Source organism: Elaeis guineensis, chromosome 3, assembly GCF_000442705.2.
Source record: "Elaeis guineensis isolate ETL-2024a chromosome 3, EG11, whole genome shotgun sequence".
Classification (NCBI taxonomy): domain Eukaryota; kingdom Viridiplantae; phylum Streptophyta; class Magnoliopsida; order Arecales; family Arecaceae; genus Elaeis; species Elaeis guineensis.
The window spans coordinates 50,233,763-50,377,941 of NC_025995.2; positions in this window are offsets into that span (position 1 = coordinate 50,233,763).

Sequence of the window (144,179 nt, forward strand, 5' to 3'; positions counted from 1 at the left end):
GATTAGTCCTTAAAAACTGTTCACGACCAAATGATAGGCTGTTAATAAGGACGACAGCTTCTATCGAGCATAGGTCGCTGTAGGCCATATGGGTTGGTTGTCCTCTTAACCAAAGAGTGTGGAGATACTGGTATGGCATACAGGTGAGATGTAAGGGTACATCGTCATTAAACGTGACCAACTCCAGAGCATTCTGCTGTCGAGAATGTCTCTGATGGGATATAGGTATAAGTGTCCCTTAGACTTGAGATCGCCTCAGTGACTTGCAAGCAACTCACTGTGCTTTGGTACTGGACTAACTGAATTTCTAATTTAGGAACGGAAGGCTTCTGGGCACAGTCAAGTACTTGCGAAGTCAGAGTGTGATCGAGATGGGATTGACCACTCCAAGAGTTGGAGAAGAATGAGTCGCTGTATTTCAATTTAGCAAAACCTTGGCTAGGGTAATCCATCAGATGGATTTGATATTTTAAAATACAATGTGGACAACCTGATCAGAGTTGACAGTTGAGCTCTGAGGTGTCCTATGATCATTTTGGTCAGGGGATGAATTATATGAAAACTATATCCGCATGGGTTCTAAGGATGTTGTTCTACACATTCGACCTATCCGGTCATCGGGTACCATTGCTAGATGGTCACTTCGATTGGTATAAGAATTTGTTCCTATGCTACCAGCTTAGGTTCGAACCTATGAGGTCACACACATTAGAGTTCATGATCCGATCGGATGGTTGATCAACGATTAAGAATCGTTCTAGGGTTAGATGATCAATACGATTGATATTTAACCCAATGCAAGTGTTGCAGAAGGATCGATTAGCAATTTGATTGCTAATTGACTTAATTTGATTAAGCCAATGGGCTGTGATTAAGTCTAATTAATTATGATTTAATTAGATTTAGTTTGGGCTTGATTGGATCAAGTCCAATTGGTTTATTGGATAAGCCAAGTGCAAGGAAAAACTAGTCCTAGTTCAACTAGGACTTGGGTCAATCTAATTTCTAATTTGATTAGAAAATTAAATCAGATTTAAATCTAATTTAATCTGATTAAATTAGGTTCTTAATTGGGTTAAGACCTATTTTAATTGAGTTGATCTAATTTTGATTTGATTTGGTTTGGGAAACCAAATTAAAATAAGTCATGAGACAGAATCCTAGTAGGACTAGGATTCCACCTTGCGCCACATAAACCTTCTCCACACTCTCTCTCTTATTCAATGCCAATCTCCACTTATTTTGTGCGACAAAAGCCCTCTCCCAGATCTCTCCCACGTTCACAAAAGGTCTCCTCTCTTCTTTCTTACATGGAAGGTGGTTTGGATCAAATCTAAAAGGAATAAGTTTGGATTTTGAATTCTATGAGATAGAGTTTTAGAAATCCAAAACTCTTTCAATTTTGCACCAAATTTATCCAAATTTTTTTTATAATTTTCGTAGCCTTTAGGGTTTACATTGTGAACCCTTTGCTGGTGATCCATGCACGAAAATATGGAGGAGGTGCTCAAGAGTTGGGCGTCCCTTAACTTGCCATGTTTGGATAAGCCTTGACTAGGTGTTTGACCTAGACAAATACTCTATCATATCTCTCTATATAAGATGAGTTTCTTCATAAAATTTTAAGGGGAGATAGATATTTGAGAGACCTTTCCGCCATCCAAAAATCAGAGAGAATTACCTTTGGGTCGTGGAGATATAAAAGATGCAAGTTTGGATGTTTAGAGAGAAAAACGTGAAGAAGAAGAGGGTCTTCTTCTAGGGTTTTTATTTTCATATCTTTCCTCCTTCCATCTTGAGTTTCCTGAGAGCGTCTCAGATCTAAAACTTCTCCTTATACTTTTTATCTTTGGAAGAGTCCAAATCAAGAAGAAGGAGGCACCTGATCAACCATCAAAGAAGGATCAGCGCAGTACTAGCATACTGTGCTGATTTCCTGAAGCAGGACTTCTGATCGAGATTCGTGGGCTCGTGTGGATGACTCATAGAGGCCAGATGCGTGTGCGGCTTGCAACATCATCCTTAAGCCCGGATCAGCGAGGTTAGAGCATCTAACTTGCAAGGTAATAGATCTGATCTATTGTTTAATACATACATTAGATGTGGTATAAAAACATGTTGATATGATCAACATGTAGTTCATGCTATATTTATATATTTTAATTTCTGATTTAATGCCATATAATAATCATGTAATAGGATCTTAGATCTAGGGATTCTCTGGTTTTAGAAAATAAATTTTGATTTATTTTAGTCTTCCACTGTATGATCTTGAAAAAGTTTCAAGATCTAACCCTGAAACCCTAGATCTGGTTCCTACAATTGGTATCAGAGCCTAGGTTCTTTATTACATGATTATTTATATATGCTTAGATTATTTTTTAGATTAGATCTAATTTATAATCTGATTATTAAATCTAAAATTAAAATTTTAGATCAATCACAAACTGCAAGGTTGTCCTGCTGTAAGGTTTACCCCTTACAGTGCAAAGGTTGTCCTAGTTTGTGTAGATCTATCTTTAATCATAAATTTGTTAGATATGATCTAGATTAAATTTATGATTTATTAGATTTAAAAGATATTTAAATCTGAAATAAAATCTCTTTGTTAATAATTTTTGTGCAAAGAAATTGTTTAAAGTTGAAATTGTTTCAATTACATGAACCTGTTTAGATTAGATCTAAAGTAGTTTCATGTTTATTTCACTTGCATCTTGATTATGAATCAAACATGCAATATGGTTGGTAGAATCATATTGTAAAATTATTTTACAAATATGAAAATTATTTTTTGAAAAGCCGAACCCAACCCTCAGCCCAAAACTTAATTAAGAATTAAGAAGTTGTTTGATTAGGTTCTAGGATTGTGAATTGAAGAACCTAAGACACAAATCATAACACATTGGGTTAATGGGTTAGTGAGAATTAGGTCCATTAATTGGGTTAGACCTATGGTTAGATTAAAGATGGACTTAATTAGAGAATTGACTAAATCTAATCAATTGTTGTCTTAGATTAGGTCAAGGATTCTCTAGATCAATTACAATAGTTGTAGTTGGTCAAGTCCATGTCTTTAACAAGAACCAAATGGACTTGATTCTTGGCTAAGCGGTCTAGCACGAACTGTTAGGTTGATCTAATCGAAACTAATTAAACCAGTTGGTGTCTAAGGTAAACCAGACCGGTGGTTTTTAATTGGGAGCCCGCTTACCTGGCCATTTCTGATGGTGTCTAAGGCAAGCTTTGGCAGACCCTCCCACTGATCGAACTTATCTGGCCTCTTGGTGAAATTATGTTTTGATCGGATCACTTGACTATTCGAGCTGACCCATGTCAGCTAGGTAAATCAGTGTGACTGATTTAGGTGCTCCTAGACCAGCCCTGGTCTCCCTTAAGCTGACTTGGTGAAGCCAGTGGGAGGATCATGATAAGCTGGTTCATCTGACCTCATCCTCTATATTATTTAAATCCTCTAAAATTATTAGGTCCTTAAAATGACAAAGTTATGGAGATAACTGAGTTATAGCCTCCCATTAAGGTGTTTGATAATGAGTCCATGAACTCAATAATCATTGCAGACCCAAAGGCCTGGTGCTTGTTGACTAATGGAATTATCACTCATCATATGACGACTTGGAAGTATCTCTCTAATGGTGGTTAGGTGAGCCAACCAAAGTTGGGCTTAATCATTCGTTGGTTAGATACACCAAGTATGATCATGTTAATGGTTGGACCTAACTGGATCCTTACAGTGGAGGCCAAAGCCTACTGATTAGGTTTCTGGGGCAAAATTAAAATTACTAAAAATTATTTAGAGAAAACAATTGGTTATGAACCTACCCTTAGATGTACATGGGTTGACCAACCAAAGTTGGGCTTGTGTGCAGTCTAAGTGGATTCTAGTACCCGCTAAGGAATTAGGATAATTCCTCGAGTTGGAGGTAGAGGCTACCAATTCGAATAAAATAGTGGGAGAAACCTTTTGATTAAAGTCCAAATCTTTAGGTTTAATGAATCAATTACTAATTAGGTTATGGTTCTCCTTTGTGCAAATATGGCCACTTCCCTATCGCTCCGATCATTGTTGGACAATGATAAGTTGGTGGGACCCAACTTCGGTAGCTGGTACCGAAAGTTGAAGATAGTCCTGGAGCATGAACGGATCCTATATGTGATAATAGATCCTGCACCTGAGGAGCCAGCTGTCAATGCACGTGAAACAATCAGAGACACTTACTAGAAGTGGCTCAGTGATCGGACCACGGTGCGCTGTATCATGCTGGCTATCATGAGCGACAAGTTCAGTCGCAGATTCGAGATGGCTCAGCCAAAGGACATGCTTCAAGTGTTGGAGGATGCCTTTGGCACACCCGATGACGTGGAGAGGCACAAGACTAGTTGTGCCATCTTCAACGCCAAAATGCGGGATGGTGCCTCTGTCACTGATCATGTATTGTACATGATCGAGTTGATAGAACGATTGAGCAAGCTCGGCTTTCCCTTACATGAGCAGCTTGGAAAAGATGCAATACTGAACTCGCTGCCCAAGTCTTATCTCCCATTCCTCACTCATTATAGAATGACAAAGCCTGAAGAGAACAACCACGGGTTACTGGGGTTGCTTCAGAACTTTGAGAAGGATCACCAACTTTACAAGGAGTCGGTGAACTTAGTGGGAGGTTCGTCTTCTGGTTCTTGACCTTTTGAGAAAAAGAAGAAGAATAAGAAGAAGAAAGTGAAGAAGGTGCAAGTTCAGGCTGGGACATCAGTGCAGAGCCAGACCAAAAAGATCAAGCCTGATAAGAGTCTATTCAACTGGCAAGCACCCTAGATTAGATAGTGTGTCAGATATCTACTTATGGCACTGTAGGCTAGGTCATATAAACAAGAACAGAATAAACAGGTTGACTCAAGAGGAAATCCTCGAAGTTAGTGATTGTGAATCACTTCCAACCTGTGAGTCCTGTCTTCTTGGTAAAATGACCAAGTCACCTTTCACTGGAAAAGGTGAGAGAGCTACTGAGCTCTTGGGCCTAGTACATACTGATGTATGCGGGCCCATAGCACCAGTGCTAGAGGTGGATATTTCTACTTCATAACTTTCACGGATGACCTATCCTGATATGGATATGTCTATCTGATGAAACATAAGTCAGATTCATTTGAAATGTTCAAACGATTCCGAAGTGAAGTTGAAAAATAAACTGGGAAGAGTATTAAAACTCTTCGATCTGATCGAGGAGGAGAATACCTTTCTAGTGAATTTTTCACATATCTAGGAGAGAATGGGATTCTCTCCCAATGGACTCCTCTAGGAACACCACAGCATAATGGTGTGTTTGAAAGGAGGAATCGGACTTTGTTAGACATGATCCGATCCATGATGGGTTTTTGCTAGCTTGCTGATATCCTTCTGGGGATATGCACTCGAATCGGCCTGTTATCTGTTAAATAGGATTCCAAGTAAGTCTGTAATTAAGACTCCATATGAGATATGGACAGGGCGTAAGCCAGTACTTTCATACCTTAGGGTCTGGGGGTGCCCGGCCTATGTCAAACGATTAGTCACAGACAAACTTGGACCTAGGACTGATAAATGCTCATTCATAGGGTACCCCAAAGAGATAAAAGGATATTTTTTCTACCATGCTGATGAACAAAAGGTGTTCGTCAGCCTTAAGGCAATCTTTTTAGAAAAGGAGTTCCTTGGTAAAGGAACCGTTGCCTCTAAGGTTGAACTTGATGAAGTTCAACAGGTAGAAGGACCGACACCAATAGCTGAACCTGAGTCAGATATGATTAGATCAGATCCGGAGCCCAATATACCTGCACCATTAAGGCGATCCGGTAGAGTATCGCGTCAGCCGGATAGATACTACGATTTCTTGGTCCGAGATGGTGATTCCTTCGAACTTGATGAGAATAATGAGGATCCGATCACCTATATGGATGCTATGCAGAGACCTGATTCCGAGAAATGGCTTGAAGCCATGAAATCCAAAATGGAGTCCATGAAGGTCAACGATGTATGGACATTGGTTGACCCACCTGAAGGGGTTAAACCCATTGGGTGTAAATGGGTCTTCAAAAGGAAGAGGGGCGCAGACGGAAAGGTGGAGACCTATAAAGCCCGTCTGGTTGCCAAGGGGTATCGTCAACGTTATGGTATTGACTATGACGAGATGTTTTCCCCTGTGGCAATGCTCAAATCTATTCGGATAATGCTTGCAATAGCTGCCCATCTGGATTATGAGATCTGACAGATGGATGTAAAGACAGCTTTCCTGAATGGAGAGCTGACTGAAGAGGTGTATATGATACAACCTGAAGGGTTTACATCCACAGATGAATCCAAGGTGTGCAAGCTTCAGAGATCCATTTATGGACTGAAGCAAGCTTCTCGGAGTTGGAACATGCGTTTTGATAAGGTGATCAAAATGTATGGCTTCATTAAGAATGGAGAAGAGCCCTGCATCTATAAATGGACAAATGGTCTAGTTGTGGTATTCCTTGTCTTGTACGTGGATGACATTCTCTTAATAGAGAATGACATCCCCGCACTACAGGGAATAAAAGTTTGGTTGTCATCACAGTTCTCCATGAAGGACTTGGGTGAAGCATCCTACATCCTAGGGTTGAAGATCTGTAGGGATAGATCTAAAAGGATGCTTGGGTTATCCCAGTCCATGTACATAGACACTGTGCTGAAGAGGTTCAGCATGGAGAATTCCAAGAAGGGCTATCTACCGATAGGCCATGGAATTTCTCTCTCTAAGAAGGATTGTCCAACAACTCCTGAAGAGAGAGAGCGTATGAGTAGAGTCCCATATGCTTCAGCCATGGGATCTATCATATACACCATGACATGTACAAGACCAGATGTGGTATACTCACTAGGAGTAGTGAGTAGATACCAATCTGATCCTGGAGAAAATCACTGGAAAGTGGTTAAAGCCATCCTTAAGTATTAGAGAAATACTAAGGACCAATGGTTGGTTTATGGCGAGTCAGATCTGAAACTTGTGGGGTTCACAGACTCCAGCTTCCAATCTGACCATGATGACAGCAGGAGCGTGTCGGGTTATATCTTTACTCTGAATGGTGGAGCCATCTGCTGGAAGAGTTCCAAGCAGCATACTGTGGCAGACTCTGTTTGTGAAGTGGAGTATATCGTAGCATCAGATGCCGCGAAGGAGGCTGTGTGGCTGAGGAAATTCATCAACGAGCTCGGAGTAGCACCCTCCCTCGATGGTCCAGTCTTGCTCTACTGCGACAGCACTGGTGCCATAGCTTAGGTGAAGAAATTCAAAGCACATCAGCGGACGAAGCACATCTTGCACCGCTTCCACCTGGTCCGGGAGATCGTGGATCGAGGTGACGTCGACCTTCAGAAGATCGACGGAAAGGAGAACCTAGCCGACCCCTTCACTAAAGCCCTTGCAATAAAGGAGTTCGACAATCACAAGTCGAAGATGGGTATTAGATACTGTGCCGAGTGGCTTTAGGACAAGTGAGAGTTGTTGGGAAATGTGTCCCAAAAAGCCAATCGTCCAGCTGTTGACGGTTGAGCAACCAAGTATTGTAATTGATTTGTTAATAAATAAAATATATTTGGCATCTTCATCATAAGCTTTCATCTTCTAATGAACTCCGTTGTTATGATGAAGTCCTTAGGACTATTTAGATTCGATAAAGAGAGGATTTATCGATTAGTCCTTAAAACTGTTCACGACCAAATGATAGGCTGTTAATAAAGACGACAGCTTCTATCGAGCATAGGTCGCTGTAGGCCATATGGATTGGTTGTCCTCTTAACCAAAGAGTGTGGAGACACTGGTATGGCATACAGGTGAGATGTAAGGGTACATCGTCATTGAACGTGACCAACTCCAGAGCATTCTGCTGTCGAGAATGTCTCTGATGGGATATAGGTATAAGTGTCCCTTAGACTTGAGATCGCCTCAGTGACGTGCAAGCAACTCACTGTGCTTTGGTACTGGACTAACTGAATTTCTAATTCAGGGATGGAAGGCTTCTGGGCACAGTCAAGTACTTGCGAAGTCAGAGTGTGATCGAGATGGGATTGACCACTCCAAGAGTTGGAGAATAATGAGTCGCTGTATTTCAATTTAGCAAAACCTTGGCCAGGGTAATCCATCAGATGGATTTGATATTTTGAAATACAATGTGGACAACCTGATCAGAGTTGGCAGTTGAGCTCTGGGGTGTCCTATGATCATTTTGGTCAAGGGGATGAATTATATGAAAACTATATCCGCATGGGTTCTAAGGATGTTGTTCTACACATTCGACCTATCCGGTCATCGGGTACCATTGCTAGATGGTCACTTCGATTGGTATAAAAATTTATTCCTATACTACCGGCTTAGGTTCGGACCTATGAGGTCACACACATTAGAGTTCATGATCCGATCGGATGGTTGATCAACGATTAAGAATCGTTCTAGGGTTAGATGATCAGTACGATTGATATTTAACCCAGTGCAAGTGTTGTAGGAGGATCGATTAGTAATTCGATTGCTAATTGACTTAATTTGATTAAGCCAATGGGCTGAGATTAAGTCTAATTAAATATGATTTAATTAGATTTATTTTGGGCTTGATTGGATCAAGTCCAATTGGTTTATTGGATAAGCCAAGTGCAAGGAAAAACTAGTCCTAGTTCAACTAGGACTTGGGTCAATCTAATTTCTAATTTGATTAGAAAATTAAATCAGATTTAAATCTAATTTAATCTGATTAAATTAGGTTTTTAATTGGGTTAAGACCTATTTTAATTGGGTTGATCTAATTTTGATTTGATTTGGTTTGGGAAACCAAATTAAAACAAGTCATGAGACAGAATCCTAGTAGGACTAGGATTCCACCTTGCGCCACATAAACCTTCTCCACACCCTCTCTCTTATTCAACGCCAATCTCCACTTATTTTGTGCAACAAAAGCCCTCTCCCAGATCTCTCCCACATTCACAAAAGGTCTCCTCTCTTCTTTCTTACATGGAAGGTGGTTTGGATCAAATCTAAAAGGAATAAGTTTGGATTTTGAATTCTATGAGATAGAGTTTTAGAAATCCAAAACTCTTTCAATTTTGCACCAAATTTATCCAAATTTTTTTTGGAATTTTCATGGCCTTTAGGGTTTACATTGTGAACCCTTTGCTGGTGATCTATGCACGAAAATATGGAGGAGGTGCTCAAGAGTTGGGCGTCCCTTAACTTGCCATGTTTGGATAAGCCTTGACTAGGTGTTTGACCTAGACAATGACTCTATCATATCTCTCAATATAAGATGAGTTTCTTCATGAACTTTTAAGGGGAGATAGATATTGGAGAGACCTTTCTGCCATCCAAAAATAAGAGAGAAATACCTTTAGGTCGTGGAGATATAAAAGATGCAAGTTTAGGTGTCTAGAGAGAAAAAAGTGAAGAAGAAGAGGGTCTTCTTCTAGGATTTTTATTTTCATATCTTTCCTCCTTCCATCTTGAGTTTCCTGAGAGCGTCTCAGATCTGAAACTTCTCCTTCTACTTTCCATCTTTGGAAGAGTCCAAATCAAGAAGAAGGAGGCACCTGATCAACCATCAAAGAAGGATCAGCGCAGTACTAGCATACTGTGCTGATTTCCTGAAGCAGGACTTCTGATTGAGATTCGTGGGCTCGTGTGGATGACTCATAGAGGCCGGACGTGTGTGCAGCTTGCAACATCATCCTTAAGCTCGGATCAGCAAGGTTAGAGCATCTAACTTGCAAGGTAATAGATCTGATCTATTGTTTAATACATACATTAGATGTGGTATAAAAACATGTTGATATGATCAACATGTAGTTCATGCTATATTTATATATTTTAATTTTTGATTTAATGCCATGTAATAATCATGTAATAGGATCTTAGATCTAGAGATTCTCTAGTTTTAAAAAATAAATTTTGATTTATTTTAGTCTTTCGCTGTATGATCTTGAAAAAGTTTCAAGATCTAACCCTGAAACCCTAGATCTGGTTCCTTCATTCAGATCCTGCACAACCTTCCTACTCTTGCATGCTATAAGTATGTCATCCACAAACAAGAGTAGAAATAACGTAGAACCATCCTCAAGAGACTGAACATAAACACAGGGATCAAACTCGCACCTGGAAAGTCCAATGCTATGCACATAGGAGTCGAACCGTTTATACCATTGCCTCGGTGACTGCTTCAACCCGTACAGCGACTTCTGCAACAGACAAACTTTTCCCTCTGATCCTGGATCCCTGAAACTGGGTGACTGCTCCATGTAAATCCTCTCCTCCAAATGCCCATGGAGGAATGCCATCTTTACATCCATCTGCTCTAGCTCTAAATCCTGAGCTGCTACAATGCTCAGCAATACTCTGATGGAAGTATGTCTGACGACGGGAGAGAAGACCTTGCTGAAGTCGATGCCTTCCTTCTGGGAGTATCCCTTGGCCACTAACCTCACCTTGAATCTGATACCTTCCTGCTCTGAAGGCCCTTCCTTGTGACTATAGACCCATTTGCAGCCAATGGGCCTCTTCCCCTGTGGCAACTGCACCAATCTTCACGTCTGGTTCTTGTGGAGAGACTGCATCTCCTCGGACATCGCCTGGACCCACCGCTCTCTGTCCTGGCTCTCAATAGCCTCCTGATACGTATATGGGTCTCCATTTGCTGTCACCAGGGCATATGACAGCATCTCCTCGAAGCCATATCGGTTCGGTTGCTTGATGTTTCTCTTGGGCTTGTGTAGGGCAACACCGATATCAGTCCTCGATCCAGCTCACTCCTGTTGGACCTCTCCGCCTCGATCATCCGTCAGAGTCCTCTCCACCTGTGGAGACACCTTAGCTAGGTGCTCCATCAGAATGTCATGTCCTCCAGTAGTACTTGCAAGAGGCAAAATCAAAGAGGTTAGCTGTCCAGCAGCGCCCTGCTGGATCTCCTCCTGCTCCTGCTGCTCCTCCATGCCTGCTCGCCTCCATAGGACTGACTCCTCATCAAAAGTCACATCCCGACTAATGATGACCTTCTTTTCTAAGAGATCCCACAGCCTGTATCCCTTGACTCCTCACGGATAGCCTAGAAACACCGCCTTGTGTGATCTGGCATCTAGCTTGCTCTGCTCACCAGCTCCAATGTGCACATAGGCCGTGCACCCAAATACCCGTAGATGGCCCAGCCCAACTGTCCTCCCAGACAACACCTCCTCTGGAAGCCTGCCATCCAACCTGGTGTGAGGTGACCGATTGACCAAGTAACCCGCTGCGTCAACTGTGTCAACCCATAACTCCTTTGGAAGCCCTGCCTGCAGCCTCATGCATCGTGCCTTTTCCAAAAGTGTTCTGTGCATCCTCTTGGCCACCCCATTCTACTGTGGAGTCCACTTAATTGAGAAGTATCTCCTGATCCCACACTCCTCACAGTAGTCCTGGAACTCTCTGCTGGTGTACTCCCCACCATTGTCTGACCTCAGACACTTCACGCTCCTCCCCTGCTCCTTCTCCACCTCAGCTTTTCAGATCTTGAACTTGGTGAAGACCTCTGACTTCTCTCTCATGAAGTAAATCCAGAGTTTTCTTGAGAAATCATCAATCAGGGTCATGAAGTATCTGGCTCCATTCCTAGCTAAAACTGGGGCTGGTCCCCACACATCCGTGTGTACTAACTCCAGAGGGGTGGCACTGCGGGCTGTACTAATGTTGAACTGAACTCTCCTCTGCTTTCCCATCTGGCAAGGCTCACAGATCTCCCCTATAGCACCATCCTCCAGATTAGATATGAGTCCTCTCCTGCTCAACTCCCTCAGCCCCTTGTCACCCATGTGGCCTAGGCGGTAGTGCCACATCCTGTAAGCCCCCTACTGGTCCTGTGCTACAGCTGCTGCATCAGACTCTCCGATCACCACAGATCCCTCCATGCAATAGAGGTTATTGTCCAACCTCCTGCCTCTCATCACTACCATAGCTCCATTGGAGATGTTCAGTACTCCGCTTCTAGCCCTACTGCTGAAGCTGTATCCATTACGCTCCAAGTAGCCTAGTGACACCAGATTCTTTTCCAGCTCCGGGACATGCTTTACATTTGTCAATGTCCTCACAATCCCATCAAACATCCTCACCCTGACTGTCCCTATCCCAGCCACCTTGCAAGGATGATTGTCGCCTAGAGTCACTGATCCCTCATCTGTCTTGATTTATGTCGCAAACCAAGAACTGTGTGGTGTGTAGTGATGTGAGCACGTAGAGTCTAGTGTTCACTCCTCTGTGTAATGCCTGTGACCATCTGATACCACAAGTAGATCATCCTCCACCTGCTGCCCAGCAACTGCACTCACTGATTCTGAGCCACTTCTTTCTCCCTTCTTGCTCTTCCATAGTGGACATTCTCGCTTGAAGTGCCCGAACTCATTGCACTTGAAGCATTTCATCTCTTTCTTTCCCTTCCTGGACTTGGACCGTCCCCTGGACTTGCTTCTACCTCTGCGTCTACCTGTCCTCTCCCCTACTGCCAAACCCTCCTGGGGAACCCAATCTCTAGTTAACTTTTCTCTTTGCTCATTAGACCTCAGCATCGAGACCATGTCCTCATATTCCAGAGTCTCCTTGCCGTAGAGCAGTGTAGTCACCAAAGAGTCATATGATCCTGGCAGCGAACACAAAAGCAACAGAGACTTGTCCTCCTCATCCAGCTTCACCCCGATATTCATCAACTTCGTGCACAACTGGTCAAACCTCTGAATGTGGCCAATCACATCAGATCCCTCCTACATCCGAAGACTGTACAACGTCTTCTTCAGCATCAGCTTGTTGCACATATTCTTCCCCATATACATGGTGTGCAACTTCGACCAAAGACCCTTCGGGGTCTTTTCTTCCAACGCCGAATACAATGCCGCATCCACCAAACATCCTCTGATCATCGAGCATGCTGTCTTCTCCAACGATGCCCACTGTCTATCTGTCATTCCCTCAGGCTTCTCATCCAAAGCCTGATCCAGATCTGCTTGCACCAGAAGATCCTCCACCCAGATTTTTCACATGAAAAAATTCTCCTTGCCATCAAACTTCTCAAACTCGACCTTCATATTGCTGCCCATGACTGGATCCAAGCCAAACAAGCAAAATAAAATCAAGAAGTGTAGAATATACCTTGATGGTACCTTGCTAAAAATTTTCAGCACTTGGGATCTTCAACTTCTCACACTTGGAACCGCTTCCTCACCATCGTGGCTCTGATACCAACTATTGGAGCACAATCCCGGCTCCTCCCACAGACCTTGGGTGCAGTGGAACCAGCAACGAACAAATCTGAAGACTACTGGACTCGATCTAAGGCCCTTGACGAAATCAGCTTGGTTGCTGTCTTCTTCGTCAGCCTTTCGTTCCAGATGAAGAATGCCTCTGAAATCATCTCTGAAAAATTCAAGATCTGGTACCCAACTAGATCAGGCCTGAGCCGAGGTCTTCCAATTCATAGATCTCAAATTGGAGCATTCTAAACAGGAAGAAGGTAGATGGAGACAGACCTTGCAGATCTATCCTGCTGCAGCCTTTCCTGTAGATCTGTTGATGGAGATCTCACCTGTGCCTCAAACGACCTCAGATCAACTCCAGATCTGAGAGGGACTTGTATCAACCTCTTCTCAAGAGATTTTAGGTCCTAGACCTGATGCTTGGGTGGCTGCAAGAGAGGGAGAGAAGAAAATGGCTGGCGGCTGCAAGGGGGAAGGGGCTAGTGCCTCCTTGCTTTTCTTTCCTTTTATGGACCTGGCGGCAAGAAACCCTAGGGTTTCTTTCTCCTGGGGTGTGGAGAATGGCTTGAGAGAGAGGGAGAAGAGAGAGGGAGACTTGGGAGAAAGAGTTCTGTATTTTCTTGGCTTCATCAAACCTATACAGTGCATGTATATATAAACACAGGGTCAAGTGACCCAAACCCAAAACTCCCTTGACCAACTCTATGGAAGATTAGGTTAACCCAAGCCCATGTACACCCATGACTCAACCTAATCTCACCTATCCTGGGTCCATACCAGGCCCATGAAGAGTTGGTCCCTTGAGGCCCACATAACCTAGACCTCAAGAACCCAAAAGGCCCACAGCCTTTCAACCTAGGGCCCAACTAGCCCTAGAGCCTCCATGAAGCCCTCATGAATGATGGACCTTGGCCTTAGCCTTGGTCTCCTGGGCCTTGGGTACACCACCTGGATCACAACATAGATGGCCCAGCCCAACTGTCCTCCCAGACCACACCTCCTCTGGAAGCCTGCCATCCAACCTGGTGTGAGGTGATCGATTGACCAAGTAACCTGCTGCGTCAACTGTGTCAACCCAAAATGTCTTTGGAAGCCCTGCCAGCAGCCTCATGCATCGTGCCTTTTCCAGAAGTGTTCTGTTCATCCTCTCGGCCACCCCATTCTGCTGTGGAGTCCCCTTAACTAAGAAGTGTCTCCTGATCCCACACTCCTCACAGTAGTCCTGGAACTCTCTGCTAGTGTACTCCCCACCATTGTCTGACCTCAGACACTTCACGCTCCTCCCCTGCTCCTTCTCCACCTCAGCTCTCCAGATCTTGAACTTGGTGAAGATCTCTAATTTTTCTCTCATGAAGTAAATCCAGAGTTTCCTTGAGAAATCATCAATCAGGGTCATGAAGTATCTAACCCCATACCTAGCTGAAACTGGGGCTGGTCCCCACACATCCGTGTGTACTAACTCTAGAGGGGCTGCACTGCGGGTTGTACTGATGTTGAACTGAACTCTTCTCTGCTTTCCCGTCTGGCAAGGCTCACAGATCTCTCCTGTAGCACCATCCTCCAGATCAGAGATGAGTCCTCTCCTGCTCAACTCCCTCAGCCCCTTATCACCCATATGGCCTAGGCGGTAGTGCCACATCCTGTAAGCCCCCTGCTGGTCCTGTGCTGCAGCTGCTGCATCAGACTCTCCGGTCATCACAGATCCCTCCATGCGATAGAGGTTATTGTCCAACCTCCTGCCTCTCATCACCACCATAGCTCCATTGGAGATGTTCAGTACTCCGCTTCTAGCCCTACTGCTGAAGCTGTATCCACTGCACTCCAAGTAGCCTAGTGATACCAGATTCTTTTCCAGCTCCGAGATGTGCTTTACATTTGTCAATGTCCTCACAATCCCATCAAACATCCTCACCCTGACTGTCCCTATCCCAGTCACCTTGCAAGGATGATTATCGCCTAGAGTCACTGATCCCTCATCTATCTTGGTGTATGTCGCAAACCAAGACCTGTGTGGTGTGTAGTGATGTGAGCACGCAGAGTCTAGTGTCCACTCCTCTATGTAATGCCTGTGACCATCTGATACCACAAGTAGATCATCCTCCACCTACTGCCCAGCAACTGCACTCACTGATTCTGAGCCACTTCTTTCTCCCTTCTTGCTCTTCCATAGTGGACATTCTCGCTTGAAGTGCCCGAACTCGTTGCACTTGAAGTATTTCATCTCTTTCTTTCCCTCCCTGGACTTGGACCGCCCTTGGACTTGCTTCTGCCTCTGCCTCTACCTGTCTTCTCTCCTACTGCCAAACCCTCCTGGGGAGCCCGATCTCTGGTCAACTTTTTTCTTTGCTCATTAGACCTCAGCACCGAGATCATATCCTCATATTCTAGAGTCTCCTTGCCATAGAGCAGTGTAGTCACCAAAGAGTCATATGATCCTGGCAGCGAACACAAAAGCAATAGGGACTTGTCCTCCTCATCCAACTTCACCCCGATATTCATTAACTCTATGCACAACTGGTCAAACCTCTGAATGTGGCCAATCACATCAGATCCCTCCTGCATTCGAAGACTGTACAACCTCTTCTTCAGCATTAGCTTGTTGCACATATTCTTCCCCATATATATTGTGTGCAACTTCGACCAAAGGCCCTTCGGGGTCTTTTCTTCCAGCACCGAATACAACATCGCATCCGCCAAACATCCTCTGATCACCGAGCATGCTTTCTTCTCCAACAATGCCCACTGTCTATCTGTCATTCCCTCAGGCTTCTCATCCAAAGCCTGATATAGATCTGCTTGCACCAGAAGATCCTCCACCCGGATTTTCCACATGAAAAAATTTTTCTTACCATCTAACTTTCGAGATCGACCTTCATATTGCTGCCCATGACTGGATCCAAGCCAAACAAGTAATATAAAATCAAGAAGTGTAGAATATACTTTGATGGTACCTTGCTAAAAATTTTCAGCACTTGGGATCTTCAACTTCTCGTGCTTGGAACTGCTTTCTCACCATCGTGGCTCTGATACCAACTATTGGAGCATGATCCTGACTCCTCCCATAGACCTTGGGTGCAGCAAAATCAGCAACGAACAAATCTGGAGACTTCTGGACTCGATCGAAGGCCCTTGATGAAATCAGCCTGGTTGCTGTCTTCTTCATTAGCCTTTCATTCCAGATGCAGAATGCCTCTAAGATCACCTCTAAAAAATCCAAGATCTGGTACCCAACCAGATCAGTCTTGAATAGAGGTCTTCCAATTTGTAGATCTTAAATTGGGATATTCTAGATAGGGAAAAAGATAGATAGAATCAGACCTTGCAGATCTATCCTGCTGTAGCCTTTCCTGTAGATCTGTTGATGGAGATCTCACCCGTGCCTCAAACGACCTCAAATCAACTCCAGATCTGAGAGAAACTTGTACCAACCTTATAGCAAGAGATTTCAAGTCTTAGACCTGATGTTTGGGTGGCTGCAAGAGAGGGAGAGGCTAAAGGGTTGGCGGCACAAAGGGGGAGGGGCTAGCGCCTCCCCTGCTTTTCCTGCCTTCTATGGACCTGGTGGCAAGAAACCCTAGGGTTTCTTGCTCCTGGGGCATGGAGAATAGCTGGAGAGAGAGGGAGAAGAGAGAGAGATACTTGGGAGAAAGAGTTTTCGTATTCCTTGGCTTAATCAAACCTATACAGTGCATGTATATATAAACACAGGGTCAAGTGACCCAAACTCAAAACTCCCTTGACCAACTCTATGGAAGATTAGGTTAACCCAAGCCCATGTACACCCATGACTTGATCTAATCTCACCTATTCTGACCCAGACCTGACCCATTAAGAGTTGGTCCCTTGAGGCCCACATAATCTAGACCTCAAGAACCCGAAAGGCCCACAGCCTTTCAACCTAGGGCCCAACTAGCCCTAGAGCCTCCATGAAGCCCTCATGAATGATGGACCTTGGCCTTAGCCTTGGTCCTCTAGGCCTTGGGCACACCACCTGGGTCACAACAAGATTGTCCATCATTCCTGATAGTTCGTGGTTGCAAAGACAGCTGATACGGTCCATGAAGAACTATTATTTTCCAAAAGCGCAATGACTACACGCTGATCATAATTATGAAAGACATCCACATCCGCCCCTTCATTCCTCTAGGTCACAACAATACCTACAAATAGCCCACGAGATTCAATTTTGTAGAATCTCCAGATTCTCAATAGCCTGTGCCTAGCACAGATAAGGCCTCTACCCGATAAATGGGTGTCAAACAACACACATAGCTCAGGATTATGGAGATACATCAGATGATGAAAAGAAGACATAAAGGAGGGCTTACCTGCCCCCCAGGTATTCCATAGGAGCAACTTCATGTAGAGCATCACTGGTGAGATGCCAAGTTCCCTCCCCCCGTTGTATAGCAGTCCACATCCACATCTCACCCGTACTCAATAAGGCCCCTGGATCCAACCTTAATAATACCCAAGACTACCTTCAGCCTAGCCACAGTCGCCCCTTGTTCCAATTGCATCGCATGGGCCGACCCAATTCCCTCCACAGCCTTTTATTCCACCTCCTTCCCCTTCTTCTGGATAATCAACTGCATAGTCTCCCCTTTTAGGTCCCCAGTAGTCGGGCCTTTTCTTGGAGTAGACAACCCAAACACTCCAACCTCCTTGATCATCGAGCCGGATGGCCCCCCATCATCACTGATGGTGACCCCAGTGATCAGCTCAGCCCACTTCACCTCCACATCAACAAACACAGTGCTCGCCAGTCGGTTGGCATAAGATGCCACTACCATCACAGCATCTCTCTTTGTCTAGTCACCGTCAACCATCTATTTCATTGGTCTGACCAAGATCAGATCTTTTTTTAGCACCACCGTCAGGCCCCCATACCCTCACTCGACAAAGGAGCCTCATCTCATCGGGCTTCTAGTTCCAAGCCCGGGCTACACCCTTCCCACTCACCTAATAGGCCTTCATTGGGCTATAGGCCTGCTTCATTCTAAAGGAGCCTAGCCCAATCATTTGAATATCATGCGAGCTTGGGCTGCCATCATAGCCCAGCACAGTCCCCTCGCCAAAATTCTAATCTAATTTCCTTCTCAAACTTGGATGAGCTCACTCACCTAAATTCATCTCTGCCTCCTCCAAGCTTGGGGATCCATGTCGAGCCACCTTAGTGGGTTTCTGCCATCCGTCCGAGTCTAGTGGAGACTAAGTCGAACCTGATGCCTCCTATGGTGAACTCGATTGGAATGAAGATGAGTTAGGGCTTGATAACTCGATCCCCTTCCTTGGCTTCAGCACAGCCTTGAGAGCCTACGGCTGTCAGATCCTAGTGGTAACGATCCAAGGACCCAACCATGGCCAACCATTGATCCCCGACATAGTGACCCCACTGTATTCTGCAACCTCCATGGCCTCCTTCTCCTTTGCCATTGGCTCTACCACTAACTTTCATCTTGGACCCTTAGACACCACAAAAAGTTGAAGCGAACAATCAGTTCCGTCAGAGCTCGGCTTAGGCTGAGGAAAACCACAACTATTGTCAGTGTGCCCAAGCTGGCCACACAAGTAATACACTGCCAAAATATTTTTGTAAACAAAGGCCTGCCAGAAGGCCCCATTTTGTCCCCTGATGAAGACTCCAGGCTTCAACGACACAGTAGCGTCGAGGGCAATCCACACCCAGGCATAACCTATCTTCCAGAGCTAGCCAATGAAGTCATCGATGGCCATTGATTTTCTGGCTTCCAAAGCAATACCTAAGATCTGCTTCTCCTTCCAATACTCTAAAGGTAACTCTAATTACCTAAGCCACACCACCGTGTGGCTCACCGCCCTAGTCCCAAGCATAAAGTTGGCCACTCAGGGCTCCATTGCTAGTTGCTGGTCCACAATGAACCATGGGCTATTGGAGAGAGCTACCTCACAGTCACTGACCAACCAAAACCGCAACAAGTGGTGGTCTCCTGCCAAGGCTTTACATCATAAACCTCACAACTGAAACCTCTACATCATAATCCAGTTTCCCCTTCTCCTTAATCTCCTTTACCACCCACTCCAACAGAACCCTCCACTCGAGACTCCGGGTAGTGACGGCGAGACCCTTTCATTCCTTCCTTGAGGCCTCCATTTCCTCCTCCAGGAACCCTAGGATTTTTGTGAACTACCATTGCAAACTTTTCAACTCATCCTTTGATATCTTATGCAATGTCCACAATGGTTGTATTGGACCATCTTGCACCACCCTCGACCAGGTCCTATTCCCTTCATTGGAACCAATGGATGACCAGCCATCTTCCCCACCACTCATGCCCTTTCCTTCCATCACTACACTGCCTCCTACTTGTTTGATGAAATGCCACATAGCGTGCACAGTTTCCCAATAGAGCCTCACAATTGCTCAAGCGATCTCAACACCAGACAAGTTAGTTTGTGTGCAGGTTACCCTCATAATGTCACTTTAAGATGGAACCTTTTCACCAATCAAACAAGTATCATTGTCTTTATTTTATTCTTATCTTCCCATTACTTTCATTAATCTTAGTTATCCCTATTTCGTAGTCCTTAGTCTAGCTCCATAGTCCCCCTCCCATTCTCTAAGAAGGTAGACCTTAGTAGCGAGAGTCCTTGAAGTTCAAGCAAGTAGAATCTACTACCATTCAAGCTCTTTCCAATTCAAACATTGGTGGGACACCTGTAATCATCCTACCCAATCATAGGCTTGGGTTCTACCCCTTTATCCCACTCAAGAGAAGAAGGCATGAAGAGCTGTGTAGTGTATATTACGTATCTTTCATTTATTGACTGATCATACATTTGACTATCAATAGTTTTTAGCCTGCATGACCTCCGTGGATGAAATTGATGGATAACATAGGGTCCTTCTCAATTTGAAGACCATTTTGCAAATCTTGGGTCTTTTAAACCTATAGCAAGGATAATCTTCCATACTAATTCACTAGCTCCAAAAGGCCCAAACTAGACCTTGCCATAAGACTATGAAACCTTGAGCTTTGGAGCATGCAATCAATCTAATGCTACTCAATTCAAGTCATCTAAGTGCCCAAATTTAGGCATCATGGCTTGAGAATAATCTTGACTAACTAACTTGGACTAATGAATTACTCAATGTGATAGAGACGTTCTCTCCATTGGCAAAATTACCTTATGGCTTGCTAGATTTTTCAATAATATAAGTTTTAGTATTTTGTTTCACATCTCAAACTTTTGGTCAACATTTTTCAGGTAGATTTTGAATTTTAAAAATTCAAATAAATGATTTAAAATTTGAAAATATTTTTTTTTATTATTTTTATCATATTTCCTCATGAAAAGAAGTGTCTGATTACTATTTTTAAGAAAGGACATATCTATTAGAGAGAAAGAAGCACACTTATAAAGAAAATGCATATTCTCATGTCTCTTCATAAAAGATGCAACTATCCTAATGGATACAGACTTCTCTATAAATAGTCCATTGATTTTTCAAGATAATAACAAGCAATCCCACTCTGTTAGATCAATGTGATTATAAACACTGATGAAGGCTCATTGATTTGACCTGTTAGTGTAGAATATGATCAAATATTAGGTTTCATTGTATCTTAAAGGCTTATCACATATTCTCCTTGCATACTTGATTGGTGGGGGTGAATAAGCCTTAAAAAAAGTGGCAGTGCTACATGCCTTGAAGCCATCTTAATTTTCAAACTTCTCATCTCTCTTCCCTTTGGTTTCAATAATCTTAAGGCTTTATTCCATTTTACAACAAATGGCGTTCACAATAATTTGAGAGATGACTACATATTTTATCAAATTAGAGCATTTCGAAGGAGGAAATTTTTTGAGATGACAAAAGAAGATACATTTCCTCCTTACAACTCTCAAAGTTGTCTATGTCATCCTCAATACACCTAGACTAGAAGAGAACAATGATGAAACTATGGCAGAAGCTCGTACTTGACAAAAGTGGGATAATGATAACTATATATATATAGAGGACATATTCTGAATGGGATGTCAGATGTGCTCTTGATACCTATCAGAATGTGGCTATTGCAAAAGAATTATGGGAGAAACTTGAAGGAAGATATGTGTCAGAGGATGCAACCAGTAAGAAGTTCCTTGTTAGCAAATTTAGTAATTATAAGATAATTGATGATAGATCTATTATGGAGCATTGCATGAGATAGAGCATATTCTTAATAGTTATAAGTTGCACAACATGCATATAGATGAAACTATAATTGTGTCCTCCATTATTGATAAACTTCCTCCATCATGGAAAGGCTTTAAAAGAAGTATAAAGCATAAAAAAGAGGATATCTTTTTGGAGGGCTTAGCTAACCATCTCCATATTAAGGAGGAAGATCACAAGCAAGATGAAAATAAGAAGCAAAAATTCTCATCTTACCAAAGTCCATGTGGTAGAGGAAAGTCAGATTAGAAAACCCACAAAGAAGAGAGCCTATCAATCTACCATTACTCAGGAAAATAAAAAGAAGAAAAAAGGTGCATGCTTTCATTATAAAAAATCTACACACCATAAGATAGAATGTCGCCTGGCCTTCTTAAAAAGAAGGGTGCACCAGCAACAAAAGAAAGTTTTGTTGCAATGATATCGAAAATTAATATTCTTGAAGGTGATGAAGCTTGGTGAATTGATTCCGATGTAACTAGACATGTATGCAAGAACAAGAATCTATTCAAGAAGTATGAACTAGTAAAGATGGAACATCCTCTACATGAAATACTTGTCCAATGCAGAAGTTAAGGAGAAGGAAATTATAGAACTTGAATTTACTTCTGGAAAGGCACTTACTCTTAATAGTGTATATTATATACTAGAAGTTAGAAAAAATCTTATTTTTGGTAGTCTCCTTAACAAATTTGAATTCAAATTAGTGTTTGTAGCAAACAAATGTATTCTAAGGGTGGAATCATTGTGGGAAAAGGCTACATATATGAGGGCATGTTTAAGCTTAATATTAGTAAGAGAAAAATTTCTTGTGCTTATATTATTGATTCTTCTTATTTATTGTATAATCGTTTAGGTCATGTAAATTTTAGAAGAATGCATCATATGGTTAAACTTGACTGAATTTCATACTTTGATGAACATGGTGATAAATGTAAAATATGCATACTTACTAAGATAACTAGAAACCCTTTTTCTAAGGTAGAAAGATGTACAAATTTGCTTGAATTAGTATATAATGATGTGTGTGATTTGAATAATATACCAACTATAGGAGGAAAGAAATACTTTGTAACTTTTATAGATGATTATTCTAAATATTATTATATTTATTTATTGTATTCTAAATATGAAGTATTTGAAAAGTTTAAAATTTATAAATCTAAAGTAGAATTTCATTGTGAAACTTTCACTAAAAATTTTAGAACTGATAGAGGAGATGAATATTATAATCCTAGTTATTTTGAATCTATTGAAATTGTTCCTAAAACTTTTGCTCCTTATACATCACAATAGAATGGTATGGCAAAATGAAAAAATAGGAAATTGTTGATGCTATGCTTTCTAATTATGGTTTAAATCAAGACTTTTGGCATGAAGCTTTAATTATATCTTGTCATATATTAAATAGAGTTCCTAATAAAAGGAGCAATACAACCTCATATGAACTCTGAAAGAAAAGAAAGCCTAATCTAAACTATTTAAGAGTTTAGGGATGTAGGGCTATTGTAAGGGTTCCTGAACTCAAAAAGAGAACATTAGGAGAAAGAGGAATTGAATGCGTATTTCTAGGATATGCACAAAATAGTAAGGCATATAGGTTCATCGTAATAGAACCTACTGACTCACTAGCAGTCAACACTGTAATTGAGTCAAGAGATGCTTTACTTGATGAAACTAGATTTAATTCAATTCTTAGACCTAAAGAATATGTTCATCTTCTAGAAAAAAATGACAAAGAAGAAAACCTTAAAACTAGAAGAAGTAAAAGAGTTAGAAAAGCAAGATCCTTTAGATTGGATTTCTTTATGTTCCTAGTGGAAGGGACTAGAGAATCATTTAGTAAGCATATACCATATTGTTTTAATACAGAAGCAGACTTTATTACTTATAAAGAGGCAATGAAATCTCAAGATGCTGCTTTCTAGAAAGAAGCTATTAATGAAGAAATGGATTCTATTATGGATAATAATACAAGAAAATTAGTTGACCTTCTGTCAGATTTTAAGGCAATTGATTGCAAATAGATTTTTAAGAAGAAAATAAAAGTAGATGGAACTATTGATAAATTCAAAGCTAGAAATTAATTATTTTGATACATATGCACTAGTAGCAAGGATTGTAACTATTAGATTATTAATTTCTTTTACATTTATTTATAAGTTGGTTATTCATCAAATAGATATAAAAACTATATTTTTAAATGATGAATTAGATGAAGAAGTATATGTAGAACAACCTAAGGAGTTTGTAGTTACCGGACAAGAATATAAAGTATACAAACTTATTAATTCTTTATATGGGTTAAAACAAGCTCCTAAAAAATGGCGTCAAAAATTTGATCAAATTGTGCTTGTTAATGGCTATAAAATAAATGAATCTAATAGATGTGTATATAGTAACTTTAGTAATGGAAAAGGTGTTATTATTTGTTTGTATGTAGATGATATGTTAATTTTTGGTACTGATTTAGAATAAGTTGACATTACTAAAAGATTTTTATCCTGTAATTTTGTTATACAAGATATGGGTATAGATGATATTATACTAGGAATAAGAATTCTTAAAGATAATAATAATTTAATTTTATCTCAATCTCATTATATACAAAAAGTACTAAAAAAATTTAATTATTTAGATTGTGCTTTTGCATCAACACCTTTTGATCCTAATCTTAAATTAGTTCAAATACTGCTAAGCCTATTGCGTAGTTAGAATATGCAAAAGTTATTGGACGCTTAATGTATGCTATAACTTATACTAGACCTGACATTGCTTTTGCTGTTAGAAAGTTAAATAGATATGCAAGTAATCTAAGTAATTTACATCAGCATGCTATATGTAGAGTTCTAAAGTACTTAAAGAAAACTATAAATTATGGTATTCTTTATAGTAGATATTCTTCTATTTTAGAAGAATATATGGATACCAATTAGATTACAAATAAAGAAGATCATGCTTCAACAAGTGGATGGATCTTCATACTTGGTTGGAGTGTAATTTCTTAGGGATCCAAGAAGCAAACATATATAGCAGACTCCACCATGATAGCAAAGTTTATTGCTCTAGCTTCAGGAAACAAAAAGGCTAAATGGCTAAGAAATCTCTTATATGAGATTTCTTTATGGCCTAAACCATTGCCACCTATATCTATATATTGAGATAGTGAAGCCATACTATCAAGAGCATATAATGAAGTATATAATGGAAAGTCTAGATATGTTGGACTAAGGCATAGTTATGTAAGAAAGTTAATTACAAATGGAGTAATAACTATTAACTTTATAAGATCAGGTCAAAATTTGATCGTTCCATTAACAAAGGGACTTGTCAGGGATTTGGTGTTTAAAATATCAAAAGGATGGGACTCAAGCCCATATTTTAAGATCACTTATGATAAAATCTTAACTCAACACTGGATACAAATCAAGTTTTGAGTTCAATGAGATGAAGTACATCATAAGAGTGATTGCAAGCACTATAATTTTAATCTCATCCCAAGGTGAAAGTGCTTGGTACCCATAATGTACAAAGAGAAGGTGAGCTAAATGCTCTTAATAGACTTATAATAGAATTCTTTGAAGTGCTTTAGTTAAGAAGGCACTTTTGATAGTCTATTCATGTGCTTGTGAAGTGAGGCCATTTCTTGGAGCTAAGGATTTGGCTCTTAAAGCACTCATGAAAAGGATACAGACATAAGGCCATAAAAGTGTCAACTAATGTTGAGCATTCATTAGTGCAAGTATTTTAGGTATAAATATATGTTTAGCTAGTCAAAATAGAATCACTGGTTTAAAGATCAGTCTGCCATACCTTTCTGATAAGCTTTAACTTATCATCACTGAGTGAAGATTCAAATCGTAAGATATCTTCATTTATGCATAAAATTTTAGAATTATTATTGATATAATAAAATTAACTTATTTTGAATATTGTGGGGAAATATTAGATATTTTTAATAATATAAGTTTTAGTGTTTTATTTTACATCTCAAATCTTTGGTCAATGATTTTCGGATAGACTTTGAATTTTGAAAATTCAGATAAATGATTTAAAATTTTAAAAATCAATTTTCTTATTGTTTCTATCATATTTCTTTGTAAAAAGAAGCATCCGATTACTGTTTTCAAGAAGGGACGTATCCGTTAGGGACAAAGGTGCATGCTTCTGAAGAACATGCATATTCTCGCAGCTCTTCATAAAAGATGACTATCCTAATGGACGTGGTCTTCTCTATAAATAGTCCATTAGTTTCCCAAGATAGTAACAAACAATCTAACTCTATCAGATCAACGTGATTTTGTACACTGGTGAAGGCTCATTGGTTTGATCTGTTAGTGTAGAACATGATCAAACATTAGGCTTCATGGTATCCTAAAGGCTTATCACATTCTCCTTGTATACTTGATTGGTGGGGACGAATAAAGCCTTAAGGAAAGTGGTAGTGCTACACGTCTTGAAGCCATTTTAATTTTCAAACTTTCCATCTCTTTTCCCTTTGGTTCCAACATGGCTATATGTCAAAGAGTAGCATATAGCTCCAATGGCCAGACATTTAGATGTCTTGTATTCTTGCAGCACCTCTAGTAATACTTCATACCATGCTCTTGATCTGTCACTCATAAATTTACAAATATTGGCCATAAACATCGTGTTGGTTGACTCAGCCTACCCATTGCCTTGAGTATAATATGAGGTTGAGTCGACAATATGGAAGTTAGACTCTTCCATAAATGTTAAAACCTCTCAGCTAGTAAAGATAGATCCTTGGTCATTCATAACTAAATCTGAGAGGCCAAACTATGAACTATAAGCACTGCCTCAACCAACCTAATGGAGTAAGTAATAATAAATTCGTGATCCACAAAAGATGGAGCATTAATCTGACCAATTAAGTCCATGGCCTCACCCCTAAATGACTGAGGTTTTAACATGTAATTTAACTCTATTGTTGGGTCTCTCTACATAGTCCATGCTTTTGGCATGCTTGATACCCTTTAGTATATCATGTACAGTCTTTCAGTATCTTCAACTAGTAGTAGTTGTGTTTAATGATCAACCAACATATTCTGCCATGCTTGATGGGCTCTGCACATGCCTTCATGGACATCACCTATAACTAATATAGATTCTTCTGCACCTAAACATCTTAATAGAAGTCCATCAGTTTGTTTCTTAAAAATCTTATCATCCATTAGGTTGTTCATCATAAAGCTTGTCATCCATAATCAAGTAATTCCAGTCTTGAGCTTGAAACTGTGCCAAGGAATTCTTCAAATCCTAAATGAATGGGTATTGCCAACTACCAACCACAAATTGTGCTATCCCCTTGATCAATCTCCCAAAAATTGATGGCAAAGATCCTTTTTCCGAAGTGATGAGCTTGATATAAACATTCTCAGGCATTCTTCTCTCAAAATCATTTGCACCAGCTTATTAGCCTCTCACTTTTTTGACCAAGGGATGAACTTTAAGGTTACCTCAGCAAAACTTCCAACCAACTTCATGGGTCTGATATGAAATCTCAGAAATGTCTCACCATGATACTTACATTCTCTGTTGAGCTGTTTGATCACCACTTGGGAATTCCTGACCACTTCCATCATTAGAACAACCATACATAATAGTATTTTTAGACTGATGATGAGTGGTTCATATTTGATCTGGTTATTAATTTGAATAAAGGAATGTTAGCTGGTAAGAAAATTGCATTCATTTCCCTGCTAATGAACTTATAAGGATCCATGCTCAATGGTTTTCTCCATCTTTGAGCTGTCAAACAACAATCTCTAAGGTTGCATTTGGTAGTTGGCAATCTATCTGAATTACTGACAATTAAACTGGGCCTACTAGATAACTGTATTTGGTATGTCTTTTGAATAGTAATCTAGATTACCAAGGCAATTTAGATTGCCTCCTAGGAGGCAATCTAGATAGCCTTGGAGAGGGGTGGCTATCCAGATTACCACTTACCTGACAATATTGCAAAAAAAAGGATAAAATTATCCCCCCCCCAAAAAAAAATACTCTCACCCTCTCCTTCTACTTTGGCAATCCCTAGGACCATGAGGTACAACAGACTTGGATCTTTATGATTAAAAAATAGAAAAAAAGAAATAGTTACAATGACTTATAAATTCATCGTCGAGAAGAGTGTAATTATGCATTAGAAATGAAGTTCCATCATTGAGTGAAAAATAAAAAATTCACAAAAATATGCTTTATAATATATAAAGTTAAACTAATTGATATTTTCTGATGAATATATTTTAATTAAAAATGAACAAAAAATTATGGTCACCTGTTGGTGGTAGTGGCGATGGGGGTGGCAGTCTATGGCGGTGGTGGTCAACAACTACGGCAGGGGCAGCTAGCGACAGCCTGTGGGCAGGCAGTGTTGGGTTTCGATCGCACAGCAGAATATGAATTTTAAAAATTTTTAACATGCATGAAAGAAGTTTTAACAATTAAAACTAGTCGACTAGAAGACAAATCCTAAAATTTCCTTACAGACTTCAACCCAACCAAAAACAAGCATGCATAAGGGCAGAAGTAATACTTTCTGAAGATGATAATCTGATAACAGAATAATCTTCACAAGACTCCAAAGTAGAAGCTCTCCAACGGTGATCCATATGGGACTGATTAGGATCTTTTCCAACCAATGTAGTGCTACAGCCTTCTTCATGAGAACACTGCCAGCTTTTTTTTTTTGAGAACCGATTGCACCACCACCTGTACACCTTTGAATCCTCCACTAGGACCATGCTAGGAATTTCTTCTCAAGAAAAATCACCATCTAAAATTGATTTGGAACTCCAACACTTAGAAAAATCAAACCCTAGGACAAGCAACCCTTGCTTTCCTTTTTCTCTCCTCTCTTCTTTCTATTTTTCCTCTCTATTTTTTTTCTTATCTTTTTCCTAGATTTTTCATGTCTTTTCCTCTCTTATCAGCATCAAAAACCCTAGCATATAGCATGCACCATTTGATGGAGCACGCCCCATTCAAAAAGGAAATGAAGAGATGACTTATCCACCCAAAGGGATGCCAACTCTTGGCGATAAAAATTCTCACACGGAGAGATTTAAATTGGCATGGAATAATATGTGTTTCATAGGCAGAAGGACTCTTTCTTCTGCATTAACAAACCTAAGGCATTCAACATAAAACATATAGGATAAGTTGGCTGTTAGATGTGTGCCCTAGATGCCAGATTGGCTGACACATTCCTATACAAATCTAAGGGCAAATTTATAATTTTGACTATAAATCAATAAATGGGATATTCTTCTATCACATTGTATACATTGTGTCTGTGATACATCCTTTGAGTTAGTAGGAATGTCAATTCATATTTTCAAGAGTTGAAAATTTAAGGCATGAATTTACATAACTAACTCATAAACAGCTCCTGACCATGGGATCATCATGAGGATGGTGATCGATCTGGAAGATTGGTGTACAATCACTTCCTTAGGGTAGATGTGTCTTGAGTCTATGGTGTGGAGACACCAAAGTGAAAGTACAGATATTCGTTGAGAACGAGAATACTGAGCATGACCACCTCGAGCAGTCATAAGGAAGTCTACCTTCTCGTCGATGACTAGCTCGATGCTATAGTTGTGTATTTAGTTCTTTGACCTGAGGTACATCAACAGTTCACCTTGAGTGTGTTATAGTTTGACTATACCATAACTTGATTTTCTAGCCATTCAGAATCCTGAGGTGTATGTTGGCTGTAGCATATTCATTGTAGGAACTAGGTCGCACCAAGATGGGATCTATCAATCTCGGTAGATGAGAGGAGTAGTCCTATGGAGATCGAAAGATTGAGTCCTTAAGCCCATGGCCATGGTAGAGTAAAATAATGAAAAAGAGTTTTTCATTAGGATTTCACATCGGACTCAGATCGATCGATTAACTCATATGACTGATGTTGGGTTTGATGAGTTCACCTTAACCCTAATTCAGTCGGGACTCATGATAGAGAAACTCAATCACATAGGTAGCTGCACTGAGAGATTCATCTTCAGTTCTGATGGGTTGCCACCATATACTGCTAGGTGTCACTGGTAGATTTTGAGAGCAATTAGAATGATCTTGATGATCGATCATTCTAATTGTATGAATCAGAAGAGTTCTGGTCCATCGAAAGGAGTTTTGATGATGTCGATGATGAGATCACGTTATGTCTCATTATCATACAAAATTAAACCTAACTGGGTCACACAAATAAGGGTTAGGATCTAGATGTTATCAATTGGGCTAGCCCAATTGATTTGGATTAGATCCAATTAGATTCAAGGAAATCATGCTAGCACATGATTGAGCCTAACTTTCTCCTTGTGCAATCTTTTTCATTTTGACTAAGCCAAATGTGATTTGACTCACTCAGAGAATCTTGAAAAGGTTTTTCTCAGTCTGACTGGAGCCAGTCCAACTCAAAAAAGTCTTATCTTAATTCATGAGATGAATTTAAGATAACATCTGCTAATTCCTGACACCTACCATTTTCATTTTAGGACATCTGTCAAATGTTGACATATGGGTCTTAACCTGAAGGCCACTTGGCAAGAAGTTATTGGAGGTTTTTTGTGGAGTGTCGACCTACCAAAAATAAGCATCAAAGTGGGCACCACAATTGGATAAGGCTTGCGCCCCAAGTGGATAAAGATCAAGAGGAGTCTTGATCAACATGGACTCTTGGGCACCATCTCCCTTATGCTTATCCAATGTTGGTGCCAACATAGGAGAGAGGGTGGGGTTTTTATCTGATGTGATCAGATGATATCACTCCATCAATCAAAATTTTTTTGGATTAAATAAAATTTTTTGATTGATCGAATGATGTGGCACTGCATAGCGCAGCAGGGTCTATATAAACCCTGTCTACGCCTAGGGTTTCTAGTGATTGCCCCCTACCCAGCAAAATCCAGCCACCGCTCCTCTTCTTTATGTCCTCCCTGGTGCTCCCTCTCCCCTCTTCACACCCAAGAGGTTGGGCATCCATCTGGTGAAGGATCAAGGCGTGGTGACGCCTTGAACAGGAAGGCTGCAGGAGTTCTTCGACAAGCTGCTGCTCCAACTTCAGGAAGACTTTTGAAGATCTTCCTAATCAGATTTAGTTTTGATTTTTGGAGCAGAGATTTGCAAGGAGAAGATAATCTAGGTCCTACCTAAGTAGATACTGGTAGAGGTCAGACGATTGTGTGGCTAAATCAGAACCTCAGGCTTGCTGCGATCATCTACAGGGTAATCAGATTACCCTTGAGGTATTTCATATTTCTCATACTTTTAGATTTATTTTAAAATTAATATCAGATAATATAATTAGATCTAGAGATTTAGATCTAAAATAAATATAGGATAAAATTTTTATTAAATTATTCTATCCCAAATTTGATGAAATCTGGAAGATCTTACAAGGAAAAAGGTTGTTTTTCCTTCAACTGATATCAGAGCCAGGTTGATGGCTCAGTTTCAGATCTAATTTAGATCTAATTTTAATCTTAATTTATCTGATATTAAAGGATTTTAGATATCACATCAGATGTGATAGGATCTAAAATTAAAATATTTAAAATTAAATCTGAGAAGATCTAAGATGCATGAGATGCATGACTAGACTAGGAATAGTTTGATCTATGAATAGTCTTGTAAGTTTATGTTTTAATGAGATTAAAATATAATTTAGATCTAATTTATTCTTTGATTTTGATGATATAAATATTATATATTCAGATAAAAATAAAAAATAAAAATTTGGATAATACATAAGATTGATCTGTTGCATGCCTAGACTAGTTATAGAATTATTCTAGTAACTGTCTAGAATAAATTTTATGTTGAATAGTTCATATTAAATTTTATTTTTGAAATATTACATATGATGTATTAAATCTGAAAGCATGTTAATGAGATCAATTTTTGATACATGAGATGTATGCAAAGCATGTAATAGTTAGATCTTAAATTGTATATGTGATATATAAATTTAGATCTAACTAGTTTTATAGTTAAATTTATATTTCTGATTAAGGTGTTCCTCATGACCGTCCAGTCATAAGAATAAAGTAGGGTTTAAAGACCCTCTCCTCCTAATCAATGGGTGTTCTTATGACGTGTAGGGGTGCTGTGCGTTCATCCTTAATCAGAAATCAAAACTTACTTTTCTGCAAAATCTTAGATCCTAAAATCTTAGGATTTATTTTACATATTTTGTTTATGAACCCAAGACTTAATTAATGAATTAATTTTATGAAATAAAATTAGGTCTAAAATTGAGAATTTCAGATCTAAGTCATTTTCATAAAATTGGGTTCGGGCTTGGATAGCTCAATTAGATCTAGCGGTTGATCAAACCGAATCAACAGTTGGTTAGGTAGGATCATGAAAGCTAATAATTGACCAGCCTAATAGGATTATGTCTGGGTCAAGGTCGAATCACATTTAGATGTGACTCAATCAAGTTAAGACCTAATTTGGCTCAGTGGTTAGAGCCTGGATTGTAGGCTAACCCAATTAGTTCTGGTTTGATAATTTGGTGTCTAAGGTAAGTTGGGCAGATGTGATCGACTGATTTTTAATTAGGAGCTACTTGATTCGAATGCATTCTTGTCGAGTTAATAGCATATCCCTTCCATCGATCTCACTTACCTGGCTATATGTGTTAACCCAGTTCTGATTTGAGGTGGCTAACAATTCGAGCTAACCCATGCCACTAGGTTAGTCATAATTGTTATGACTATGTCAAGTCAAGTTTAATGAGACCTAAATCAAATATCCCTAAGAAAATATTAAATCTAGATCTTCCACCATTGTGGATGTGCGGGCCCTTCCTGGGGTTGATTATTCTCGGCTGGATATGGTGGCTCAGTTGCACCAAAAAGATGCAACCATGTCCATTAGGCATTGGATGCTACGAATTAGAGGATGGATTGGGCTCAATATTTCGGATACGATGAGGGACCCAATCAAAAATCTAGTTCGTGCAAATGATGGGTTTGACTTAACTAAGGATTGGAGCAATATTCCAGGCACGATGAGCTTCATGAATTAGAGACCAAGTTTTGGATGCACTATGATTAGAAAATCATTGGACAAGAGTTGTCCACTCATCGGTTGATCCATCACCAATAACTGTTAGGTGAGGTGGTGAGCCAGTCGGTGAGATCGCACTACCCACTAGAAATCACTGATCATAAAAATTTTCACATCTCTATCAAGGGAGTGTGGAGATCTGAGAAAATAGTGGGAGTCTAATTTGTTTAAAAATAAAATCTCTAAACAAATTGGTTAAGTCTGATTACAAAATCTAACTAGAAACTGTTGACTCTCTATAGAAAATATGTCTGCGTCCAACCTCCTGACCAAAATACTAGACACCCACAGATTGACTGGACCCAATTTCAAGGACTGGTTAAGAAACTACAGAATTATTCTGGGTTCCAAAAAATTGACCCATATCTTGGATCAGGACCCACCTGCCATACCAGCACGTCCGACTGCTGAACAGAGAGTGTCTCTAGAAAAGTGGATGGATGATGATAACAAAGCAAGGTACTACATGTTGAGTGCAACGTCTGATGACTTGCAGTGCCAACATGAGAATATTATGACTACCCACCAAATGTTGGCTCACCTACAAGAGTTGTTTGGTGAACAAAGTCACGTAGCCAAGTATCAAGTCTGTCAAAGACTTTTTAAGACTAAAATACGTGATGGGCAGTCAGTCCAAGATCATTGTTTGACAATGATCAAGGATCTTGAGGAGCTTGAGAAGCTCGGTGTCATCTTAGATAAAGATTTTCAGACTGATGTGATCCTTCAGTTCTTGTCTGATGCATATGGTCAGTTCATCATGAACTTCCATATGCATAAGATGCAGTGTACCTTGGTCGAGTTAATGAACATGCTGGTTACGGCTGAGCTTTCTATGGAGGGTTCAAAAAGCTCAGTTCTCACTGTAGAGCAGACTTTTTTCAAGAGAAAGTCTTTTGGAAAGAAAAAAAAGTTTATGAAGAAGCAGAAGGTGGATGGGAAGAAGAAGAAGACAGAACCGAAGAAGAAGGCTGCTGAAAAGGAAAAATATTTCCACTGCCAATCAGACGGCCATTGGAAGCGAAACTATTCTCAATACCTGGTCACCTTGAAGAACAAGAAGGATGGTCCTTCTGGAGGTATGGTCGTTATAGAATCTAATCTTACGGTTTTCTCTACATCCAGTTGGGTACTTGACTCTGGTTTCAGTGCTCATTTGTGCACTTCTATGCAGGATCTTTAGGAGAGCAGGAGGCTGAGGGATGGGGATATGATCCTATGCATTGGGAACGGAGCAAGAGTTGCTGCTGTGGCCATGGAAACCTACCCTCTGTGATTACCGTTAGGACTAGATTTAGTTCTTAGAGACTGTTATTATGTGCCTGCAGCAAGCAGAAATTTGATTTCTGTTTCATGTTTAGCACAAGAAGGCTATGTGATTAGCTTTCAAAAAGACCATTGTAACATACTTTATGAAAATAATAAAGTTACAAATAGTTTTCTTATTAACGATCTCTATCAGCTATATATTGATGTATCTGTATTTAATATCGAGCAAAATGTGAATACCATAGGAATTAAAAGGGCTAGAGATAGTCTAAATGATAGGTATCTGTGGCATCTAAGGCTAGGTCATATAGTGGAAGACAAGATTAACAAATTGGAGAAATTTGGGCTGTTGAGTCTGTTGACTTTTAAGTCATATCTAGTTTGTGAATCATGCCTTCAAGGCAAAATGACCAAACTCCCTTCTGTAGGATATAGAGAAAGGGCCATAGACCTACTTGCCCTAGTACATACGGATGTGTGCGGCCCATTTGATGTGCCCGGCTAGAGGCAACTATGTCTACTTCATTACCTTTACCGATGATATGTCTAGGTACGGATATGTGTTTCTAATGAAACACAAGTCTGAAGCCTTTGAAAGGTTTAAAGAATTCAGACATGAAGTAGAAAAACAAACAAAAAAGTCCATTAAGGTTCTTCAATCAAATCGAGGAGGTGAATACCTTAGTCAGAAGTTCCTAGACTATCTTAAGGATAATGGCATAGTCTCTCAATATACTCCATCTGAAATGCCACAACTCAACGGGGTTTCAAAATGGAGAAATCGGACCCTATTAGATATGGTCCGTTCCATGATGGGCTTCACGAACCTTCCTGAGTTTCTTTAGGGACATTGTCTTATAACAGCAATATATGTATTGAATAAGGTTTCCTCTAAAATCGTTCCTATCACACCGTATGAGATATGGTATGGTAAGAAGCCAAGTCTGAATCATCTCAGAATTTGGGGTTGTCTGGCTCATGTTAAGAGACAGTAGGTGGACAAGTTAGAGTTCAGATCTTTTAGAGCTCGATTCATAGGATATCCTAAAGAGTCATTAGGATACTATTTCTATATTTCGAAAAACCATAATGTGATTGTGAGTTGAAATGCTATTTTTTTTGAAAAATAGTTTATTCAAGATGGTGGCATCGAAAAAATAATTAAGCTCAAGGAGAAATCTCCCAAGAGCAACGAGCTAAAGAACCTGAGGAACCAAATCAATCAGAACTAGTCCTAACATAATCTCTTCCATCTCGTAGATCGACTAGAGTTTTTCGTCCTCGTGAAAGGTACTTAGGTACTATACAAGAGGATATAGAGAAAATATTCCTCACGAAAAATAGGGCTCATGGTGATGATCCCAAGACCTATGACGAGGCGATATCAGATATCGACTCTGAGAAATGGTTAGAGGCAATGAGATCAGAAATTGACTCGATGCACTCAAACTAAGTTTGAACCTTGATAAATTCACCTGAAGGTATTGTACCTATTGGGTGTAAATGGATCTTCAAGAGAAAGATAGGTACAAATGGGAATATAGAGACATTCAAGGCTAGGCTCGTAGTGAAAGGTTATAGTCAGTGCGAAAGCATTGACTATCAGGATACCTTGTCGCCCGGAGCCATGCTAAAATCCATCCGCACATTGCTTGCTGTTGCAGTCTATTTTGATTATGAAATATGGTGGATGGATGTGAAAACGGCATTCTTAAATGGACATCTTGAAGAAGATATCTGTTGGGTATAAAATGCCCACAGTCGAAGTCCTCAGTGGAATGACTACACGACAACTTCGTCCGGACTCCTACGGGAGCCGGGCTCTGTCACCGAGAACTCCAACAGCTTCAGCCGCAAGCAGACTCCGCCCGGACTCCTATGGGAGCCGGGCTCCACCGCCGACATCGACTACAGGACAGCTCCGCCCGTACTCCTACGGGAGCCGGGCTCCGTCCTCAGCATCAACCGCTGGTAGGCCTCGTCCGGACTCCTACGGGAGCCGGACCTCCCCTCTGACTTTAATTGCAGGGAGACTTCGCCCGGACTCTTATGGGAGCCGGGCTTCATCCTCGACGCCAACAACTTCAGCCGCAAGCAGACTCTGTCCGGACTCCTACGGGAGCCGGGCTCCGCCGCCGACATCGACTACAGGACAGCTTCGCCCGGACTCCTACGGGAGCCGGGCTCCGTCCTCAGCATCAACTGCTGGTAAGCCCCGTCCGGATTCCTACGGGAGCCGGACTTCGCCTTTAACCTTGACTGCAGGAAAACTTCGCCCGGACTCCTACGGGAGCCGAGCTCCATCCTCGACTCCAACGGCTTCAAGGCAGACTGCGACCGGACTCCTACGGGAGCCGGACGGACTCCTACGGGAGCCGGACTCCGTCGATAACTTCAGCTGCGAGCAGACTCCGCCCGGACTCCCACGGGAGCCGGGCTCCATCCTCAATGTTAACTGCTGGTAAGCCCCGTCCGGATTCCTACGGGAGCCGGACTTCGCCTTTAACCTTGACTGCAGGAAAACTTCGCCCGGACTCCTACGGGAGCCGAGCTCAATCCTCGACTCCAACGGCTGCAAGGCAGACTGCGACCAGACTCCTATGGGAGCCAGACGGACTCCTACAGGAGCCGGACTCCGCCGATAACTTCAGCTGCGAGCAGACTCCTCCCAGACTCCTACGGGAGCCGGGCTCCGTCCTCAACGTTAATTGCTGGTAAGCCTTGACCGAACTCCTACGGGAGTCGGACTTCGCCTTTAACCTTGACTGCAGAAAAACTTCGCCCGGACTCCTACGGGAGCCGGGCTCCATCCTCGATTCCAACGGCTGCAGACAGTCTTCGTCCGGACCTCTACGGTGGCCGGACTCTGACCACTGCCAAACTTCAGCCGACAGATCAGCACTCCCAGGCCACGATCGCGGACATGATTCTGCTACATTTCCTACGGCGGATTCCGCGCAGCTCCACCACTCCCTGATAGGCCGCAGTAATAATCGCAGCACTGCTCCACTCCCCATGATGGATCCCGCGTGGCTCCATTACTACCTGACCAGCCACGATAAACGGCCACGATCCTGCTCCACCTCCTGCAACGGATACTGCGTGATTCTCCCATCCACTGGCAAGTCACGACGGCAAAACGCCGCCCCACTTCATGCGGCAGACTCCACGTGGCACGCCCCAGCGATAGCCACGGGTCCGTTCCACTACGCTTCGCAGCAAACTCCGCCTGACCCTGGGCAGTCCACTGCCAGACGGTTACAAACGTCGCCATCAATTCGTTGCTTCCTCCGCCTATAAAAGGGAGACCCAGATACGTTATTCGATAAGCTCATTTCTTATTTCAAAACTCTGCTAAATTCTCTGTTCGAGCACTCCATTCTTGTTGAGGCAGAGAACTGACTTGAGCGTCGGAGGGTCTTGCCGGAGCAACCCCACCTCCGGTTTAGACTTCCTTTGCAGGTCCCGGCGGCGACCGCGACTTTGCCGACTCCAGCTTCTCCGGTGCAAGCAGATTTTTGCACCAACAGAATTGGCGCTAGAGGAAGGGCGAACCTTCGCAGTACCCTTGTTCTTAAAAGAGTGTTCAACGGAGCCGCCTCCGATCATCTCTCCGACACCCACTCCTAATTTTCCCAAGCGAGATCCACGCTCGATGCCTCCACGCAAGGCATCCACACGACGGTCCACGGCCTCTGCGGCCAGATCTCAGGCTCCGGCCTCCCCTCCTGTTTCCCAGCCTCCTCCTCCTCCTCCGGCGGCGGCGATCGATGCGGAGCAATTTGACTTGCTGGCACAGCAGGTCAGAGGCCTCATCGAAGCTATGCAAGCAATGCAGCAGCAGCAACCGCAGGCATCGGCGCACTCGGAAAGGGCATCTCTGGAGTGTCAGAACCTGGCGGTGGGGCGGGCCACCTGGGCCAGCCGCCCCATCCTTCCCGGGAAAACAAATCCGAGGGTAGAGAGCCCTCAATCGGACCACGACTCCACCCCTGGAAGATCTCTGCCCCCGCTCTGCCAGAGGACCCTCGAGACTCGAAGTCGAGAGGATTTCCTGGACCGGAGGCTCCAAGAGATGAACCGGCGGATTGAAGAACTCCGCCATGCGCCCCCCGCTCATGGTGAGGATATTTGTACTGACCCTCCCTTCTCTCAAATGATCATGCAGGAACCGATCCCGCCAAACTTCAAGCTTCCCGAGTTCGAAAGCTACGATGGGACTTCAGACCCGGTTGATCATCTGGAGGCCTTCCGGACGATGATGCTGCTTCACGGCGCTCCTGATGCCATCTTATACCGGGCTTTCCCGTCTACTTTGAAGGGAGCAGCGAGGAACTGGTACTCAGCTTTGAAGCCGGGTACCATCTTTTCCTTCGATCAAATGAGCCACCAATTTGTGGCCCATTTTGTCAGCAGCCGGCGCCCCCGAAAGGGTTCAGAGTCCCTCATCAACATCAAGCAGAGGGAAGGGGAGTCCATACGGGCCTACGTCAACCGCTTTAACATCGCGGTGTTGGAGGTCCGGAACTTGGACCAATCAGTTGCCATGGCCGCCCTGAAAGGTGGCCTTCAGAAGAATGATCTTTTGTTCTCCCTGGAGAAGAAGTACCCCAGAGATTTTGCCGATTTACTGGCTCGGACTGAAGGATACGCCCGAGCGGAAGAAGCCTTCAAAATGAAGGATGAAGAGACAGCAAGGGAGCAGCAAGCGGGAGATGCGAGTAAGCCCGCAGTTGAGAAAAGGCCAAAGGAAGCCCGGCCGCGTTCCCGATCCCCTCCTGGACATAAGCGCGCCCATACTCCACCCCGGGCACGCAGGCAGAGAAGCCCGGACCGTGAGGTTCGGTGGGGCTCCCCACCAGGGAGATTTCACAACTACGCCCCCCTCAACGCCTCGAAGGCCCAGGTATTAATGGAGGTCAGGGAGCAGCTCCCTAGATCGGAGAGGATGCGCACACACCTCGGCAAGTGCAACCCCATCAAGTTCTGCCTCTACCACCGCGACCATGGCCATGACACGGAGGAATGCATCCAGCTCTAGGACGAGATCGAGGAGCTCATTCGGCGAGGTCGACTCGACAGATTCATCCGCCGCAGGCCTGAGGGTAGAGGAGACCGGCCAAGAGCCCTCCCACAGCCTGAACCGTAGAGAAGGGAGGAGCAACCTGGGGACCGGCCTCCCATCGGGACCATCGACTCCATCACCGGAGGGCCTCAAGGAGGAGCAGAAAAACTGTAAATGTATCACTTACGATTTCACCTTGAATCTACTTTCCTTTCTACCTAACGTGCCCTTCCCACCTGGCGTGGATTTATTATGACTGGATATGATCCCTCCAAAAGCAAAGCCATGTCAGAAACAGGAGGAGAACCCCATCCTGACATGAGCAAAGTCAAAGGCCCGGTTCTCTTAGACCAGATGGGGGGAGAGGCCTTACAACGCCCTAATGTGCCCCCACAGCCATGTCAGGAACAGGAGGAGAACCTCGTCCTGACATGAGCAAAGTCAAAGGCCCGATTCTCTTAGATCGGATGGGGGGAGAGGCCTTACAACGCCCTAATGTGCCCCCACAGCCATGTCAGGAACAGGAGGAGAACCTCATCCTGACATGAGCAAAGTCAAAGGCCCGGTTCTTTTAGACCGGATGGGGGGAGAGGCCTTACAACACCCTAATGTGCCCCCACAGCCATGTCAGGAATAGGAGGAGAACCTCGTCCTGACATGAGCAAAGTCAAAGGCCCGGTTCTTTTAGACCGGATGGGGGGAGAGGCCTTACAACGCCCTAATGTGCCCCCACAGCCATGTCAGGAACAGGAGGAGAACCTCGTCCTGACATGAGCAAAGTCGAAGGCCCGGTTCTTTTAGACCGGATGGGGGGAGAGGCCTTACAGTGCCCTGACGCACCCCCATAACCAAGCTGGTAATAAGGGGAGAACCTCACATCGGCTCGAGCAAAATGGAAGGCCCGGACTCCTACGGGAGCCGGATTCCGTTCACGACGCAAAGGAAGACTTCGCCCGGACTCCTACGGGAGCCGGGTTCCGCCTACAAGGAAGACTTCATCCGGACTCCTACGGGAGTCGGGTTCTGCCTACAAGGAAGACTTCACCCGGACTCCTACGGGAGCCAGGTTCCGCCTACAAGGAAGACTTCACCCGGACTCCTACGGGAGCCGGGTTCCGCCCGTGAAGAAGACTTCACCCGGGCTCCTACGGGAGCCGGGTTCCGCCTATAAGGAAGACTTCACCCGGACTCCTACGGGAGCCGGGTTCCGCCTACAAGGAAGACTTCACCCGGACTCCTACGGGAGCCGGGTTCCGCCTACAAGGAAGACTTCACCCAGACTCCTACGGGAGTCGGGTTTCGCCCGTGAGGAAGACTCCACCCGGACTCCTACGGGAGCCGGGTTCCGCCCGTGAGGAAGACTTCACCCGGACTCCTACGGGAGCCGGGTTCCACCTACAAGGAAGACTTCACCCGGACTCCTATGGGAGCCGGGTTCCGCCTACAAGGAAGACTTCACCTGGACTCCTACGGGAGTCGGGTTCCGCCCGCGAGGAAGACTTCACCCGGACTCCTACGGGAGCCGGGTTCTGCCCGCAAGGAAGACTTCACCTGGGCTCCTACGGGAGTCGGGTTCCGCCTACAAGGAAGACTTCAGCCGGGCTCCTACGAGAGTCGGGCTCCATCCACGACTTCTGCAGCAAGGGTTAATGGTGGCAAAACCTGGCCGGCTAACAAGATCAGATGAAAGGAAAAAGCCCCTCCCAACGATGTCAACATCAGGCAAGTCAGATGGCAAGAAAAGTTCGGCAGACAGCGATATTAGTGCAGTGCGCGGACGAGGTAACGCAAAATGCTCTTTTTATTCCATTTCTGATATACACACTACAAAGCCAGGAAGGCCAAGGAAAGGAGGGCAAAGCGACAAAAAGAAAGTAACTACATGATAAGACAGAAAAGCAAAAAGAGCTCTAAGGAAGCCCTGCTCCCTCCGACCTAGAGTTATCTATTCCGTCCCTCAACCAGGACTGCCTCAGATTCTCTATTTCTCCTTCTAGCTCTTCCCTCTTTCACAGTGCGTCCTGGAGCGCCCGACGAAGTTGCTGGCTCTCAGCCTCCTCTTCTCGACACCTCTTCCTCAAAACTTCGGACTCCGCCTCCGCGTCTGCGACGGCCCACCGCTCAAGTGCCAGTTGGATCTTCACTTGTTGCAGCTCGGCTGACTTCTCCCCGAGGGAGACAAAAATCCCTTCAACAGTGCCTCTCAGGGCTTGGAGCTCTTCAGAATCTTGGGCGGAAGTAAGCTGCACCCTGTTAGCCAGCTGCCTCTGGAGACGAACGACTTCGTCGGCCGCCGTCTGGAATCTCCCTTTATACTCTTCCACCTGCCGGCGCCAGCTGGCCCGCTGAACGTCGTGGCTCATCTCGGCATCTTGAAGCTGCTTCTGAAGGTCGGAGACCTTCTGCGACCACTTCTGTTCATCATCGACCCGGGCCAAGAGCCGGGATGAATTTCCTTCCAGCTGGCCGATCTTCCTCTTCGCAGCTGACAGTTCCACCTTAAGGGCGTTGATCCTGGCTTCTTGAGCCCAAATACGGCCGCTGGTGCTCTTCTTGCACTCCTCGAGTTCCTTTGCGAAGTTCACCTTCCTCCAGCTGTAATCCATGATCGCCTTCACATGGAGACTCCGAAAGTGGGCGGCCTCAGCGGCGGCTTCAGAATGGCCTTCTCTCGATTTGCGGAGTTCGCCTTCCGTCTTCTTCAACTTCTTCGTCAGGTGAAGGACCTCCTTTTTCAACCGCTGGATTGTCAATTTCAGCGGGACCCCCAGGGGCAAGGGGAGTGCTTCTGTAGGGCACTGCCATCGGAAGGCAAAAGCATCAGGGAATGACTCATTGCAAGGAGAAAAGTAGAAAGAAGGAGGAGGGGGAAGGAGAAGCCATCCACAACAAGAAATTTGACTTTATTGATTGAATAATTGTGAAGACAAATGGAAAGGAAATATTACGGCAAAATAAGGGCACAAGATCAGAGGTCTCAGACCTCAGGGGCGGGAGGTGGAGAACCCGGCGTGGGGGGTGCGACCGCAGTGGCGGCAGACGAGGGGCCGGCCTCGTCTTCAGACTCCTCAAGGAAGCCGAGGTCGAGCTCGGGAAATTTGCTGGCCACCTTCTCTTGGCAGAGCTCGAACCCCTTGGTGAACGCCTCCTGGCCGAACTGGACATTCAGGTCCCTCATCTCTGTGGAGGCCTTGAATTCCTCCACCGTAAGGGCCCTGGCCTCCGAGACCAGGACTGGAGTTTGCTCAACCAAATGGGCGACCTCGGCCTCCGCCTTCCTCACCGACTCCTCCAAGATCTGCCTCTCCTCCTCCCGGGCCTGCTTCTCTCTTTCCAGGGCCTCCTGGAGGGCGGCTACTTCGGCCGACTTCGCTTGGAGGCGGGCAACCTCGGCTTGGCAGCGTTCCTCCGCCTGGAGGATGTCCCTCCTCATGCGGCTCACCGCCTCGATATAGGCAAAGAGCTGGTGCCCAATCTGCAAGGATGGATAGAGAATTACGATAGAGGCCGAGTGACCGTGTAAATAAAGATCCGTTTACCTCGAGGAAGGACCCCAAAGAGTCCCAAGCCCGCTGCTCAGGATCGGCGCGGTCGATCCTCCCCATGACGTCGGACAGGATGCAGCCGTCGATCAACCGCCTGATCAAGTCCCTATCGTTGAAGGGATTCTTCGATCCCTCCTCGGAGCAGACAGACTCGTCTACAGCGGCTCGGTGGCTACTCGCCCTGCGAGCCACCGATTTCCTCCTCCTCCCCGCGGTGGGCGCCTCCGTGGAGCGAACCCCCAGAGCGGGGGCCCAGTTGGCGGGCTCCTCGAGGAGGCCCGGGGAGCCACTAGCTCGGCATCTGAAGGAATGTCGATGGCCGGAGCCGCCTGGACGGGCGCAGCCAAGCTCGTCTCCTCCGCCCTGGCCCTCTTCACCGATCCGGAGGCCACCGCGCCCTTTCTCTTCTGAGCTCTCACGCCCCTGGCGAGCATCCGCGTTGCTTCGGCATCCATTGCTAAAAAAAAAAAAGGAAAGAGAAGAAAGAAGAAAAAGGAGAAAAAGAAGCAACACCGATCAATCAAGAGTCAAAAAAAAAAAAAAAAAAAAAGATGAAAGAAAAAGAAGAGAGGGGGAAGGAAAAAGAAGTAAAGAGAAGAAGAAGAGGAAGGCAAGAAAAGAAAAGATAAGATGAATACTCGCTGGATCCTGGGGGCTCAGGCCGATGTTGAAAAGAAGCTGCTCCCTCAGAAGATTAGGAAGGGAAGGAGCGGGATAAGTTAGAAGCTTCTGGGCGGCCTGGAGGTCGTCCTCCCCCAGGCTGGGAGTCTGGCGGACGGAATCCCTCAGAGAACCCCAAGGGGGCAGGCCCAGTTCCAGGGTCGGGCAGTGGATGAAGAGGTATTTCTCCTTCCAATTGTGAATCGAAGAAGGGGCGCCTTTCAGCAACCCCTTCTTACCAAATTGGGGGGAGAAGTACCACCAGTCCTTCGCCGAAGGATGGCGTTTGAAGGTATAAAAATGCCTAAACAAGGAGAGAGACGGCTGAACCTCGACTACGTGGCAGAGGGAGAGAAACCCTATCAAAAACCTAAAGGAATTCGGGGCCACGGAAGTGAGAGAGATGTCCAAGGAGCGGAAGAAGGCAGCGACAAAGGAAGGAAGCAGAAGCCGGAGTCCGGCACGGAATGCTTCCTGATACAAACAAAAGCGATCGGGAGGAGGAGTGCTGGCCCGGTCAGAGGGGCCAGGTAGCTCCAGGTCGTACTCTGGAGGAACCCCATACTGAACCCTTATCAGAAGGAGTTCCTTCGAAGTCGAGGAACATGGAATAATGCCCGGTGCGAAAATCGGGCGAGGCCCAGCCCCGGACGCGGGTTCGTCCACAAAGATAGGGACCTGGGGGTTTGAAGCAGAAGAACTCTCAGAACTGCTGGGAGCAGAAGAGCCACAGGACATTTTGAGTAGTTTCGAAGGGGGGATCTAAAGGACCCTAAAAAGATGGACCGAAAGGGGAATGAGAGGTCGAAGACTAACTCGGAGGGATGCACAAAAGTAATGATGAGAAAAGAAGCCCCTAGCGGTGAGAGGAAGGTTGGCACTAACCTATATTACTCTGAGGGACCTGAGGGGCAAAAAATGGGAGGCGCCTACGGCTCGAGAAGATGCTCACTAAAGCAGGGCTCTCGAAGAGAAGACAGACACCAGCGAAAACTCAGGAATGGAGTAGGACGCCTAAAGGAGGGAGGACAGGTTTAAATAGACCCTGGGATCCGGCGCCATAATGATCGCGAATCCCCCAGGCCAGTCCGCATCCCACACGTGTCCCACTCCCCCTGACAGACGGCTAAAAGCGGCTGACGGTTGGCAGGATCATAATTGCACCGTACCTAGGCCAGTGTACCTATGGGAATTTCGAAGCATCCCCTTGTACCGCTCTAATTCGAAAAGACTCCAGCACGCGCACATTTAATGCCAAAATATCTGGAGGTGGCAGTGCGCAGGATTCGAAGGGACGGTTTCGGCAGTGCCCATCTCTCTCTCTGTACTTCCTTCGTTTGAAATTCAAACTCGAAAGTAGGGGGACTGGTGTTGGGTATAAAATGCCCACAGCCGAAGTCCTCAGTAGAATCGACTACACGACAACTTCGTCCGGACTCCTACGGGAGCCGGGCTCTGTCACCGAGAACTCCAACAGCTTCAGCCGCAAGCAGACTCCGCCCGGACTCCTACGGGAGCCGGGCTCCGCCGCCGACATCGACTAAAGGACAGCTCCGCCTGGACTCCTACGGGAGCCGGGCTCCGTCCTCAGCATCAACCGCTGGTAGGCCTCGTCCGGACTCCTACGGGAGCCGGACCTCCCCTCTGACTTTAATTGCAGGGAGACTTCGCCCGGACTCTTATGGGAGCCGGGCTTCATCCTCGACGCCAACAACTTCAGCCGCAAGCAGACTCTGCCCGGACTCCTACGGGAGCCGGGCTCCACCGCCGACATCGACCACAGGACAGCTTCGCCCGGACTCCTACGGGAGTCGGACTCCGTCCTCAGCATCAACTGCTGGTAAGCCCCGTTGGATTCCTACGGGAGCCGGACTTCGCCTTTAACCTTGACTGCAGGAAAACTTTGCCCGGACTCCTACGGGAGCCGAGCTCCGTCCTCGACTCCAACGGCTGCAAGGCAGACTGCGACCGGACTCCTACGGGAGCCGGACGGACTCCTACGGGAGCCGGACTCCGCCGATAACTTCAGCTGCGAGCAGAGTCCGCTCGGACTCCCACGGGAGCCGGGCTCCATCCTCAACGTTAACTGCTGGTAAGCCCTGTCCGGATTCCTACGGGAGCCGGACTTCGCCTTTAACCTTGACTACAAGAAAACTTCGCCCGAACTCCTACGGGAGCCGAGCTCCATCCTCGACTCCAACGGCTGCAAGGCAGACTGCGACCGGACTCCTACGGGAGCCGGACGGACTCCTACGGGAGTTGGACTCCGCCGATAACTTCAGCTGCGAGCAGACTCCGCCCGGACTCCCACGGGAGCCGGGCTCCATCCTCAACGTTAATTGCTGGTAAGCCTTGACCGAACTCCTACGGGAGCCGAACTTCGCCTTTAACCTTGACTGCAGAAAAACTTCGCCCGGACTCCTACGGGAGCCGAGCTCCGTCCTCGATTCCAACGGCTGCAGACAGTCTTCGTCCGGACCTCTACGATGGCCGGACTCTGACCACTGCCGAACTTCAGCCGACAGATCAGCACTCCCAGGCCACGATCGTGGCCACGATTCTGCTACATTTTCTGCGACGGATTCCGCACAGCTCCACCACTCCCTGACAGGCCGCAGTAACAATCGCAGCACTGCTCCACTCCCCATGACGGATCTCGCGCGGCTCCATTACTACCTGACCAGCCATGATAAACGGCCACGATCCTGCTCCACCTCCTGCAATGGATACTGCATGATTCTCCATCCACTGGCAAGTCACGACGGCAAAATGCCGCCCCACTTCATGCGGCAGACTCCACGTGGCACGCCCCAGTGATAGCCACGGGTCCGTTCCACTACGCTTCACAGCAAAGTCTGCCTGACCCTGGGCAGTCCACTGCTAGATGGTTACAAACGTCGCCATCAATTCGTTGCTTCCTCACCTATAAAAGGGGGACCCAGATACGTTATTCGATAAGCTCATTTCTTATTTCAAAACTCTGCTAAATTCTTCGTTCGAGCACTCCATTCTTGTTGAGGCAGAGAACTGACTTGAGCGTCGGAGGGTCTTGTCGGAGCAACCCCACCTCTGGTTTAGACTTCCTTTGCAGGTCCCGACGGCGACCGCGACTTCCCCGACTCCAGCTTCTCCGGCGCAAGCAGATTTTTGCACCAACAATATCTATATGGAACAGCCACTTAGTTTTACATCCAGTGATGATGATCACAAGGTCTGCAAGCTGCAAAGGTCCATTTATAGACTTAAGCAAGCATCTCGGAGCTAGAATGCTTGTTTCAATGATGTGACCAAAATATTTGGTTTCATCAAGAATGAGGAGGAATCATGTGTGTTCAAAAAGTTCAGTGGGAGCACAGTTGTCTTCCTCGTATTGTACGTAGATGACATCCTCCTAATTGAGAATGACATTCCCATATTGACCTCAGTCAAAGTATGGTTGTCTAAGGAGTTCTCTATGAAAGATCTAGGAGAGGCATTCTTTATACTGGGTATTAAGGTCTATAGAGATAGACCAAATAGGATGCTGGGACTTTCACAGAAGATGTACATAGAGGAGGTGCTAAAAAGGTTTAGCATGGAAAACTCCAAAAGAGTTTTAGTACCTTTTAGACATGGTATTCATCTCTCCAAGAAGATATATCCTAGCACACCTGAGGAGATTGAACGCATGAGCAAAATCCCTTATGCTTTGGCAATAGGAAGCCTCATATATGCCATGCTATGTACACGACCTGATATAGCCCATGATGTGAGTGTCACAAGTAGATATCAGTCGAATCCAGGCGAAGAGCACTGGACTTCTGTGAAATGTATCCTTAAGTACTTGAGAAGGACTAAGGATATATTTCTAGTCTTTGGGAATGGAGAACTTCAGATTCAGGGATATACAGACTCAGACTTTATGTCTGATATAGATGATCAAAAGTTGACATCTGGAAGTCTGTTCATTTGCAATGGTGGTGCAGTTAGCTGAAAGAGTTTCAAGCAGATGGTGATTGCAGATTCCATCATGGAGACAGAGTATATTACTGCATCGAAAGCTATGAAAGAGGTATTTTGGTACAAGAAGTTTGCCGTGGAGCTTGGAGTGATGTCATTGGATGCCATCTCTCTTTACTGCGACAATAATAGCGCCATAGCCCTAGCTAAGGAGCCAAGGTCTCACCAAAAGTCCAAGTATATCGAGCGACGATTCCATCTGATCTGTGATTACCTCGAAAAAAGTTATGTCGAGGTTAAGAGAGTCGACTCCACAAACAATATGGCAGACCCGCTGACAAAGCCATTAGGCCAGCAAAAGATCGAAGCCCATCTTGAGAAGATGGGACTTAGATATGTAGCCAATTAGCATTAGGTCAAGTGGGAATTTGTTAGATGTGTGCCCTAGGCCAGATTCGCTGACACATTCCTGTACAAATTTAAGGGCAAATTTATAATTTTGATTATAAATCAATAAATGGGTTATTCTTCTATCACATTGTGTACATTGTGTCTGTGATACATCCTTTGAGTTAGTAGGAATGTCAATTCATATTTTCAAGAGTTAAAAATTTAAGGCATGAATTTACATAACTAACTCATAAACAGCTCCTGACCATAGGATCATCATGAGGATGGTGATCGATCCAGAAGGTTGGTGTACAATTACTTTCTTAGGGTAGATATGTCTTGAGTCTACGGTGTGGAGACACTGAAGTGAGAGTACAGGTATTCATTGAGAATGAGAGTACTGAGCGTGACCACCTCGAGCAGTCATAAGGAAGTCTACCTTCTCGTCGATGACTAGCTCGATGCTATAGTTGTGTGTCTAGTTCTTTGATCTAAGGTGCATCGACAGTTCACCTTATGTGTGTTATAGTTTGACTACACCATAACTCGATCTCCTAGCCATTCAAAACTCTGAGGTGTATGTTGGCTGTAGCATATTCATTGTAGGAACTAGGTCACACCAAGATAGAATCTATCAACCTCGATAGATGAGAGTAGTAGTCCTATGGAGATCGAAAGATCGAGTCCTTAAGCCCATGTCTATGATAGAGTGAAATAATAGAAAAGAGTTTTTCATTAAGATTTCACATCAGACTCAGATCGATCGATTCTCATATGACTAATGTTGGGTTTGATGAGTCCACCTTAACCCTAATTCAATTGGGACTCATGGTAGAGGAACTCAATCACACAGGTAGCTGCACCGAGAGGTTCGTCTTCAATTCTGATGGGTTGCCACCATATACTGCTAGGTGTCACTGATAGATTTTGAGAGCAATTAGAATAATCTTGATAATCAATCATTCTAATTGTATGAATCAGAAGAGTTCTGATCCATCGAAAGGAGTTTCGATGATGTCGATGATGAGATCACAACATATCTCATTACCATACAGAATTGAACCTAACTGGGTCACACTAACAAGGGTTAGGATCTGGATGTTATCAATTGGGCTAGCCCAATTGATTCAATTGGGCTAGCCCAATTGATTTGGATTAGATCCAATTAGGTTTAAGGAAATCGTGCTAGCACACGATTGAGCCTAACTTTCTCCTCATGCAATCTTTTTCATTTCGACTAAACTAAATGTGATTTGACTCACCCAGAGAACTTTGAGAAGGTTTCTCTCAGTCTGACTGGAGTCAGTCCAGCTTAAAAAAGTCTTGTCTTAATTCATGAGATGAATTTAAGACAACACCTGCTAATTCCTGACACCTGCTATTTTCATTTTAGGATATCTATCAAATGTTGACATATGGGTCTTAAACTGAAGGCCACTTGGCAAGAGGTTATTGGAGGTTTTTTGTAAAGTGTCCACCTGCCAAAAATAAGCACCAAAGTGGGTGCCACAATTGGATAAGGCTTGCGCCCCAAGTGGATAAAGATGAAGAGGAGTCTTGATCAACATGGACTCTTGGGCGCCATCTCCCTTGTGTTTATCCAATGTTGGCGCCAACATAGGAGAGAGGATGGGGTTCTTATCTGATGTGATCAGATGACATCACTCGATCAATCAAAATTCTTTTGGATTAAATAAAATTTTTTGATTGGTCGAATGATGTGGCACTGCGCAGTGCAGCAGGGTTTATATAAACCCTGTCTGCGCCTAGGGTTTCTAGTGATTGCCCCCTACCCAGAAAAAGCCAGCCACCCATCCTCTTCTCTATGTCCTCCCTAGTGCTCCCTCTCCCCTCTTCATGCTCAAGAGGTTGGGCATCCATCTGGTGAAGGATCAAGGCGTGGTGATGCCTTGAACAGGAAGGCTGCAGGAGTTCTTCGACAAGCTGCTGCTCCAACTTCAGGAAGACTTTTGAAGATCTTCCTAATTAGATTTAGTTCTGATTTTTGGAGCAAAGATTCATGAGGAGAAGATGATTCAGGTCCTACCTAACTGGATACTGGTAGAGGCCAGGTGACTGTGTGGCTAAATCAGAACCTCAGGCTTGCTGCGATCATCTACAGGGTAATCAGATTACCCTTGAGGTATTTCATATTTTCTCATGCTTTTAGATTTATTTTAAAATTAATATCAGATAATATAATTAGATCTAGAGATTTAGATCTGAAATAAATATAGAATAAATTTTTTATTAAATTATTCTATCCCAGATTTGATGAAATCTGGAAGATCCTACAAGGAAAAAGGTTGTTTTTCCTTCATTGGCATGGGAAAAGATAGAAAGAAATTTAAGATAAGTAATTAAGGACTCTCCTTCTTAATTGCAAAAACAAATGGGGTTGCATTTATTTTGACATGGAAACCAGATGGCATGGAGGAGTCCTTCTCCACTTAAAACACTTTCTAGTTAGGTAGGAAACCAATTAATTTAGACCTAATCCAATTAGGTCAAAGGCAATAGGTTTGGTTTTGCTCAAACACTTTGAACCAACCTAATTGGAAACTTGAGTTAACACAATATGCTAGTCTATCAAATTAATCGATAAAATTTATAATAAATCCTAATTAAATCAAATCAAGATCAAATTTCAAAGTGTGTAACCTATTGGGTTCCATATCTAGCCAACAGTAGACTCAGACTCTTGGCCAAAATCAATCTGATTGAATTAGGTCAATTCAGTTGCATCAATTAATCAGAACTCTTTCTAATTAATTTTGAATTAATTTTTTTTAATTCTTGTGAGTCCACAAGTCAAGATTGATATCTAGCAATATGTTATGACTATCCAAAAAAGATGAAATTTGATAGAAATATCAAAATTATCCTTCAATGGCAAGTTACAATGCATTCAATCTTTCAATCGTACAATACTCCAGATGAGCTATGGACAAGGAATCATATCAAATTCAAATGCTTATCTATATGTATCTCGATCAGATGGTGATAATTTAGTTGATGATATATTAAAAATTTCTTTGTAATCATCATCCTACTTTGACCAAAGACTTTTCGAATCATCAACCTATGAGATCACATAAGATGTTCGCTCCCCTTATTAAGAGTGATCGATCCTTTATTGACCACTCACAACCTTCATGCATACTACACTATATCCATAATACCCCACATAAGGATCAGAGAACTAAGTTAAGAAATAAATCAAAATATGGATTCATATACATAAGGTACCACGGTGATCTCAAGTCTGAGGATCACTTGCACAACTCCTACTAGAGAACAACCAGCTGACATACAAATAAGGCTCCATTGGATGTTCTCTCATAGGTCAATTCAATGAATTCATTCTCTAATGAGCATCCACATCCTTGTATTAGTGTCACTACACAAGTGGTTGTGAGAAAAACCACCTTCTCTATCGAGCATACATAGGATGTGCCAGTCTTACCGGTATCACTAATCTCCAACTCAATGAACCAACGATTGAAAATATTATAGATTAGGACTATCAAAGATTTAGATCTCACTGGCATAATCTCATCATGATCCTAAAATCATTATCCTAATCTATAAGATTTATTATAATTTTAAACAAGCATAAGAAACAGTATATAATGAATCAAAATAGCTAACTTTATTAATAAAAAATTTAAATTTTTTGAGTTTGAAAGATAAAAATATAGAAAAATATCCTATCATATCTATTAAAAATTATGTTTCAAAGTCAATCGTCAGCCTATTAATGATTGTGCTCATATTTGTAAAATATATATAAATTTTTATTAATAAAATTTTTTTAATTTTTCATCATATTTTTTTCATCTTCTTTGAACTCCTGTGTTGTGATGAAGTTCTTAGGACTATGTTTAATCGACAAAGGAAGATTTATCATTTAGTCCTTAAAATATATTCATGACCCAATGATATACTATTAATAGGACGATAGTGATATTGAGTATGGGTCATTGTGTGCTATATAAATTGGTTGTTCTCTTAATTAAAGAGTATGGAGATACTGATATGGTATGCAGGTGAAATATAGGTGTACATTCACACCGAACATGATCATTTGCTGAGCACTTTACTATCAAGAGTAGCTTGTGAAAGGTATGGGTACAAGTATCCTTCTGATTTGAGATCACTATGATGATTTGTAAATAACTCACTGTACTTTGACATCAGACCATCTGAATTTTTAATTCAGTGATGAAAGATTTTTGGATGCAGTAAAGTACTTATAAAGTCAGTGCGTAAGTCAAGATGAAATTGACCCCTCTAAATAAGTAGGAGTTATGCATCAGTGTATTTTAATTTAGTAAAATCTTGATCAGGATAAACCATGTGATGGATTTGAAAAGTTGAAATACAATGTGATCGACTATATTAGGGTTCACAGTCAAACCCTAGGTCACTTTGAGCATTAGGGTCAAAAAGATGAATTATACGGTAACCATACGTCGGTAGGTTCTAGAATGTTGTTTTGCAATCTTTCGGCCTATCCGAATGTCGGATTCCATTGCTAGGTGGTTACAATGATTAGTATAAAAAATTATTTCTATACTACTGACTTAGATTCGAACCTATGGGATCATATACATTAAAAAATTCGATCTGATCAGATGGCTGAAGAGTCCAATTGGATTGAAACTCTAGTGTAGAGTCCCACTAGATTGAGACTTTAGAGGAGAGTCTCACTGGACTGGGACTCTACTGTTAATAAAAGATTTATTAGCAATTAGATTGCTAATTGACTCAATTTGATTGAGTAAAGAGCTTTGGATCAAGTTTAATTAAATTAGATTTAGTTTGACATAGATTGGATTTGATTTGATCAAGTTTAATTGCAAAAAAAAATTATTCCTAACTTGATCAGGACTTGGGCTTAGTTAATTACTAATTGGGTTAAAAATTTATTGAGGTGATTGGGTTTCTGATTAGATTAGGTTCCTTCCTTTCATTCGGTTCAAACCAAATCTAATTTGGTTTAGAATCAAATTAGAAATGAAAAGTCCCAGCCAATAGGGATTCTATCTCTCTCCCTTGCACCACCCTGGACCCATCTTTTCTTCTCAATGCCAAAAGGGTTTTGGCATGTGATTTTTGGGCATGAGAAGAGAGGGTGTAGATAGGGTGGGCGACAAGCATGATGAGTCATGGTCCTTATCTCCTTTGTAATTTGAATGCGATCCAAATTAGAGATAAGGAGATAAGATGGAAAAAGATCCATTTTAAATGGAAAGATGGGTGGCGCCTAATTTTATTTCCCCATGTGTATGAAAATTTTTGGTTGGCATGAGGAAGATCTGATTTCTTTCTCACACCATCATATAATTTTTCAAAGTTTGGGATGCCACAATTGGGTGTGGCGTGGAGTCTTTCGATGCCCCCCCTCTTGACCTAAACCCTAATCCCTTGTTATAAATAGGGGCTCCAATAGTTAAATGCTCTATATGAGAACCAGTTGAAAATTAGTTTCTTCTCCATCACTCTCTTCTCTCTTCTCTTTCCCCTCTGATTCTTCTTCCCCTTTGGAGCATCCAAGAGATCAAAAGAAGAAGAGAAAGATCAGCCTTCAAAGATCCTTGCGAGCTAGCACTCTCAAGGAGCCTGATCTACAACCGATCTTCATGTGGATGATCTGTAGAGGCCAGACACTTTTGTACTATTGCAAATAATTTGAAGGAGCACCTATCCACATGATAGACTAGCAGAGATCAGCAAACTATACTTTGGTAATGGTTTCTGAACTTGTTAGATCAGGTTTCATTAGATCTAAGGGTTAGACCTAATGTAAAGCATCGATATGATCGATGTTGTTTTTTATTTTCAGATCTTCATCATATTAAATCATATCATAGATCTTGGCATAGTAGTTTAGATTAGATCTTGTGCATGTAATGTAGGTTAAGTTGTTTAATCTAACAGATCTGCTGTGAAAATTTTTAAATTCCATATATAAAACTGTCCTACTTTTCCTTTAATTGGTATCAGATCTAGGTTTCTTATGATATGATTTCATATATTTTTAGATCTGATTTTAAGTTATTTAGATTAGATCTAAATAAGTTTTATTTTTAGATCTGATATTTGATCAGTCCTGTACATGTTAGATTAGATGATCTGAATAGCAAAGTACTCAGATTAGATAATCATCAGACCATCCGATCATAGAAACAAGTAAGGTTATATAACCCTCTTCTCTCATTTAATGGGGTTCTCTTATGGCATATAGGGGTGCCACTATGAGGTCCCTGTTAGATGTGTGCCCTAAATGCCAGATTGACTGACACATTTCTGTACAAATCTAAGGGCAAATTTATAATTTTGACTATAAATGAATAAAAGGATTATTCTACTATCGCATTGTGTACATTATGTCTGTGATACATCTTTTAAGTTAGTAGGAATGTTAATTCATATTTTCAAGAGTTGAAAATTGTTGGGTATAAAATACCCACAGTCGAAGTCCTCAGCAGAATCGGCTCCGGGAGGTCCGCCCAGACTCCTACGAGAGGCGAGCTTCCTCGCCAACGTCAAACACCGGCAAACTTCGTCCGGACTCCTACGGGAGCCGGACTCTGCCGACAACTTCGACCTCAAGTAGACTCCGCCCAGACTCCTACGGGAGCCGGGCTCCGTCCTCAACGTCAACTGCTGGTAAGCCCCGTCTGGACTCCTACGGGAGCCGGACTTCGCCTTTAACTTTAATTGCAGGAAGACTCCGCCCGGACTCCTACGGGAGCCAGGCTTCGTCCTTGACTCCAACGGCTGCAGACAGACTTCGTCCGGACTCCTACGGGAGCCGGACTCCACCGACAACTTCGACCTCAAGTAGACTCCACCCGGACACCTACGGGAGTCGGGCTCCATCCTCAACGTCAACTGCTGGTAAGCCCCGTCCGGACTCCTACGGGAGCCAGACTTCGCCTTTAACTTTAATTGCAGGAAGACTCCGCCCGGACTCCTATGGGAGCCAGACTTCGTCCTCGACTCCAATGGCTGCAGACAGACTTCGTCCGGACTCCTACGAGAGCCGGACTCCGCCGACAACTTCGACCTCAAGTAGACTCCGCCCGGACTCCTACGGGAGCCGGGCTCCTTCCTCAACGTCAACTGCTGGTAAGCCCCGTCTGGACTCCTATGGGAGTCGGACTTCGCCTTTAACTTTAATTGCAGGAAGACTCCGCCCGGACTCCTACGGGAGCCGGGCTTCGTCCTCGACTCCAACGACTGCAGACAGACTTCGTCCGGACTCCTACGGGAGCCAGACTCCGCCGACAACTTCGACCTCAAGTAAACTCCGCCCGGACTCCTACGGGAGCCGGGCTCCGTCCTCAACGTCAACTGCTGGTAAGCCCCGTCCAGACTCCTACGGGAGCCGGACTTCACCTTTAACTTTAATTACAGGAAGACTCCGCCCGGACTCCTACGGGAGCCGGGCTTCGCCCTCGACTCCAACGGCTGCAGACAGACTTCGTCCGGACTCCTACGGGAGCCAGACTCCACCGATAACTTCGACCTTAAGTAGACTCCGCCCGGACTCCTACGGGAGCCGGGCTCCATCCTCAACGTCAACTGCTGGTAAGCCCCGTCCGGACTCCTACGGGAGCCAGACTTCGCCTTTAACTTTAATTGCAGGAAGACTCCGCCCGGACTCCTACGAGAGCCGGGCTTCGTCCTCGACTCCAACGGCTATGAGCAGACTTTGTCCGGACTCCTACGGGAGCCAGACTCCACATCTGATTTTGATTGCAGGGGATTCCGCCCGGACTCCTACGGGAGCCGGGTTCCGCCCACAACTTCAGCTCCGAGAGGGCTCCGCCCGGACTCCCACGGAAGCCGAGCTCCATCCACGACCCCAACCGCAAGGAGGACTCCGCCCGGACCCCTACAGAGGCCTGACTCCGACCGTAGCCGAACTTCAGCCGATGGATCTGCGCCCCCTGGCAGGTCACAATAACAACCATGATCCTGCTCCACTTCCTGCGGCGGATTTCGCGCAGCTCCATCACCCCTGACAGGCCGCAGTAACGGTCGTAGCCCTGCTCCACTTCCTACAACGGATTCCGTGCAGCTCCACTACTCCATGGCAGGCCGCAATAACGGCCACAATCCTGCTCCACTTCCTGCGATGGATACCGGGCGATTCTCCCATCCGCTGGCAAGTCACGACAACGGACGCTGCTCCACTCCTCGCAACTGATTCCACGTGGCGAGCTACGGCGATAGCCACGATTTCGCTCCACTACCCTTCGCAATAAATTCCTCCTGACTATGGGCGGCCCACTACCAGACGGTTACAAACGTCGCCATCAATCCGTTACCTCCTCCGCCTATAAAAAGGGGGACCCAGATACGTTATTCTCTAAGCTCTCATTTTTCATCTCAAAACTCTGCTAAATTCTCCGTTCGAGCACTCTATTCTTGTTGAGGTAGAGAACTGACTTGAGCGTCGGAGGGTCTTGCCGGAGCAACCCCACCTCCGGTTTAGACTTCCTTTGCAGGTCTCGGCAGCGACCGCGACTTCCCCGACTCCAGCTTCTCCGACGCAAGTGGATTTTTGCACCAACAGGATCCGGAAAGGGCATCTCCGGAATGCCAGAACCCAGCGGTGGGGCGGGCCACCTGGGCCAGCCACCCCGTCCTTCCTAGGAAAACAAACCCAAGGGTAGAGAGCCCTCAATCGGACCATGACTCCACCCCTGGAAGATCCCTGCCCCCGTTCTGCCAGAGGACCCTCGAGACTCGAAGTCGAGAGGATTTCCTGGACCGGAGGCTCCAGGAGATGAACCAGCGGATTGAAGAACTCCGCCATGCGCCTCCCGCTTATGGTGAGGATATTTGTACTGACCCTCCCTTCTCCCAAATGATCATGCAGGAACCGATCCTGCCAAACTTCAAGCTTCCCCAATTTGAAAGCTACGACGGGACTTCAGACCCGGTTGATCATCTGGAGGCCTTCCGGACAATGATGCTGCTTCACGGTGCTCCTGATGCCATCTTATGTCGGGCTTTCCTGTCTACCTTGAAGGGAGCGGCGAGGAACTGGTACTCGGCTTTAAAACCGGGTACCATCTTTTCCTTCGACCAAATGAGCCACCAATTTGTGGCCCATTATGTCAGCAGCCGGCAACCCTGGAAGGGTTCGGAGTCGCTCATCAACATCAAGCAGAGGAAAGGGGAGTCCATACGGGCATACATCAATCGCTTCAACATCGCGGTGCTGGAGGTCCGAAACTTGGACCAATCAGTCGCCATGGCCGCCCTGAAAGGCAGCCTTCAGAAGAATGATCTTTTGTTCTCCCTGGAGAAGAAGTATCCCAGGGACTTTGCTGATTTGCTGGCTCGGGCTGAAGGATACGCCCGAGCGGAAGAAGCCTTCAAAATGAAGGATGAAGAGACGGCGAGGGAGCGGCAAGCGGGAGACTCGAGTAAACCCGCAGTTGAGAAAAGGCCAAAGGAAGTCCGACTGCGCTCTCGATCCCCTCCCGGGCATAAGCGCGCCCATACTCCACCCTGGGCGCGCAGGTAGAGAAGCCCGGATCGCAGGGTTCGGCGGGATTCTCCACCAGGGAGATTCCGCAACTACGCCCCCCTCAACGCCTCGAAGGCCCAGGTATTGATGGAGGTCAGGGAGCAGCTCCCTAGGCCGGAGAGGATGCGCACACACCCCGGGAAGTGCAACCCCAACAAGTTCTGCCTCTACCACCGCGACCACGGCCACGACACAGAGGAATGCATCCAGCTCCAGGATGAGATCGAGGAGCTCATTCGGCGAGGTCGACTCGACAGGTTCATCTGCCGTAGGCCTGAGGGTAGAGGAGACCGGCCAAGAGCCCTTCCGCAGCCTGAACCGCCAAGAAGGGAAGAGCAACCCGGGGATCGGCCTCCCATCGGGACCATCGACTCCATCACCGGAGGGCCTCAAGGAGGAGCGGGCCACCCGCGACCGTGGAGCTTGGAACACCTGTAAATGTATCACTTACGATTTCACCTTGAATCTAAATTTCTTTCTACTTAACGTACTCTTCCCATCTGGCGTGGATTAATTATGACTGGATATGACCCCTCCAAAAACAAAGTTATGTCAGGAACGGGGGAGACCCCCTTTGCTTTAGCCTTCGGAACGGAAGCCGTCATTCCGATCGAGCTTAAACTCCCGTCGGCACGAGTCGTGGCATTCGACGAGCACCGAAATTCACAAAGTCTTAGAGCCAACCTCGACCTACTGGAAGAAAGATGGGAGATCACTCAGGTTCGAATGGCAGCCTACAGACAGAAAGTTGCTCGATATTACAATGCCCGGGTCAAGAACAAAGCCTTTAAAGCAGGAGATCTAGTGCTTCGACGAGCTGCTGTCTCGTAACCTCAGGACCGGGGGAAACTCGCCCCAAACTAGGAGGGACCTTATGAGGTCAAAGAGGTAGTCCGACCCGAAACTTATTATCTTAAGGAGCTCGGAGGAGCCGACCTCCTGTGACCATGGAGCTCAGAAAACTTACGGATGTACTATCAGTAACTTCGTTTTAATCAAAAGTCACATACCCATATGTCTTTGGACAATTCAAACAAACTGTATCAAAAACAAAAGGGCAACCTCATAAAGTCGAAGGCCCGGTTCCATTTAGACCGGATGGGGGGAGAGGCCTTACAACGCCCATATGTGCCCCCACAGCCCTGTTAGGGACAGGAGGAGAACCTCGCCCTAACTCGAGTAAAGTCGAAGGCCCGGTTCCATTTAGACCGGATGGAGGGAGAGGCCTTACAACGCCCATATGTGCCCGCACAGCCCTGTTAGGGACAGGAGGAGAACCTCGCCCTAACTTGAGCAAAGTCGAAGGTCGGTTCCATTTAGATCGGATGGAGGGAGAGGCCTTACAACGCCCATATGTGCCCCCACAGCCCTGTTAGGGACAGGAGGAGAACCTCGCCCTAACTTGAGCAAAGTCGAAGGCCCGGTTCCATTTAGACCGGATGGGGGGAGAGGCCTTGCAACGCTCATATGCGCCCCCACAGCCATGCCAGGAATAGGAGGAGGACCTCGTCCTGACATGAACAAAGTCAAAGGCCTGGCTCTTTTAGACCGGATGGGGGGAGAGGCCCTGCAACGCCCATATGCTCCCCCCCCAAGGGGAAAACCTTGCCCTAGCTTAAGCAACTTTGACTGGTGGTAAGCCCAACCCGGACTCCTACGGGAGTCGGGCTCCGTCACCGACTTTGACTACATGACAGCTCCGCCCGGACTCCTACGGGAGCCGGGCTCCATCACCGACAGCTCCGCCCGGACTCCTACGGGAGCTGGGCTCCATCACCGACAGCTCCGCCCGGACTCCTACGGGAGCCGGGCTCCATCACCGACATCGACTACAGGACAACTCCGCCCGGACTCCTACGGGAGCCGACTCCGCCGACAACAGCAACTGCCGGTAAGCCTTGTCCGGACTCCTACGGGAGCCAGACTTCGCCTATGACTTTGATTGCAGGAAGACTTCGCCCTGACTCCTACGGGAGCCGGGCTCTGTCCACGATGCCAAGGAAGGCTCTGCCCAGACTCCCACGGGAGCCGAACTTCGCCTCGGCTTCAGCGGAGAAAAACTCCAAGCGAAAAAGGAAGGCAATGGATTACAACAGTGACGATTGGAAAACAAACAGCGCCCGAGAGGCTCGGATCCCCGAATTCAAACCCTAGAAGGGACCCCGGGCCCGAATGGCCCCAAGCGAACCTGCAGCCATTGACGGAATAACAACCGAGTATCTTCGAACGGCGTAAAAGCCGAAAAGGAGCTCGGCAAATAACAACCCTACATGAATAAAAGAGGTCGTCGATGACCTTAGGACGACGTGAAAAAGAAAAGAAGAAAAGGAGGAAGAAAGAGGAAAGGAAAATGAAGAAGTTCGACAGACAACTATTTGATGCAAGATGCAGACAAGGTAACAAAATCTCCTTTTCATTTAATAAGATATACGTTACAAGACCCGGTGGGTCAAGAAAAAAAGATATACATCATTGCAAGCCTCACGAACACGGCTTGGAAAGGACATACCGGAGGCCGCTCCAAGCTGCAAACTCCTCTTCCCATCTCTGTCCTTCTCAGCCGTGTTCTCCAGTGCGTGTAACGGACCTATCGGCTCTCGTCCCGTCTCGCTTCGCTCCATCTCCGAAGTCCCAACCCTAGGGGGAAAAGGGTGGGATAGATTCCTGGGGGCGGTAAGGGCAACGGCAGCAGTGACGAAGACCTGTTTCAAGAAGAGCCGGAGTCACCTTGGAGGTAGCAGTGATGCCAAAGATATGCTCCATCTCCGAATGCTCCGCGACAGCCGCCACCCAAAATACTCCGGCAAGGTCGGCATGCGCTACTTCCACCATCCCCGCAACAAATTCCACTGCCCCACCATCGACGCCGACCGCTTCTGGTCCCTCGACCCCGACGGCATCAAGGATCCCGCCACAGCTTGTGACGACAGCTTTGCCCCCTTGACCGGAATCACCCCGCCTTGCTACTCCAAAATTCTCAGACAGAATAACTTTACTGGCGGCCCCCGTTATTAAACCCCTGTTGTTGAAGAAATTCTTCCTTGAGCCCCCTTTGAAACGACAGGGATCCTCACCGGCCGCTGTTCTCCTCCTCGCCTTCCTCCAAGCCCTAGACATCCCTTCAAGGATGGCCTCCGGGGTAGAGGACATGGCGTGGGAACCCTTAGAGAAGAATTGGGGGGCTGAAGATGGCAAGGACCGGTGCGGGGGAAGTAGCTGAGTAGCTAGGCTCTCAGATGAAAAAAGGGTGCCGTCTTCTCGGCAGAATGAAACCCTGAAGGGAGAGTAGGGGGTTTAAATAGCCAGCAGATCTTAGCACAGTTATGGCAGCGGATGTACCTCGACCAACTGATACATGCCACATGTCCGGCATGTCCCCCTCACCACTATCGAGGATTGACCGTTCGCAGATTTCCGAAGCGCGGCGCTTGGGATCGCGTTTCGGCGGGAGTTCCGAAAAGACTCTTCAGGTCACCTTAACCGGAAAAAAAGCTCCGATATGCACACATTTAATGCCAAAATATCTGGAAGCGGCGGTGTGCAGGATTCGAGGGCACGGTTTCGACTGTGCCCATCTCTCTGTACTTCCTTCATTCGAAATTCGAACTCGGAAGTAGGGGGACTGGTGTTGGGTATAAAATACCCACAGCCGAAGTCCTCAGCAGAATCGGCTCCGGGAGGACCGCTCGGACTCCTACGAGAGCCGAGCTTCCTCGCCAACGTCAAACACCGACAAACTTCGTCCGGACTCCTACGGGAGCCGGACTCCGCTGACAACTTCGACCTCAAGTAGACTACGCCTGGACTCCTATGGGAGCCGGGCTCCGTCCTCAACGTCAACTGCTGGTAAGCCCCGTCCGGACTCCTACGGGAGCCGGACCTCGCCTTTAACTTTAATTACAGGAAGACTCCGCCCGGACTCCTACGGGAGCCGGGCTTCATCCTCGACTCCAACGGCTGCAGACAGACTTCGTCCAGACTCCTACGGGAGCCGGACTCCGCCGACAACTTCGACCTCAAGTAGACTCCGCCCGGACTCCTACGGGAGCCGGGCTCCGTCCTCAACGTCAACTGCTGGTAAGCCCCATCCGGAATCCTACGGGAGCCGGACTTCGCCTTTAACTTTAATTGCAGGAAGACTCCTCCCGGACTCCTACGGGAGTCGGGCTTCGTCCTCGACTCCAACGGCTGCAGACAGACTTCGTCCGGACTCCTACAGGAGTCGGACTCCGCCGACAACTTCGACCTCAAGTAGACTCCGCCCGGACTCCTATGGGAGCCGGGCTCCGTCCTCAACATCAACTGCTGGTAAGCCCCGTCCGGACTCCTACGGGAGTCGGACTTCGCCTTTAACTTTAATTGCAGGAAGACTCCGCCCGGACTCCTACGGGAGCCGGGCTTCATCCTCAACTCCAACGGCTGCAGACAGACTTCGTCCGGACTCCTACGGGAGCCGGACTCCACCGACAACTTCGACCTCAAGTAGACTCCGCCCAGACTCCTACGGGAGCCAGGCTCCGTCCTCAACGTCAACTACTGGTAAGCCCCGTCCGGACTCCTACGGGAGCCGGACTTCGCCTTTAACTTTAATTGCAGGAAGACTCCGCCCGGACTCCTACGGGAGCCGGGCTTCGTCCTCGACTCCAACGGCTGCAGACAGACTTCGTCCGGACTCCTACGGGAGCCGAACTCCGCCGACAACTTTGACCGCAAGTAGACTCCGCCCGAACTCCTACGGGAGTCGGGCTCCATCCTCAACGTCAACCGCTGGTAAGCCCCGTCCGGACTCCTATGGGAGCCAGACTTCACCTTTAACTTTAATTGCAGGAAGACTCCGCCCGGACTCCTACGGGAGCCGGGCTTCATCCTCGACTCCAACGGCTGCAGACAGACATCGTCCGGACTCCTACGGGAGCCGGACTCCGCCGATAACTTCGACCTCAAGTAAACTCCGCCCGGACTCCTATGGGAGCCGGGCTCCATCCTCAACGTCAACTGCTGGTAAGCCCCGTCCGGACTCCTATGGGAGCCGGACTTCGCCTTTAACTTTAATTGCAGGAAGACTCCGCCCGGACTCCTACGGGAGCCGTGCTTCGCCCTCGACTCCAACGGCTGCAGATAGACTTCGTCCGGACACCTACGGGAGTCAGACTCCGCTGACAACTTCGACCTCAAGTAGACTCCGCCCGGACTCCTATGGGAGCCGGGCTCTGTCCTCAACGTCAACTGCTGGTAAGCCCTGTCCGGACTCCTACGGGAGCCGGACTTCACCTTTAACTTTAATTGCAGGAAGACTCCGCCCGGACTCCTACGAGAGCCGGGCTTCGTCCTCGACTCCAACGGCTACGAGCAGACTTCGTCCGGACTCCTACGAGAGCCGGACTCCGCATCTGATTTTGATTTCAGGGGATTCCGCCCGGACTCCTACGGGAGCCGAGTTTCGCCTGCAACTTCAGCTCCGAGAGGGCTCCACCCGGACTCCCACGGAAGTCGGGCTCCATCCACGACCCCAACCGCAAGGAGGACTCCGCCCGGACCCCTACAGAGGCCGGACTCCGACCGTAGCCGAACTTCAGCCGATGGATCTGCGCCTCCTGGCAGGTCACAATAACAACCATGATCCTGCTCCACTTCCTGCGGCGGATTTCGCGCAGCTCCATCACCCCTGACAGGCCGCAGTAACGGTCGCAGCCCTGCTCCACTTCCTACAATGGATTCCGTGCAGCTCCACTACTCCATGGCAGGCCACAATAACGGCCACGATCCTGCTCCACTTCCTGCGATGGATACCGGGCGATTCTCCCATCCGCTGGCAAGTCACGACAACGGACGCTGCTCCACTCCTCGCAACTGATTCCACGTGGCGAGCTACGGCGATAGCCATGATTCCGCTCCACTACCCTTCGCAATAAATTCCTCCTGACTATGGGAGGCCCACTACCAGACGGTTACAAATGTCGCCATCAATCCGTTACCTCCTCCGCCTATAAAAAGGGGGACCCAGATACGTTATTCTCTAAGCTCTCATTTTTTATTTCAAAACTCTGCTAAATTCTCCGTTCGAGCACTCCATTCTTGTTGAGGCAGAGAACTGACTTGAGCGTCGGAGGGTCTTGCTGGAGCAACCCCACCTCCAGTTTAGACTTCCTTTGCAGGTCTCGGCAGCGACCGCGACTTCTCCGACTCCAGCTTCTCCGGCGCAAGCGGATTTTTGCACCAATAAAAATTTAAAGCATGAATTTACATAACTAACTCATAAACAGCTCCTGACCATAGGATCATCACGAGGATGGTGATAGATCTGGAAGGTTGGTGTACGATCACTTTTTTAGGGTAGATGTGTCTTGAGTCTACGGTGTGGAGACACCAGAACGAGAGTACAGGTATTCATTGAGAATGAGAGTAATGAGCGTGACCACCTCGAGCAGTCATAAGAAAGTTTACCTTCTCGTCGATGACTAGCTCGATGCTGCAGCTGTGTATCTAGTTCTTTTACTTAAGGTGCATCGATAGTTCACCTTTAGTGTGTTATAGTTTGACTACACCATAACTCGATATTCTAGCCATTCAAAATCCTGAGGTGTATGTTGGCTATAGCATATTCATTGTAGGAACCAGATTGCACCAAGATGGGAACTATCAACCTCGGTAGATGAGAGGAGTAGTCCTATGATGATTGAAAGATCGAGTTCTTAAGCCCATGGCCATGGCAGAGTGAAATAATGGAAAAGAGTTTTCCATTGGGGTTTCACATCGGACTCGGATCAATCAATTGATTCATATGATTGATGTTGGATTTGATGAGTTCACCTTAACCCTAATTCATTCGGGACTCATGATAGAAGAACTCAATCATACAGGTAGCTGCACCGAGAGGTTTGTCTTCATTTTTGATGGATTGCCACCATATACTGCTAGGTATCACTGGTAGATTTTGGGAGCAATTAGAATGATATTGATGATCGATCATTCTAAATTATTTGAATCAAAAGAGTTCTGGTCCATTGAAAGGAGTTTCGATGATGTCGATGATAAGATCACGACATGTCTCATTACCATACGAAAATGAACCTAACTGGATCACACGAATAAGAGTTAAGGTCTGGATGTCATCAATTGAGCTAGCCCAGTTCGATTGATTTGGATTAGATCCAATTAGATTCAAAGAAATCATGCTAGCACATGATTGAGCCTAACTTTCTCCTCGTGTATTCTTTTCTATCTCGACTGAGCCAAATGTAATTTGACTCACCCAGAGAACCTTGAGAAGGTTTCTCTTAGTCTGACTGGAGCCAGTCTAGCTAAAAAAAGTCTTATCTTAATTCATGAGATAAATTTAAGACAACACCTGCTAATTCCTGTCACCTGCCATTTTCGTTTTAGGACATCGGTCAAACGTTGACCCATGGACCTTGGACTGAAGGCCACTTGGCAAGAGGTCATTGGAGAGTTTTTGTAGAGTGTCCACCTGCTAATTTTACCCTCAAAGTGGGCACCATAATCAGATATGGCATGCATCCCAAGTGGATAAGGATAGAGTCCCATGAGATGAGGACTCTATGCCTTGATCGACTCAAATTGTGGGGCGCCAATCTCACTGCGTTTATCCAGTGTTGTTGCCAATAGTAAGAGAGTTTGGTGGGGTTCTTATCTGATATGATCAGATAACATCACTCCATCAATTAAAATTTTTTCAGAATTAATTAAAATTTTTTGATTGATCGAATGATGTGGCACTGCATGGCGCAGCAGGGTCTATTTAAACCCTGTCTGTGCCTAGGGTTAAAAGGAATCTGCTCAATACCCAGCAAAAATATGAAACCCCTCCACTTATCCATGCCCACTCTGCTCCTCTCCCTCCCCTCTTCATGTCCAAGAGGTTGGGCATCCATCTGGTGCTTGTCCAAGGCATGGTGGCTCCCTGATCAGAAGGCTGCAGGGATTTGTCGAGAAGCTGCTACTCCAGCTTCAGAAGATCTTTTGAAGATCTTGCAGATCAGATCTAGATCTGATTTTTTGAGAAAAAATTCATGAGGAGAAGATGATCCAGATCTTGCTTGAGTGGATACCGATAGAGGCCAGGCGACTGCGTGGCTATTTTAGAACCTCAGGCATTGCTATGATCATCTACAGGGTAATCTAGTTACCCTAGAGGTATTACTCTAATCCTCAAGTTTTAGATTTAATTTTAGATTAAATATCAGATAATAAGAATTAGATCTAACAGACTTAGATTTAAAATAAAGTAGGATAATATTTTTAAAAATATTTCACCCCAGATCTCATTAGATCTGGAAGATCCTACAAGAAAAAAGGCGATTTTTTCTTCAACTGGTATCAGAGCCAGGTTAATGGCTCTATTTTAGATCTAATTTAAATCTAATTTTTATTTTTATTTATATAATATTAATAAATTTTAGATATCACATCAGATATAATTAGATCTAAAATCAAAAAATTTAAAATTAAATCTAAGTAGATCTAATATGTATAAGATGCATGACTAGACTAGGAATAGTTTAAACTATGAATAGTCTTGAAGTTTTATATTTTAATATGATTAAAATATAAATTAGATATAATTTATTCTTTGATTTTTTAATATTATAAATATTATAGTCAGATCAAAAAATAAAAAATAAAATTTAATTAATTCATAAGATTGATTTGCTGCATGCCTAGACTAGTTATAGAATTGTTCTAGTAACTGTCTAGAATAGATTTTATATTGAATAGTTTAATTTAAATCTTATTTTTCAGATGTTACATGTGATGTATCAAATTTGAAAGCATGCTAATTAGATCAGATTTTAATACATGAGATGTATGCAAAGCATGTATAAGTTAGATCTGAAATTATATATGTGATATGTAACTTAAATCTAACTAGTTTTGTAGTTAAATCAATATTTCTGATTAAGGTATTTCTCTTGACCATCTAGTCATAATAACAAATTAAGATTTAAAATCCTCTCCCCCCATTCAATGGGGTGTTCTTATGGCGTGTAGGGGTGCTGCGCATTCATCCTTAATCAGAAATCAAACTTACTTTTCTACAAAACCCTAGATCCTGAAATCCTAAGATTTATTTTATATATTTTGTTTATGAACCCAATACTTAATTAATAAATTAAGCTTATGAAATTAAATTAGGTGTAAAATTGAGAATTTCAGATCTAAGTCATTTTCATAAAATTGGGTTCGGGCTTGGGTAGCTCAATTAGGTCTAGCAGTTGATCAAACCGAATCAAAAGTTGGTTAGGTGGGATCATGAAAGCTAATAATTGACCAGCCTAATAGGATTAAGTTTAGGTCAAGATCGAATCACATTCATATGTGACTTGATCAAGTTAAGACCTAATTTGGCTCAGTGGTTAGAGCCTGGATTGTAGGCTAACCCAATTGATTCTGGTTCGACAATTTGGTATCTAAGGTAAGTTGGACAGATACGATCGAATAGTTTTTAATTGAGAGCTACTCGACTCAAATACGTTTTTGTCGAGTTAATGGCATATCCCTTCCACCGGTCTCACTTACCTGGCCATATGTGTCGACCCAGTTCTGATTTGAGGTGACTAACAATTTGAGCTAACCCATGCCACTAGGTTAGTCATAATTGTTATGACTATGTCAAGTCAAGTTAAATGAGACCTAAATTAAATCTTTCTAAGAAAATATTAAGTCTAAGGTCTTCCACCATTGTGGATGTGTGGGCCCTTCCTGAGGTTGATTGTTCTCAGTTGGTTATAGTGGTTCAGCTGCATCGAGAAGACGCAACCATGTCCATTAGGCATTGGATGCTACGGATTAGAAGATGGGTTGTGCTCAATATTTTGGATACGGTGAGGGACTCAATCAGGAATCTAGTTCGTGCAAATGGTGGGTCTAACTTAACTAAGGATTGGAGCAATATTCCAACACGGTGAGCTTCATGAATTAGAGATCAAGTTTTGGATGCACCATGATTAGAGAATCATTGGACAAGAGTTGTCCACTCATCAGTTGACCCATCACCAATAACTGTTAGGTGAGGTAATGAGCCAGTCGGTGAGACCGCACCACCCACAAGAAATCACTAATCACGGAGATTTTAACATCTCTACCTAGAAAGTGTAGGGATCTGAGAAAATAGTAGGAGCCTAATTTGTTTAAAAATGAAACTCCTAAACAAATTGGTTAAGTCTGATTATAAAATCTAACTAGAAACTTTTGACTCTTTATAGGAAACATGTCTGCGTCCAACCTCCTGACCAAAATACTAGACACCCATAGATTGACTGGACCTAATTTCAAGGACTGGTTGAGAAATTATAGAATTATTTTGGGTTTCGAGAAACTGACTCATGTCTTGGACCAGGACCCACCTGCCATGCTAGCACATCCGACTGCTGAACAGAGAGCGTTTCTGGAAAAGTGGATAGATGAAGATAACAAAGCCAGGTACTACATGTTGGGTACAATGTCTGATTACTTGCAGCACCAGCATGAAAATATTATGACTACTCGCCAAATGTTGGCTCACCTACAAGAGTTGTTTGGTGAACAAAGTTGCATAGCTAAGTATCAAGTCTGCCAAAGACTTTTTAAGGCTAAAATGCATGATGGGCAGTCTGTCCAAGATCATTATTTGACAATGATCAAGGACCTTGAGGAGCTTGAGAAGCTCGATATCATCTTAGACAAGGATTTTCAGATTGATGTGATCCTTCAGTCCTTGTCTGATGCATATGGTCAGTTCATCATGAACTTCTGTTGCTCCTTAGATTGATTTTGATGATTACAAAGTATTTGAAGGGGTACTAATAATTTTTGCCTGAAAAAGACTTATTGCAATTTCAGAGGCAAAATTATAATTTTATCAAACCCTGATTTGAAAGCATCAAGTGTTAGAACAAAAGATTTGTGATCCATTGATAAAAATTTTATAATTTTTGGACATGTATTTTGAAAGATATTCATGATTGAAAGATTTGAGTCGACCCCATGAGTCGACTCATGGCACAATGAGTTGATTGGCATACAGATTTTTTGGCTGGCACTGTTTTGGCACAGTTTATGAGTCGACCCCATGGGTCGACCCCCAGGCATGAGTTGACCCATGAGTCGACCTCTGCTATTTTGAGGTCAAAATTATAGAACCTTTGTTTTCTGCTATTTTCCACAGAGGTCGACCCCATGAGTCGACCCATGAGCATGAGTCGACCCATGAGTCGACCCTGTGATGGGAAAGTTCTGTAATGGCTAGTTTTTAACCCATTTTAAGTATATTTAATGCTCATTTAATGTGGACTAACAGCTCTATTTCAGTCCAGATTGTTCTCCACCATTCCTTAAAGCTATAAAAAGGACAAAAAGATGGGAATCAAAGTAGAGAGAGATTTTTGAAAAGAAAATTTCAAGCATACTTTTCAGCCCTAAGCAAGAGCTCACTCAAAGCATTCAAGAAGCTTTTAATTCAAGCTTACCAACTCCTCAAGTGCTCATTCAAGTCTCCAACCACCTTGAGAAATCGAAAAGAGCTCTCTTCTCTTTGAGTAAAGTGTATTTAAAGCCTCATTCGCTCATTAAAGGAGCTTCTTTTGTATTTTTTGTGCTGTTGATTATTATACTCTGTTTGAGTTATTATTTTTGTTTTGGAAGGGTTTCAAAATAAGGGAAGGTTGATCCGAACCTTGAATCGGAGTGTATTAGGTTGGCTTGTACCCGAAAAATAAGTGGACTAGCTTGGGATAGCTAGAGTCGGAGGTTCCGACGAGTGTATTCAAATTGAATACAAGTTAGTGGATTGGAATTCCCAAGTAGGAGCTTGGAGAGTGGATGTAGGTGCAAGGTTGGCACCGAACCACTATAAATCATGTTTGTTTATGTTGTGCCTAATTGCTCTTCTTTATTCTCTTGCATTCTTGCATTTAACCATTAGCCTTGAATCAACCATACTCTGCTTAGTTATTTAGCTATTGTTAAACAATTTTCATAAGATATAAGTTAAGGTTAAAATTTTTAGAAACCCAATTCACCCCCCCTCTTGGGTTGCATAGCTGGGCAACAAGTGGTATCAGGCCCAGTGTTCTAGCCCTACTTTGATCTAACCAATCAAAGAGCTAAAGATCTATGGCAACTCAAGTTGGCACTTCTCTAGCCGAGGGGCAGTCCACTAACCGACCTCCACTTTTCAATGGGTCTAATTATACCTATTGGAAAGCTCGGATGAAAATTTTTATTCAAGCACTCGACTATGATATGTGGAGTATCATAGTAAACAGCCCTCACACACCCACTAAAATTATTGATGGTGTGAAATCAGCCAAATCCAAAAAAGAGTGGGATGAGGTTGATAAGAAAATGGCCCAACTAAATGCTAAAGCTATGAATATTTTATATTGTGCTCTTGATGCTAATAAATTTAATCGCATTTCAACTTGCTTGTCTACTAAAGAAATATGGGATAGATTAGAAGTAACCCATGAAGGAACTAATCAAGTAAAGGAGTCCAAAATTAACATGCTCATGCATAAATATGAATTGTTTAAAATGGAGCATGATGAGTCTATAACTGAAATATTTACTCGCTTTACTAATATTATAAATGATTTAAACAGTCTCGATAAGTCCTATTCTAACAGTGAGCTTGTAAGAAAGATTCTCAGGTCCTTACCAAGAACTTAGGAAGCCAAAGTGACTGCTATCCAAGAAGCCAAAGATCTAAACATCCTATCTTTGGAAGAGCTTCTTGGATCATTGATGACACATGAGCTGAGCATGAAACAACAAGAGGAAGAAGTCAAAAAGAAGAGAACAATCACCCTCAAATCCATAGCTCAACCAGATGAAGAAACTGATGACACCGATAATGAAGAGCAGGATGATGAGATGGCACTCATTACCAGAAGGTTCAAAAAGTTTTTGAGAGAAAAGAAACAAGAAATGAAGAAGAGGCCACTCACAAAAGGGGAACAGAGCAAAGAAAAGGATAAAGACCAACCCCTTATCTGCTATGAATGCAAGAAATCGGGATACTTCAAGTCCGAATGCCCACAACTGAAGAAGGGTCCCAAGAAGTACAAGAAGAAGGCCATGATGGCCACTTGGAGTGGGAGTGATGACTCAAGCTCCGAAGAGGAAGACTCAACTGAACAAGCCAACTTGTGCCTTATGGCACATGAAAATGAGGTAAATTCTGAAACTCCTAGTGACTTTACATTTGAAGAACTTCATGAAATTTTTTATGATTTAATTGATGAACTAAAAAAATTAGGGATAAAGAATAAAGATCTAAAATCAAAAAATCAATCTTTACTGAAATAAAATGAAAGCATTTCAATTGAAAAATCTACCCTATTTCAAGAAAATCAAACTTTAAAAATGAAATTGCCAAGCTAAAACCAATATTTGAAAAGTTCACCTTGAGTTCTAATAAACTTAATATGATTCTTGAAAATCAAAAGGCCGTGTATGATAAGGCTGGACTTGGCTATAACCCCTTGAAGAAACAAAAGTATCTGAAAAATATCTATGTAAACTCTTCAAGTAATAAGTTTTCTAATATTACTTGCTTCAAATGTGATAGAGTAGGACACAAGTCATACATTTGCTTCTCTAACAAATCTGTAAACTCAAATGTAAAGAAAATATGGGTCCAAAAGAAACCATTATGACTAACCAAAAAGGACCCAAGAAAGCTTAGGTACCTAAAACAAAAACTTGACTTTTGCCTGCAGGTGTGTCTAGCATCCCAAGGAGCAAATAGGAAATGGTATCTTGATAGCGGATGCTCGAGACACATGACTGGTGATGAATCCCAATTCATCACACTTGATGCTAAGAATGGAGGGATGGTCACCTTTGGAGACAATGGTAAAGGAAAGATCATTGGCATAGGTAACATTGGTATCACTCCCTCCAAGTACATTGAAAATATTTTATTAGTAGATGGTTTAAAGCATAATTTACTAAGCATTAGTCAATTTTATGATAAAGGATATAAAGTTATTTTTGAATCTTCTGTTTGCATTGTAACTAGTCCTATTAATGAAGGTATTAAATTTGTTAGACATAGACATGGTAATATTTATATGATAGATTTGAATGATCTATCCAAGATAAACATGCAATGCCTAGTATCCTTGAATGCCAAGATTAATGAGACTAGTTGGCTTTGGCATCGTAGGCTTGCACATATTAGCATGCATTCACTTTCAAAACTCATTAAGAAGGAATTGGTTCTTGGTTTGCCAAAATTGAATTTTGAAAAGGATAGAATCTGTGATGCATGCCAACTAGGTAAACAAACAAGAGTTTCATTTAAATCTAAAAATATTGTTTCAACCTCTAGACCTTTAGAGCTATTACACATGGATTTATTTGGACCTACTAGAACTACTAGTCTAGGAGGAAAATGATATGGTTTTGTAATTATTGATGATTTCTCTTGTTTTACATGGGATTTCTTCTTGGCACACAAAGATGAAACTTTTCAAGTTTTCTCTAAATTTTATCGAAAAGTCACAAATGAGAAAGAATTTTCAATTCTAAACATTCAAAGTGATCATGAAACCGAATTTGAAAATCAAGACTTTGAAAAATTTTATGATGAAAAAGGAATAGGCCATAATTTTTCTACACCTAGGACACCCCAACAAAATGGAGTAGTAGAAAGAAAAAATAGAATCCTAGAAAAAATGGCCCGTACCATGCTATGTGAAAGCAACCTTCCAAAATACTTTTGGGCGGAAGCTATTAACACAGCATGTTACATTTTAAATCATGCTTTAATTAGACAAATTTTAAAGAAAACCCACTATGAGCTTTGGAAAGGAAGAAAACCTAATATTGCATATTTTCATATTTTTGGTTGCTGATGTTTTGTATTAAACAATGGTAAAGAAAGACTTGGAAAATTTGATGCAAAATCCGATGAAGCAATCTTTCTTGGTTACTCCTCTAGTAAAGCTTTTAGAGTTTTTAACAAAAGAACCTTAGTAGTAGGGAGTCAATACATGTTGTCTTTGATGAAACTAACGATCTTCCTTCAAGGAAGAATGAAGGTGTTGATGATGCAGATCCTCTTATAGAAGGAATAAAGGAGATCACTCTGAAAGATTCAACAATTTAAGATGATGAGAAACATGAAGACAAACATGATAAGGGAGGTGAAGAACAACAAGAACAACCTCAAGGTACAAATGACCTACCCAAAGAATGGAGGTATGTTCACAATCACCCTAAGGAGCTAATTATTGATGATCCTATGCATGGGGTAAGAACTCGTTCTTCACTTAAAGATGCATTCAATCATTGTACTTTTGTCTCTCATCTTGAACCTAAAACCATTGAAGAAGCTAAAAAAGATTATAATTAGATTAATGCAATGCAAGAGGAACTTAATCAATTTGAAAGAAATAATGTATGGACTTTAGTATCAAGACCTAAAAATTATTCAATAATTGGCACAAAATGGGTTTTTAGGAATAAATTAGATGAACATGGAAATGTAATAAGAAATAAAGCAAGATTGGTTGCTAAAGGTTATAATCAAGAAGAAGGAATTGATTTTGATGAGACCTTTGCACCTGTTGCTAGATTAGAGGCAATTAGACTTCTACTTGCATATGCTTGCTTTATGAAATTTAAATTATTTCAAATGGATGTCAAAAGAGCCTTTTTGAATGGATATATTGCTGAAGAAGTCTATGTAGAACAACCCCCAGGTTTTAAAAATCATATTTTTTTTAATGATATTTTTAAATTAAATAAAGCTCTATATGGTTTGAAACAAGCACCGAGGGCTTGGTATGAAAGGCTAAGCAAATTTTTACTTAATAATGGTTTTTCAAGAGGCAATGTAGACACAACCCTTTTCATTAAAAGAAATCAAGATGATTTATTAGTTATACAAATATATGTTGATGATATTTGTTGGGTATAAAATACCCACAGTCGAAGTCCTCAGCAGAATCAACCCCAAGGGGGACTTCGCCCGGACTCCTACGGGAGCCAGAATTCTCCTTTAACTTTAATTGCAGGAAGACTCTGCCCGGACTCCTACGAGAGCCGGGCTTCATCCTCGACTCCAACAGCTGCAGACAGATTTCGTCCGGACTCCTACGAAAGCCGGACTCCGCCGACAACTTCAACCGCAAGTAGACTCCGCCCGAACTCCTACGGGAGTCGGGCTCCGTCCTCAACATCAACTGTCGGTAAGCCTTGTTCGGACTCCTACGGGAGCCGGACTTCACCTTTAACTTTAATTGCAGGAAGACTTCGCCCGGACTCCTACGGGAGCCGGGCTTCGTCCTCGACTCCAACGGCTGCAGACAGACTTCATCCGGACTCCTACGGGAGCCGGACTCCGCCGACAACTTCAACCGCAAGTAGACTCCGCCCGAACTCCTACGGGAGCCGGGCTCCGTCCTCAACATCAACTGTCGGTAAGCCTTGTCCGGACTCCTACGGGAGCCGGACTTCACCTTTAACTTTAATTGCAGGAAGACTCCGCCCGGACTCCTATGGGAGCCGGGCTTCGTCCTCGACTCCAACGGCTGCAGACAGACTTCGTCCGGACTCCTACGGGAGCCGGACTCCGTCGATAACTTCAACCGCAAGTAGACTCCGCCCGAACTCCTACGGGAGCCGGGCTCCGTCCTCAACATCAACTGCCGGTAAGCCTTGTCCGGACTCCTACGGGAGCCGGACTTCGCCTTTAACTTTAATTGCAGGAAGACTCCGCCCGAACTCCTACGGGAGCCGGGCTTTGTCCTCGACTCCAATGGCTGCAGACAGACTTCGTCCGGACTCCTACGGGAGTCGGACTCCACCGACAACTTCAACTGCAAGTAGACTCCGCCCGAACTCCTACGGGAGCCAGGCTCCGTCGCCAACTTCGACTGCCGGTAAGATCCGTCCGGACTCCTACGAGAGCCGAACTTCGCACCTGACTTTAGTTGCAGGGGACTCCGCCCGGGCTCCCATGGGAGCCGGGCTCCGCCCACGACTCCAACCGCAAGGAGGACTCCACCCGGACTCCTACGGGAGCCAGACTCCGTCATCAGCTCCGACCGCTGCCGAACTTCAGCCGACGGATCTGCACTCCCAGGCATGCCACAATAACGGCCACGATCCTGCTCCACTTCCTGCGGCGGATTCCACGCAGCTCCATCACTCCCTGACAGGCCGCAGTAACGGTCACAGCACTGCTCCACTTCCTACGACGGATCTCGCACAGCTCCACTACTCCCTGGCAGGCCACAATAACGACCACGATCCTGCTCCACTTCCTGCGACGGATACCGTGCGATTCTCCCATCCGCTGGCGAGTCACGACAACAGACGCCGCTCTACTCCCCGCGGCAGACTCCACGTGGCACACCCCGGTGATAGCCACGGGTCCACTCCACTACTCTTCGCAGCAAACTCCGCCTGACCCTAGGCAGCCCACTGCCAGACGGTTACAGATGTCGCCATCAGGCTACTGCCCCCTCCGCTTATAAAAGGGGGCTCCAGATACGTTATTCGATAAGCTTTCATCTTTCATCTAAAAACTCTGCTAAATTCTCCGTTCGAGCACTCCATTCTTGTTGAGGCAGAGAACTGACTTGAGCGTCGGAGGGTCTTGCCGGAGCAACCCCACCTCCAGTTTAGACTTCCTTTGTAGGTCCCGACGGTGACCGCGACTTCCGTGACTCCAGCTTCTCCGACGCAAGCGGGTTTTTGCACCAACAAGATTGGCGCTAGAGGAAGGGCTGTGTCTTTGCAATACCCTTGTTCTTGAAGGAGCGTTCAACGGAGCCACCCCCGATCGTCTCCTCTGACACCCACTCCTTGTTTCCCCCACGGGATCCATACTTGATGCCTCCTCGCAAGGCATCCACGCGATGGTCCACGGCCTCCGCGGCCAGATCCCAGGCTCCGGCCTCCCCTCCTGTTTCTCAACCTCCTCCTCCTCCTCCGGCGGTGGCGATCGACACGGAGCAGTTTGACCTGCTGGCGCAGCAGGTCAGAGGCCTCACCGAAGCTATGTAGCAGCTGCAGCCGCAGGCATCGATACCCTCGAAAAGGGCATCCCCGGAACACCAGAATCCGGTGGCGGGGCGGGCCACCTGGGCCAGCCCCCCATCCTTCCTGGGAAAATGAACCCGAGGGTAGAGAGCCCTCAATCAGACCACGACTCCACCCCTGGAAGATCCCTGCCCCCATTCTGCCAGAGGACCCTCGAGACTCAAAGTCGAGTGGATTTCCTAGACCGGAGGCTCTAGGAGATGAACCGGCGGATCGAAGAACTCCGCCATGCACCTCCCGCTTATGGTGAGGATATTTGTACTAACCCTCCCTTCTCCCAAATGATCATGCAGGAACCGATCCCGCCAAACTTCAAGCTTCCCCAGTTCGAAAGCTACGACGGGACTTCAGACCTGATTGATCATCTGGAGGCCTTCCAGATGATGATGCTGTTCACGGTGCTCCTGATGCCATTCTATGCCGGGCCTTCCTGTCCACATTGAAGGGAGCGGCAAGAAACTGGTACTCGGCTTTGAAACCGGATACCATCTTTTCCTTCGATCAAATGAGCCACCAATTTGTGGCCCATTTTGTCAGCAGCCGGCGCCCCCGGAAGGATTCGGAGTCCCTCATCAACATCAAGCAGAGGAAAGGAGAGTCCATTCGGGCCTACATCAACCGCTTCAACATCACGGCGCTGGAGGTCCGGAACTTGGACCAATCAGTCGCAATGGCCGCCCTGAAAGGTGGCCTTCAGAAGAATGATCTTTTGTTCTCCCTGGAGAAGAAGTATCCCAGGGATTTTGCTGATTTGCTGGCCTGGGCTGAAGGATACTCCCGAGCGGAAGAAGCCTTCAAAATGAAGGATGAAGAGATGGCGAGGGAGCGGCAAGCGGGAGACTCGAGTAAGCCCGCAATTGAAAAAAGGCCAAAGGAAGCCCGACTGTGTTCTCGATCCCCTCCCGGGCATAAGCGCGCCCATACTCCACCCCGGGCGTGCAGGCAGAGAAGCCCGGATCGTGGGGTTCGGTGGGGTTCTCCACTAGGGAGATTCCGCAACTACGCCCCCCTCAACACCTCGAAGGCCCAGTTATTGATGGAAGTCAGGGAGCAGCTCCCTAGGCCGGAGAGGATGTGCACACACCCCGAGAAGCGCAACCCCAACAAGTTCTGCCTCTACCACTGCGACCACGGCCATGACACAAAGGAATGCATCCAGCTCCAGGACGAGATCGAGGAGCTCATTCGGCGAGGTCGACTCGACAGGTTCATCCGATGTAGGCCTGAGGGTAGAGGAGATCGGCCAAGGGCCCTTCCGTAGCCTGAACCACCAAGAAGGGAGGAGCAACCCGGGGATCGGCCTCCCATCGGGACCATCGACTCCATCATCGGAGGGCCTCAAGGAGGAGCGGACCACACGCGACCGTGAAACTCGGAAAATCTGTAAATGTATCACTTATAATTTCACCTTGAATCTAAATTTCTTTCTACTTGACGTACTCTTCCCATCTGGCATGGATTTGTTACGACTGGTTATGACCCCTCCAAATGCTTGAAGCAAAGTTATGTTGGGAACGGGGGAGAACCCCGTCCTAACATACCTAAAATGAAAGTCCGACTATTTCAAAATCGGATGGGGGGAGAGGCCTTACAGCGCCCTAATGTGCCCCCACAGCCATGTCAGGAACAGGAGGAGAACCTCATCCTGACATGAGCAAAGTCAAAGGCCCGGTTCTTTTAGACCGGATGGGGGGAGAGGCCTTACAGCGCCCTAATGTGCCCCCACAGCCATGTCAGGAACAGGTGGAGAACCTCATCCTGACATGAGCAAAGTCAAAGGCTCGGTTCTTTTAGACCGGATGGGGGGAGAGGCCTTACAACGCCCTAATGTGCCCCCACAGCCATGTCAGGAACAGGAGGAGAACCTCATCCTGACATGAGCAAAGTCAAAGGCCCGGTTCTTTTAGACTGGATGGGGGGAGAGGCCTTACAACGCCCTAATGTGCCCCCACAGCCATGTCAGGAACAGGAGGAGAACCTCGTCCTGACATGAGCAAAGTCAAAGGCCCTGTTCTTTTAGACTGGATGGGGGGAGAGGCCTTACAGCGCCCTAACGTGCCCCCACAGCCAAGCCGAGAACGGGAGGAGAACCTCGCCCTGGCTCGAGCAAAGTGGAAGGCCCGGACTCCTACGGGAGCCGGGCTCCATCCACGACGCCAAGGAAGACTCCACCCGGACTCCTACGAGAGCCAGGCTCCATCCACAATGCCAAGGAAGACTCCACCCGGACTCCTACGGGAGCCGGGCTCCATCCACACGCCAAGGAAGACTCCACCCGGACTCCTAGGGAGGGGCTCCATCCACGACCCAAGGAAGACTCCACCCGGACTCCTACGGGAGCCGGACTCCATCCACGATGCCAAGGAAGACTCCACCCGGACTCCTACGGGAGTCGGGCTCCATCCACGACCCAAGGAAGACTCCACCCGGACTCCTACGGGAGTCGGGCTCCATCCACGATGCCAAGGAAGACTCCACCCGGACTCCTACGGGAGCCGGGCTCCATCCACGACGCCAAGGAAGACCCCACCTGGACTCCTACGGGAGTCGGGCTCCACCCGTGACTTCTGCAGCAAGGACTGATGGCGGCGAAATCCGACCGCCCAACAAGATCGGACGAAAGGAAAAAGCCCCTCAGTGGCACCTCCTCGCTTCTATGCAACCCCGCGAAAAGCGGGAGGAGGGCCCTCACTCTGAGAAGAGGAGAAAAATTAAAAAGGAAGGATGACGAACTACGACGGGAACAGATGAAGGATGAACCGCACCAAAAGACCTAAAGGGCTTCGTCCCGACTGAAACGGGAGTTCCTACCGAACACCCCCGGCCTCTAAAAAGACTTCCGACACCGGTTAGGAAGACAACGACATCCCGAAATAATGCGGAGCCCGGACGGCCAAGCTCGGGCTTGCGATCATGTACGACGAGAAAGGCGAGCTAACGCATCGACGACCGGGGCCCCCCCAAAGACGTCTACATCAGACAAGTCAAACGACAAGAAAAGTTCGATGAACGGCAATTTAGTGCAACGCGCGGACGAGGTAACACAAAATGCCCTTTTCATTCCATTTCGATATACACGCTACAAAGCCCGGAAGGCCAAGGAAAGAAAGGCAAAATGACAAAAAGAGAAGTAAATACATGAAAAGACAGAAAGATGAAAAGAGCTCTAAGGAGGCCCTGCTCCCTCCGACCTAGAATTATCTACTCCATCCCTTAACCAGGACTGCCTTAGATTCTCAATTTCTTCTTCTAGCTCTCCCTTTTCTGCAGCGCATCCTGGAGCGCCCGACGAAGTCGCTGGCTCTCGGCCTCCGCTTCTCGATGCCTCTTCCTCAAGACCTCGGATTCCGCCTCCACGTCCGCGACGGCCCGCTGCTCATATGCCAGTTGAATCTTCCGTTGTTGCAGCTCAGCCGTCTTTTCCCGAGGGAGACAGAAATCCCCTCAACGGTGCCTCTTAGGGTTGGAGCTCATCAGAATCTCGGGCAGAAGTAAGCTGTGCCCTACAAGCCAGCTGCCTCTGGAGATGGACGACTTCGTCGGCCGCCGCCCTGAATCTCCCTTTATATTCTTCTCCTGCCTGCGCCAGCTAGCCCGATGCACGTCGTGGCTCACCTCGGTGTCCTGAAGCCCTGCTGAAGGTCGGAGACCTTCTTCGACCACTCCTGGTCACCATCGATCCGGGCCGGGATGAATTTCCTTCCAGCTGGCCGATCTTCCCCTTTGCAGCTGACAGTTCCACCTTGAGGGCACTGATCCTGGCAGCCTGGGCCCAAATTCGATCACTGGCGCTCTTCTTGCATTCCTCGAGTTCCTTCACGAAGTCCGCCTTCCTCCGGCTATACTCCATGATCCCCTTCACGTGGAGATTCCGAAAGTGGGTGGCCTCAGCGGTGGCTTCAGAATGACCTTCCCTCAATCTGCGGAGCTCGCCTTCCATCTTCTTTAACTTCTTTGTCAGGTGAAGGACTTCCTTCTTCAGCCACTGGATCGTCGATTTCAGCGGACCCCCAGGGGCAGGGGGAGTGCTTCTGCAGGACACTGCCATCGGAAGGCAAAAGCGTCAAAGCACGACTCATTGCAGGAAGGAGAACAGAGAGAAGGAGGGGGGGAGGAGAAGCCGTCCGCAACAAGAAATTCAACTTTATTGATTGGATGATTTTTGAAGACAAACAGAAAAAAAAAATTACGACGAAATAAAGGTACAAGATCGGAGGTCTCAGACCTCGGGGGCGGGGGGTGGAGAACTCGGTGTCCCCGACAAGGGGGCTGTGACAGCAGTGGCGGCTGGCGAGGGACCGGTCTCGTCTTCAGACTCCTCGCCTAGGAAGCTAAGGTCGAGCTCTGAAAATTTTCTGGCCACCTTTTCTTGGCAGAGCTCGAACCCCTTTATGAACGCTTCCTGGCCAAATTGGACCTTCAGGTCCCTCATCTCCGCGGAGGCCTTGAATTCCTCTACCGCAAGGACTCTGGCCTCCGAGACCAGGACCGGAGTTTGCTCGATCAAGTTGGCGACCTCGGCCTCCGCCTTTCTGCTGATTCCTCCAAGGTCTGCCTCTCCTCCTCCCGGGCTCGTTTCTCTCTTTCCAGGGCCTCCTGGAGGGCGACTACTTCAGCCGTCTTTGCTTGGAGGCGAGCAACCTCGGCCTGACAGTGTTCCTCCACCTGGAGGATGTCCCTCCTCGCATGGCTCGCCACCTCGATATAGGCGAGGAGCTGGTGCCCAATCTGCAAGGGCGGCTAGGGAATTAGAACAAAGGCCGAATAGCCATGAAATGAAGATTCGCTTACCTCAAGGAAGGACCCCAAGGAGTCTCAGGCCCGCTGCTCAGGATCGGCGTGGTCGATCCTCTCAACGACGTCAGGCAGAATGCAACCGTCGATCAACCGCCTGATCAAGTCCCTATCATTGAAGGGATTCTCCGACTCCTCTTCAGAGCAGAGGGACTCGTCCGCAGCAGTTCGGCGGCTACTCGCCCTGCGGGCCACAATTTCTTCTTTTCCTCTCGGCTATGGGCACCTCCGTGGGGCGGACCCTCGAAATGGGGGCCCCAGTCGGCGGACTCCTCGAGGAGGCCCGGGGAGCCGTTGGCTCGGCATCCGAGGGAATGTCGATGACCGGGGCCACCTGGACGGGTGCAGCTAAGCTCGACTTCTCCGCCTGGCCCTCTTCGCCGATCCGGAGGTCGCAGCACCCTTTCTCTTGTGGGCCCTAAGCCCTGGCAAGCATCCGCGCTGCTTCGGCATCCATTCCTAAAAAAAAAAAAAAAAAAAAGAGAAAAAGAGAGAGAGAAAAGGAAAGAAGAAAAAGAAGCAAACCAATAATCAAGAGTCAAAAAAAAAAAAAAAAGAAGAAGAAAGAGAAGGAAGGGAAAGAAAGAAAGAAAGAAACGGAGGGAAAAAAGAGAGAAAAGGAAGGAGAGGTAAAAAGAGAAAGGAAAAGGAGAAAGGCATGAAAAGAGAAGATAAGGTAAAAGATGAATACTCGCTGGATCCTGGGGACTCAGGCCGATGTTGAAAAAAATTGCTCCCTCAGAAGGTTGGGAAGGGAAGGAGCGGAGTAAGCTAGAAGCTTCCGGGCAGCCTGGAGGTCATCCTCCACCAGGCTGGGGGCCCGACGGACAGAATCCCTCAGAGAGCGCCAAGGGGGCAGGCCCAGTCTCAAGGTCGGGCAGTGACGAAGAGATATTTCTCCTTCCAATTATGGATTGAAGAAGGGGCGCCTTTCAGCAACCCCTTCTTGCCGAACTGGGGGGAGAAGTACCACCAGTCCTTCGCCGAAGGATGGCGCTTAAAAGTATAGAAGTGCGTAAACAGGGAGAGGGGCGGTTGGATCTCGACTACGTGGCAAAGGGAGAGAAATCCTATAAAAAACCTAAAAGAATTCGGGGCCACGAAAGCCAAGGAGTGTCTAAGAAGCGGAAGAGGGCAACAACAAAGAAGGGAAGCGGAAGCCGGAGTCCGGCGCGGAACGCTTCCTGGTACAGACAAAAATGACCAGATGGGGGAGTGCTGGCCCGGTTAGAAGGGCCAGGCAGCTCCAGGTCGTACTCCGGAGGAACTCCATACTGAACCCTTATCAGAAGGAGTTCCTCCGAGGTCAGGGAACATGGAATGGCGCCCGGTGCAAAAATCGGGCGGAGCCCAGCCCCAGACGCAGGTTCGTCTACAGAGCAGGGGACCTGGGAGTTTGAGGCGGAAGAGCTCCCGGAACTGCAGGGAGCGGAAGAGCCGGACGACATTTCGGGTAGTTTCGAAGGAGGGCTCTAAAGGTCCCTAAGAAGATGGACAGGATGGGGGGTGAGAGGCCACAGGAAACTAACTCGGAGGAATGCAAAAGATAATGACAGAGAAGAAGTCCCTAGGCGGTGGGAAGAAGGTTGAAGGTGCTGGAACTAACCTATATCGCTCTGAGGGACCAGAGGGATGAAGACAGGGATGATTTGGAAGACACCTACGGCTCGAGAAGATGCCCACTGAAACAGGGCTCTCGAAGAGAAGGCAGACACTGATAGAAACTCTGGAATGGAATAGGGCACCTAAAGGTGGGAGGACGGGTTTAAATAGACCCTGGGATCCGGTGCCATAATGATCACGAATCCCCCCAAGCCAGTCCACACCCGGCACGTGTCCCACTCCCCCCGACAGGCGGCTAAAAGCGGCTGATGAATCAGCAGGGCCATTATGGCGTCGTACCTGGGCCAGTGTACCGGCGAGAATTTCGAAGGGTCCCTTCGTATCACCCCGATCCGAAAAGACTCCAGCACGCGCACATTTAATGCCAAAATATCTGGGGGCGACAGTGCGCAGGATTCGAGGGGACGGTTTCGGCTGTGCCCATCTCTCTGTACTTCCTTCATTCGAAATTCAAACTCGAAAGTAGGGGGACTGGAGTTGGGTATAAAATACCCACAGCCGAAGTCCTCAGCAGAATCAACCCCAAGAGGGACTTCGCCCGGACTCCTACGGGAGCCGAAATTCGCCTTTAACTTTAATTGCAGGAAGACTCCGCTCGGACTCCTACGGGAGCCGGGCTTCGTCCTCGACTCCAACGGCTGCAGACAGACTTCGTCCGGACTCCTACGGGAGCCGGACTCCGCCGACAACTTCAACCGCAAGTAGACTCCACCCGAACTCCTACGGGAGCCGGGCTCCATCATCAACATCAACTGCCGGTAAGCCTTGTTCGGACTCCTACGGGAGCCGGACTTCGTCTTTAACTTTAATTGCAGGAAGACTCCGCCCGGACTCCTATGGGAGTCGGGCTTCATCCTCGACTCCAACGGCTGCAGACAGACTTCGTCCGGACTCCTACGGGAGCCGGACTCCGTCGACAACTTAAACCGCAAGTAGACTCCGCCCGAACTCCTACGGGAGCCGGGCTCCGTCCTCAACATCAATTGCCGGTAAGCCTTGTCCGGACTCCTACGGGAGCCGGACTTCGCCTTTAACTTTAATTGCAGGAAGACTCCGCCCGGACTCCTACGGGAGCTGGGCTTCGTCCTCGACTCCAACGGCTGCAGACAGACTTCGTCCGGACTCCTACGGGAGCCGGACTCCGCTGACAACTTCAACCGCAAGTAGACTCCGCCCGAACTCCTACGGGAGCCGGCTCCGTCCTCAAGATCAACTGCCGGTATGCCTTGTCCGAACTCCTACGGGAGCCGACTTCGCCTTTAACTTTAATTGCAGGAAGACTCCGCCTGGACTCCTACGGGAGCCGGGCTTCGTCCTCGACTCCAACGGCTGCAGACAGACTTCGTCCGGACTCCTACGGGAGTCAGACTCCGCCGACAACTTCAACTGCAAGTAGACTCCGCCCAAACTCCTACGGGAGCCGGGCTCCGTCGCCAACTTCGACTGCCGGTAAGATCCGTCCGGACTCCTACGAGAGCCGGACTTCGCACCTGACTTTAGTTGCAGGGGACTCCGCCCGGGCTCCCAGGGAGCCGGGCTCCGCCCATGACTCGAACCGCAAGGTGGACTCCGCCCGGACTCCTACGGGAGCCAGACTCTGTCATCAGCTCCGACCACTGCCGAACTTCAGCCGATGGATCTGCACTCCCAGCAAGCCACAATAACGGCCACGATCCTGCTCCACTTCCTACGGCGGATTTCGCACAGCTCCATCACTCCCTGACAGGCCGCAGTAACGGTCACAACACTGCTCCACTTCCTACGATGGATCTCGCGCAGCTCCACTACTCCCTGGCAGGCCACAATAACGGCCACGATCCTGCTCCACTTCCTGCGACGGATACCGCACGATTCTCCCATCCGCTGGCGAGTCACGACAACAGATGCCGCTCTACTCCCCGCAGTAGACTCCACGTGGCACACCCCGGTGATAGCCATGGGTCCACTCCACTACTCTTCGCAGCAAACTCCGCCTGACCCTGGGCAGCCCACTGCCAGACGGTTACAGATGTCGCTATCAGGCTACTGCCCCCTCCGCTTATAAAAGGGGGCTCTAGATACGTTATTCGATAAGCTTTCATCTTTCATCTAAAAACTCTACTAAATTCTCCGTTCGAGCACTCCATTCTTGTTGAGGCAGAGAACTGACTTGAGCGTCGGAGGGTCTTGCCAGAGCAACCCCACCTCCGATTTAGACTTCCTTTGCAGGTCCCGACGGCGACCGCGACTTCCGCGACTCCAGCTTCTCCGGCGCAAGCGGGTTTTTGCACCAACAGGATTGGCGCTAGAGGAAGGGCTGTGTCTTCGCAGTACCCTTATTCTTGAAGGAGCGTTCAACGGAGCCGCCCCCGATCGTCTCCTCCAACACCCACTCCTTGTTTTCCCCACGGGATCCATTCTTGATGCCTCCTCGCAAGGCATCCACGCGACGGTCCATGACCTCCGCGTCCAGATCCCAAGCTCTGGCCTCCCCTCCTGTTTCTCAACCTCCTCCTCCTCTTCCGACGGCGGCGGTCGGCGCGGAGCAGTTTGACCTGTTGGCACAGCAGGTCAGAGGCCTCACCGAAGCTGTGCAAGCTATGCAGCAGCAGTAGCCGCAGGCATCGGTACGCCTGGAAAGGGCATCCCCGAAACACCAGAATCCGGCGGTGGGGCAGGCCACCTAGGCCAGCCGCCCCGTCCTTCCTGGGAAAACGAACCCGAGGGTAGAGAGCCCTCAATCAGACCACGACTCCACCCCTGGAAGATCCCTGCCCCCATTCTGCCAGAGGACCCTCGAGACTCGAAGTCGAGAGGATTTCCTGGACCGGAGGCTCCAGGAGATGAACCGGCGGATCGAAGAACTCCGCCATATGCCTCTCGCTTATGGTGAGGATATTTGAACTGACCCTCCCTTCTCCCAAATGATCATGCAGGAACCGATCCCGCCAAACTTCAAGCTTCCCCAGTTCGAAAGCTACGACGAGACTTCGGACCCGGTTGATCATCTGGAGGCCTTCCGGACGATGATGCTGCTTCACAGTGCTCCTGATGCCATTCTATGCCGGGCCTTTCCGTCCACCTTGAAGGGAGCGGCAAGGAACTGGTACTCGACTTTGAAATCGGGTACCATCTTTTCCTTCGATCAAATGAGCCACCAATTTGTGGCCCATTTTGTCAGCAGCCGGCACCCCCGGAAGGGTTCGGAGTCCCTCATCAACATCAAGCAGAGGGAAGGGGAGTCCATTCGGGCCTACACCAACCGCTTCAACATCGCGGCGCTGGAGGTCCGGAACTTGGACCAATCAGTCGCAATGGCCGCCCTGAAGGGTGGCCTTCAGAAGAATGATCTTTTGTTCTCCCTAGAGAAGAAGTATCCCAGGGATTTTGCTGATTTGCTGGCCCAGGCCGAAGGATACGCCCGAGCGGAAGAAGCCTTCAAAATGAAGGATGAAGAGACGGCGAGGGAGCGGCAAGCGGGAGACTCGAGTAAGCCCGCAATTGAAAAAAGGCCAAAGGAAGCCCGGCTGCGTTCTCGATCCCCTCCCGAGCATAAGCGCGCCTATACTCCACCCCGGGCGTGCAGGCAGTGAAGCCCGGATCGGGGGTTTGGTGGGGTTCTCCACCAGGGAGATTTCGTAACTATGCCCCCCTCAACGCCTCGAAGGCCCAGGTATTGATGGAAGTCAGGGAGCAGCTCCCTAGGTCGGAGAGGATGCGCACACACCCCGGGAAGCGCAACCCCAACAAGTTCTGCCTCTACCACCGCGACCACGACCACGACACAGAGGAATGCATCCAGCTCCGGGATGAGATCGAGGAGCTCATTCGGCGAGGTCGACTCGACAGGTTCATCCGACGCTGGCCTGAGGGTAGAGGAGATCGGCCAAGGGCCCTTCCACAGCCTGAACCGCCAAGAAGGGAGGAGCAACCCGAGGATCGGCCTCCCATCGGGACCATCGACTCCATCACCGGAGGGCCTCAAGGAGGAGCAGACCACCCGCGATCGTGGAACTCGGAAAATCTGTAAATGTATCACTTACGATTTCACCTTGAATCTAAATTTCTTTCTACTTGACGTACTCTTCCCATCTGGCGTGGATTTGTTACGACTGCTTATGACCCCTCCAAATGCTTGAAGCAAAGTTATGTTGGGAACGGGGGAGAACCCCGTCCTAACATACCTAAAATGAAAGTCCGACTATTTCAAAATCGGATGGGGGGAGAGGCCTTACAGCGCCCTAATGTGCCCCACAGCCATGTCAGGAACAAGAGGAGAACCTCGTCCTGACATGAGCAAAGTCAAAGGCCCAATTCTTTTAGACCGGATGGGGGGAGAGGCCTTACAGCGCCCTAATGTGCCCCCACAGCCATGTCAGGAACAGGAGGAGAACCTCGTCCTGACATGAGCAAAGTCAAAGGCCCGGTTCTTTTAGATCGGATGGGGGGAGAGGCCTTACAACGCCCTAATGTGCCCCCACAGCCATGTCAGGAACAGGAGGAGAACCTCGTCCTGACATGAGCAAAGTCAAAGGCCCGGTTCTTTTAGATCGGATGGGGGGAGAGGCCTTACAATGCCCTAATGTGCCCCCATTGCCATGTCAGGAACAGGAGGAGAACCTCGTCCTGACATGAGCAAAGTCAAAGGCCCAATTTTTTTAGACCGGATGGGGGGAGAGGCCTTACAGCGCCCTAACGCGCCCCCACAGCCAAGCCGGGAATGGGAGGAGAACCTCGCCCTGGCTCGAGCAAAGTGGAAGGCCCAGACTCCTATGGGAGCCGGGCTCCATCCACGACGCCAAGGAAGACTCCACCCGAACTCCTACGGGAGTCGGGCTCCATCCACGACGCCAAGGAAAACTCCACCCGGACTCCTACGGGAGCCGGGCTCCGTCCACGACGCCAAGGAAGACTCCACCCGGACTCCAACGGGAGCCGAGCTCCGTCCACAACCCCAAGGAAGACTCCACTCGGACTCCTACGGGAGCCGGGCTCCATCCACGATGCCAAGGAAGACTCCACCCTGACTCCTACGTGAGTCGGGCTCCGTCCATGACCCCAAGGAAGACTCCACCCAGACTCCTACGGGAGTCGGGCTCCATCCACGACGCCAAGGAAGACTCCACCCGGACTCCTACGGGAGCCGGGCTCCATCCACGACGTCAAGGAAGACCCCACCCGGACTCCTACGGGAGTCGGGCTCCACCCGCGACTTCTGCAGCAAGGACTGATGGCGGCGAAACCCGGCCGCCCAACAAGATTGGATGAAAGGAAAAAGCCCCTCAGCGGCACCTCCTCGCTTCTATGCAACCCCACGAAAAGTGGGAGGAGGGCCCTCACTCTGAGAAGAGGAGGAAAATAAAAAAGGAAGGATGACGAACTACGACGGGAACAGATGAAGGATGAACCGCACCAAAAGACCTAAATGGCTTCATCCCGACTGAAACGAGGAGTTCCTACCGAACACCCCCGGCCTCTAAAAAGACTTCCGACACCGGTTAGGAAGACAATGACATCCCCAAAATAATGCGGAGCCCGGACGGCCAAGCTCAGGCTTGCGGCCATGTACGACGAGAAAGGCGAGCTAACGCATCGACGACTGGGCGCCCCCCCAACGACGTCTACATCAGACAAGTCAAACGACAAGAAAAGTTCGGCGAACGGCAATTTAGTGCAACGCGCGGATGAGGTAACACAAAACGCCCTTTTCATTCCATTTTCGATATACATGCTATAAAGCCCGGAAGGCCAAGGAAAGAAAGGCAAAACAACAAAAAGGGAAGTAAATACATGAAAAGACAGAAAGACGAAAAGAGCTCTAAGGAGGCCCTGCTCCCTCCGACCTAGAATTATCTACTCCATCCCTTAACCAGGACTGCCTTAGATTCTCAATTTCTTCTTCTAGCTCTCCCCTTTTCTGCAGCGCATCCTGTAGCACCCGACAAAGTCGCTGGCTCTCGGCCTCCGCCTCTCGACGCCTCTTCCTCAAGACCTCGGATTCCACCTCCGCGTCTGCGACGGCCCACTGCTCATATGCCAGTTGAATCTTCAGTTGTTGCAGCTCAGCCATCTTTTCCCCGAGGGAGACAGAAATCCGCTCAACGGTGCCTCTTAGGGCTTGGAGCTCATCAGAATCTCGGGCGGAAGTAAGCTGTGCCCAGCTAGCCAGCTGCCTCTGGAGATGGATGACTTCGTCGGCCGCCGCCCTGAATCTCCCTTTATATTCTTCCGCCTGCCTGCGCCAGCTAGCCCGATGCACGTCGTGGCTCACCTCGACGTCCTGAAGCTGCTGCTGAAGGTCGGAGACCTTCTTCGACCACTCCTGGTCACCGTCGACCCGGGCCAAGAGCCGGGATGAATTTCCTTCCAGTTGGCCGATCTTCTCCTTTGCAGCTGACAGTTCCACCTTGAGGGCACTGATCCTGGCGGCCTGGGCCCAAATTCGATCGTTGGCGCTCTTCTTGCATTCCTCGAGTTCCTTCGTGAAGTCCGCCTTCCTCCAGCTATACTCCATGATCCCCTTCACGTGGAGATTTTGAAAGTGGGTGGCCTCAGCGGTGGCTTCAGAATGACCTTCCCTCAATCTGCGGAGCTCGCCTTCCATCTTCTTTAACTTCTTTGTCAGGTGAAGGATTTCCTTCTTCAGCCGCTGGATCGTCGATTTCAGCAGGACCCCCAGGGGCAGGGGAGTGCTTCTGCAGGACACTGCCATCGGAAGGCAAAAGCGTCAAAGCACGACTCATTGCAGGAAGGAGAATAGAGAGAAGGAGGGGGGGAGGAGAAGCCGTCCGCAACAAGAAGTTCAACTTTATTGATTGGATGATTTTTGAAGACAAACAGAAAAGAAAAATTATGACAAAATAAAGGTACAAGATCGGAGGTCTCAGACCTCGGGGGCGGGGGGTGGAGAACTCGGCATCCCGGCAAGGGGGCTGCGACAGCAGTGGCGGCTGGCGAGGGACCAGTCTCATCTTCAGACTCCTCGCCTAGGAAGCTGAGGTCGAGCTCTGGAAATTTTTTGGCCACCTTTTCTTGGCAGAGCTCGAACCCCTTTATGAATGCTTCCTAGCCAAATTGGACCTTCAGGTCCCTCATCTCCGTGGAGGCCTTGAATTCCTCTACCGCAAGGACTCTGGCCTCCGAGACCAAGACCGGAGTTTGCTCGATCAAGTTGGCGACCTCGGCCTCTTCCTTTCTCGCCGATTCCTCCAAGGTCTGCCTCTCCTCCTCCCGGGCTCGTTTCTCTCTTTCCAGGGCCTCCTGAAGGGCGACTACTTCAGTCGTCTTTGCTTGGAGGCGAGCAACCTCGGTCTGACAGCGTTCCTCCAGCTGGAGGACATCCCTCCTCGCATGGCTCACCGCCTCGATATAGGCGAGGAGCTGGTGCCCAATCTGCAAGGGCGGCTAGGGAATTAGAACAAAGGCCGAATAGCCATGAAGATGAAGATTCGCTTACCTCAAGGAAGGACCCCAAGGAGTCCCAGTTCCACTGCTCAGGATCGGCGCGGTCGATCCTCTCAACGACGTCAGGCAGAATGCAACCGTCGATCAACCGCCTGATCAAGTTCCTATCATTGAAGGGATTCTCCGACCCCTCTTCGGAGCAGAGGGACTCGTCCGCAGCAGTTCGGTGGCTACTCGCCCTGTGGGCTACCAATTTCCTTCTTTTCCTCTCGGTTATGGGCACCTCCGTAGGGCGGACCCCCGAAATGGGGGGCCCAGTCGGCGGACTCCTCGAGGAGGCCCGGGGAGCCATTGGCTCGGCATCCGAGGGAATGTCGATGGTCGGGGCCACCTGGATGGGTGCAGCTAAGCTCGACTCCTCCACCCTGGCCCTCTTCGTCGATCCGGAGGTCGCAGCACCCTTTCTCTTGTGGGCCCTAAGACCCCTTGCAAGCATCCGCGCTGCTTCGACGTCCATTCCTAAAAAAAGAAAAAAAAAAGAAAAAGAGAGAGAGAAAAGGAAAGAAGAAAAAGAAGCAAACCAATCAATCAAGAGTCAAAAAAAAAAAAAAAAGAAGAAGAAAGAGAAAGAAGGGAAAGAAAGAAAGAAAGAAACGGAGGGAAAAAAGAGAGAAAAGGAAGGAGAGGTAAAAAGAGAAAGGAAAAGGAGAAAGGCATGAAAAGAGAAGATAAGGTAAAAGATGAATACTCGCTGGATCCTGGGGACTCAGGCCGATGTTGAAAAGAAATTGCTCCCTCAGAAGGTTGGGAAGGGAAGGAGCGGAGTAAGCTAGAAGCTTTCGGGCAGCCTGGAGGTCATCCTCCCCCAGGCAGGGGGCTCGGCAGACAGAATCCCTCAGAGGGCCCCAAGGGGGCAGGCCCAATCTCAAGGTCGGGTAGTGGACGAAGAGATATTTCTCCTTCCAATTGTGGATTGAAGAAGGGGCACCTTTCAGCAACTCCTTCTTGCCGAACTTGGGGGAGAAGTACCACCAGTCCTTCGTCGAAGGATGGCGCTTAAAAGTATAGAAGTGCCTAAACAGGGAGAGGGACGGTTGGACCTCGACTACGTGGCAAAGGGAGAGAAATCCTATCAAAAACCTAAAAGAATTCGGGGCCACGGAAGCCAAGGAGATGTCTAAGAAGCGGAAGAGGGCAACAACAAAGGAGGGAAGCGAAAACCGGAGTCCGATGTGGAATGCTTCCTGGTATAGACAAAAACGACCAGATGGGGGAGTGCTGGCCCGATCAGAAGGGCCAGACAGCTCCAGGTTGTACTCCGGAGGAACTCCATACTGAACCCTTATTAGAATGAGTTCCTCCGAGGTCAGGGAACATGAAATGGCGCCCGGTGCAAAAATTGGGCGGAGCCCAGCCCCAGATGCAGGTTCGTCTACAGAGCAGGGGACCTGGGGGTTTGAGGAAGAAGAGCTCCCGGAACTGCAGGGAGCGGAAGAGCCGGACGACATTTCGGGTAGTTTCGAAGGAGGGCTCTAAAGGTCCCTAAGAAGACGGACAGGATGGGGGGCGAGAGGCCACAGGAAACTAACTCGGAGGAATGCAAAAGATAATGACAGAGAAGAAGTCCCTAGGCGGTGGGAAGAAGGTTGAAGGTGCTGGAACTAACCTATATCGCTCTGAGGGACCAGAGGGACGAAGACAGGGATGATTTGGAAGACACCTACGGCTCGAGAAGATGCCCACTGAAACAGGGCTCTCGAAGAGAAGGCAGACACTGATAGAAACTCTGGAATGGAATAGGGCACCTAAAGGTGGGAGGACGGGTTTAAATAGACCCTGGGATCCGGCGCCATAATGATCACGAATCCCCCCAAGCCAGTCCACACCCGGCACGTATCCCACTGCCCCCGGCAGGCGGCTAAAAGCGGCTGATGGATCAGCAGGGCCATTATGGCGCCGTACCTGGGCCAGTGTACCGGCGAGAATTTCGAAGGGTCCCTTCGTATTGCCCCGATCCGAAAAGACTCTAGCACGCGCACATTTAATGCCAAAATATCTGGAGGCGGTAGTGTGCAGGATTCGAGGAGACGGTTTCGGCTGTGCCCATCTCTCTGTACTTCCTTCGTTCGAAATTCAAACTCAGAAGTAGGGGGACTGGTGTTGGGTATAAGATACCCACAGCCGAAGTCCTCAGCAGAATCAACCCCAAGGGGGACTTCGCCCGGACTCTTACGGGAGCCGGAATTCGCCTTTAACTTTAATTGCAGGAAGACTCTGCCCGGACTCCTACGGGAGCCGGGCTTCGTCCTCGACTCCAACGGCTGCAGACAGACTTCATCCGGACTCCTACGGGAGCCGGACTCCGCTGACAACTTCAACCGCAAGTAGACACCGCTCGAACTCCTACGGGAGCCGGGCTCCGTCCTCAACATCAACTGTCGGTAAGCCTTGTCCGGACTCCTACGGGAGCCGAACTTCGCCTTTAACTTTAATTGCAGGAAGACTCCGCCCGACTCCTACGGGAGCTGGGCTTCGTCCTCAACTCCAACGGCTGCAGACAGACTTCGTCCGGACTCCTACGGAAGCCGGACTCCACCGACAACTTCAACCGCAAGTAGACTCCGCCCGAACTCCTATGGGAGTCGGGCTCCATCCTCAACATCAACTGCCGGTAAGCCTTGTCCGGACTCCTACGGGAGTCGACTTCGCCTTTAACTTTAATTGCAGGAAGACTCCACCCGGACTCCTACGGGAGTCGGGCTTCATCCTCGACTCCAACGGCTGCAGACAGACTTCGTCCGGACTCCTACGGGAGCCGGACTCTGCCGACAACTTCAACTGCAAGTAGACTCTGCCCGAACTCCTACAGGAGCCGGGCTCCGTCCTCAACATCAACTACCAGTAAGCCTTGTCCGGACTCCTACGGGAGTCGGACTTCGCCTTTAACTTTAATTGTAGGAAGACTCCGCCCGGACTCCTACGGGAGCCGGGCTTCATCCTCGACTCCAACGGCTGCAGACAGACTTCGTCCGGACTCCTACGGGAGCCGGACTCCGCCGACAACTTCAACGGCAAGTAGACTCCGCCCGAACTCCTACGGGAGTCGGGCTCCGTCGCCAACTTCGACTGTCGGTAAGATCCGTCCATACTCCTACGAGAGCCGGACTTCGAACCTGACTTTAGTTGCAGGGGACTCCGCCCGGGCTCCCACGGGAGCCGGGCTCCGCCCATGACTCCAACCGCAAGGACTCCGCCCGGACTCCTACGGGAGCCAGACTCCGTCATCAGCTCCGACCACTGCCGAACTTCAGCCGACGGATCTGCACTCCCAGGCAGGCCACAATAACGGCCACGATCCTGCTCCACTTCCTGCGGCAGATTCTGCGCAGCTCCATCACTCCCTGACAGGCCACAGTAACGGTCACAGCACTGCTCCACTTCCTACGATGGATCTCGCGCAGCTCCACTACTCCCTGACAGGCCACAATAATGGCCACGATCCTGCTCCACTTCCTGCGACGGATACCGTGCGATTCTCCCATCCGCTGGCGAGTCACGACAACAGATGCCGCTCTACTCCCCACGGTAGACTCCACGTGGCACACCCCGGTGATAGCCACGGGTCCACTCCACTACTCTTCGCAGCAAACTCCGCCTGACCCTGGACAGCCCACTGCCAGACGGTTACAGATGTCGCTATCAGGCTACTGCCCCCTCCGCCTATAAAAGGGGACTCCAGATACGTTATTCGATAAGCTTTCATCTTTCATCTAAAAACTCAGCTAAATTCTCCGTTCGAGCACTCCATTCTTGTTGAGGCAGAGAACTGACTTAAGTGTCGGAGGGTCTTGCCGGAGCAACCCCACCTCCGGTTTAGACTTTCTTTGCAGGTCCCGGCGGCGACCGCGACTTCCGCGACTCCAGCTTCTCCGGTGCAAGCGAGTTTTTGCACCAACAATATTATTTTTGGGTCTACTAATAAATCTCTTTATCAAGATTTTGCAAAGCTCATGCAGGGGGAGTTCGAGATGAGCATGATGGGAGAACTTACATTCTTCCTCGGACTCCAAATCAAACAAACAAAGGAAGGAATCTCCATTATCCAAAGTAAGTACACAAGGGAATTACTTAAAAGATTTGGAATGGAGAACTCCAAAGCAATTGGCACACCCATGAGCCCTTCATATAAGCTTGACAAGAATGAAGAAGGTAAAAGTGTAGACTTAAAATATTATAGAGGTATGATTGGCTCTCTACTATATTTAACTACTAGCAGACCTGATATTATGTTTAGTATCTATCTTTATGCTCGATTTCAATCTAATCCTAAAGAATCTCACTTGAATGCTGTTAAAAGAATCCTTAGATATTTGAATGGTACTCAAACTCTAGGATTATGGTACTCTAAGGACTCATTAATTAATTTAATAGGATATTCAGATGCTGATTTTGCTGGATGTAGATTAGATAGAAAAAGTACTAGTAAAACTTGCCAATTTCTTGGAGTTAACCTAATCTCCTGATTTAGCAAGAAACAAAATTCGGTAGCACTGTGTACGGTCGAGGCCGAATACATTGCAGCCAGAAGTTGTTGTGCTCAAATCTTGTGGATTAAGCAACAACTCGAAGATTTTGGTATCAAACTTAATGAAACTCCCATAAGATGTGATAACACTAGTGCCATAAATCTTACTAAAAATCCAATTCAACATTCTAGGTCTAAACATATTGAAATCAGGCATCATTTTATAAGAGAACATGTTCAAAATAAAGATATAATTCTTGACTATATTTGTACTGAAAAATAATTAGCCGACATCTTTACAAAGGCTCTAAGTGAAGATAGATTCTGTGAAATTAGGAGAGAACTAGGAATCCTTGATCCATCTGCTTAAATGTCTCTCCAATCCCAAGGGATTAATGTCAAAAACTCCTAGAACTTAATTCTCACCATTTCTCTTGGGCTTAAAAGGTCAAAATTATCATTCTCATAATTGACCATTGAGCAAACATCCTTCTCCTAAAGTTTTGAATTTTTTGAAATTTGTTTCATCATTTTTTTGAGTTTCAATGTGCCATGAGTCGACCCCTAGGGTCGACCCAAGGGCAAACTTATAGTTTTGGCCAAAATCCCACGGGCTCCTTCTTTTTGTTGAAAACCCATTCTTTGAGCTGACCCATTCCACCATCTTCTTCCTCCCTCCAAAACCTTAGGTCCCCTTTTCTTCCTCTCCAAACCCAAGTCCTTCCCCCAAGATTCTTCTCCCATCACCCCTTACACCTCAAATCGACCCTTAGGAATCGAGCTCTTCCCCTTTTCCTCCCTTGATTGGAACGGATTGAGCGTGCCCTAGATTCTATCCTTCTCCTCCAAATCGGGGTATCACTCCTCCAAAAATCCCTATCCTTCCCCTAAAATCCCTTTATCTCTTCACACATTTGACCTCCTAAGACCCTTGCTTGCTCTGGTGGTGGAAATGGCTCCAAAAATGAAGCTCCCACAAAGAAGGAAGTTGGTCCGCGAGTTGGAAGAAGGCGTGCGCAGGAAGAGACAGGCTTCTCAGACCTCATCAGCTTCAATCCCTATTTCGGCATCTGCTCCAGGTTCTTCTCGGTCTCCATTAAGCCCCAGTAAAATTTCCTTATCTGATAGGAAGGTAGAACCCGGGAAAAATATAGATTTCAGATTTTTTGAAAAAGAGGGGTTCTCTATCGGTTCAAAAATCAAAGATCAAGGTTGGGGATTCTACTGCTCACTTAAAGAAATTACTTATGTGGATTTGGTTAGGAAATTTTATCTGAACTTGAGCTATGGCAATGGAACAGTAACATCCACTGTTAAGGGTATAGATATCTATCTAGATCCTGTACTTTTGAGAGAGATTCTTCATTTATCCTATGAGGGATACTCAAATATGGAACTCCCAGTCAAGGAAGAAGGAATTAATGTGATTTTAGGAAGAACCTTCTCGGAAAGCCTAAACAAACTAGAGGCCAAGATCCTTTCCATTGAGATGAGGATACTACATCAAATGGTAACAAAGCTTTTCTTCCCTAGAAGTGGTAGACATGACCTCTTCTCAGGCCGAGACATCTGCATCATGTTTCATGTGATTACCCAAACCCCCCTAAATCTCCTAGCATTAATGATAGAAGCTATGAGGAAAACCCTGAATAGATCCAAGGCACATCTGCCTTTCGGTATGGCCCTCACTTTGGTATTTAGGAGGTTTGGAGTTAGTTTTGGGGGAGGCTGCAGCTAGGCTTTCTCACTCTGACACCATCAACCAACATACTTTGCACCGCATGGGATTTACTAAGACAGATGGTGGTTGGACTAAAGGTGTAGAAGAGAGAGCTGAGGATAGAGCTGAGGAAGAAGGACCATCGTCACCCCTCCATGATCTCAAGGTAGCATCTCCAGACATTCAGTTCATTTCAGATCCCGAGGCTGGCACATTAGAGTCTACTAGGAGGCACACTCCAGTCCAGCAGCCGACAGCAGAGCACATCTCTCAGAGATCAGATTGGCTGATGACCAGATAGAGATGATCTCTCAGCATGTGGCTTCCTTACTTTCTCAATAGTTGGGCACTTCAGCTTTTGCACAGGGATCCACATCACATGATGTATCAGACCATACTTTGATCCCACACATCTCCACTATCTTCCAGATGATTTAAGATCAGTCAGTTCGCATTCAGCAGCTTGAGGGTTATATATTGAGACTGACTGGGAGAGTACTTGACTTGCAGGGGCAAGTGTTAGCTCTGGCACATCCACAGCCACAGGAGTGCATCACTGAGGTCTTAGACCTATCTACGGAGGCAGCCAGACTTAGAGGAGTTTTGGAGAGTGGATTTGATTTCCTGAGGAGAGAGATCAGAGGCTCTAGTGAGCATGCATCCACCCAGTTCACTGCACTACTACAGTCTGTTTTGAGAGCCTTGAACCTTCTGGATATCATCAGACTCTCTCTTGCAGTTCGGTCTGTTGCTTCTCAGCCTTCAGGATCATTTCACCTGCCCACTCGTGCCGGTACCTCCACTCGTGGCAGAGGCAAACGGGGTCGAGGTCGAGCCCTTGGTCGTGATCCTTCATCTCCTCACCCCATCTTCGATTCATCTGACTCTGATCCATCCAGTCATAATCTCTACTAAATCTTGTTTAGCTAGTCTTTTCTTTAGTTTTAGTCTAAGAACTATCTTTTGGGCCATGTAATGATGTTGACTGCTTGACTTCTGTATTTTGGTCTATGTATTGGAATAACTAGGTGGTATCAATCACTTTTTGATTATATATATATACTCTTTGACTTTCAATGAATGACTTTCAAATTGAGTTGCTTTTATTCATGTGCATGCAAAATAACTCATATCCATGATGTAAAATACTATAAATTGCAATATGGTATCCAATTGGTATATCTTTTATGTTTGCTGTATTCAGGGGGAGTAAAACAATACGCAACTAAGAAACAAGCAATAAAGAAGGAAGCTAAAGAAGTAACATTAGTAAAATTAATTCCATCAAAAGAAAGAAATAGAGAAAATATATTCAAAAAAGGGGGAGTAAACAATTTTTGTTGATGCTGTCAAAAAGGGAGAGAAATTAAAAAATCAAAAGCAAAATGTTAAGCAATTGAGGAATAAGCAAAGAGCAAATTTTCAAATTCTTAGGCAAATTCTGCTCTGATACCAAAAATTCTGCTCTGATACCAAAATTAAAGAATCAAATGAGCAATATAAGCAAATGAGCAAATTTTCAAATTATTAAGCCGATGAGCAATAAGAAAATTGTTAAGCAATTGAGCAAATTTTTAAAATGTTAAGCAATTGAGCAAATTTTCAAAATGTTAAGCAATTGAGCAAATTTTTAAATTATTAAGCAATAGGTAAATTATTAGGCAAATGAGCAACATAAGCAAATGGGCACATGTATCACGTGCCAAAGAATCAATCTTTCCAAACAAATACACTTATAAGTAATTTTCAAATTGGTAGCAAATTTTCTATTTATCTTCAAACTACCTATGATGCATTTCATTCCAATACATGGCTATAATATTCAAATAATGCATTTTCATAACTTTGTAATTCATGCTCAATGTTTTATATATATGCTTTTGCTCAAGTATTTTGTCATCATCAAAAAGGGAGAGATTGTTGCTCCTTGGATTAATTTTGATGATTATAAAGTATTTGAAGGGGTACTAATGATTTTTTCTTGAAAAAGACTTATTGCAATTTCAGGGGCAAAATTGTAATTTTATCAAACTTTGATTTGAAAGCATCAAGTGCTAGAACAAAAGATTTGTGATCCATTGATGAAAATTTTATAATTTTTGGACATATGTTTTGAAAGATATTCATGATTGAAAGATTTGACTCGACCCCATAAGTCGACTCATGGCACAATGAGCTGATTGGCACGCAGATTTTTTGGCTGGCACTATTTTGGCACAGTCTGTGAGTCGACCCCATGGGTCGACCCCCAGGCATGAGTCGACCCATGAGTCGACCTCTGCTGTTTTTAGGCCAAAATTACAGAACCTTTATTTTATGCTGTTTTTCACAGAGGTCGACTCATGGAGTCGACCCATGAGTCGACCCCTGTGACGGGAAAGTTTCGCAACGGCTAGTTTTTAACTCATTTTAAGTGCATTTAATGCTCATTTAATGTGGACTAACGGCTTTATTTCAGCCCAGATTGTTCTCCACCATTCCTTAAAGCTATAAAAGAGACAAAAAGGTGGGAATCAAAGTAGAGAGAGATTTTTGAAAAGAGGATTTCAAGCATACTTTTCAGCCCTAAGCAAGAGCTCACTCAAAGCATTCAAGAAGCTTTTAATTCAAGCTCACCAACTCCTCAAGTGCTCATTCAAGTCTCCAACCACCTTGAGAAAATCGAAAAGAGCTCTCTTCTCTTTGAGTAAAGTGTATTTAAAGCCTCATTCGCTTATTAAAGGAGCTTCTTTTGTATTTTCTGTGCTATTGATTGTTATACTCTGTTTGAGTTATTGTTTTTATTTTGAAAGGGTTCCAAAATAAGGGAAGGTTGATCCGAACCTTGAATCGGAGTGTATTGAGTTGGCTTGTACCCGAAAAATAAGTGGACTAGCTTGGGATAGCTAGAGTTGGAGGTTCCGACGAGTGTATTCAAGTTGAATACAAGTTAGTGGATTGGAATTCCCAAGTAGGAGCTTGGGGAGTGGATGTAGGTGGAAGGTTGGCACCGAACTACTATAAATCCTGTTTGTTTGTGTTGTGCCTAATTGCTCTTCTTTATTCTCTTGCATTCTTGTATTTAACCATTAGCCTTGAATCAACCATACTCTGCTTAGTTATTTAGCTATTGTTAAATAATTTTCATAAGATATAAGTTAAGGTTAAAATTTTTAGAAACCCAATTCACCCCCCCCTCTTGGGTTGCATAGCTGGGCAACAACTTCCATATGCATAAGACGTAGTGTACCTTGGCTGAGTTAATAAACATGTTGGTTACGGCTGAGCTTTCTTTGAAGAGTTCAAAAGGCTTAGTCCTTGCTATGGAGCGAACTTCATCCAAGAGAAAATCTTTTGGAAAGAAGAAAAAGTCTATGAAGAAGCAGAAGGTGGATGGAAAAAGGAAGAAGACGGAACCGAAGAAGAAGGCTACTGAAAAGAAAAAATATTTTCACTGTAATTCAGATGGCCATTGGAAATAAAACTATCCTCAGTACCTGGCCATCCTAAAGAACAAGAAGGATGGGCCTTCTGGAGGAATGCTCGTTATAGAATCTAATCTTACGGTTTCCTCTGCATCTAGTTGGGTACTTGACTCTGGTTCTAGTGCTCATTTATGCACTTCTATGCAGGATCTTGAGGAGAGCAGGAGGCTGAGGGATGGAGATATGATCCTATGCATCGGGAATAGAGCAAGAGTTGCTGCTGTGGTCGTGAAAACCTACCCTCTGTGATTACTGTTAGGATTAGATTTAGTTCTTAGAGACTGTTATTATGTACCTGCAGCAAGCAGGAATTTGATTTCTGTTTCATGTTTAGCACAAGAATGTTAGATGTGTGCCCTAGATGCCAGATTGGCTGACACATTTCTATACAAATCTAAGGATAAATTTATAATTTTGACTATAAATCAATAAATGGGTTATTCTTCTATCACATTGTGTACATTGTGTCTGTGATACATCCTTTAAGTTAGTAGGAATGTCAATTCATATTTTCAAGAGTTGAAAATTTAAGGTATGAATTTACATAACTAACTCATAAACAGCTCTTGACCATAGGATCATCACAAGGATGGTGATTGATCCGAAAGGTTGGTGTACAATCGCTTCCTTAGGGTAGATGTGTCTTGAGTCTACGGTGTGAAGACACCAAAATGAGAGTATAGGTATTCATTGAGAATGAGAGTACTGAGTGTGATCACCTCGAGCAGTCATAAGGAAGTCTACCTTCTCATCGATGACTAGCTCGATGCTGTAGTTGTGTGTCTAGTTCTTTGACCTGAGGTGCATCGACAATTCACCTTGAGTGTGTTATAGTTTGACTACACGATAACTCAGTCTTCTAGCCATTCAAAATTTTGAGATGTATGTTGGCTGTAGCATATTCATTGTAGGAACCAGATCGCACCAAGATGGGATCTATCAACCTCGGTAGATGAGAGGAGTAGTCCTATGGAGATCGAAAGATTGAGTCCTTAAGCCCATGGCCATGACATAGTGAAATAATGGAAAAGAGTTTTTCATTAGGGTTTCACATCGGACTTGGATCGATCGATTAACTCATATGACTGATGTTGGATTTGATGAGTTCACCTTAACCCTAATTCAGTCGGGACTCATGATAGAGGAACTCAATCACACAGGTAGCTGCACCGAGAGGTTCGTCTTCAGTTCTGATGGGTTGCCACCATATACTGCTAGGTATCACTGGTGGATTTTGAGAGCAATTAGAATGATCTTGATGATCGATAATTCTAATTGTATGAATTAGAAGAGTTCCGATCCATCGAAAGGAGTTTCGATGATGTCGATGATGAGATCACGATATGTCTCATTACCATACAAAATTGAACCTAACTGGGTCACACTAACAAGGGTTAGGATCTAGATATCATCAATTGGGCTAGCCCAATTAATTTAGATTAGATCCAATTAGGTTCAAGGAAATCGTGCTAGCACACATTGAGCCTAACTTTCTCCTCGTGCAATCTTTTTCATTTCAACTGAGCCAAATATGATTTGACTCACCCAGAGAACCTTGAGAAGGTTTTTCTCAGTCTGACTGGAGTTGTTTCAGCTCAGAAAAATCTTATCTTAATTCATGTGATGAATTTAAGACAACACCTGCTAATTTCTGACACCTGCCATTTTCATTTTAGGACATCTGTCAAATGTTGACATATGGGTCTTAAATCGAAGGCCACTTGGCAAGAGGTTATTGGAGGTTTTTTTGTGGAGTATCTATCTACCAAAAATAAGCACCAAAGTGGGCACCACAATTGGATAAGTCTTGTGCCCCAAGTGGATAAAGATCAAGAGGAATCTTGATCAACATGGACTCTTGGGCGCCATCTCCCTTGTGCTTATCCAATGTTGGTGCCAACATAGGAGAGAGGGTGGAGATTCTTATCTAATATTATCAGATGATATCACTCCATCAATCTAAATTTTTTTGGATTAAATAAAATTTTTTGATTGGTCGAATGATGTGGCATTGCGCAGTGCAGCAGGGTCTATAAAAACCCTGTCTGTGCCTAGGGTTTAAAGAGATTCTGCTCCCTACCCAGCAAAAGCCAGCCACCCCTCCTCTTATCCATATCCTCCCTAGTTCTCCCTCTCACCTCTTCATGCCCAAGAGGTTGGGCATCCATCTGGTGAAGGATCAAGGCATGGTGACGCCTTGAATAGGAAGGCTGCAGGAGTTCTTCGACAAGCTGCTGCTCCAACTTCAGGAAGACTTTTGAAGATCTTCCTAATCAGACTTAGTTCTAATTTTTGGAGCAGAGATTCATTAGGAGAAGACAATCCAAATCATGTCTGAGTGGATACTGGTAGAGGCCAGACGATTGCGTGTCTAAATCAGAACCTCAGGCTTGCTGCGATCATCTATAGGGTAATCAGATTACCCTTGAGGTATTTCATATTTTCTCATGCTTTTAGATTTATTTTAGAATTAATATCAGATAATAAAATTAGATCTAAAGATTTATATTTGAAATAAATATAGAATAATTTTTTTTTTAATTATTCTACTCCAGATTTGATGAAATCTGAAAGATCCTACAAGAAAAAAGGCGATTTTTCCTTCAACTGGTATCAGAGCCAGGTTAATGGCTCAGTTTCAGATCTAATTTACATCTAATTTTAATTTTAATTTATCTGATATTAAAAAATTTTAGATGTCACATCAGATGTGATAGGATCTAAAATCAAAATATTTAAAATTAAATCTAAGAAGATCTAACATGTATGAGATGCGTGACTAGACTAGGAATAGTTTGATCTATGAATAGTCTTGTAAGTTTATATTTTAATGAGATTAAAATATAATTTAGATATAATTTATTCTTTAATTTTAATGATATAAATATTATATATTGAGATCAAAAATAAAAAATAAAAATTTGGATAATACATAAGATTGATCTGTTGCATGCCTAGACTAGTTATAGAATTGTTCTAGTAAATGTCTAGAATAAATTTTATGTTGAATAGTTCAATTTAAATTTTATTTTTTAGATATTACATGTGATGTATTAAATCTGAAAGCATATTAATTAGATCAATTTTTTGATACATAAGATGTATGCAAAGCATGTAATAGTTAGATCTTAAATTATATATGTGATATATAAATTTAGATCTAACTAGTTTTGTAGTTAAATTTATATTTCTGATTAAGGTGTTCCTCATGGCCGTCTGGTCATAAGAATAAAGTAGGGTTTAAAGGCCCTCTCCTCCCACTCAATGGGGTGTTCTTATGACATGTAGGGGTGCTGCGCGTTCATCCTTAATCAAAAATCAAAACTTACTTTTCTGCAAAATCCTAGATCCTAAAATCCTAAAATTTATTTTACATGTTTTGTTTATGAACTCAAGACTTAATTAATAAATTAAGCTTATGAAATTAAATTAGGTCTAAAATTAAGAATTTCAGATCTAAGTCATTTTCATTAAATTGGATTCGGGCTTGGGTAGCTCAATTAGGTCTAACGGTTGATCAAACCGAATCAACAGTTGGTTAGGTGGGATCATGAAAGCTAATAATTGACCAGCCTAATAGGATTATATCTGGGTCAAGGTCAAATTACATTTAGATGCGACTCGATCAAGTTAAGACCTAATTTGGCTCAATGGTTAGAACCTGGATTGTAGGCTAACCCAATTAGTTCTGGTTTGATAATTTGGTTTCTAAGGTAAGTTGGGCAGATGCGACCGACTGATTTTTAATTGGGAGCTACTCGACTCGAATGCATTCCTGTCGAGTTAACGGCATATTCCTTCCACCGGTCTCACTTACCTGGCCATATGTGTCGACCCAGTTCTGATTTGAGGTGGCTAACAATTCAAGCTAACCCATGCCACTAGGTTAGTCATAATTGTTATGACTATGTCAAGTCAAATTTAATGAGACCTAAATCAAATCTTCCTAAGAAAATATTAAGTCTAGGTCTTCCACCATTATGGATGTGCGGGCCCTTCCCGGGGTTGATTATTCTCGATTGGATACAGTGGCTCAATTGCATCAGAAAGATGCAACCATGTCCATTAGGCATTGGATGCTATGAATTAGAGGATGGGTTGGGCTCAATATTGTTGGAGCACGATCCCATCTCCTCCCACGGACCTTGGGTGTAGCAGAACCAGCAACGAACAAATTTGGAGACTTCTGGACTCGATCGAAGGCCCTTGACAAAATCAGCCTGGTTGTTGTCTTCTTCATCAGCCTTTCGTTCTAGATGAAGAACGCCTCTAAGATCACCTCTAAAAAATCCAAGATCTGGTACCCAACTAGATCAGGCCTGGACCAAGGTCTTCCAATTCATAGATCTCAAATTGAGATATTCTAGATAGGGAAGAAGGTAAATAGAACCAGACCTTACAGATTTGTCCTACTGCAGCCTTTCCTGTAGATCTGTTGATGGAGATCTCACCCGCACCTCAAACGACCTCAGATCAACTCCAGATCTAAGAAAAACTTGTACCAACCTTATAGCAAGAGATTTCAAGTCTTGGACCTAATATTTGGGTGGCTGCAAGAGAGGGAGAGGCAATATGGTTGGCAGCACAAAGGGGGAGGGGCTCGAAACCCTAGCGCCTCCCTTGCTTTTCCTACCTTCTATGGACCTGGCGGCAAGAAACCCTAGGGTTTCTTGCTCCTAGGGCATGGAGAATAGCTGGAGAGAGAGGAGAAGAGAGAGAGAGACTTGGGAGAAAGGGTTTTCGTATTCCTTGGCTTAATCAAACCTATACAGTGCATATATATATAAACACAGGGTCAAATGACCCAAACCCAAAACTCTCTTGACCAACTCTATGGGAGATTAGGTTAACCCAAGCCCATGTACACCCATGACTTGACCTAATCTCACCTATCCTGGGCCCAGACTGGCCCATAAAGACTTGGTCCCTTGAGGCCCACATAACCTGACCTCAAGAATCCGAAAGGCCCACAGCTTTTCAACCTAGGGCCCAACTAGCCCTAGAGCCTCCATGAAGCCCTCATGAATGATGGACCTTGGCCTTAGCCTTGGTCCCCTGGGCCTTGGGCACACCACCTGGATCACAACAAATATTTTGGATATGGTGAGGGATCCAATCAGGAATCTAGTTCGTGCAAATGGTGGGTTTGACTTAACTAAGGATTGGAGCAATATTCCGGGCACGGTGAGCTTCATGAATTAGAGACCAAGTTTTGGGTGCACCATGATTAAAGAATCATTGGACAAGAGTTGTCCACTCATTAGTTGGCCCATCACCAATAACTGTTAGGTGAGGTGATGAGCCAGTCGGTGAGACCGCACCACCCACTAGAAATCACTGATCATGGAGATTCTCACATCTCTACCAAGGGAGTGTAGGAATCTGAGAAAATAGTGGGAGCCTAATTTGTTTAAAAATGAAACCTCTAAATAAATTTATTAAGTCTGATTACAAAATCAAACTAGAAACTGTTGACTCTCTACAGGAAATATGTCTGCGTCCAACCCCCTGATCAAAATACTAGACACCCACAGATTGACTGGACCCAATTTCAAGGACTGATTAAGAAACTACAAAATTATTCTAGGTTTCAAAAAGTTGACTCATGCTTTAGACCAGGACCCACCTGCCATGCCAGCACATCCGACTGCTGAATAGAGAGCATCTCTGAAAAAGTGGATGGATGATGATAACAAAGCAAGGTACTACATGTTGGATGCAATGTCTGATGACTTACAGTGCCAACATGAGAATATTATGACTACCCGTCAAAGGTTGGCTCACCTACAAGAGTTGTTTGGTGAATAAAGTCGCACAGCCAAGTATCAAGTCTGTCAAAGACTTTTTAAGGCTAAAATGCATGATGGACAGTCAGTCCAAGATCATTGTTTGACAATGATCAAGGATCTTGAGGAGCTTGAGAAGCTTGGTGTCATCTTAGACAAAGATTTTCAGACTGATGTGATCCTTCAGTCCTTGTCTGATGCATATGATCAGTTCATCATGAACTTTCATATGCATAAGATGCAGTATACCTTGGTCGAGTTAATGAACATGCTGGTTACGACTGAGCTTTCTATGAAGGATTCAAAAGGCTCAGTTCTTACTGTGGAGTGGACTTCTTCCAAAAGAAAGTCTTTTGGAAAGAAAAATAAGTCTGCGAAGAAGTAGAAGGTGGATGGAAAGAAGAAGAAGACTGAACCGAAGAAGAAGGCTGCTGAAAAGAAAAAATATTTTCACTGCAATTCAGACGGCCATTGAAAATGAAATTGTCCTCAGTACCTGGCCATCCTGAAGAACAAGAAGGATGGTCCTTCTGGAGGTATGCTCATTATAGAATCTAATCTTACGGTTTCCTCTGCATCCAGTTGGGTTCTTGACTCTGGTTCTAGTGCTCATTTGTGCACTTCTATGCAGATCTTGAGGAGAGCAGGAGGCTGAGGGATGGAGATATGATCCTACGCATCGGGAATGGAGCAAGAGTTGCTGCTGTGGCCGTAGGAACCTACCCTCTGTGATTACCGTTAGGATTAGATTTAGTTCTTAGAGACTGTTATTATGTGCCTGCAGCAAGCAGGAATTTGATTTCTGTTTCATGTTTAGCACAAGAAGGCTATGTGATTAGCTTTCATAAGGACCATTGTAACATATTTTATGAAAATAATAAAGTTGCAAATAATTTTCTTATTAACGGTATCTATCAGCTACATATTGATGTATCTGTATTTAATATCGAGCAAAATGTGAATGCCATAGGAATTAAAAGGCCTAGAGATAGTCTAAATGATAGGTATCTATGGCACCTAAGGCTAGGTCATATAGCAGAAGACAGGGTTAACAAATTGGAGAAATTCAGACTATTGAGTCCGTTGACTTTCGAGTCATATCCAATTTATGAATCATGCCTTCAAGGCAAAATGACCAAACTTCCTTTTGTAGGACATGGGGAAAGGGCCACAACCTACTTGCCCTAGTACAAATGAATGTGTGTGGCCCATTTGATGTGCCGGCTAAAGGCAACTATGTCTACTTTATTATCTTTACCGATGATATGTCTAGGTACGGATATGTGTTTCTAATGAAACACAAGTCTGAAGCCTTTGAAAGGTTCAAAGAATTCAGACATAAAGTAGAAAAACAAACAGAAAAGCCCATTAAGGTTCTTCGATTGGATCGAGGAGGTGAATAGCTTAGTCGGGAGTTCCTAGACTATCTTAAAGATAATGGCATAGTCTCTCAATGGACTCCATCTAGAATGCCACAACTCAACTGGGTTTCAGAATGGAGAAATCGGACCCTATTAGATATGGTCTATTCTATGATGAGCTTCACGGACCTCCCTGAGTTTCTTTGGAGACATTGTCTCATGATAGCAATATATGTATTGAATAGGGTTCCATCTAAAATCGTTCCTACCACACCATATGAGATATGGCATGGTAAGAAACCAAGTCTGAGTTATCTCAGAATTTGGGGTTGTCCGGCTCATGTCAAGAGACAGCAGGCAGACAAGTTAGAGTTCAGATTTTTTAGAGCTCGATTCATAGGATATCCTAAAGAGTCATTAGGATACTATTTCTATATTCTCAAAGACCACAATGTGATTGTGAGTCGAAATACTATTTTTCTTGAAAAACAGTTTATTCAAGATGGTGGCATCGCAAAAATAATTAAGCTCAAGGAGAATGTCTCCCAGGAACAACGAGCTAAAGAACCTAAGGAACCAAATCAATCAGAACCAGTCCTAACACAACCTCTTCCACCTCATAAATCGACTAGGGTTTTTCGTCCACCTGAAAGGTACTTAGGTACTATACAAGAGGATATAGAGAAAATATTCCTCATGGGAAATGGGGCTCATGGTGATGATCCCAAGACCTATGACGAGGCGATATCAGATATCGACTCTGAGAAATGGTTAGAGGCAATGAGATTAGAAATTGACTCGATGTACTCAAACCAAGTCTGGACCTTGGTAGATCCACCTGAAGGTATTGTACCTATTGGGTGTAAATAGATCTTCAAGAGAAAGATAGGTGTAGATAGAAATGTAGAGACATTCAAGGCTGGGCTCGTAGTGAAAGGTTATAGTCAGCGCGAAGGCATTGACTATCAGGATACCTTCTAGCCCGTAGCCATGCTAAAATCCATCCGCACATTGCTTGATGTTGCAGCCTATTTTGATTATGAAATATGGCAGATGGTCATGAAAATGGCATTCTTAAATGGACATCTTGAGGAAGATATCTATATGGAACAGCCACTTATTTTCACATCCGGTGATGATGATCACAAGGTCTGCAAGCTGCAAAGGTCCATTTATGGACTTAAGCAAGCATCTCGGAGCTGGAATACTCATTTCAATGATGTGATCAAAATATTTGGTTTCATCAAGAATGAGGAGGAACCATGTGTGTTCAAAAAGGTCAGTGGGAGCGCAGTTGACTTCTTCATACTGTACGTAGATGACATCCTCCTAATTGAGAATGACATTCTCATGTTGACCTCAGTCAAAGTATGGTTGTCTAAGGAGTTCTCAATAAAAGATTTGGAGAGACATCCTTTATACTGGATATTAAGGTCTATAGAGATAGACCAAATAGGATACTGGGACTATTATAGAAGATGTACATAGAGGAGGTGCTAAAAAGGTTTAGCATAAAAAACTCCAAAAGAGGTTTAGTACCTTTTAGACATGGCATTCATCTCTCCAAGAAGATGTGCCCTAGCACACCTGAGGAGATTGAACGCATGAGCAAAATCCCTTATGCTTCGGCAATAGGAAGCCTCATATATGCCATGCTATATACACAACCTGATATAGCCCATGCTGCGAGTGTCACAAGTAGATATCAATCGAATCTAGATGAAGAGCACTGGACTTCTGTGAAATGTATCCTTAAGTACTTAAGAAGGACTAAGGATATATTTCTAGTCTTTGGGAATGGAGAACTCCAGATTTAGGGATATATAGCTCAGACTTTATGTCTGATATAGATGATCGAAAGTTGACATCTGGGAGTCTGTTCATTTGCAATGGTGGTGCAGTTAGCTGGAAGAGTTCCAAGCAGATGGTGATTACAGATTCCACCATAGAGGCAGAGTATATTGCTGCATCGAAAGCTGCGAAGAAGGCATTCTGGTACAAGAAGTTTGCCGCAGAGCTTGGAATCATATCATTGGATGCCATCTCTCTTTGCTGCGATAATAATGGCACTATAGCCCTAGCTAAGGAGCCAAGTTCTTATCAGAAGTCCAAGCATATCGAGCGGCGATTCCACCAAATCCGTGATTACCTCGAAAAAGATTATGTCGAGGTTAAGAGAGTCGACTCCACAAACAATGTGGCAGACCCACTGACAAAGCCATTAGGCCAGCAAAAGATCGAAGCCCATCTTGAGAAGATGGGACTTAGGTATATAGCCAATTGGCATTAGGTCAAGTGAAAGTTTGTTAGATGTGTGCCCTAGATGCCAGATTGACTGACACATTCCTGCACAAATCTAAGGGCAAATTTATAATTTTGACTATAAATCAATAAACGGATTATTTTTTTATCACATTGTGTACATTGTGTCTGTGATACATTCTTTGAGTTAGTAGGAATGTCAATTCATATTTTCAAGAATTGAAAATTTAAGGCATGAATTTACATAACTAACTCATAAACAGCTCCTGACCATAGGATCATCATGAGGATGGTGATCGATCCGAAAGGTTGGTGTACAATCACTTTCTTAGGATAGATGTATCTTGAGTCTACGGTGTGGAGATACCAAAGTGAGAGTACAGGTATTCGTTGAGAATGAGAGTACTGAGCATGACCACCTCGAGCAGTCATAAGGAAGTCTACCTTCTCGTCGATGACTAGCTCGATGCTATAGTTGTGTGTCTAGTTCTTTGACCTGAGGTGCATCGACAGTTCACCTAGAGTGTGTTATAGTTTGACTACACCATAACTTGATCTCCTAACCATTTGAAATCCTGAGGTGTATGTTGGCTGTAGCATATTCATTGTAGGAACCAGATCGCACCAAGATGGGATCTATCAACCTCGGTAGATGAGAGGAGTAGTCCTATGGAGATTGAAAGATTGAGTCCTTAAGCCCATGGCCATGGCAGAGTGAAATAATAGAAAATAATTTTTTATTAGGATTTCACATCGGACTCGGATCGATCGATTAACTCATATTACTGATGTTGGGTTTGACGAGTTCACCTTAATCCTAATTCAGTCGGGACCCATGATAGAGGAACTCAATCACACAGATAGCTGCACCGAGAGGTTCATCTTTAGTTCTGATGGGTTGCCACCATATACTGCTAGGTGTCACTGGTGGATTTTGAGAGCAATTAGAATGATCTTGATGATTGATCATTCTAATTGTATGAATCAGAAGAGTTCTGATCCATCAAAAGGAGTTTCGATGATGTCGATGATGAGATCACGACATGTCTCATTACCATATAAAATTGAACCTAACTGGATCACACTAACAAGGGTTAGGATCTGGATGTCATCAATTGGGCTAGTCCAATTGATTTGAATTAGATCCAATTAGGTTCAAGAAAATCGTGCTAGCACACGATTGAGCCTAACTTTCTCCTCGTGCAATCTTTTTCATTTCGACTGAGCCAAATGTGATTTGACTCACCCAAAAAACTTTGAGAAGGTTTCTCTCAGTCTGACTGGAGCCAGTCTAGCTCAAAAAAATTTTATCTTAATTCATGAGATAAATTTAAGACAACACCTGCTAATTCCTGACACCTGCCATTTTCATTTTAGGACATCTGTCAAATGTTGACATATGGGTCTTAAACTGAAGGCCACTTGGCAAGAGGTTATTGGAGATTTTTTTGTGGAGTGTCCATCTGCCAAAAATAAGTACCAATGTGGGCACCATAATTGGATAAGGCTTGTGCCCCAAGTGGATAAAGATCAAGAGGAGTCTTGATCAACATGGACTCTTGGGCGCCATCTCCCTTGTGCTTATCCAATGTTGGTGCCAAATAGGAGAGAGGGTGGGGTTCTTATCTAATGTGACCAAATAACATCACTCTATCAATCAAAATTTTTTTGGATTAAATAAAATTTTTTGATTGATCAAATGATGTGGCACTACGCAGCGCAGCAGGGTCTATATAAACCCTGTCTGCGCCTAGGGTTTAAAGAGCTTCTTCTCCCTACCCAGCAAAAGCCAGCCACCCCTCCTCTTCTCTATGTCCTCCTTGGTGCTCCCTCTCCCCTCTTCACGCCTAAGAGGTTGGGCATCCATCTGGTGAAGGATCAAGGCGTGGTGACGCCTTGAACAGGAAGGCTGCAGGAGTTCTTCGACAAGCTGCTTCTCCAACTTCAGGAAGACTTTTGAAGATCTTCCTAATCAGATATAGTTTTGATTTTTAAAGCAAATATTTATGAAGAGAAGATGATCCAGGTCCTGCCTAAGTGGATACTGGTAGAGGCCAGGCGATTATGTGGCTAAATCAGAACCTCAGGCTTGCTGCGATCATCTATAGGGTAATCAGATTACCCTTGAGGTATTTCATATTTCTTCATACTTTTAGATTTATTTTAGAATTAATATCAGATAATAAAATTAGATCTAAAAATTTAGATGTAAAATAAATATAGAATAATTTTTTTTTTAAATTATTCCACCTCAGATTTGATGAATTCTGGAAGATTCTACAAGGAAAAAGATAGTTTTTCCTTCAAAGAAGGTTATGTGATTAGCTTTCATAAGGACCATCGTAACATATTTTATGAAAATAATAAAGTTGCAAATAGTTTTCTTATTAATGATCTCTATCAGCTATATATTGATGTATCTATATTTAATATCGAAAAAATATGAATGCCATAGGAATTAAAAGGCCTAGAGATAGTCTAAATGATAGGTATCTGTGGCACCTAAAGCTATGTCATATAATGGAAGACAGGGCTAACAAATTGGAGAAATCTGGACTATTGAGTCAGTTGACTTTCGAGTCATATTCAGTTTGTGAATTATGCCTTCAAGGCAAAATGACCAAGCTCCCTTTTGTGGGACATGGGGAAAGGGCCACAGACCTACTTGCCCTAGTACATACGGATGTGTGCAGCCCATTTGATGTGCCGACCAGAGGTAACTATGTCTACTTCATTACCTTTATCGATGATATGTCTAGGTACGGGTATGTGTTTCTAATAAAATACAAGTCTGAAGCCTTTGAAAAGTTCAAAAAATTCAAGCATGAGGTAGAAAAACAAACAGGAAAGCCCATTAAGGTTCTTCGATCAGATCGAAGAGGTGAATACCTTAGTCGGGAGTTCCAAGACTATCTTAAGGATAATGGCATAGTTGTTGGGAAATGTGTCCCAAAAAGCCAATCGTCAAGCTGTTGACGGTTGAGCAACCAAGTATTGTAATTGATTTGTTAATAAAAAATATATATATATATTTGGCATCTTCATCATAAGCTTTCATCTTCTAATGAACTCCATTGTTATGATGAAGTCCTTAGGACTATTTAGATTCAATAAAGAGAGGATTTATCGATTAGTCCTTAAAACTGTTCACGACCAAATGATAGGCTGTTAATAAGGACGACAGCTTCTATCGAGCATAGGTCGCTGTAGGCCATATGGGTTGGTTATCCTCTTAATCAAAGAGTGTGAAGACACTGGTATGGCATACAGATGAGATGTAAGGGTACATCGTCATAGAACGTGACCAACTCCAGAGCATTCTGCTGTCGAGAATGTCTCTGATGGGATATAGGTATAAGTGTCCCTTAGACTTGAGATCGCCTCAGTGACTTGCAAGCAACTCACTGTGCTTTGGTACTGGACTAACTGAATTTCTAATTCAGGGATGGAAGGCTTTTGGGCACAGTCAAGTACTTACAAAGTCAGAGTGTGATCGAGATGGGATTGACCACTCCAAGAGTTGGAGAAGAATGAGTCGCTGTATTTCAATTTAGCAAAACCTTGGCCAGAGTAATCCATTAGATGGATTTGATATTTTGAAATATAATGTGGACAACCTGATCAGAGTTGACAGTTGAACTCTGGGATGTCCTTGTAGGAACCTGATCTAGGGTTTCAGGGTTAGATCTTGAAAAAGAGGGTTAGATCTTGAAACTTTTTCAAGATCATACAGCGGAAGACTAAAATAAATCAAAATTTATTTTCTAAGATTAGAAAATCCCTAGATCTAAGATCCTATTACATGATTATTACATGGCATTAAATCAAAAATTAAAATATATTTAAATATAGTATGAACTACATGTTGATCATATCAACATGTTTCTATACTAGCTACATCTAATGTATGTATTAAACAATAGATCAGATCTATTACCTTGCAAGTTAGACGTTCTAACCTTGCTGATCTGGGCTTGAGGATGATGTTGCAAGCCACACATGCATCCGGCCTCTAGGAGTCGTCCACACGAGCCCACGAATCTCGATCAGAAGTCCTGCTTCAGGAAATCAGCACAGTATGCTAGTACTGCGCTGATCCTTCTTTGATGGTTGATCAGGTGCCTCCTTCTTCTTGATTTGGACTCTTCCAAAGATGAAAAGTAGAAGGAGGAGTTTCAGATCTGAGACACTCTCAGGAAACTCAAGATGGAAGGAGGAAAGATATGAAAATAAAAACCCTAGAAGAAGACCCTCTTCTTCTTCACGTTTTTCTCTCTAAACGCCCAAACTTGCGTCTTTTATATCTCCACGACCCAAAGGTATTTCTCTCTGATTTTTGGATGGCAGAAAGGTATCTCAAATATCTATCTCTCTTCAAATTTCACGAAGAAACTCGTCTTATATAGAGATATATGATAGAGTCCTTGTCTAGGTCAAACACCTAGTCAAGGCTTATCCAAACATGGCAAGTAAAGGGACGCCCAACTCTTGAGCACCTCCTTCATATTTTTGTAGATGGATCAACAGAAAAGGGTTCACAATGTAAACCCTAAAAGCTATGAAAATTCCAAAAAAAATTTGGATAAATTCGGTGCAAAATTGAAAGAGTTTTGGATTTCTAAAACTCTATCTCATAGAATTCGAAATCCAAACTTATTCCTTTTAGATTTGATCCAAATCACCTTCCATGTAAGAAAGAAGAGAGGAGACCTTTTGTGAACGTGGGAGAGATCTGGGAGAGGGTTTTTGTCGCACAAAATAAGTGGAGATTGGCGTTGAATAAGAGAGAGGGCGTGGAGAAGGTTTATGTGGTGCAAGGTGGAATCCTAGTCCTACTAGGATTCTGTCTCATAACTTGTTTTAATTTGGTTTCTCAAACCAAATCAAATCAAAATTAGATCAACCCAATTAAAATAGGTCTTAACCTAATTAAGAACCTAATTTAATCAGATTAAATTAGATTTAAATCTGATTTAATTTTCTAATCAAATTAGAAATTAGATTGACCCAAGTCCTAGTTGAACTAGGACTAGTCTTTCCTTGCACTTGGCTTATCCAATAAACCAATTGGACTTGATCCAATCAAGCCCAAATCAAATCTAATTAAATCATATTTAATTAGACTTAATCTCAGCACATTGGCTTAATCAAATTAAGCTAATTAGCAATCGAATTGCTAATCGATCCTCCTGCAACACTTGCACTGGGTTAAATATCAATCGTATTGATCATCTAACCCTAGAACGATTCTTAATCGTTGATCAACCATCCGATCGGATCATGAACTCTAATGTGTGTGACCTCATAGGTCCGAACCTAAGCCGATAGCATAGGAACAAATTTCTATACCAATCGAAGTGACCATCTAGCAATGGTACCCGACGACCGGATAGGTCGAATGTGTAGAACAACATCCTTAGAACCCATGCGGATATAGTTTTCATATAATTCATCCCCTTGACCAAAATGATCATAGGACACCCCAGAGCTCAACTGTCAACTCTGATCAGGTTGTCCACATTGTATTTCAAAATATCAAATCCATCTGATGGATTACCCTGGCCAAGGTTTTGCTAAATTGAAATACAGCGACTCATTCTTCTCCAACTCTTGGAGTGGTCAATCCCATCTCGATCACACTCTGACTTCGCAAGTACTTGACTGTGCCCAGAAGCCTTCCGTCCCTGAATTAAAAATTCAGTTAGTCCAGTACCAAAGCACAGTGAGTTGCTTGCAAGTCACTGAGGCGATCTCAAGTCTAAGGGACACTTATACCTATATCCCATCAGAGACATTCTCGACAGCAGAATGCTCTGGAGTTGGTCACGTTCAATGACGATGTACCCTTACATCTCACCTGTATGCCATACCAGTGTCTCCACACTCCTTGGTTAAGAGGACAACCAACCCATATGGCCTACAGCGACCTATGCTTGATAGAAGCTGTCGTCCTTATTAACAGCCTATCATTTGGTCGTGAACAGTTTTAAGGACTAATCGATAAATCCTCTCTTTATCGAACCTAAATAGTCCTAAGGACTTCATCATAACAACGGAGTTCATTAGAAGATGAAAGCTTATGATGAAAATGCCAAATATATTTTATTTATTAACAAATCAATTACAATACTTGGTTGCTCAACCGTCAACAGCTTGACGATTGGCTTTTTGGGACACATTTCCCAACAACTCCCACTTGTCCTAAAGCCACTCGGCACAGTATCTAATACCCATCTTCGATATGTGGTTGTCGAACTCCTTTATTGCCAAGGCTTTAGTGAAGGGGTCGGCTAGGTTCTCTTTTCTGTCGATCTTCTGAAGGTCGACGTCACCTCGATCCACGATCTCTCAGATCGAGTGGAAGCGGTGTAAAATGTGCTTCATCTGCTGATGTGCTTTGGGTTCCTTCACCTGAGCTATGGCACCAGTACTGTCACAGTAGCGTAGGACTGGACCATCGAGGGAGGGTGCTACTCCGAGCTCATTGATGAATTTCCTCAGCCACACAGCTTCCTTCGCGGCATCTGATGCTGCGATATACTCCGCTTCACAAACAGAGTCTGCCACAGTATGCTGCTTGAAACTCTTCCAGCAGATAGCTCCACCATTCAGAGTAAAGATATAATCCGACACGCTCCTGCTGTCATCTAGGTCAGATTGGAAGCTGAAGTCTGTGAACCCCACAAGTTTCAGATCTGACTCGCCATAAACCAACCATTGGTCCTTAGTATTTCTCAAATACTTAAGGATGGCTTTAACCACTTTTCAGTGGTTTTCTCCAAGATCAGATTGGTATCTACTCACTACTCCTAGTGAGTATGCCACATCCGGTCTTGTACATGTCATGGCGTACATGATAGATCCCACGGCTGAAGCATATGGGACTCTACTCATACGCTCTCTCTCTTCAGGAGTTGTCGGACAATCCTTCTTAGAGAGAGAAATTCCATGGCCTATCGGTAGATAGCCCTTCTTGGAATTCTCCATGCTGAACCTCTTCAGCACAGTATCTATGTACATAGACTGGGATAACCCAAGCATCCTTTTAGATCTATCCCTATAGATCTTCATCCCTTGGATGTAGGATGCTTCACCCAAGTCCTTCATGGAGAACTGTGATGACAACCAAACTTTTATTCCCTGTAGTGCGGGGATGTCATTCCCGATTAAGAGAATGTCATCTACGTACAAGATAAGGAATACCACAACTGGACCATTTGCCCATTTATAGATGCAGGGCTCTTCTCCATTCTTAATGAAGCCATACGTTTTGATCACTTATCAAAACGCATGTTCCAACTCCGAGAAGCTTGCTTTAGTCCATAAATGGATCTCTGAAGCTTGCACACCTTGGACTCATCTGTGGATGTAAACCCTTCAGATTGTATCATATACACCTCTTCAGTCAGCTCTCCATTCAGGAAAGCTGTCTTTACATCCATCTGCCAGATCTCATAATCCAGATGGGCAGCTATTGCAAGCATTATCCGAATAGATTTGAGCATTGCCACAGGAGAAAATGTCTCGTCATAGTCAATACCATAACGTTGACGATACCCCTTGGCAACCAGACGGGCTTTATAGGTCTCCACCTTTCCGTCTGCGCCCCTCTTCCTTTTGAAGACCCATTTACACCCAATGGGTTTAACCCCTTTAGGTGGGTCAACCAATGTCCATACATCGTTGACCTTCATGGACTCCATTTCGGATTTCATGGCTTCAAGCCATTTCTCAGAATCAGGTCTCTGCATAGCATCCATATAGGTGATCGGATCCTCATTATTCTCATCAAGTTTGATGGGATCACCGTCCCGGACCAAGAAATCGTAGTATCTGTCCGGCTGACGCGGTACTCTACCGGATCGCCTTAATGGTACAGGTATATTGGGCTCCGAATCTGATCTAATCATATCCGACTCAGGTTCAGCTATTGGTGTCGGTCCTTCTACCTGTTGAACTTCATCAAGTTCAACCTTAGAGGCAACGGTTCCTTCACCAAGGAACTCCTTTTCTAAAAAGATTGCCTTAAGGCTGACGAACACCTTTTGTTCATCAGCATGGTAGAAAAAATATCCTTTTGTCTCTTTGGGGTACCCTATGAATGAGCATTTGTCAGATCTAGGTCCAAGTTTGTCTGTGACTAATCGTTTGACATAGGCCGGGCACCCCCAGACCCTAAGTTGTGAAAGTGCTGGCTTACGTCCCGTCCATATCTCATATGGAGTCTTAATTACAGACTTACTTGGAACCCTATTTAATAGATAACAAGCCGATTCGAGTGCATATCCCCAGAAGGATATCGGCAAGCTAGCAACACCCATCATGGATCGGACCATGTCTAACAGAGTCCGATTCCTCCTTTCAGACACACCATTATACTGTGGTGTTCCTGGAGGAGTCCATTGGGAGAGAATCCCATTCTCTCCTAGATATGTGAGAAACTCACTAGAAAAGTATTCTCCTCCTCGATCAGATCGAAGAGTTTTAATACTCTTTCCAGTTTATTTTTCTACTTTACTTCGGAATCGTTTGAACATTTCAAATGAATCCGACTTATGTTTCATCAGATAGACATATCCATATAGGTATAGGTCATCCGTGAAAGCTATGAAGTAGAAATATCCACCTCTAGCACTGGTGCTCATGGGCCCACATACATCAGTATGTACTAGGCCCAAGAGCTCAGTAGCTCTCTCACCTTTTCCAGTAAAAGGTGACTTGGTCATTTTACCAAGAAGACAGAACTCACAGGTTGGAAGTGATTCACAATCACTGACTTTGAGGATTCCCTCTTGAGTCAACCTGTTTATTCTGTTCTTATTTATATGACCTAGCCTCCTATGCCATAAGTAGATATTTGACACACTATCTAATCTAGGGTGCTTGCCAGTAGAATAGACTCTTATTAGGCTTGATCTTTTTGGTCTGGCTCTGCACTGATGTCCTAGCCTGAACTTGCACCTTCTTGACTTTCTTCTTCTTGTTCTTCTTTCCTTTCTCAAAGGGTCGAGAACCAGAAGATGAACCTCCCACTGAGTTCACTGAGTTCACCGACTCCTTGAGGAATTGGTGATCCTTCTCAAAGTTCTGAAGCAACCCCATTAACCCATGGTAGTTTACTTCAGGCTTTGTCATTCTATAATGAGTGAGGAATGGGAGACAAGACTTGGGCAGCGAGTTCAGTATTGCATCTTTCCCAAGCTACTCATGCAAGAGAAAGTCGAGCTTGCTCAATCATTCCATCAGCTCGATCATGTACAATACATGATCAGTGACAGAGGCACCATCCCGCATTTTGGCGTTGAAGATGGCACAACTAGTCTTGTGCCTCTCCACGTCATCGGGTGTGCCAAAGGCATCCTCCAACACTTGAAGCTTGTCCTTTGGCTGAGCCGTCTTGAATCTGCGACTGAACTCGTCGCTCATGATAGCCAGCATGATACAGCGCACCGTGGTCTGATCACTGAGCCACTTCTGGTAAGTGTCTCTGATTGTTCCACGTGCATTGACAGCTGGCTCCTCAGGTGCAGGATCTATTATCACATATAGGATCCGTTCATGCTCCAGGACTATCTTCAACTTTTGATACCAGCTACCGAAGTTGGGTCCCACCAACTTATCATTGTCCAACAATGATCGGAGCGATAGGGAAGTGGCCATATTTGCACAAAGGAGAACCATAACCTAATTAGTAATTGATTCATTAAACCTAAAGATTTGGACTTTAATCAAAAGGTTTCTCCCACTATTTTATTCGAATTGGTAGCCTCTACCTTCAATTCGAGGAATTAACCTAATTCCTTAGCGGGTACTAGAATCCACTTAGACTGCACACAAGCCCAACTTTGGTTGGCCAACCCATGTACATCTAAGGGTAGGTTCATAACCAATTGTTTCTCTAAATAATTTCTAGTAATTTTAATTTTGCCCCAGAAACCTAATCAGTAGGCTTTGGCCTCCACTGTAAGGATCCGGTTAGGTCCAACCATTAACATGATCATACTTGGTGTATCCAACCAACGAATGATTAAGCCCAACTTTGGTTGGCTCACCTAACCACCATTAGAGAGACACTTCCAAGTCATCATATGATGAGTGATAATTCCATTAGTCAACAAGCACCAGGCCTTTGGGTCTGCAATGATTATTGAGTTCATGGACTCATTATCAAACACCTTAATGGGAGGCTATGACTCAGTTATCTCCATAACTTTATCATTTTAAGGACCTAATAATTTTAGAGGATTTAAATAATATAGAGGATGAGGTCAGATGAACCAGCTTATCATGATCCTCCCACTGACTTCACCAAGTCAGCTTAAGGGAGACCATTAAAAGGGCTGGTCTAGGAGCACCTAAATCAGTCACACTGATTTACCTAGCTGACATGGGTCAGCTCGAATAGTCAAGTGATCCGATCAAAACATAATTTCACCAAGAGGCCAGGGAAGTTCGATCAGTGGGAGGGTCTGCCAAAGCTTGCCTTAGACACCATCATGAATGGCCAGGTAACCGGGCTCCCAATTAAAAACCACCGGTCTGGTTTACCTTAGACACCAACTGGTTTAGTTAGTTTCGATTAGATCAACCTAACAGTTCGTGCTAGACCGCTTAGCCAAGAATCAAGTCCATTTGGTTCTCGTTAAAGACATGGACTTGACCAACTACAACTATTGTAATTGATCTAGAGAATCCTTGACCTAATCTAAGACAACGATTGATTAGATTTAGTCAATTCTCTAATTAAGTCCATCTTTAATCCAACCATAGGTCTAACCCAATTAATGGACCTAGTTCCCACTAACCCATTAACCCAATGTGTTATGATTTGTGTCTTAGGTTCTTCAATTCACAATCCTAGAACCTAATCAAACAACTTCTTAATTCTTAATTAAGTTTTGGGCTGAGGGTTGGGTTTGGCTTTTCAAAAAATCATTTTCATATTTGTAAAACAATTTTACAATATGATTCTATTAACCATATTGCATGTTTGATTCCGAATCAAGATGCAAGTGAAATAAACATGAAACTACTTTAGATCTAATCTAAACAGGTTCATGTAATTGAAACAATTTCAACTTTAAACAATTTCTTTGTACAAAAATTATTAACAAAGAGATTTTATTTCAGATTTAAACATCTTTTAAATCTAATAAATCATAAATTTAATCTAGATCATATCTAACAAATTTATGATTAAAGATAGATCTACACAAACTAGGACAACCTTTGCACTGTAAGGGGTAAACCTTACAGCAGGACAACCTTGCAGTTTGTGATTGATCTAAAATTTTAATTTCAGATTTAATAATCAGATTATAAATTAGATCTAATCTACAAAATAATCTAAGTATGTATAAATAATCATGTAATAAAGAACCTAGGCTCTGATACCAATTGAAGGAACCTGATCTAGGGTTTCAGGGTTAGATCTTGAAAAAGAGGGTTAGATCTTGAAACTTTTTCAAGATCATACAGCGGAAGACTAAAATAAATCAAAATTTATTTTCTAAGATCAGAAAATCCCTAGATCTAAGATTTTATTACATGATTATTACATGGCATTAAATCAAAAATTAAAATATATTTAAATATAGTATGAACTACATGTTGATCATATCAACATGTTTCTATACTAGCTACATCTAATGTATGTATTAAACAATAGATCAGATCTATTACCTTGCAAGTTAGACGTTCTAACCTTGCTAATCTGGGCTTGAGGATGATGTTGCAAGCCGCACATGCGTCCGGCCTCTAGGAGTCGTCCACATGAGCCCACGAATCTCGATCAGAAGTCCTGCTTCAGGAAATCAGCACAGTATGCTAGTACTGCGCTGATCCTTCTTTGATGGTTGATCAGGTGCCTCCTTCTTCTTGATTTGGACTCTTCCAAAGATGGAAAGTAGAAGGACGAGTTTCAGATCTGAGACACTCTCAGGAAACTCAAGATGGAAGGAGGAAAGATATGAAAATAAAAACCCTAGAAGAAGACCCTCTTCTTCTTCACGTTTTTCTCTCTAAACGCCCAAACTTGCGTCTTTTATATCTCCACGACCCAAAGGTATTTCTCTCTGATTTTTGGATGGCAGAAAGGTATCTCAAATATCTATCTCTCCTTCAAATTTTATGAAGAAACTCGTCTTATATAGAGAGATATGATAGAGTCCTTGTCTAGGTCAAACACCTAGTCAAGGCTTATCCAAACATGGCAAGTAAAGGGACGCCCAACTCTTGAGCACCTCCTTCATATTTTCGTGGATGGATCAACAGAAAAGGGTGCACAATGTAAACCCTAAAAGCCACGAAAATTCCAAAAAAAAATTGGATAAATTCGGTGCAAAATTGAAAGAGTTTTGGATTTCTAAAACTCTATCTCATAGAATTCGAAATCCAAACTTATTCCTTTTAGATTTGATCCAAATCACCTTCCATGTAAGAAAGAAGAGAGGAGACCTTTTGTGAACGTGGGAGAGATCTGGGAGAGGGCTTTTGTCGCACAAAATAAGTGGAGATTGGCGTTGAATAAGAGAGAGGGCGTGGAGAAGGTTTATGTGGTGCAAGGTGGAATCCTAGTCCTACTAGGATTCTGTCTCATAACTTGTTTTAATTTGGTTTCTCAAACCAAATCAAATCAAAATTAGATCAACCCAATTAAAATAAGTCTTAACCTAATTAAGAACCTAATTTAATCAGATTAAATTAGATTTAAATCTGATTTAATTTTCTAATCATATTAGAAATTAGATTGACCCAAGTCCTAGTTGAACTAGGACTAGTCTTTCCTTGCACTTGGCTTATCCAATAAACCAATTGGACTTGATCCAATCAAGCCAAATCAAATCTAATTAAATCATATTTAATTAGACTTAATCTCAGCCCATTGGCTTAATCAAATTAAGCTAATTAGCAATCGAATTGCTAATCGATCCTCCTGCAACACTTGCACTGGGTTAAATATCAATCGTATTGATCATCTAACCCTAGAATGATTCTTAATCGTTGATCAACCATCCGATCGGATCATGAACTCTAATGTGTGTGACCTCATAGGTCCGAACCTAAGTCGATAGCATAGGAACAAATTTCTATACCAATCGAAGTGACCATCTAGCAATGGTACCCGACGACCGGATAGGTCGAATGTGTAGAACAACATCCTTAGAACCCATGCGGATATAGTTTTCATATAATTCATCCCCTTGACCAAAATGATCATAGGACACCCCAGAGCTCAACTGTCAACTCTGATCAGGTTGTCCACATTGTATTTCAAAATATCAAATCCATCTGATGGATTACCCTGGCCAAGATTTTGCTAAATTGAAATACAGCGACTCATTCTTCTCCAACTCTTGGAGTGGTCAATCCCATCTCGATCATACTCTGACTTTGCAAGTACTTGACTGTGCCCAGAAGCCTTCCGTCCCTGAATTAAAAATTCAGTTAGTCCAGTACCAAAGCACAGTGAGTTGCTTGCAAGTCACTGAGGCGATCTCAAGTCTAAGGGACACTTATACCTATATCCCATCAGAGACATTCTCGACAGCAGAATACTCTGGAGTTGGTCACGTTCAATGACGATGTACCCTTACATCTCACCTGTATGCCATACCAGTGTCTCCACACTCCTTGGTTAAGAGGACAACCAACCCATATGGCCTACAGCGACCTATGCTTGATAGAAGCTGTCGTCCTTATTAACAGCCTATCATTTGGTCGTGAACAGTTTTAAGGACTAATCGATAAATCCTCTCTTTATCGAACCTAAATAGTCCTAAGGACTTCATCATAACAATGGAGTTCATTAGAAGATGAAAGCTTATGATGAAAATGCCAAATATATTTTATTTATTAACAAATCAATTACAATACTTGGTTGCTCAACCGTTAACAGCTTGACGATTGGCTTTTTGGGACACATTTCCCAACAGTCCTATGATCATTTTGGTCAAGGGGATGAATTTTATGAAAACTATATCCGCATGGGTTCTAAGGATGTTGTTCTACACATTCGACCTATCCGATCGTCAGGTACCATTGCTAGATGGTCACTTTGATTGGTATAGAAATTTGTTCCTATGCTACCGACTTAGATTCGAACCTATGAGGTCACACACATTAGAGTTCATAATTCGATCAGATGGTTGATCAACGATTAAGAATCGTTCTAGGGTTAAATGATCAATACGATTGACATTTAACCCAGTGCAAGTGTTGCAGGAGGATCGATTAGCAATTTGATTGTTAATTGACTTAATTTGATTAAGCTAATGGACTGAGATTAATTCTAATTAAATATGATTTAATTAGATTTAGTTTGGGCTTGATTGGATCAAGTCCAATTGGTTTATTGGATAAGCCAAGTGCAAGGAAAGACTAGTCCTAGTTCAACTAGGACTTGGGTCAATCTAATTTCTAATTTGATTAAAAAATTAAATCAGATTTAAATCTAATTTAATCTGATTAAATTAGGTTCTTAATTAGGTTAAGACCTATTTTAATTGGGTTGATCTAATTTTGATTTGATTTGGTTTGGAAAACCAAATTAAAACAAGTCATAAAACAGAATCCTAGTAAGACTAGGATTCCACCTTGCGCCACATAATCCTTCTCCACGCCCTCTCTCTTATTCAACGCCACTCTCCACTTATTTTGTGCGACAAAAGCCCTCTCCCAGATTTCTTCCACGTTAACAAAAGGTCTCTTCTCTTCTTTCTTACATGGAAGGTGGTTTGGATCAAATCTAAAAGGAATAAGTTTGGATTTTGAATTCTATGAGATAGAGTTTTAGAAATCCAAAACTCTTTCAATTTTGCAGCGAATTTATCCAAATTTTTTTTGAAATTTTTGTGGCCTTTAGGGTTTACATTGTGAAGCCTTTTTTGGTGATCCATTCACAAAAATATGGAGGAGATGCTCAAGAGTTGGGCGTCCCTTAACTTGCCATGTTTGGATAAGCCTTGACTAGCTGTTTGACCTAGACAAGGACTCTATCATATCTCTCTATATAAGATGGTTTTCTTCATGAAATTTTAAGGAGAGTCAAAGATTTGAGAGACCTTTGTACCATCCAAAAATTAGAGAAAACTACCTTTGGGTAGTGGAGATATAAAAGATGCAAGTTAGGGCACTTAGAGAGAAAAACGTGAAGAGGAAGAGGGTCTTCTTCTAGGGTTTTTGTTTTCATATCTTTCTCCCTCCATCTTGAGTTTCCTGAGAGTGTCTCAGATCTAAAACTCCTCCTTCTACTTTTCATCTTTGGAAGAGTCCAAATCAAGAAGAAGGAGGCACCTGATCAACCATCAAAGAAGGATCAGCGCAGTACTAGCATACTGTGCTGATTTCCTGAAGCAGGACTTCTGATCGAGATTCGTGGGCTCGTGTGGACGACTCCTAGAGGCTGGATGCGTGTGCGGCTTGCAACATCATCCTTAGGCCTGGATCAGCGAGGTTAGAGCGTCTAACTTGCAAGGTAATAGATCTGATCTATTGTTTAATACATACATTAGATGTGGTATAAAAACATGTTGATATGATCAACATGTAGTTCATGCTATATTTATATATTTTAATTTCTAATTTAATACCATATAATAATCATGTAATAGGATCTTAGATCTAGGGATTCTCTAATTTTAGAAAATAAATTTTGATTTATTTTAGTCTTCCGCTGTATGATCTTGAAAAAGTTTCAAGATCTAACCCTGAAACCCTAGATCTGGTTCCTACAATTGGTATCAGAGCCTAGGTTCTTTATTACATGATTATTTATACATGCTTAGATTATTTTTTAGATTAGATCGAATTTATAATCTGATTATTAAATCTGAAATTAAAATTTTAGATCAATCACAAACTGCAAGGTTGTCCTGATGTAAGGTTTACCCCTTACAGTGCAAAGGTTGTCCTAGTTTGTGTAGATCTATCTTTAATCATAAATTTGTTAGATATGATCTAGATTAAATTTATGATTTATTAGATTTAAAAGATGTTTAAATCTGAAATAAAATCTCTTTGTTAATAATTTTTATGCAAAGAAATTATTTAAAGTTGAAATTGTTTCAATTACATGAACCTGTTTAGATTAGATCTAAAGTAGTTTCATGTTTATTTCACTTGCATCTTGATTATGAATCAAACATGCAATATGATTGGTAGAATCATATTGTAAAATTGTTTTACAAATATGAAAATTATTTTTTGAAAAGCCAAACCCAACCCTCAGCCCAAAACTTAATTAAGAATTAAGAAGTTGTTTGATTAGGTTCTAGGATTGTGAATTGAAGAACCTAAGACACAAATCATAACACATTGGGTTAATGGGTTAGTGGAAATTAGGTCCATTAATTGGGTTAGACCTATGGTTAGATTAAAGATGGACTTAATTAGAGAATTGACTAAATCTAATCAATTGTTGTCTTAGATTAGGTCAAGGATTCTCTAGATCAATTACAATAGTTGTAGTTGGTCAAGTCCATGTCTTTAACGAGAACCAAATGGACTTGATTTTTGGCTAAGCGGTCTAGCACGAACTGTTAGGTTGATCTAATCGAAACTAATTAAACCAGTTGGTGTCTAAGGTAAACCAGACCGGTGGTTTTTAATTGGGAGCCTGCTTACCTGGCCATTTCTGATGGTGTCTAAGGCAAGCTTTGGCAGACCCTCCCACTGATCGAACTTACCTGACCTCTTGGTGAAATTATATTTTGATCGGATCACTTGACTATTCGAGCTGACCCATGTCAGCTAGGTAAATCAGTGTGACTGATTTAGGTGCTCCTAGACCAGCCCTTTTAATGGTCTCCCTTAAGCTGACTTGGTGAAGCCAGTGGGAGGATCATGATAAGCTGGTTCATCTGACTTCATCCTCTATATTATTTAAATCCTCTAAAATTATTAGGTCCTTAAAATGATAAAGTTATGGAGATAACTGAGTCATAGCCTCCCATTAAGGTGTTTGATAATGAGTCCATGAACTCAATAATCATTGCAGACCCAAAGGCCTGGTGCTTGTTGACTAATGGAATTATCACTCATCATATGACAACTTGGAAGTATCTCTCTAATGGTGGTTAGGTGAGCCAACCAAAGTTGGGCTTAATCATTCGTTGGTTAGATACACCAAGTATGATCATGTTAATGGTTGGACCTAACTAGATCCTTACAGTGGAGGCCAAAGCCTACTGATTAGGTTTCTGGGGCAAAATTAAAATTACTAGAAATTATTTAGAGAAACAATTGGTTATGAACCTACCCTTAGATGTACATGGGTTGGCCAACCAAAGTTGGGCTTGTGTGCAGTCTAAGTGGATTCTAGTACCCGCTAAGGAATTAGGGTAACTCCTCGAATTGAAGGTAGAGGCTACCAATTCGAATAAAATAGTGGGAGAAACCTTTTGATTAAAGTCCAAATCTTTAGGTTTAATGAATCAATTACTAATTAGGTTATGGTTTTTTTTTGTGCAGATATGGCCACTTCCCTATCGCTCCGATCATTGTTGGACAATGATAAGTTGGTGGGACCCAATTTCGGTAGCTGGTACCGAAAGTTGAAGATAGTCCTGGAGCATGAACGGATCCTATATGTGATAATGGATCCTGCACCTGAGGAGCCAGCTGTCAATGCACGTGGAACAGTCAGAGACACTTACCAGAAGTGGCTCAGTGACCGGACCACGGTGCGCTGTATCATGCTGGCTGCTATGAGCGACGAGTTCAGTCACAGATTCGAGACGGCTCAACCAAAGGACATGCTTCAAGTGTTGGAGGATGCCTTTGGCACACCCGATGACGTGGAGAGGCACAAGACTAGTTGTGCCATCTTCAACGCCAAAATGCGGGATGGTGCCTCTGTCACTGATCATGTATTGTACATGATCGAGCTGATGGAACGATTGAGCAAGCTCGGCTTTCCCTTGCATGAGCAGCTTGGGAAAGATGCAATACTGAACTCGCTGCCCAAGTCTTATCTCCCATTCCTCACTCATTATAGAATGACAAAGCCTGAAGTAAACTACCCTGAATTATTGGGGTTACTTCAGAACTTTGAGAAAGATCACCAACTCCATAAGGAGTCGGTGAACTTAGTGGGAGATTCATCTTCTGGTTCTCGACCCTTTAAGAAAGGGAAGAAGAACAAGAAGAAGAAAGTGAAGAAGGTGCAAGTTCAGGCTGGGACATCTGTGCAGTCTCAGACCAAAAAGATCAAATCCGATAAGAGTCAAGCTGAATGCTTCTTTTGCAAGAAGCGGGGGCACTGAAAGAGGAACTGTCCCCAGTACATTGCCTCCCTAGACCCGAACAGGCAGAGAAAGCAGCAAGTTGTTGCTGGGCAAGGTATTTATATGATAACTCCTTGCAATTTCTCTATTTGTGATATAACTGACTGGGTATTGGATACCGGTAGCCCTTACCATATTTGCAATTCGTTGCAGGGGTTGCAGGTCAGTAGGAGATTTGAGCAAGGCGAGAGGTTCCTGAACGTTGGAGATGGAAGACCAGTTCCAGTTCTAGCATTAGGAATCTTGAAACTTGTATTTGAATCCCATATCGTTGTTCTTAATGATTGTCATTTCTGTCCCAGTTTCTTTTTAAATGTCATTTCTGTAGGCCTTCTGGCCAAAAATGATTATGAAATTTCAATAAAGAAACAAATTTGTAATATCATTGAGAATGGTGTTACTATTTTTTGTGGATATTTGAACAATGGTGTGTATATGTTATCACAACCTGTTAATGTAGTCTATTCAACTGGCAAGCACCCTAGATTAGATAGTGTGTCAGATATCTACTTATGGCACTGTAGGCTAGGTCATATAAACAAGAACAGAATAAACAGGTTGACTCAAGAGGGAATCCTCGAAGTTAGTGATTGTGAGTCACTTCCAACCTGTGAGTCCTGTCTTCTTGATAAAATGACCAAGTCACCTTTTACTGGAAAAGATGAGAGAGCTACTGAGCTCTTGGGCCTAGTACATACTGACGTATGCAGACCCATGAGCACCAGTACTAGAGGTGGATATTTCTACTTCATAACTTTCACGGATGATCTATCCCAATATGGATATGTCTATCTGATGAAACATAAGTTGGATTCATTTGAAATGTTCAAACGATTCCGAAGTGAAGTAGAAAAACAAACCGAGAAGAGTATTAAAACTCTTCGATCTGATCGAGGAGGAGAATATCTTTTGTTGGGTATAAAATATCCCCAGCCGAAGTCCTCCACAGAATCAATGGCTCCGCCAACAAGGCCAACCTCAAAAGAGGTCTCCGCCCGAACTCCCATGGGAGCCGGGCTTCATCCTCGACGACCAATGACTTCAGCTACAAGACAGCTTCGCCCGGACTCCTACGGGAGCTGGGCCCCGCCGACGACTCCAACGACTGCAGAACAGATTGCGTCCGGACTCCTACGGGAGCCAGACTCCGTCGATAACTTCAGCAGCAAGTGGACTCCGCCCGGACTCCTACGGGATCCGGGCTCCGTCCTCAACGTCAACTATTGGTAAGCCTCGTCCGGACTCCTACGGGAGCCAAACTTCGCCTTTAACCTTGATTGCAGGAAGACTTCGCCCGGACTCCTACGGGAGCCGAACTTCATCCTCGACTCCAACGACTGCAGGACAGACTGCGTCCGGACTCCTACGGGAGCCGGACTCCGCCGATAACTTCAGCAGCAAGTGGACTCCGCCCGGACTCCTACGGGAGCCGGACTCCGTCCTCAACGTCAACTACTGGTAAGCCTCGTCCGGACTCCTACGGGAGCCAGACTTCGCCTTTAACCTTGATTGCAGGAAGACTTCGCCCGGACTCCTACGGGAGCCGAACTTCATCCTCGACTCCAACGACTGTAAGACAGACCGCGTCCGGACTCCTACGGGAGCCGAACTCCGTCGATAACTTCAGCAGCAAGTGGACTCCGTCCGGACTCCTACGGGAGCCGGGCTCCTTCCTCAACCTCGACCGCTGGTAAGCCTTGTCCAGACTCCTACGGGAGCCGAACCTCCCCTTCAAGTGGACTCCGCCCGAACTCCTACGGGAGCCGGGCTCCTTCCTCAACCTCGACCGCTGGTAAGCCTTGTCCGAACTCCTACGGGAGCCGAACCTCCCCTCTGACTTTAATTGCAGGGAGACTCCACCCGGACTCCTACGGGAGCCGGGCTTCGTCCTCAACTCCAACAGCTACAAGCAGACTTCGTCCAGACTCCTATGGGAGCCGGACTCCACCCACGACCCCAACCGCAAGGGGGACTCCGCCTAGACCTCTACAGAGGTCGGACTCCGATCGCTGTCGAGCTTCAACCGACAGATCCGCGCCCCCTGGCAGGTCACAATAACAACCATAATCCTGTTCCACTTCCTGCAGCGGATTCCGCGCGGCTCCATCACGCCCTGCGGCGGACCCACTACTCTCTGATAGGCTGTGTCAACGGCCACGATTCTGCTCCGCTCCCTGCGGCCGGTGCTGCGCGACTCCACTACTCCCTGACAACTAGCGGCAACGGACGCCGCTCCACTACCTGCGACAGGCTCTACGTGGCAGGCCATAGCAATGGCCACGGGTCTACTCCACTACCCTTCGCAATAAATTCCCCTGACCATGGGCGGCCCACTACCAGACGGTTACAAATGTCGCCATCAATCCGTTGCCTCCTCCGCCTATAAAAGGGGGACCCAGATACGTTATTCTATAAGCTCATTTCTTATCTCAAAACTCTGCTAAATTCTCCGTTCGAGCACTCCATTCTTGTTGAGGCAGAGAACTGACTTGAGCGTCGGAGGGTCTTGCTGGAGCAACCCCACCTCCGGTTTAGACTTCCTTTGCAGGTCCCGGCGGCGACCGCGGCTTCCCCAACTCCAGCTTCTCTGACGCAAGCAGATTTTTGCACCAACAGGATTGACGCTAGAAGGAGGGGCTGAACCTCCGCAGTACTCTTGTTCTTAAAGGAGTGCTCAACGGATCCGCTTCCGGCCATCTTTTCTGGCACCCACTCCTCCTTCCCTCATCTGATGCCTTCTCACGAGGTCTTTGCACAACTGCCTCCGGCTATGGTCACCGATGAGGAGTGGCCGGGTGATCGGCCTCTGTCGGGTTCCGTCAATACCGTCTTGGGGGAATCCCGACGGGAGGCAACCAACGTACCAGCTGCATCCCTCAAGCGGCAAAAAGTTGAAGAACCCATAACCTTCACCGAAGAAGACACCCAGGGAGGCCAATTCCCTCATAACGACGCGGTCGTGATTTCCTTGAACATAGCAAATTACGACGTCCGTCGCGTTCTCGTCGACAACGGGAGTTCGACCGACATCTTGTTCTACAACGCCTTTTCAAGAATGACCACTCTTGGCGGTCATCTGAGACCGATTTGCTCCCCCTTGATAGGGTTTACCGGTGACACCGTTCCGACGGAAGGAATGATAGCTCTAACTGTGACCGCGGGTCAGTATCCAAAGCAGTCCAGAGCTCTGGTGAATTTCCTGGTGGTGAAGGCGCCATCTACCTACAATGCAATCCTTGGCCGACCCGGTCTCAATGCCCTCAGAGCTGTCGTTTCAACCTACCATCTGAAATTGAAGTTCCCCACCATCCAGGGGATCGGAGAGGTTCGGGGAGACCAAGCCCTGGCCAGACACTGCTACAACATCGCCTTGCAAAGAAGTGATCAAACGGACCTCTGTCCGGTCGATGGATTGGACACTCGCGATGACCTCGCTGAAGAGAGGGGCGGTCCAATCAAAGATCTAATACCAATCCCTTTGAATGATGGGAACATGGAGCATGTGGTGTTAATTGGCTCCAACCTGGGGGAGGAGGTGCAGACGCGTCTTGTTGATTTCCTCCGAAGGAATGCGAACGTTTTCGCGTGGGTCCCGATGGATATGCCGGGGATCGACACAGAAGTCATGGAACATCATCTGACAGTCGACCCGAAACATCGGCCGACAAAAGAAAAAATCCAGAGTCATGCCCCGGAGAGGCAGAAGGCGATAGCCGAGGAAGTGGATAAGCTTCTCAAGATCGGATTTATTAAGGAAGTCAATTATCCTGAGTGGATCTCCAATGTTGTTTTGGTCAAGAAAGCAAACGGCAAGTGGAGGATGTGTATAGACTTCAAAAAGCTGAATAAGGCTTGTCCAAAGGACAGCTACCCCCTTCCCAAGATCGACCAACTGGTGGACGCTACCTCCGGCCATGAGCTCCTCACTTTTATGGACGCGTTCTCTGGCTATAATCAGATTAGAATGGCATCAGAAGATGAAGAAAAGACAGCTTTCATCACTAACCGCGGCCTTTACTGCTACAGGGTCATACCATTCAGCCTCAAGAACGCGGGCGCAACCTACCAACGACTGGTGAACAAAATCTTCAAAGAGCAGATCGGCCGAAACATGGAGGTTTACGTGGACGATATGCTTGTAAAAAGCAGATCTTCCAGAAATCATGTCGCCGACCTCGAGGAAATCTTTGATGCTCTTTGAAAGTATAGAATGAAGCTGAACCCAACCAAATGCGCTTTTGGGGTGACCTCAGGAAAGTTCCTAGGCTTCATGGTATCGGGGCGCGGGATTGAGGCCAATCCAGAGAAAATTCGTGCCATCCAAGAGATGACCGCCCCAAGGTCGATCAAGGAGGTTCAGTGCCTCACAGGAAGAATAGCGGCTCTTAACCGCTTTGTCGCGAGGTCGGCCGAACGATGTTTGCCCTTCTTTCAAACCCTCAAGCAGTCGAAGAACTTCTGTTGGACCTCTGAATGCCAACAGGCGTTCGAAGAATTGAAAAGCTACCTTAGCTCACCCCCGCTACTGGCGAAGCCTGAACCTAGGGAGGAACTATTTTTGTACCTGGCGGTCTCCCCCACGGCCCTCACAGCTGTCCTTGTCAAAGAAGAAACGAAAGTCCAGCGACCAGTCTACTACATTAGCCGCACGTTGAGGGACGCCGAGACCAGGTACACTAAATTAGAAAAACTAACCTACGCCTTGTTGGTTGCAGCTCGGAGACTCCGACCTTACTTTCAAGGGCACACTGTGACACTACTCACCGATCAACCGATCAAGGCGGTCTTGCACCGAGCTGATACCTCCGGAAGGATGGCAAAATGGGCGATCGAGCTCACGAAATTCGACATCAACTACAGACCTAGACCAGCAGTAAAGGCCCAAATATTGGTAGATTTCATTGTAGAGTGCACCATCCCAGAGGAGGCCGAACCTGAGCAAAGCAGAGTTGACGACCTGAAGTCTCAACCGAACTCCCCCAACGAAGAGGCCAGTCCCTCCGATTGCTTTTGGACCCTCTATGTGGATGGATCTTCCAACATGGCAGGCGCGGGCGCAGGCCTGATCTTGGTCAGCCCGAAGGGAGTCATCGCGGAATACGCTTTGCGTTTCGAGTTTCCTGCAACAAACAATGGAGCAAAATATGAGGCTCTGATTGTAGGATTAAAGATCACCAAAGAACTGGGAATAGGTCAACTCTAGGTGCACAGCGATTCCCAACTTGTGGTGGGACAAGTCAGCGGAAGTTATGAAGCGCGGGAGGACAGTATGGCCAGGTACCTTGAGAAAGTGAAGGAGCTTACCCCCGCCTTTAGCAACTTTGACATTAGGCAAATTCCAAGGTCGGAGAATGCTAGAGCCAACCTTCTCTCCAAGCTGGCCACGTCGGCTCCGGCCGAATTGCCCAAAGGCGTCCTCTTTGAAGTTCTAAAACATCCGAGTACAGAAGAATCACGGCCTGTAATGGAGATCGACCACGAGTCCAGCTGGGTCGACCCGCTGATAACCTATCTTAGAGATGGAGTTCTTCCCCGGGATGCGAAGGAGGCTCGGAAGCTCCGAAATCAAGCCTCCCGGTACATCCTTTATGAGGGCAAATTATACAAAAGATCGTACTCCTTGCCCCTCTTAAGGTGCCTCCGGCCCTTAGAAGCTGACTACGCTCTATGGGAAGTACACGAGGGAGCTTGAGGAAACCATTTGGGTGCCAGATCTTTATCCCACAAGCTACTCTGTCAAGGGTATTACTGGCCAACGATGCATCATGATTCGATTGAATATGTCAAAAAGTGCGATCGATGCCAGAGATACGCCAACGTCCAGAGACAACCCGCCACTGAGCTCACACCCCTAAGTGCCCCATGGCCTTTTGCGCAATGGGGGATGGACATCCTTGGCCCCTTTCCCATGGTGTCTGGGCAAAGGAAGTTCCTCCTTGTGGCGATTGACTACTTCACCAAATGGGTTGAAGCCGAACCACTAGCAAAAATCACAGAAGCAAAAGTACAAAATTTCGTCTGAAAGTCAATTGTGTGCAGGTTTGGTCTACCTAGAACCCTAATCACTGATAACGGACGACAATTCGTGGGAGCAAGATTCACCGAATTCTGTGAAGATCTAAACATCTCCCACAACTTCACATCTGTAGCCCATCTTCAGGCAAACGGTGAAGCTGAGGTAACTAACAGAACCCTTTTGCAGGGAATTAAGAGAAGGCTTGAAAAAGCAAAAGGAACTTGGGCGGACGAGCTTTATCACGTGCTATGGGCGTATCGAACTACCCAGAGGTTACCTACAGGGGAGACTCCCTTTGCTTTAGCCTTTGGTATGGAAGCCGTCATCCCGATCGAGCTTAAACTCCCATCAGCACGAGTCGTGGCATTCGACGAACCCCAAAATGCACAAAGTCTCAGAGCCAACCTCGACCTGCGGGAAGAAAGACGAGAGATTGCTCAGGTTCGAATGGCAGCTTACAGACAGAAAGTTGCTCGATATTACAATGCCCGGGTCAAGAACAAAGCCTTTAAAGCAGGAGATTTAGTGCTTCGACGAGCTGCTGTCTCGCAACCTCAGGACCGGGGGAAGCTCGCCCCGAACTGGGAGGGACCTTATGAGGTCAAAGAAGTAGTTCGGCCCGGAACTTATTACCTTAAGGAGCTCGGAGGAGCCGACCTCCCACGACCGTGGAGCTCAGAAAACTTACGGATGTACTACCAGTGACTTCGTTTTAATCGAAAATCACATACCCATGTGTCTTTGGACAATTCAAGCAAACTGTATCAAAAACAAAAAGGCAACCTCATAAAGTCGAAGGCCCGGTTCCTTTCAGACCGGATGGGGGGAGAGGCCTTACAACGCCCATATGTGCCCCCACAGCCCTGTTAGGGACAGGAGGAGAACCTTGCCCTAACTTGAGCAATGTCGAAGGCCCGGTTCCTTTTAGATCGGATGGAGGGAGAGGCCTTACAACGCCCATATGTGCCCCCACAGCCCTGTTAGGGACAGGAGGAGAACCTCGTCCTAACTTGAGCAATGTCGAAGGCCCGGTTCCTTTTAGACCGGATGGGGGGAGAGGCCTTACAACGCCCATATGTGCCCCCACAGCCCTGTTAGGGACAGGAGGAGAACCTCGCCCTAACTTGAGCAATGTCGAAGGCCCGGTTCCTTTTAGACCGGATGGGGGGAGAGGTCTTACAACGCCCATATGTGCCCCCACAGCCCTGTTAGGGACAGGAGGAGAACCTCGCCCTAACTTGAGCAAAGTCGAAGGCCCGGTTCCTTTTAGACCAGATAGAGGGAGAGGCCTTACAACGCCCATATGTGCCCCCACAGCCCTGTTAAGGACAGGAGGAGAACCTCGCCCTAACTTGAGCAAAGTTGAAGGCCCGATTCCTTTTAGACTGGATGGAGGGAGAGGCCTTACAACGCCCGTATGTGCCCCCACAGCCCTGTTAGGGGTAGGAGGAGAATACTCGCCCTAACTTGAGCAAAGTCGAAGGCCCGATCCTTTTAGATCGGGTGGGGGAAGGCCCTGCAATGCCCATATGCGCCCCCCAAGAGGAAAACCTTGCCCTAACTTAAGCTACTCCGACCGATGGTAAGCCCAATCCGGACTCCTACGGGAGCCGAGCTCCAATCGCCGACATCAACTACAGGACAACCCCGCCCGGACTCCTACGGGAGCCGGGCTCTGCTGACAACAGCAACTGCCGATAAGCCTTGTCCGGACTTCTACGGGAGCTGGACTCTGCCTATGACTTTGATTGCAGGAAGACTTCGCCCTGACTCCTACAAGAGCCGGGCTCCACCCACAACTCCAATTTCAAGGGGGATTCTCCGTTCGGACTCCCAAGGGAGCCGAACTCAGCTTCGACTTCAGCGAAAAAAAAAAAAACTCCAAGCAAAAAAGGAAAGCAAACAATGCCTGAGGGCAACGGAAGCTCGGATCCCCGAATTCAAGCCCTAGGAGGGACCTCAGGCCCGAATGGCCCCAAGCGAACCTGCAGCCATCAACGGAATGACAATTGGGTATCTTCGAATGGCGTAAAAGCCAAAAAGGAGCTCGGCAAATGACAACCCTACATGGATAGAAGAGGTCTCCGATGACCTCGGGACAACGTAAAAAAAAAAGAAGAAGAGAAGGAAGAAAGAGGAAAGAAAAGTGAAGAAGTTCGACAGACAACTATTTAATGCGAGACGCGGATGAGGTAACAAAATCTTCTTTTCATTTAACAAGAATATACGTTACAAGACCCAGTGGGTCAAGAAAAAAAAAAAAGAGAAGATACACATCGTCGCAAGCCTCGCGAACACGGTTCGGGAAGGATGAACCGAGGGCCGCTCCGAGCTGGAAACTCCTTTTCCCATCTCTGTCCTTCTCAACTGCGTTCTCCAGTGCGTGTAACAGCTCTCGCCCCACCTCGCTTCGCTCTATCTCCGAAGTCCCAACCCTAGGGAGAAAAGGGTGGGATAGATCCCTGGGGGCGGTAAGGGCAACGGCGGCAGTGGCGAAGACCTGTTTCAAGAAGAGCCGAAGTCACCTTGGAAGCAGTGGTGATGTCAGAGATATGCTTCATCTCCGAATGCTCCGCGACAGCCGCCACCAAAAATGCTTCGGCAAGGTCGGCATGCGCTACTTCCACCGTCCCCGCAACAAGTTCCACTGCCCCACCGTCGACGCTGACCGCCTCTGGTCCCTCGGCCCTGACGGCATCAAGGATCCCGCCATAGCTTATGACGACAGCTCTGCCCTCTTGACCGGTATCACCCCGCCTTGCTACTCCAAAATTCGTGGGCAGAATAACTTCACCGACAGCCCCCGTTATTAACCCCCTGTTGTTGAGGGAATTCTTCCTTGAGCCCCCTTTAAAACGACGGAGATTCTCACCGGCCGTCGTTCTCCTCCTCACCTTCCTCCAAGCCCTAGACATCCCTTCAAGAATGGCCTCCAGAGTAGAGGACGTGGCGTAAGAACCCTCAGAGAAGAATTGGGGGACTGAAGAAGGGAAGGACTGGTGCAAGGGAAGCTGCTGAGGAGCAAGGCTCTCAGGCGAAAGAAAGGCACCAGGATGAAGCCATGAAGGGATTAAGGGGTTTAAATAGCCAACGAGTCCTAGCGCAGTTATGACGACGGGTGTTCCTGGGCCAACTGGTGCATGCCACGTGTCGCGCATGTCCCCCCCATCGTTATCGAGGGTTGAACGTTTACAAATTCTCGTGGCACGATGCTTGGGATCGCATTCCGATGGGGGTTCCGAAAAGACTCTTCAGGTCACCTTCATCGAAAAGTGGGCTCTGACGTGCACACATTAAATGCCAAAATATCTGGGGGCGACGGTGCGCAGGATTCGAAGGGACAGCTTCGGCTGTGTCCATCTCTCTGAACTTCCTTCGTTCGAAATTCAAACTCGAAAGTGGGGGGACTGGTGTGGGGTATAAAATATCCCCAGCCGAAGTCCTCCACAGAATCAACGGCTCTGCCAACAAGGCCAACCTCAAAAGAGGTCTCCGCCCGGACTCCCACGGGAGCCGGGCTTCATCCTCGACGACCAACGACTTCAGCTACAAGACAGCTTCGCCCGGACTCCTACGGGAGCCGGGCCCCGCCGACGACTCCAACGACTGCGTCCAGACTCCTACGGGAGCCGGACTCTGTCGATAACTTCAGCAGCAAGTGGACTCCGCCCGGACTCCTACGGGAGCCGGGCTCCATCCTCAACGTCAACTACTGGTAAGCCTCGTCCGAACTCCTACGGGAGCCAGACTTCGCCTTTAACCTTGATTGCAGGAAGACTTCGCCCGGACTCCTACGGGAGCCAAACTTCATCCTCGACTCCAACAACTGCAGGACAGACTGCGTCCGGACTCCTACGGGAGCCAGACTCCGCCGATAACTTCAGCAGCAAGTGGACTCCGCCCGGACTCCTACGGGAGTCGGGCTCCGTCCTCAATGTCAACTACTGGTAAGCCTCGTCCGGACTCCTCCGGGAGCCAGACTTCGCCTTTAACCTTGATTGCAGGAAGACTTCATCCGGACTCCTACGGGAGTCGAACTTCATCCTCGACTCCAACGACTACAAGACAGACCGCGTCCGAACTCTTACGGGAGTCGGACTCCGCCGATAACTTCAGCAGCAAGTGGACTCCGCCCGGACTCCTACAGGAGCCGGGCTCCTTCCTCAACCTCAACCACTGGTAAGCCTTGTCCGGACTCCTACGGGAGCCGAACCTCCCCTTCAAGTGGACTCCGCCTGGACTCCTACGGGAGTCAGGCTCCTTCCTCAACCTCGACCGCTGGTAAGCCTTGTCCGGACTCCTACGGGAGCCGAACCTCCCCTCTAACTTTAATTGCAGGGAGACTCCACCCGGACTCCTACGGGAGTCGGGCTTTGCCCTCAACTCCAACAGCTACAAGCAGACTTCGTCCAGACTCCTACGGGAGCCGGACTCCACCCACGACCCCAACTGCAAGGGGGACTCCGCCCAGACCTCTACAGAGGTCGGACTCCGACCACTGCCGAGCTTCAACTGACAGATTCGCGCCCCCTGGCAGGTCACAATAACAACCATAATCCTGTTCCACTTCCTGCAGCGGATTCCGCGCGGCTCCATCACGCCCTGCGGCGGACCCACTACTCTCTGACAGGCTGTGTCAACGGCCATGATTCTGCTCCGCTCCCTGCGGCCGGTGCTGCGCGACTCCACTACTCTCTGACAACTAGCGGCAATGGACGCCGCTCCACTACCTCCGACAGGCTCTACGTGGCAGGCCATAGCAATGGCCACGGGTCTACTCCACTACCCTTCGCAATAAATTCCCCTGACCATGGGCGGCCCACTACCAGACGGTTACAAATGTCGCCATCAATCCGTTGCCTCCTCCGCCTATAAAAGGGGGACCCAGATATGTTATTCTATAAGCTCATTTCTTATCTCAAAACTCTGCTAAATTCTCCGTTCGAGCACTCCATTCTTGTTGAGACAGAGAACTGACTTGAGCATCGGAGGGTCTTGCCGGAGCAACCCCACCTCCGATTTAGACTTCCTTTGCAGGTCCCGGCGGCGACCGCGGCTTCCCCAACTCCAGCTTCTCCGGTGCAAGCAGATTTTTGCACCAACACCTTTCTAGTAAATTTCTCACATATCTAGGAGAGAATGGGATTCTCTCCCAATGGACTCCTCCAGGAACACCACAGCATAATGGTGTGTCTGAAAGGAGGAATCGGACTCTATTAGATATGGTCCGATCCATGATGGGTTTTGCTAGCTTACTGATATCCTTCTGGGGATATGCACTCGAATTGGCCTGTTATCTATTAAATAGGGTTCCAAGTAAGTCTGTAATTAAGACTCCATATGAGATATGGACGGGACGTAAGCCAGCACTTTCACACCTTAGGGTCTGGGGGTGCCCGGCCTATGTCAAACGATTAGTCACAGACAAACTTGGACCTAGGTCTGACAAATGCTCATTCATAGGGTACCCCAAAGAGACAAAAGGATATTTTTTCTACCATGCTGATGAACAAAAGGTGTTCGTCAGCCTTAAGGCAATCTTTTTAGAAAAGGAGTTTCTTGGTGAAGGAACCGTTGCCTCTAAGATTGAACTTGATGAAGTTCAACAGGTAGAAGGACCGACACCAATAGCTGAACCTGAGTCTGATATGATTAGATCATATTCGGAGCCCAATGTACCTGCATCATTAAGGCAATCTGGTAGAGTACCGCATCAACCGGACAGATACTACGGTTTCTTGGTCCGGGACGGTGATTCCATCAAACTTGATGAGAATAATGAGGATCCGATCACCTATATGGATGCAATGCAGAGACCTGATTCCGAGAAATGGCTTGAAGCCATGAAATCCAAAATGGAGTCTATGAAGGTCAACGATGTATGGACATTGGTTGACCCACCTGAAGGGGTTAAACCCATTGGGTGTAAATGGGTCTTCAAAAGGAAGAGGGGCGCAGACGGAAAGGTGGAGACCTATAAAGCCCGTCTGGTTGCCAAGGGGTATCGTCAACGTTATGGTATTGACTATGACGAGATATTTTCCCCTGTGGCAATGCTCAAATCTATTCGGATAATGCTTGCAATAGCTGCCCATCTAGATTATGAGATCTGGCAGATGGATGTAAAGACAGCTTTTCTAAATGGAGAGCTGACCGAAGAGGTGTATATGATACAACCTGAGGGGTTTACATCCACAGATGAGTCCAAGGTGTGCAAGCTTCAGAGATCCATTTATGGATTGAAGCAAGCTTCTCGGAGTTGGAACATGCGTTTTGATAAGGTGATCAAAATGTATGGCTTCATTAAGAATGGAGAAGAGCCCTGCATCTATAAATGGGCAAATGGTCCAGTTGTGGTATTCCTTATCTTGTACGTGGATGACATTCTCTTAATCGGGAATGACATCCCCGCACTACAGGGAATAAAAGTTTGGTTGTCATCATAGTTCTCCATGAAGGACTTGGGTGAAGCATCCTACATCCTAGGGATGAAGATCTATAGGGATAGATCTAAAAGGATGCTTAGGTTATCCCAGTCCATGTACATAGATACTGTGCTGAAGAGGTTCAGCATGGAGAATTTCAAGAAGGGCTATCTACCGATAGGCCAAGGAATTTCTCTTTCTAAGAAGGATTGTCCGACAACTCCTGAAGAGAGAGAGCGTATGAGTAGAGTCCCATATACTTCAGCCGTGGGATCTATCATGTATGCCATGACATGTACAAGACCAGATGTGGCATACTCACTAGGAGTAGTGAGTAGATACCAATCTGATCCTGGAGAAAATCACTGGAAAGTGGTTAAAGCCATCCTTAAGTATTTGAGAAATACTAAGGACCAATGGTTGATTTATGGTGAGTCAGATCTGAAACTTGTGGGGTTCACAGACTCCAGCTTCCAATCTGACCATGATGACAGCAGGAGTGTGTCAGGTTATATCTTTACTCTGAATGGTGGAGCCATCTGCTGGAAGAGTTCCAAGCAGCATACTGTGGCAGACTCTGTTTGTGAAGCGGAGTATATCGCAGCATCAGATGCCGCGAAGGAAGCTGTGTGGCTGAGGAAATTCATCAACGAGCTCGGAGTAGCACCCTCCCTCGATGGTCTGGTCCTGCTCTACTGCGACAGCACTGGTGCCATAGCTCAGGCGAAGGAATCCAAAGCACATCAGCGGATGAAGCACATCTTACGCCGCTTTCACCTGGTCCGGGAGATAGTGGATCGAGGTGACGTCGACCTTCAGAAGATCGACAGAAAGGAGAACCTAGCCGACCCCTTCACTAAAGCTCTGGCAATAAAGGAGTTCGACAACCACAAGTCGAAGATGGGTATTAGATACCGTGCCGAGTGGCTTTAGGACAAGTGAGAGTTGTTGGGAAATGTGTCCCAAAATATCAATCGTCAAGCTGTTGATGGTTGAGCAACCAAGTATTGTAATTGATTTGTTAATAAAAATATATATATATATATATATATTTGGCATCTTCATCATAAGCTTTCATCTTCTAATGAACTCCATTGTTATGATGAAGTCCTTAGGACTATTTAGATTCGATAAAGAGAGGATTTATCGATTAGTCCTTAAAACTGTTCACGACCAAATGATAGGCTGTTAATAAGGACGACAGCTTCTATCGAGCATAGGTCGCTGTAGGCCATATGGGTTGGTTGTCCTCTTAACCAAAGAGTGTGGAGACACTGGTATGGCATACAGATGAGATGTAAGGGTACATCATCATAGAACGTGACCAACTCCAGAGCATTCTGCTGTCGAGAATGTCTCTGATGGGATATAGGTATAAGTGTCCCTTAGACTTGAGATCGCCTCAGTGACTTGCAAGCAACTCACTATGCTTTGGTACTGAACTAACTGAATTTTTAATTCAGGGACGGAAGGCTTCTGGGTACAGTCAAGTACTTGCGAAGTCAGAGTGTGATCGAGATGGGATTGATCACTCCAAGAGTTGGAGAAGAATGAGTCGCTGTATTTCAATTTAGCAAAACCTTGGTCAGGGTAATCCATTAGATGGATTTGATATTTTGAAATACAATGTGGACAACCTGATCAGAGTTGACAGTTAAACTCTGGGATGTCCTATGATCATTTTGGTCAAGGGGATGAATTATATGAAAACTATATCCGCATGGGTTCTAAGGATGTTGTTCTACACATTCGACCTATCCGATCGTCGGGTACCATTGCTAGATGGTCACTTCGATTGGTATAGGAATTTATTCCTATGCTACCGGCTTAGGTTCGGACCTATGAGGTCACACACATTAGAGTTCATGATCCGATCAGATGGTTGATCAACGATTAAGAATCGTTCTAGGGTTAAATGATCAATACGATTGACATTTAACCCAGTGCAAGTGTTGCAGGAGGATCGATTAGCAATTTGATTGCTAATTGGCTTAATTTGATTAAGCCAATGGGCTGAGATTAAGTCTAATTAAATATGATTTAATTAGATTTAGTTTGGGCTTGATTGGATCAAGTCCAATTAGTTTATTGGATAAGCCAAGTGCAAGGAAAGACTAGTCCTAGTTCAACTAGGACTTGGATCAATCTAATTTCTAATTTGATTAGAAAATTAAATCAGATTTAAATCTAATTTAATCTGATTAAATTAGGTTCTTAATTGGGTTAAGACCTATTTTAATTGGATTGATCTAATTTTAATTTGATTTGGTTTGGGAAACCAAATTAAAACAAGTCATAAGACAGAATCCTAGTAAGACTAGGATTCCACCTTGCGCCACATAATCCTTCTCCACGCCCTCTCTCTTATTCAACGCCAATCTCCACTTATTTTGTGTGACAAAAGTCCTCTCCCAGATTTCTCCCACGTTCACAAAAGGTCTCTTCTCTTCTTTCTTACATGGAAGGTGGTTTGGATCAAATCTAAAAGGAATAAGTTTGGATTTTGAATTCTATGAGATAGAGTTTTAGAAATCCAAAACTCTTTCAATTTTGCACCGAATTTATCCAAATTTTTTTTGGAATTTTCGTGGCCTTTAGGGTTTACATTGTGAACCTTTTTCTGATAATCTATTCACGAAAATATGGAGGAGATGCTCAAGAGTTGGGCGTCCCTTAACTTGCCATGTTTGGATAAGCCTTGACTAGGTGTTTGACCTAGACAAGGACTCTATCATATCTCTCTATATAAGACGAGTTTCTTCAGGAAATTTTAAGAGGAGTCAGATATTTGAGAGTCCTTTGTGCCATCCAAAAATTAGAGAGAAATACCTTTGGGTAGTGGAGATATAAAAGATGCAAGTTAGGGCGTTTAGAGAGAAAAACGTGAAGAAGAAGAGGGTCTTCTTCTAGGGTTTTTGTTTTCATATCTTTCCTCCCTCCATCTTGAGTTTCCTGAGAGTGTCCCAGATCTGAAACTCCTCCTTCTACTTTTCATCTTTGAAAGAGTCCAAATCAAGAAGAAGGAGGCACCTGATCAACCATCAAAGAAGGATCAGCGCAGTACTAGCATACTGTGCTGATTTCCTGAAGCAGGACTTCTGATCGAGATTCGTGGGCTCGTGTGGACGACTCCTAGAGGCCAGACACGTGTGCGGCTTGCAACATCATCCTTAAGCCTGGATCAGCGAGGTTAGAGCGTCAAACTTGCAAGGTAATAGATCTGATCTATTGTTTAATACATACATTAGATGTGGTATAAAAACATGTTGATATGATCAACATGTAGTTCATGCTATATTTATATATTTTAATTTTTGATTTAATGCCATGTAATAATCATGTAATAGGATCTTAGATCTAGGGATTCTCTGATTTTAGAAAATAAATTTTTATTTATTTTAGTCTTCCGCTGTATGATCTTGAAAAAGTTTCAAGATCTAACCCTGAAATCCTAGATCTGGTTCCTACAATAGTCTCTCAATAGACTCTACCTGAAATGCCACAACTCAAAGGGGTTTTAGAATGAAGAAATCAGATCCTATTAGATATGGTTCGTTCCATAATGAGCTTCACAGACCTCTCTGAGTTTCTTTGGGGACATTATCTTATGACAGCAATATATGTATTGAATAAGGTTCCCTTTAAAACCATTTCTACCACACTGTTTGAGATATGGCATGGTAAAAAACCAAGTTTGAGTCATCTCAGAATTTGGGGTTATCCGACTGATGTCAAGAGACAGTAGGCGGACAAGTTAGAGTTCAGATCTTTTAGAGCTCGGTTCATAGGATATTCTAAAGAGTCATTAGGATACTATTTCTATATTTCGAAAGATCACAATGTGATTGTGAATCGACATGCTATTTTTCTTAAAAAATAGTTTATTCAAGATAGTGGCATCGGAAGAATAATTAAGCTCAAGGAGAATATCTCCCAAAAGCAACGAGCTAAAAAAATTGAGGAACCCAATCAATTAGAACCAGTCCTAACACAACCTCTTCTACCTCGTAGATCGACTAGGGTTTTCCATCCTCCTGAAAGGTACTTAGATACTATACAAGAGAAAGTAGGAAAAATGTTCCTCACGGGAAATGGGGCTCATGGTGATGACCCCAAGACCTATGATGAGGCAATATCAGATATCAACTCCGAGAAATAGTTAGAGGCAATGAGATCAAAAATTAACTCGATGTACTCAAACCAAGTCTGGACCTTGGTAGATCCACCTGAAGGTATTGTACCTATTAGGTGTAAATGGATCTTCAAGAGAAAGATAGCTGCAGATGGAAATTTAGAGACATTCAAGGCTAGGCTCGTAGTGAAAAGTTATAGTAAGCGTGAAGGCATTGACTATCAAGATACTTTTCGCCCTAGCCATGCTAAAATCCATCCGCACATTGCTTGCTATTGCAGCCTATTTTGATTATGAAATATGATAAATGGATGTGAAAACGACGTTCTTAAATGGATATCTTGAGGAAGATATCTATATGGAACAGCCGCCTGGTTTCACATCCAGTGATGATGATCATAAGATCTGCAAGCTGCAAAGATCCATTTATGGACTTAAGCAAGCATCTCAGAGCTGGAATACTCGTTTCAATGATGTGATCAAAATATATTTGATTTCATCAAGAACGAGGAACCATGTGTGTTCAAGAAGGTCAGTGGGAGCGCAGTTGTCTTCCTCGTACTGTACGTTGATGACATTCTCCTAATTGAAAATAATATTTCCATGTTGACCTCAGTCAAAATATGATTATCTAAGGAGTTCTCAATGAAAGATCTAGGAGAGGCATCCTTTATGCAGGATATTAAGGTCTATAGAGATAGACCAAATAAGATGCTAGGACTTTCACAGAAGATGTACATAGAGGAGGTGCTAAAAATGTTTAGCATGAAAAACTTCAAAAGAGGTTTAGTACCTTTTAGATATGGCATTCATCTCTCCAAGAAGATGTGCCCTAGCACACCTGAGGAGATTGAACGCATGAGCAAGATCCCTTATGCTTCGGCAATAGGAAGCCTCATGTATGCCATGCTATGTACACGACCTGATATAGTCCATGCTGTGAGTGTCACAAGCAGATATTAGTCGAATCCAGACGAAGAGCATTGGACTTCTGTAAAATGTATTTTTAAGTACTTGAGAAGGACTAAGGATATATTTCTAGTCTTTGAGAATGGAGAACTTCAGGTTCAGGGATTTACAGAATCAGACTTTATGTCTGATATAGATGATCGAAAGTCGACATCTGAGAGTCTGTTCATTTGCAATGGTGGTGCAATTAGCTAGAAGAGTTTCAAGCAGATGGTGATTGCTGATTCCACCATGGAGGCAGAGTATATTGCTGCATCGAAAGCTACGAGGAGGCATTTTAGTACAAGATGTTTGCTGCAGAGCTTGAAGTGATGTCATCAGATGCCATCCCTCTTTACTGCGACAATAATGGTGCTATAGCCCTAGCTAAGGAGCCAAGGTCTCACC